At 41.5% G+C, this 134,677-nt stretch overlaps 4 protein-coding genes across 4 annotated transcripts; 1 reads left to right on the forward strand and 3 right to left on the reverse strand.

Moving 5' to 3' along the window:
- Positions 1-7,974: 7,974 nt before the first annotated feature.
- Positions 7,975-9,499, reverse strand: LOC118125966 (proteinase-activated receptor 1-like). The gene has a single exon (XM_035185077.2). It carries the CDS (start codon positions 9,483-9,485, stop codon positions 8,436-8,438), a length of 1,050 nt encoding a protein of 349 aa, XP_035040968.2. The 5' UTR covers positions 9,486-9,499; the 3' UTR covers positions 7,975-8,435.
- Positions 9,500-54,176: 44,677 nt separating this feature from the next.
- On the reverse strand, positions 54,177-58,359 carry LOC118125853 (proteinase-activated receptor 1-like). Its single transcript, XM_035184888.2, has 2 exons — positions 58,102-58,359; positions 54,177-56,820 (listed from the first exon to the last, which is right to left on the reverse strand). Exons 1-2 carry the CDS (start codon positions 58,172-58,174, stop codon positions 55,643-55,645), a joined length of 1,251 nt encoding a protein of 416 aa, XP_035040779.1. The 5' UTR covers positions 58,175-58,359; the 3' UTR covers positions 54,177-55,642.
- A 4,631-nt stretch (positions 58,360-62,990) lies between these two features.
- Positions 62,991-66,162, forward strand: LOC118098174 (proteinase-activated receptor 3). The gene is made up of 2 exons (XM_035141728.2): positions 62,991-63,242; positions 63,844-66,162. Exons 1-2 carry the CDS (start codon positions 63,179-63,181, stop codon positions 64,902-64,904), a joined length of 1,125 nt encoding a protein of 374 aa, XP_034997619.1. The 5' UTR covers positions 62,991-63,178; the 3' UTR covers positions 64,905-66,162.
- Positions 66,163-68,161: 1,999 nt separating this feature from the next.
- On the reverse strand, positions 68,162-112,377 carry LOC118125374 (synaptic vesicle glycoprotein 2C). The gene is made up of 13 exons (XM_035183853.2): positions 112,234-112,377; positions 103,817-104,723; positions 91,202-91,382; positions 88,554-88,705; positions 81,712-81,845; positions 80,057-80,146; positions 79,856-79,966; positions 79,664-79,752; positions 78,660-78,824; positions 76,823-76,956; positions 74,457-74,660; positions 73,606-73,765; positions 68,162-72,345 (listed from the first exon to the last, which is right to left on the reverse strand). The coding sequence occupies exons 2-13, from the start codon at positions 104,421-104,423 to the stop codon at positions 72,162-72,164; spliced, it is 2,211 nt and encodes a 736-aa protein (XP_035039744.1). The 5' UTR covers positions 104,424-104,723; positions 112,234-112,377; the 3' UTR covers positions 68,162-72,161.
- Between the last annotated feature and the right edge of the window lie 22,300 nt (positions 112,378-134,677).

A 134,677-nucleotide genomic window follows, 5' to 3' on the forward strand; every position in this document is an offset into this window, starting at 1 on the left:
TTCATGTGTCTGATTCTAGGAGCTCTGCAGTTATAAAACACAGGATATGAGGATGGAAGTCGGTACAAAGAAAGTGTGTTTATAAAGAAAGAGAAATATGCTGGTTGCTTTCTCTTTGTGAGAGTTTGGAAGATGATGAGGCCAGGATGGGGGAGAGTCGTCTGACTCATTCATCCTGAGCTTTATATCCACAGGGAGTCGATATCTGAGCTCACAGAAAGACAGACTAAACCTACTTCCTCACAAATATATCTGTCACCACGACCTGTTTCATACAATAATAAAAAATGTGCTTTTGAGATATGCAATCATTTCATGCTTATTAGGACTCAGGCTGTAATGTGTTCAGTGTAAAAAACAGTGTAGGCTGTATGTATAGCTTGTGCTCTACTTTTTATACATGGTGCAGTATCTCAGTATCTTGTCTGTTATGTCATGGTTAGGAAGGGGCCAGAGGATTCAGATGAAACAAACTTTCAAATCGAAGCAGACAGAAACTGGCACACACGTTGAATTCTGTTGGAAAGATCACAGTGCAAAAAACTGTAATTGAGGGTGTAGTTGCTCCTTAATGCACAGCTATGAGACTCCTATCAGTCTCCTCATCCAACTCTAAAATGTCAAACTATATTTGTGGAACAGTTTAAAATACAAAACATAATTTTGATGTTAGAATTTTAACTCACATATAATTAACTTTAAAGTTGAGCAGATACAGAGCAACATTAGCATCCGTGTTTACTTGTGCAGTGTCGTTTCTAAACATGTTTGTTTGGTCTGTGGTGATGCCGGTTGCAGCTTTCTTTCTGAAACTGTAAAAGTGACCTGCAGGAAATTGAGCCGTGGCAAATAAAGAGCGGCTGCAGGACTCAATCCACAAAAACCCTGAAGCTGTTTGTTCAAAGTTCTGTCAAGTTCAACTCAGTTTGCAGAATCCCAGACTGGAGAATCTGTTGTCATTGCTGCTGTCCTGAACGTGCCTGTTGTTGTGGATGTACTGTTGTCGTGATCAACAACATCACTTATGTTGATGAGTCCCAGAGCGCCGGTCACCTGTTTATTCAAAGTTTATTCATATTGAATGAATCCCAAGACAAATTGGGTCTTATCAATACACATGCCAAGTGTGAAGCCGATATATGTGAGATATGCGTTTCACAGAGAGACATACGGACAGCTGGACAGAAAGACAGACATTTCTTTGAACTAGTAGATAGATTCATGTTTCTGTACCACGCTGATTTTTGGTTTCCCTCAGCTCCAAAGGGAAATATTTGGCTCTTTGATGGTTAAATGTTCCACTATGTTCACCAGCTCATTACTAAGTTTCCTGTTTGGTGCTGCAGGAAGTGCACTGTGGGTTTAAAGGGCATTTTTTCTTGTCTGATACAGTGAAAACCAAAACAACATAATTGTGGGATATGAAAGCAAAAACATTGATAAGAGAGACACCATAAAGCCCCATAGCGCTAAATGGACTGCATTGCCAGGTGATCGCTCTTAATCATTGAATCAGCATGATTGAACCTTTAGCAACCAACTAGGCATGTGATCCCTTGTTAATATAATACACTGATTATTGCAGGCTCCATTTTTTATGAGAGGAAGTGCAGCTGGTCATGGTATCCTCTGCTGAGGTCAGGCTACTCTTGCAGCCTGCTGAGTTTGGGCGTTCCTAAACTAATAGAAGCTCATTCCTGCTCCGAAAAAGAGGCAGGATACAAACTGTGGGAGATTATGTCCACAGTGAAGTTACTGGCACGTTTCCAGGCAAGTTTAGTTCCTGTTTTAGGGTTTTCTGCGTTAACTTTAGCATATTTTATCATTCCCCGGGAATCGGCCTTGGTGAAAGGAACAGACAAAAACAAAGAGCTCAACAATGAGAATATCACAGAGGATATTATGCTCAGTTAGAAATGTCCTATGGAAACAGTGTCTCAGCTGGTCCACAAAGTGTTTGGTGACATGAATAAACTGATCAGTGATGTAAAAACATGCATAATCTTTAAAAAGAAAAGAAAGAAATTAAGTGACTAGCTTTGTCAGTTAGTGTATGAGAGAGCGAGAGCGAGAGAGAGAGAGAGAGAGAGAGAGAAAGAGAGACAGCCTGACCTGCCTCCCACACAGAAACTCAGATTTTATCAGCTAGTGTGAATCAGATGTGAAAACCAAACCCAGCTGTTAGATATATGGATGCAACAGTGCAAAAGTCTAAGACAGAATACAAATACTGGAACAGTAACCACAAAGCACATACGTCTGCCAAGGCATGTAAGAAAGTAAGAACTGCTCTCGGCTACAGTCGGGGTCCCCCTACAGGTGGGACGTGTCAGTCAACTCTGTCCTTGAGCCTCCCCTTCGACAGCAGTACACACATACATTTGTTGAGAAGCTGATGGGAAAGGAACAAGAAACCTCAGAATCCATATAATTTACCCAGTCAGCATTTGTCCTAAGTCCTTTTGCGTCCTTCATCTCTCGCCAACGATTAAAAGCCGGTCTGATAGACATTCTTTTTACTCTCACCCGGTCACTTTATCTTTTCCTATTTTTCAGTACCTCCGACCATCTCCTCTTTGTTTTCAGTGCTTGCTCTGCCACGATGGCCATACTGACACTGAGTTAGATTTTTCTTATTGAAAGCTGCTATTTACAGCTCTGGTTGTTGGTGTGTGACATATACCGTAAAGCACGTCTCCAAATGTTAATTTTGTCAGACATTCTGGTGGGAGTGTTCTGGTTTAACAGACATGTTGTTGTTCCTATTTTAAGATTATGTACCATCAAAATTATTCTTCATCCATTATTTTAAGGTAAAAAAGAAAACGATATGGTGCTGTCTTTAGAGAGATACTGCAGCCGTCAGCGGAAGAATGTTCACTGAACGCTTTTCTGCACTTGGTGAGGATCCTTGCATTAAGAAAAAGATGCAACACGACTTTGTAACAATATTCAATTACATGTGAAAGTAAGTACAAAATTATTTGTACTGGCACTAAAACTATGTGCTTCAAAGAAAACTTGTTGGGTGAGGATGTGTCTACATTGGCGTTTGTGTTGTGTTGGTGACTTTTTGCAGAAGGGAATAAAGTCATAGGGGATATATCAATCTTTTCATAATGACACAGCAATTCTTATCTCACTGTCCATGGGTACAGAGTGTAGCTTTCAATGAACACCCACTGACCATTTACATCCATGCATGAACCACAACCTGCGTGATTTCACTGAGTCAGGTTTTCACACACACAGATGGACCTTCCTTCCTTCCTCGCTCATGCTGCTTGAAAAAGGCAATCACACTTTATTGATTCATTTTTGTATTGATTTTAATATCATCAGAACTACTACATTGTTTGATTATTGAAATCTGTCATCAAAGTTTGTACATGAATAATAATGTAAATAATAAAAAAAAACTCCATCCGCCACAGATATCTGGACATGACGGACAAAGACGATGCCCTAAATCTTGATGATATATCAGATAATAATTGATAATATCACCCCTGTAATCTGTGAACACAATTTACATGTAATGAATTAAAAATAAGTCAACTTTTTCCTCAGTAGTTCCTTCACACCCTCACAAGACTCTCACCTCCGTACAACACCAATGTGTGTGTGTCTGTGTGTGTGTGGTGTCATATAATTCAGCGTTTCCAATTGTTTTAGTGTTTCGCTATCTGCTGTAGAAAACTGCCTTTTAAGTGGTGTCAAGTTACAGCTTTACTAGAACACATTCAGTACAGCACATTTATCATCAGTAGGGGGCAGCATGGATCTAATTCAATCTGGCTTTGACTGGTGGCCAACAACAGCTATAGCACTAAAAGAGACAAAGAGGCAGATCAACACTACTTAAAATACAGAAAATATAAAATAAACATAAAATAAACGGCAACCAGCACTTTGCCTGTAAAATAAACACAGCAAATGTTATTTTCAGTCTAATTGCCTAACACAGTTTAAAAGTAAAATGCAGTTTCATACCTGCACTGCAACTAATTCTAGACCGTTATGACCCTTAACAAAAGAAACAATATAAATAGTAAAACCTCAACACATTCAATATTTACATTAAAATTCCAATACCTCAGGGTGCATTTGCACCCATACATTACCCCAACAATCACACTTTTCTGATTAAAACAAAAGTTTGTTTGGCTTACCAAGGACATGTGCACAGGCGTGATCACAAGAGCAGGAATGAATGCTGACACACAATTGTGCTCAATCGGCCTTTTAACTGCTGAGATGCTCTCCCTTGATTTGCCAAATTGTACCTGGGTCCTAGTGTCCCCCTCTACAACAGGTTAGAGAGAGAATGGATAAAACAATAACTAAAGAAATACAAGTGACCAGGGATAGGCCGATTACTGACATATTGGAGTCATGAGCTGATATTTCAAGTGATAAGCTTAAACAATTTAAAACAGACAGGAAGAAAAGTGACTGAGGAGAAAATGTAAAGCTGAGGCATCACTTTTTTTCAATCTTCGTCTTTGAGTTCCTTAAATCCTGCATGGAGTATCACATCGCTGAGAGTGTATGGAGGAGACTTTTAGGAAACGACACTGATCAAAGTGTTAACCAGGGTGGTTGTACATAATGTGAAGTAAAAAATAAGCAGTGAGTCAGTAACACTGGTAGATTTTACTTCTTACGAATTTCCTATCGCTTTTATTCTTTTCCTAGCATTCATTTGCAAATAAATGCAGTCTAAACATGTATAACCAATCAAGGATCACAGCTCTATATGAATATAAACCATTTACCTTGACCTAACTAAATCAATCCATATATTGGTTCCTCTCACTGTTAGTCTTGGTTATAGCAATGTTCAAGGAAGCCTGAGGCCACAGTTTTTACCTCCACAGCCGCTGCTCAAGTCTCCCAACCCCATCAGATCCGTGATGGCTCAGGGCGGGGCAGGACGGAGAAAACGGCAGGGGGGAGGTGTGTGTGTCCCAGTTTACCCAGAGGTGACTCACACAGGGCCTGCGACGCCTCGCCAGGGCACCTGCTTGTTCTCAATCTCATCCTTAGTGTCCTCCTAAAACCTCTCCTCAAAGTCATTGTCAAACTCCCCTGTAATCTCCTCATCAAAAAGAAAGTTCAGCCAATGGTGCTCATCCATCGTCAATTTTCAACATCAATTTTCAAACTTCAAAAAAGGCCTTCACCCAACTGATGATTCTCCTTAAATGTAGCTTAGATAAAACCTTGCTTATCACACAGCGTATAACACGTCTGAATGTCAAGGAAGCTTGATGTAAAATGAGCAATCAGCAGATTATGATGCTTGAAAAGAAAACAAATGATGTCGGTATCGTGTCACCAAGGGACAAAAGCAAAGGCGATAAAATGGAAGTGTTTGGCTTAAGTCATGTTATTGTTGTAGGTTTGTATGTGTGTATGCATGTGTGTGTGGATTAGTGTAAGTTTTTTTTGCAAAAGGTGTAAAGGGGAGAGGAAGCTGACAAGCGAAGACAGTATGACAATTCTTGCGCGTGCACATACATCCACACACACACATACATCCACACACACACACACACACACACATACAAACACAGATGCATGGTTATGCACATCAGAAACCTGAACCTTTCTATTGAAGCAGATATTTTCTTGGTCCTCTTTTTCCCGTACACACCAATGACATTGAACAAATTATTTTTCTTTTCATTTTCATTAATCAGGCCAGGTCAGATCAGGTCAGACCCATGGACCCCACCCCTATGGGAGGGGTCCATGTTCAGGTTTCTGATATGTTTTATATATTTATTACGAGTTTATTATGAATTTTCAAGTTTAAGAGAAGCGTGTTAAAGAAATATACTCAAAAAACTGCTCAGTAATCTGTGCCAAATCATATAGCTCTACTAATATATGGTGAGGTTATATTCTGTAATATAATATATAAAGCCACTCTGTCAACCACTTTACAAAAAGGATAGATGACATACACTCCCCATTTTCTCATCCTCCTTCTATAACTTCATCTTCATCCCCTTCGCTTTCCTCTTTCACCCCCGTCTCCCAATCAAGTTCTTACCTTGGTAACCTCCGCCCGCCCGACCACCTGCCCCCTTGACCCAATCCAATCTCACATTCTCCAGTCTATCGCTCCTGACTTTCTTCCTTTTCTCACCAATCTTATCAACACTTCCCTGTCAACAGGCTGTTTCCCTAACCCCCCGAAGGAGGCAGGAGTAAATCCTCTCCTGAAGAAACCCACCCTCAACCCGTCTGAAGTAAACAACTACAGACCTGTCTCTCTTCTTCCCTTTCTTTCCAAAACTCTCGAGCGAGCTATCTTTAATCGACTCTCCTCCTATCTCCACCATAATAACCTTGACCCTCACCAGTCTGGTTTCAAGGCAGGCCACTCAACTGAGACTGCCCTCCTTGCTTTCTCCGAGCAACTTCACACTGCTAGAGCAGCCTCTCTCTCCTCTGTCCTTATCCTTCTAGACCTCTCTGCTGCATTTGACCCAGTGAACCACCAGATACTTATTTCCTCCCTTCAGGACCTGGGCGTCTCAGGCTCTGCTCTCTCCCTGCTCTCATCCTACCTCAATGACCGCACTTACCGGGTAACTTGGAATGGATCTGTGTCTGAACCTTGTCCTCTCACTACTGGGGTCCCTCAAGGTTCCGTCCTGGGTGCCCTCCTCTTCTCTCTGTACACCAACTCTCTCGGCTCTGTCATTCACTCACATGGCTTTTCCTACCATAGCTATGCTGATGACACCCAACTAATCCTCTCTTTTCCCCAATCTGAAACACAGGTAGCAGCACGAATCTCTGCCTGTCTGACTGACATCTCTCAGTGGATGTCTGCACATCACCTGAAAATTAACCTTGACAAGACTGAACTACTTTTTCTTCCAGGGAAAGGCTCTCCCACCCACGACCTGACTATTACCTTTGACAACTCCGTGTTAGCCCCAACCCAGACTGCTAGGAACCTGGGTGTGACACTCAACAGTCAACTCTCCCTTACTGCCAACATTACTGCAACAACACGTTCCTGTAGATTCATGCTGCACAACATCAGGAGAATGCGCCCCATTCTCACTCAGAAGACGGCGCAGGTTCTGGTCCAGGCCCTGGTCATCTCACGCCTAGACTATTGTAACTCCCTCCTGGCAGGTCTACCTGCTAGTGCCATACGACCTCTGCAGCTCATCCAGAATGCAGCAGCTCGACTGGTCTTTAACCAACCTAAATTCACTCACACCACTCCTCTCCTCCGCTCCCTTCACTGGTTACCAGTGGCTGCCCGTATCCGTTTCAATACATTAGTACTTGCGTACCGTGCTACGAACGGATCGGGTCCAGTCTACATCCAGGACATGGTCAAACGTTACACCCCAGCCCATTCACTTCGCTCTGCATCTGCCAATCGGTTTGTTGCTCCCTCACTGCGAGCTAAACACTCAACAAAATCACGACTGTTTGCTGTCCTGGCTCCTAAATGGTGGAATGAGCTCCCCAATGACATCAGGAAAGCAGAAAGTCTATACATCTTCCGCCGCAAACTAAAAACACACCTCTTCTAACTATACCTAGAATAAAAGTTTAAACTAACAATTTAGTAGCACTTAAATGGCACTTAATTATAGCACATTGTAGTTTGGCTTTTTTGAAGAAATTGTACTTTCTTGATTCTTGTTTTTCTGGGTTTGTACCCTCATGGTTGAATGCACTTATTGTAAGTCGCTTTGGATAAAAGCGTCAGCTAAATGTAATGTAATGTAAATGTGTGTCAAGCGGAAGGGGTATTACACAAATGTAGATTATAACAAAATCATTACAACAGTGTAATCAACTATCATAACATGATATATCCAACATTATATGAATTGAACACATGATAACATTACTAGTTGCAGTATAGTTATATGGTGTATGTTTAGCTGCATTCTATAGGTAAATAACTTTATATAATAGGCTTCTCAATTTAAATTTCATAAAACCTGGAACACTTTTGGAATTTCTATCAAATTACCTCGAAGCAGTTATAAAACAATATTAACCAAATCCAGACAGTTTAAACATTATTTGCGCTTTGCTTCAGTCATTCAATAAAATGAGCTGGTTTTCAGAACAGAATGGAATGTGGTTTCACGACATACGTCTGTGACCGCCCCACCTCTGGGAAGAGAGAGAGGCAGAGGAAGCATTGTTATTGAATTGAGCATGGGTTCAGGGTGTCATTGCTTGTTGACCACTGTCGACCAGACAGTTCCATCCGACTATTCTGCAGTGTTGGTCATATAGTATATCTATTTTATCTGATTGAAAGCATGTGGTTTGGAAGAAGCCCTAGTTTTCATTTTGTCTCCAAAATGGAGTTTTTATGGTATGAAGACTGGGTGGAGGTCAACCTGCAGGTCACAGGATCAGGTTGTTCTCATCCTAATTCAGCGACTACTGAGGCCAGAAAAGGAAAGTCCACTGAAGGCCTCCAAAATCTTCTCACATCTCAATGTTCTGGAAAGTTGTTCCTGGCACTGGGATGAGCCAAAGTAGAAGAGCAGGGGATCCAGGAGGCAGTTCAGACTTCCTAAACACATACAAACTAGATAGGCTGCGTAGGAGCTGGTCTCTTTGAACGCCTCAGCACCTCCGTTAAATTGCAGATAGCGTGCCATCAGTAGACAGTTTGTGGGTGTGAAACACAGCACAAATATCAGCAGCACTGTTCCAGCCATCACCACTGCTCTTGTTCTCCTGTGTGAACTTCCTAGACCACCGTGTGGGACCCTGCTCAGTGCCCAGATCACACGAGTGTAGGACACCACTGTGATGAGCAGAGGCAGGAAGAAGAAGGCGCAGGACAGGGTGATGAAGTAGAACTTGTAGTACCCGATTATCTCGTGCACAGACTGGACGTCGTGGCAGGTGGTGATGTTCAGCTGACTGAGGGGAAAAGTCTGGTCGTGGAGGACTAGGGGCACAGTGCCAGCGAAGGATAATATCCACATGGCGACGCAGGCCATGATTGCGTTCCTTGGCGTCCTCCAAGACAGCGAATCAAGAGGATAGACTACAGCAAGGAGACGGTCCACACTGATGCAAGTTATGAGCAGAACAGAGCAATACATGTTCCAGTAGAAGGCTGCGGTGACCACACGGCACATGAGCGATCCGAATATCCAGTTGTTGCCGCCAAAGTGGTAGGAGATCTTGAAGGGGAGCAGCACAGCAAAGAGCAGATCGGCACAGGCCAGATTCAACATGTAGATGGCTGCCGGCATCTTGGGTTTGATCCACAGTGTGAAGGCCACCACTGCAAAGATGTTGATCGGCAAGCTGATGAGGCAGACCAGTGTGTAGAAGGAAGGGATGAGGATGGTGGACACAGAGCCTGTGAGAAACAACAGCGCTTCTTCTGAGATTTTCACCCTCTTGATGCTGGTTACATTCAGCAGCCCCGTCCCGTTGATGCTGGTTACATTCTGCACCACCATCCCGTTGCTGTTGGGTTCCTTCTGCATCAACATACTGTTGTTACTGTTTATTTTAGGCATCAACATCCTGTTGTTAATAGTTATATTTTACACTTCACTTACCTGAATTATAGTCTCTGTAACTTCAATTGCATCAATTAGAAGACCAGGTGCTTCCTCCTCTTCCTCTTCCTCTTCATCTTCCTCTTCCTCTACCTCTGTAACTGGAAAAGAGAGAAAGAGAGAAAAATAGTCAGGGGATCCAAGATGTAGACAAAGATTGTTTAATCAACGTGTTGACAAATCTTTTTAATTAATATGATAAATATTCTAGAACTGAAACGATTAGTTATTTACTTCGTCAAAATCGATTTTTTTTTTTTAAAATGACAATAACTTACTGTAACTCATGTCAATTTGGGAAATTTTAATTTCTGATGGGCATTTTTTAAAAACATTTAATAACAAGTTATAGTTCAAACTGTTTTAAAACTTTTTTTTAAACATTTAATCACAAATTATAGTTCAAACTGTCAATCCAGAATATAATCTCTTATTTGTTTTTTACTTTTTCAGCCTCTCAAATATGGATTTGCAGCTTTCTCGGTTTTTGTTGAAAAACTCAAAGGTCTAGGTTTGGGAAATTTTGTGATATCTGGAATGACGTTGCAACTTGTTTATATTTAATTAATAAAATAATTAATTGAAATTGATATCTGTAAATCAACCAATTAGTAAAACAATCAGTTCATTGTCTATTTTTAATTGTGATTAATATGTCCATTATTTTCTGAATTAAAATTTGTTGGTCCATGAAATGCCCAAATTAAAATGGCAAATTTTTTTCAACCATGAGTCTAAGAGCTTTGTTTAGAATTATATAAATCAACGAAAAACAACAAATCATCATATTGTTGTTCTGCATGATCCTGGATCATCCTATGAGGAAATGTTTCTACCAGAGATAAGTGGGATATTTACTGATTTGCAGTGACCCTGACCCCACATCCGTTCTGAGGAACCTGAGGAAGATTTACTCTTCAGGTTTTCCTGGCAGAGGCCACTTTAGTCACTGTTCCTAGTGAAACAGTTGAGCTGTCTCTGTGACTTCAGCTCCTGATAACCATGTCCCATCAGTGAACCTTCTGTCAAAGTCACTCACATCTTTTCCTGCTGCCTTGAACCCATCAGCATTTTCAAACCCCCCACAGATCCTTTGTACCATACAGTGGAAACACTCCATTCATCCATTCACTCATTCTTTCATTTATGTTTCCTTAAATGTGTCTGTAGCTCACTATTTATTTTTATCAGCTAATCTTTTCAGCTCTATTAAATCAACACAATTAAGTATATCATAAATAATATACCATGATTTATTCACATAGAATGTTGATACATATACAAATTTGAACTGTGTTTTCATTAATAGAAAAATTATGTTTTCTTACAATTCATCGTATTTGAGTCGGCACACGCACACACCAGAACCATCAGCAAGGCTTTTTGAAACACCGAAAAACATTGTGCTGGCAAAACTGAAGCAATGAAGACGGATAAGAAAACATTAATATTAAATATGGTTGAATCTTGTTTCTCTTGCAGGCTCTTTTTACAATGTATTGTGACCAGTAAAGTTTGTTTCAGCCCAAAGTCCGCTGGTTCCAAAAAACAAAACCCCATAATCAACAAACGTCATCTGCACACACAGAAACATTCCTGTCCACTGATATCCCATTCCATAAACAGCAGCCAGTTCCAGTTTAACAGTTAATGGTCCATAAGGGACAGCTTCATGAAAAAGTATTTTTTGGGGATCCAAATCTGAACGCCTCAACAATTGAATGTTTTCAGACCCAAGCAGCCTCTAAACAAAGTACCTACTTTTGATATTTTGGCCTTTCTGCATTGGTAGCCACCACACAGACAACCATATATGTTTAAAGGCACAGAAATGTGTCTTTTATTATGTCTCCTGCATTTGGTCATGTGAAGTAATGTAACCAAGAGAGCCACAGTAGGATTGGGAATCACACCAGGGAGTGATCTACAGTGTACAACTATGTCCTTTTGATGGATATTTATAGTGTAACTTGTTCTGGATCGGAGAAGATTGAAGTGTTTGAAGTTTTTTAATCTTTGGGAACTTTCACCAACACATGATTTAAGGGACATAGAGAACAGAATGTTTTATATAATCATACCATTACTTTTTTTACTTGAAGAAATATCCCTAATCGGCAAGACAATTTATGTCTCGGCTACAGTCTGGGTCCCCCTACAGGTGGGAATGTAAGTCAACTCTGTCGTAAATGCAGGTCTCGGTTTGACGTTCAGACACAAACACACACACGCGCACACACACACACACACACACACACACACACGAACCTTCCTTCCTTCCTTGTTCATGCTGCTTGAAAAAGGCCATCACACTTTATTGATTCATTTTTGTTTTGAGTTTGATCTTTAATATCATCAAAACTACTACATTGTTTGATTATTGAAATATGTAATGAAAGTTTATACACGAATAATTATGTAAATAATAAAAAACCTCCATCCGCCACAGTTATCTGGACTTGATGACGAACAAAGACGAAGCCCTGAATCTTGATGATATATCAGATAATAATTGATAATATCTCATATAAGTGTAAGTTATCAGGGGACATTATTTTAGTAGCCTTAAATCCAGTGGTGTAAGTTTAGTGTTTAAAGCTCAAGGTTTTTTAAAAGTGGTTATTTAAAGCAGTTTGTTGGTGATTGTCTTCTTATTGCTTTTACATGCCTGTAAACTGTGAACACAATTTACATAGTAAAACAAATGAATTAAAAATAAATGAGTGAACTTTTTCCTAAGTAGTTCCTTCACACCCTCACAAGACTCTCACCTCTGCACAGCACCAATGTGTGTGTGTCTGTGTGTGTGTGTGTGGTATCATATAATTCAGTATTTCCAATTATTTTATCTGCTGTAGAAAACTAACTTTAAAATGGTGTCAAATAACAGCTTTTCTAGAGCACATTCAGTACAGCACATTTATCACCAGTAGGAGGGAGCATGGATCTAACTATACCAATGTGTACAAATTATTTGTCTTTTCATTCTCATCAATCAGGCCAGATCAGATCTTTACTTTAAGCAGACCCCACCCCTATGGAAGAGGTCCGTGTTCAGGTTTCTGATATTTTTTATAGATTAAGTTTATTATGAATTTTCAAGTTTAAGAGAAGCGTGTTCAAGAAATATACTCAAAAAAATGCTCAGTAATCTGTGCCATATCATTTAGCTCTCCTAATTTATGGTGAGGTTATATTCTGTAATATAATATATAAATGTGTGTCGAGCAGAAGGTGTATTACACAAATGTAGATTATAACAAAATCATTACAACAGTGTAATCAACTATCATAACATAATACATCTGACATTATATGAATCGCACACAGGATAGTTGCAGTATAGTTACACTACTGTTCAAAAGTTTGGGGTCACTTAGAAATTTCCTTATTTTTCAAAGAAAAGCACTGTTTTTTTCAATGAAGTTAACATTAAATTAATCAGAAATACACTCTATACATTGTTAATGTGGTAAATGACTATTCTAGGTGGAAACGTCTGGTTTTTAATGAAATATCTACATAGGTGTATAGAGGCCCATTTCCAGCAACTATCACTCCAGTGTTCTAATGGTACATTGTGTTTGCTAATCGCCTTAGAAGACTAATGGATGATTAGAAAACCCTTGTGCAATTATGTTAGCACAGCTGAAAACTCTTTTGCTGGTGAGAGAAGCTATACAACTGGCCTCCCTTTGAGCTAGTTGAGTATCTGGAGCATCACATTTGTGGGTTCGATTATACTCTCAAAATGGCCAGAAAAAGAGAACTTTTATGTGAAACTCGCCAGTCTATTCTTGTTCTTAGAAATGAAGGCTATTCCATGCGAGAAATTGCGAAGAAACTGAAAATTTCCTACAACGGTGTGTACTACTCCCTTCAGAGAACCAGAGTAGAAAGAGAAGTGGGAGGCCCCGGTGCACTACTCAGCAAGAAGACAAGTATATTAGAGTCTCTAGTTTGAGAAATAGACGCCTCACAGGTCCTCAACTGGCAGCTTCTTTAAATGGTACCCGCAAAACGCCAGTGTCAACATCTACAGTGAAGAGGCGACTCCGGGATGCTGGCCTTCTAGGCAGAGTGGCAAAGAAAAAGCCATATCTGAGACTGGCCAATAAAAAGAAAAGATTGATATGGGCAAAAGAACACAGACATTGGACAGAGGAAGATTGGAAAAAAGTGTTATGGACAGATGAATCAAAGTTTGAGGTGTTTGGATCACACAGAAGAACATTTGTGAGACGCAGAACAGGTGAAAAGATGCTGGTAATGTGATGGTCTGGGGCTGCTTTGGTGCTGGTAAAGTGGGAGATTTGTACAAGGTAAAAGGGATTTTAAATAAGGAAGGCTATCACTCCATTTTGCAACGCCATGCCATACCCTGTGGACAGCGCTTGATTGGAGCCAATTTCCTCCTACAACAGGACAATGACCCAAAGCACACCTCCAAATTATGCAAGAACTATTTAGGAAGAAGCAGGCAGCTGGTATGCTGTCTGTAATGGAGTGGCCAGCGCAGTCACCAGATCTCAACCCCATTGAGCTGTTGTGGGAGCAGCTTGACCGTATAGTGCAAGAAGTGCCCATCAAGCCAATCCAACTTGTGGGAGGTGCTTCAGGAAGCGTGGGGTGAAATTTCTACAGATTACCTCAACAAATTAACAGCTAGAATGCCAAAGGTCTGCAATGCTGTAATTGCTGCAAAAGGAGCATTCTTTGATGAAAGCAAAGTTTGAAGAACAAAATTAATATTTCAAATAAAAATCATTATTTCTAACCTTGTCAATGTCTTGACTATATTTTCTATTCATTTTGCAACTCATTTGATAAATAAAAGTGTGAGTTTTCATGGAAAACACGAAATTGTCTGGGTGACCCCAAACTTTTGAACGGTAGTGTATATGGTATATGTTTAGCTGCATTCTATAGATAAATAACTTTATATAATAGGCTTCTCAATTTAAAGTTCATAAAACCTGGAACACTTCTGGAATTTCTATCAAATTACCTCAAAGCAGTTATAAAACAATATTAACCAAATCAGGACAGTTTAAACATTGTTTGCACTTTGCTTCAGTCATTCATTAAAATGAGCTGGTTTTCAGAACAGAATGGAATGTGGTTTCATGACATACGTCTGTGACCGCCCCACCTCTGGGAAGAGAGAGAGGCAGAGGAAGCATTGTTATTGAATTGAGCATGGGTTCAGGGCGTCATTGCTTGTTGACCACTGTCGACCAGACAGTTCCATCCAACTATTCTGCAGGGTTGGTCATATAGTATGTCTATTTGATCTGACTGAAAGCATGTGGCTTGGAAGAAGCCCTGGTTTTCATTTAGTCTCCAAAATGGAGTTTTTATGGTATGAAGACTTGGTGGTCAACCTACAGGTCACAGGATCAGGTTTGTTCTCATCCTAGTTCAGCGACTACTGAGGCCAGGAAAGAAATGTCCACTACAGGCCTCCAAAATCGTCTCACACCTCAATGTGCTGGATAGTTGTTTCCGGCACCGGGATGAGCCAAAGTAGATCCAGGAGGCAGTTCAGACTTCCTAAACACATTAACACGAGATAGGCTGCATGAGCCATCATTGCTCTCTTGGATCGCCTCAGCACCTCCGTTAAATTGCAGATAGTGTGCCATCAGTAGACAGTTTGTGGGTTTGAAACACAGCACAAATATCACCAGCACTGTTCCAGCCATCATCACTGCTGTTGTTCTCCTGCGTGAATTCCTAGAATGCCGCGTGGGACTCTGCTCAGTGCCCCGATCACACGAGTGTAGGACACCAATTTGATGAGCAGAGGCAGGACGAAAAAGGCGCAGCACAGGGCGATGAAGTAGAACTTGTACTACCAGATTATCTCATGCACAGACTGGACGTCGTGGCAGGTGGTGATGTCCAGCTGACTGAGGGGAAAAGTCTGGGGCACATGACCAGAGATAATAGGTTTGGTTTTGGTACGTTAGGTATTCACTTGAGTTTCGTACATTTTGATAGAACAACTGACAATGCATTTAAACCTGCACTGCCTCGATAGAAACACACTTTTACCTATTCACAATATGATCGATTAGGTCTTGTTTTTCCATCCAATCATATTCCATCAATCTCCATCTATCCATCCATCTCCATCCATCCATGCATCCGAAACAATTGAGCGACTGCAGCTCCTGCCATCCACACACCAACAGTGAACCCTTTTCAAAGTCACTCAGATCTGTTCCTCTTGCCTTAAACCCATTCATATATATCATATATGTGTATATGTACCACTGTAAACACTCTCCATTCATTCAGCTGTAATGGAAAATTCACTGACCAATGGATTACTACTGTGATGAATGTCTTACTACTGTTTTGACTATTTTCTGTGCACTTAGCTGATGCAACCTCAAAGTTCATGCCCTTACTTGGTAATTGCACCTCCTGTTGACCTTTATCCGTGCAACTGGGTGCTGGGTTTGATTCCTCTTTCTGTAGCAGTGATGCCAGACAGCAGACTACTCGTGGTTGCACTCTGAGCCATGTTGCTGGCTGTGTAACGCTCTGCAGAGCTAATAATTAAAACTCAAAGAAAACTCCGGTCTGAGAAACTCATTATTTCAAATCTCATGATAGATTTCCACTACAAACTTGGTGTCATGAACAGGATCCCTTGAAAGATCGTCTGGACCCTAGAAGTCTTCGGTGGTTGGCCACCTGGGACAGAAAAATCTTCTGCCTCTACTTCTGACATTTAAGATACGAGAGGACCGAGGTGACTGGGGTTCCAGACCGTCTTCACAGGGATCCAAAGACCTCTCTTTGGTCATCTTATATACGGTGAGATGTTGAATTTCGCATTTTTCATGACTGTTTAGAGGATTTCTCAAATAGAAAATCAAACAGACATAGGAAATAACAAGTTTATGGTTTTATTTGGAACGGGTGTATTAGTCATTGTCTCTGGATTATTGTTGTTAATGATGTTTATCTGACCCATCCTCGAAACAATCATAAAACAGTGATGGCATTTTACCTAGTTTTGCCGGAGAAAGAAACAAGGATTCGTGGAGACGTCCACGTCTTAAATTGAGTGTGCAAGGGAAATTGTGAATGATTACGATTTCGTACACTTAATTAATCAAGATGGGTAGTGACGGAAGCAAGAGTCTTTCCTTGCCCAGAGGGTCCCATTGTGGATGCCAAGATTGCAAAGTGGGGACGGGAAAGTGTAACATTTCTTCCAATATGGTCCAGAGACTTTTTCTCATAATGGGTCATTCAGTGTCGACAAAATTAAATTCCTAAGAAAGAAACCAATAAAAAGGTCACAATGTGGAAGGACAGAAAATAATATGAAATGTCTTGAAATGTGGAAAAAAGAAATAGAATGTAGGGACAGAAAACAAATGTTTAAACAGATGGCTAAGTTTACAAAAAATAAAAGAGATTAAAGGAACTGAGAAAGGTGAAAAGAAATCACATAGATCTCTGTATCCTCCATTTACAGGGTGTGGCGGTCCTCACCTCGACGCCTGCTTTCCTCCTCCCCAACGACAAAACCCTCCTCAATATGATGCAGTGACAAGACCAGACTCTACCAACCAACGAGAGTCAGTCGCTGACTATCTGACTCGTCTGATTGTCCTGTTTGACCAGCACAGCGGCATCCCTGTCCCTCCGCAACTGGGTGACCAACCGGGTGCTTATGAAACACATCTGAAACAGGCCTTCCTGAGTGGCCTGCTTCCTCCACTATGGGCAGACGTAGGCCGCACCTGCATCGGGCTTGAGGATGCTCGCTTGACAGTCAGGCGCCATGATGAACATGCTGAACGTCAGAGAAAAGAAGCCAAAGACAAAGCTCAGCAGACGATAAAAGATCAACAGTTCCAGAAAGCACAGCTAACCATGATGCAGGCTGTGTCAGCACTGGTGGGGCCCCGTAGGCAAGATGGCGGCGACAGCAGAGCCAACTTCACTGTGCCAGGAAGAGAGGGGCGCGGACGCGGCCGTGGGCGAGGCTTCACTCGACGCCTCCCACTGGGCAGAAACGGGTGTTTCATCTGCAGACAGAAAGGACACTGGGGAAGGGACTGCCCCCAGCGGCAAGAAGATGGGGGGGGGGGACTTTCACTGCTGACCGAAATACAGGAAGTGAGGGGGGGGGAATTTCACTGCTGACAGAAATACAGGAAGTGAGGGGGAAGCAGGTGAAGAGAAGACGACTTGCCTACCCATAGAGGAGCAGAAAAAGGGAAGTGAAACACACACACGCTCATGCAATAAAGAACAGCTTGCTGTACTAACCACACACACACACACACACACACACACACACACACACACACACACACACACACACACACACCACACACAACCAGAGAACACACAACTTTGTGGTTCTTATGTTAAATACAATAGTGATGCTTTTAAGAAAATGCCTCAACTCGAACTGTGTGTTAACGGTCACAAACTCAATTTCATGGTCGACTCTGGTGCAGGTTATTCTGTGGTTAGGATGTCAGATTTGCCCACATCTCCTGAAATGAGTGGTCGCTTTATTTTCTCTCAAGGCTCAACGGCAACAGTAAAGGAAAATTTCACAAAACCTCTCCCGTGCACGGTTAAATTTGACAAACATCCCATGGGGTTTGAACATGATTTTCTGTCTCCCTGTTGCCCTATTAATCTATTAGGAAGTGATTTGATGAATGCGTTAGGCCTCAATTTGGTATCCGCCCCTGATGGAGTGATGGTTATGCATGAGTCCTCTTCACCTCCTTTCCTCATGTCACAAACCCCACATGAGCAGCTGTTTGTATATCAGTGGCATCTTCCTATATATACCTCAACTGATCTGCTCTCCCTGTCACGCTCTCTTGTCACCCCTTTTTCAGATTTTATGCACACTGATTCATTGCACTATACCTCACATGTGACAGACACACCAGATCACGTTTATGAATCTCTGTTTTTGCCTTTTCCCGATTATTCTCTGAATGTGTCCAATATATTTTGGTCTGGTTACTAATCCAATGCTTCTTCCACTTCCGGACGACAGGGAAAAACACAACTGTGTTGCTGAACTGAAAAAGATAGCACATCACAGACTCATCACAGATCTTCTGTCTGCCATTTTGCTCCCAAAGACTGTTGCTGTATGCAAATGTTGTGCAAATACACGTGCTACGGATGTGGCTGATGCTGCTGATAAAGCTGCGGCTCGCCTACCACTTCCTCTTTCAAACAACAGGCTGTCACACTTACATCTGACATATCACTTCCTCTTTTTCATACACAGACGTGTTAGTGATGGTCGATGGTCAATGTGGTCAAAATGGGTTGAAGCCTTTCATGCCTCAAAACAAACTGCAAGTGTGGTCACCCAGCCAATGGTGGAGCTGTGGAACGAAAGAACGGCACACTCAAAACTAAGCTTGCAAAGTGCTGAGGTCTCACATGGACAAAGGTCCTGCCTCTGGTGCTGATGTACATGAGGATGAGAAAACGAACCAAGTCGTATCTTTCACCTTATGAGATTCTTTTTGCAACTCCTCCACACATTAGTGTGGGTCCTCCATCTCCACTTCCATCCACAGACTTGTGTGATAATGATGATGTTACCGGTTACCTGCGGTTACCTATTGTGACCTCATCGCCATGCATCGTATGTTCTAGAACCTCTCCATGGTGAATGTTAACTCTCTACGTACGCAAAGTGCATGGGTTGAAGACTCGTCAATATTCTTCTATGATTTGATGTTTGTTATGATGTTTCTTGATTTTTTTTCTTGTGATCATATTTGTATGATCAAAAGGGGGGAGTGTGATAATCTGTTCAGTCTGTTTCTATTTGAATTCACTTCCTGTTATATTTTATTGTCACGGCTCTTGTGTTTAGTGTCTAGTTTTACTTCCTGTAGGTTTCCCCACACACCTGTACCTTGTTTGTAATTAAGCTTGCCCTACTTATACCCTGTGTTTCCACTCACCCTCTGCCAGATTTTCATCGTCTCCTTTGAGTGCATGTGCTTTCAAGCCTTAATTTCCTTGTGTTTGCTTGTCTGGTTTTTGACTCTGCCAGGATTACGGATTTTGGATTTTGTGCTTTTTCCCTAAATGGATTTGGTTGCTTTCTCTGACTGCCTTCCCGTGTATGACCTTTGGATTGTTGGATTGAAGTAAAGTTTTATTTTGAACTTTATTTTTGTCTCCCGTGCTTCCTTCTGCATCCGAGTCCCAGTTTTGTACAGAACCGTCACAGGGAGTGTAATGGAAAATTTCACTGATCAATGTCTTACTACTGTGATGAATATCTTAATTCTGTTTTGACTATTGTTTGTGCACTTAGCTGATGCAACCTCAAAGTTCATGCCCTTACTTGGTAATTTCACCTCCTGTTGACCTTTATCTGTGCAACTGTGTGCTGGGTTTGATTCCTCTTTCTGTAGCAGTGATGCCAGAAAGCAGACATTTCCTGTCTGCTTTCTGTCTTGTTTCCTGTTTATCACATTGTATAAAAACCTTCCTTTTTTAACTACTTGTGGTTGCACTCTGAGCCATGTTGCTGGCTGTGTAACCCTCTGCAGAGCTAATAATTAAAACTCTAAGACAACTCCGGTCTGAGAAACTCATTATTTCAAATCTCATGATAAATTTCCACTACATAGCCTATTCCCTTTAATTTGTCTGTAGTTGATAAGTATTCATTAACCAACTCACCTTTTCAGTTTTAATAAAATAACCCAGTAAAACATATCAAACCTTATATACCGGTGTTAATTTTTCATTATAAGTGAATTGTTCTTACCGTTGTTTGTACCGTTGTTCGTATTGTTATTCGTACCGTTGGTTGTACCGTTATTCGTACCGTTATTCGTACCGTTGTTCGTACCGTTGTTCGTACCGTTGTTCGTACCGTTATTCATACCGTTGTTCGTACCGTTGTTCGTACCGTTGTTGTTCCCAGCTGAGGCAGCACATACACACACCAGAACCAGCACTGTTGGAAACACTGGAAACATCGTGCTGGTGAAAAATGAAGCAATAACAGCAATATTAAAAACGATTCTATTAAATATGGTTAATCCGCGTGTCAGTTCTCTGCGTGTCTCGTCTCTCTCGCACTCTTTATGCTGCTGATCGTGACCAGTGAGTTGGTTCCCTCCCAAAGTCTGAAGGAAAAAAAAAACCCGAACAGCCAATCAGCAACAGCATCTGCACACACAGAGGCACTCCTGTCCAATGATTCACCTTTCCCATCACACTGACACCACACACACACTACACTAACTGCACCATAACTGGTAGTGGTGTGCGATACTGCAAGATTTGGTATCGATCCGATACCAAGTAAATACAGGGCCAGTATCGCCGATATCGATACCGATAATTTTTTATAATTAAGGTGGATGCATCATCAAATTGCTAAATCTGAATGAATTTTCATGACCTTTAATTGTTTTTGTGATTTTTCCTTTGGATTATTAATTAGTTAAAATCCAGGACAGAATTTGGGCAAAGATTATTCGTAATCATACTTTTTTAGTTGGCTAAAGTAACAAATGACCACTTACACTTTGAAAATTAATATTAACTAATGCCGAAGATGGCTAAAATATTACTTTCACCACTAATATCTACCTGGATATTCTCTGCCAGACTGAAAGGCCTCTAAAAGGTGTGGGTCTGTCGGGGCCAGGGGGTGGGGGATTTCTCAACTCCTCTCCGTTTTTTTATTTTCTCTGGGATGGTTTTTCATATGCTTGTATAAATTAGTGGTGTTACCACTGTATTTGACTGACTTTTTGCAAATGTCTTGCTGTCATTTCATTTTCAGCCTGAATCTGAAAATATAGCCACACGGCGCTCTTCTTCCTCTCTGCCATTCTTCTGCTCCGTCTCTGTGCTGCTTGTGTGCTGTGCTGCTGGCCGGGGGGAGGGGGGAGGAGGCGCAAAGTGTGCCTGCTCCGCGCTGTGACTGGAGCAGCACTTGAGAGCAGCAGCACTTACACAGACAGCCGCAGCAGTGCATACAGGAGAGAAACTGAAACTAAAGTATCGATCTCATTACACTGGTATTGATCAATATCAATACCAACGTTGGTATTGATATTAGGATCGATCCACCCACCACTAATAACTGGACCTCAACTTGTATTAGGTTGAAGGAGATAGTGTTGATTCTTGGCTGCAGACAAAAGAACATCAATCCTCATTCCACTGCTGTCAGACTCCACAGCACCAATATAAACCTAATACTGCACAGTTTGTCCACATTACAGCTACTAATCATTACTTTTGCATATACACACACACACATTTATACACACAGTTATACTATAGTGCTAATATGGTGAATATGTGTTTTTTATATTCATTTTGTATAATCATGTGCCTTTTTATCTTTAAAGGTCTATAAATGCATATATATGGATATGTCTATTTCAATATCCCCTTATACTAATGCACAAATACAGTGTACATGTTAAGACCAGGCTTTGGATGCAGAGGCAGAGAGAGGCTTGAGGCAGAAGTCAAGTCAAACAGGGTTTATTTGTATGACCATGTGGAACAGGTAGGCAGGCAGGAATCCGAGGCTGGAGTCAGGGGTAAAGAACGTCCGTGTGGAGCATGGCCTCCTCCACCGTAAACTGGCGTGACAGGGCATCCGGCTTCACATTCCTGGAACCTGGACGGTAAGTCAAGGTGAAATTGAATCTTCCCAAGAACAGGGCCCACCTTGCCTGAAGAGAGTTCAGACGCTTGGCAGTCCGGATGTAGGAAAGGTTCCTGTGGTCGGTCCACACAATGAAGGGGTGCTCCGCACCCTCAAGCCAGTGTTGCCATTCCTCCAACGCCAACACCACAGCGAGTAGCTCCCGATTGCCAACATCATAGTTCCTCTCCGGGGGATCAAGCTTGTGGGAGAAGAAAGCACAAGGATGCAGCTTGTTATCTTCAGGAGAGCGTTGGGAGAGTATAGCACCTACCCCAGTTTCAGACGCATCCACCTCCACAACGAACTGCAGTGACCGGTCAGGGTAGACAAGGATGGGAGAGGAGACGACAGTACAGGCAGGACTGGGTCTTCATTCTGCGGTTCTTTTCTCCGGGGGACAGATGGAGGCCGTCTATCTGCATGGGCTCTGGTTCGGGAATGTATGGCATTTCACGGCGGGCCCCGAGGGGAGTCAGCTGTTCAGAGCGACAGTAATCAGGGGAACTAGCGGAGTCAGCACGCCACAGGAGGAGTTGGTCGCCGGTTTTAATGGCGAGTTGAATGGCCTCGTCCAACGTCTTAAAATCTCCCCGGAGTGCAATCTCCTTCCCAATGTCATGGTTTAAGCCATTTTGGAACGCCGTGATCAATGCGGCCTCGTTCCAGCCCGACTCCACCGCCAAACCCCGGAAGTGAACCACAAACTCCTGGACTGTCAGTCATCCTTGACGGATCCTCGAAAGCCGCTGCCCGGCTTGCTGGCCCCGTATCGGGTGATCGAACATCCGCTTGAGCTCTGTAGCGAAGGCATCGGCAGACACGGCCAGCGGGGAGTGTTGCTCGAAGACGGCATTATAAAAGCTGAGCGGACGTCCCTCTAGTGAATTAACCAGGTAAGTGATCTTAGCAGCATCACTGGCATATCTAATGGGCTGGGCATTAAAGGCTAACTGGCACTGGGTGAGAAACTGGCGACAGGTGTTAGGGTCACCGGAGCATTTAGCTGGTGGGGGAATACGGGGTTCGAGGACAGCAGTGCCCGCAGCAGGGGCAGGTTGGGCGGCTGGAGGGGCTTGTTGAACAGGAGCAGGGGCCTGAGCGGCGGGGGCAGGGGCTGCGTCCAGCCGGACGATAAGAGTGGACAGGGCGGTGGTGACTTGATCCAATTTCTCTTTGATGCTATGCAGGGCCTTGTCGTGGTGGCCCAGATGTGCTCCCTGGAGGGCCATTGTCTGTTTGAGGGCCTCAGCTTGCTCCGCCAAGTCCATCTTGGCCGGACTATACTGTTAAGACCAGGCTTTGGACGCAGAGGCAGAGAGAGGCTTGAGGCAGAAGTCAAGTCAAACAGGGTTTATTTGTATGACCGTGTGGAACAGGTAGGCAGGCAGGAATCCGAGGCTGGAGTCAGGGGTAATGAATGTCCGTGTGGAGCAGGCAGGCAGGCAGAAATCTGAGTCTGGAGTCAGGGCTAATGTCCAGCTGTTGATCCTGGGCAGGGAGACAGGGAAAGTCAGGACACAGCAAAACAGGAAGTTCAGAATCTTCTAGTATCATTACTAAAGGTTGTGGCTGGCAGTACTAATGGTAACTTAGTCTATAGTCCGGCGAAGACTGAGAGCAGGGCTGGAGCTTATAAAGGCAGCTGACCGATCAACAGCACCTGTGTAGCCAAGGCCCCAACTCCAGCACACCAGGTCCTCATCTGCAATTAGTCTCCACACACGCACCGAGAGAGAGAGAGAGAGAGAGAGAGAGAGAGAGAGAGAGAGAGAGAGAGAGAGACTAGGGGGCAGATGAGGCAGAGGGCATGACAGTACACCCTACAAACAATATTTTCTGTCTGTTGTGAAAGGTTTTATTTTATTCTATTGCCTTTTTTATTCTCTTGTGAATTTCCCTGGTGTGGAATCAATCAAGTTTTCTATTTTATCAACTAGAAAAGTATTAAACAACTGAGAGAAAATGCTTGGTATCACTTACCTTAAAGGGGACATAGCATGCAAATTCCACTTTGTTAGTGCTTCTACAGGTTAATGTGGGTATCTGGCATGTCTACCAACCCAAAAACTCTGGGGAAAAACACTCGAGCGTTTTGTTATAGTTCCTCTAAGTCAGAAACGTCATGCTTGAGCGACTCGATTGCGCTTCCTGGGTATTGTGTCGTAACAATACACTGGAAGTCTCCTACATGGTCTTGGCCCACCCCCCGTCCCGTCCCCCACACTCGTTACTTCGGGTTTACACGGAGGCTGCGAGCAGCGCAGCGCCGTTCCCAAGCACGCAGCGGGCTGTTCACACGGGACGAGCATTTCTCCGCTGGTCAGCCCGCGATTCACTCACATGTGGCATTTGTCTGGATCGTTGGGACTGGGAGGCTGCAGCAGCTGCTCGGGAGCGACCGCTCGCTCTCCCGTGCGTGAGCTGGAATTTGTGTCAGCGCCACACAGCCAACAGTGTGGAGGACTTCCGCAGTGTTCAGCGCTACTGTAACCCCCGAACCCCGACATTCAACGGGTACAACAACAAGCGGAGAAAGCAGAATCGCGGGCTGACCTTATATGTACAGTCTATGGGGCTGACCAGCGCGGAGAAATGCTCGTCCCGTGTGAACAGCCAGGCGGCTGCGCGCTTGAGAACGGCGCTGCGCTGCCTCAGCAGTCTTCCACACTGCCAGCTGTGTGGAAGACTTCCGCAGTGTTCAGCTCTACTGTATGCCGGGTTACAGTAGTTCCGCCGGGTTACAGTAGTTCCGCCGGGTTACAGTAGTTACGCAGGGTACACGGACAGGAAGTGCCGCTGCGAGGCAGCGCAGCGCCGTTCTCCAGCACGCAGCCGCCTGGCTGTTCACACACGGGACGAGCATTTCTCCGCGCTGGTCAGCCCCATAGACTGTACATATAAGGTCAGCCCGCGATTCTGCTTTCTCCGCTTGTTGTTGTACCCGTTGAATGTCGGGGTTGGGGGTAAATGATGGTCTTCATAGCCCCCCACCTCTCTTTCTCTCTCTGTCTGTCTGCTTGTGTGCTTGTAGTGGATGGGCAGAGAGGGGGACATTTAATTATGTGATTGGGAAAATTAAAACTCCAGGACAACAAGGGAATACAAAGTATGGGATGCATATTTGATAATTTATATCATATAAAATATGTAATTTATATCGTTTAAAATCATGGGGAGAGGGGGAGGGGAGCTGGCTCATTAGCATTTAAAGGAACAGGCAGTCAAAACAGGTCGCTCTGTGGAGGGCTGTTTTATACAGGGTAAAAAGGGTGCTGTTTTAAATGATCCTTGTGGTATTTTGACCAAAGTATGTTACAGACATTTCATTAAGACCCCAAGGAACCATATCAACTTGTGGTAAAATGGGCATGCTATGTCCCCTTTAAGATCAAGCACTGACAACACAAAAGTTCAGAAATGTACTCAGGGGCTTCACTTGCATAGTTTCTTATGGGTAATTCTATATTAAAATCTAAACTCCGTCAAAGAAGAGAGTCCATACTGGAGTAATGAAGGCAGGCCAATACAGACCTAGGCTGAAGCAGGATTATAATGAATCACAATATTCTCAGAGTGAAGACAAAAAAACATGGATTAATTTATCAAAACTGTCAAAAAAGACACACAATGTCTGACTGCAGGGATATTTCTTGATTGGAAAAAGCACGACCGCACAACCTTCTTCACATTTAGTGATTTATACCACAATGAAGTGATACAACCAAGAGAACCGGAGTAGGACTGGGACTCACACTAGGCAGTGAACTACAGCGTACAGCTACGTCCTTATCATGAATATTTATGGAGTCACTGTCAGTGTTACTTCTGAATCTCAGAGGATTAAAGTGGACTGTCAAAGGTTTTGTGCTATTTCTTAAACTTTGGGAATGTCTGGAAAACTTTTCACAAATACATTTCACTGGGCATAGAGAGCAGAATGTGTTATATTGTATGTATATGAAGACTTTCAGTCGGGGTTTATAGCTAATCACAGCACGGAGACAGCCTTGGCAAAAGTCACTAACAACCTTCTAATAGCTTCAGATCAGGGATTTGTCCTCGTTCTGTTAGATTTTAGTGCAGCATTCATCAAATTTTATTACAGAGACTAGAACAGTTAATCAGCATTAAAGGAACCGCCCTAAACTGGTTTAAATCATATTTTTCAGATCGATTCCAATTCGTGCAAATTAGTGATGAGTCATCTGTGCGCACCAAAGTTAACCACGGTGTTCCACAGGGCTCTGTGCTCGGCCCAATTTTATTCTTATTATATATGCTTCCACTAGGAAACATTATCAGGACACACTCGATAAATTTCGAATGCTATGCGGATGACACCCAGTTATACTTGTCAATAAAACTTGAACAATGTAATCAATTAACTAAACTCCAAGCATGTCTCAAGGACACAAAAACCTGGATGACCCGCAATTTTCTATTATTAAACTCAGATAAAACAGAGGTTCTAATACTTGGCCCTAAACACCTTAGAGATACATTATCTAACGATATAGCTGTGCTAGACGACATTGCCCTTGCTTCCAATGAAACAGTCAGGAACTTGGGAGTGATCTTCGATCCCGATTTGTCCTTTAATTCTCACTTAAAACAAATTTCTAGGACCGCCTTCTTTCACTTGCGTAACATCTAAAAAATCAGACATGTGTTTTCTCAAAAAGATGCAGAAAAACTAGTCCACGCCTTTGTTACATCCAGACATGATTATTGTAATTCCTTATTATAACGCCGGGTTCACACCGGACGCGGAAGCGCCGCACAGCGCCAAGAAAAGCGATGGTTTTGGCATCAAGTCTATTTTTTTCACTCGCCGCGAGCGTATCGCACCAGGAAACACACTGAAAAATGATTTTAAATGATATAAATGACATATTTTATATGATATAAATGATCAAATATGCATCCCATACTTTGGATTCCCCTTCTGTTGTCCTGGAGTTTCAATTTCCCAGATTTTTCCCCTCACATTATTAAATTTCCCCATCTGCCCATCCACTACAAGCACACAAGCAGGCAGACAGAGACAGAAAGAGAGTGGGGGGGGGGGCTATGAAGACCATCATCATTTACCCCTGAACCCCTACATTGAACGGGTTACATACAACAACAAGCGGAGAAAGCAGTATCGCGGGCTGACCGGTGTGAACAGCCAGGTGGCTGCGCGCTTGAGAATGGCACTGTGTGAACCCAGCGTCAGGCTCCAGCAGGAAGTTGTTAAAGACTCTGCAGCTTGGCCAAAATGCTGCAGCACGTGTCCTGACAAGAACCATGAAAAGAGACCACATTTCTCCTGTTTTAGCTTCACTACACTGGCTTCTGGTTAAATCTAGAATAGAATTTAAAATTCTCCTCCTCACCTTCAAGGCCCTTAATAATATGGCACCATTATACCTTAAAGAGCTGTTAGTACCTTATCAACCCACTAGAGCACTGCGCTCCCAGAATTCAGGCTTACTTGTCGTCCCTAAAGTCTCTAAAAGTAGAGTAGGAGCCAGAGCTTTCAGCTATCAAGCTCCTCTCCTGTGGAATCATCTCCCACTTTCAGTTCAGGAGGCAGACACCATCTGTACGTTTAAGAGTAGACATAAAACCTTCCTTTACGATAAAGCTTACAGTTAGAGCCGGTCCAGGCTTGTCTTAGACCTGCTCTTAGTTATGCTGCTATAGGTCTAGAATGTCGGAGGACACATGACACACGGAGCTTCTCTTCCCAGCTTTTCCTTCCTCTTCTCCTTCCTGATCACATCAAAGAAATTAATATCTCATCAATACATGTTACTGACTTGACTTCTTCCCCGGAGTCCCTTTGCCTTATCATCCGCAGATCCAGGGCTGCGTCTGCGGCCACATCGTGGATTATGATCTGTGGATCGCGTATCAGAGATCGTGATCGTAATGGTGGATCCTGTATGGCAGATCCTGTATCGTGCTGGCTGATTGTGATAATAATGGCAGATCCTGTATCATGTTGGCATCTGATAGTGGTGGTTGACCACGATCGAGGTGGCAGCTGATGGTGGATCCTAATGGCGGCAGTGGACAATGACTGTGGATTATAGTGGCATCCGATCTTGATGACCATGGACTATGATTACAAAAAGACTGCTTGATATATAATATTTCTCCTCAGATACTCGACCATTACTGCCAATAATCCATCCATTCATTGACCTTCCATTATGCTACAAAGTGTTTATTCGAATCAATGCTGCAAATACCCTTATCTTTCTGATGTTCTCCATTACACTTGGCATTTATTGCACTTCCGTCCATCCTGGGAGAGGGTCCCTCACATGTGTCTCTCTCTGAGGTTTCAACGTTCTTTTTACCCTGTTAAAAGGTTTTTTTTTGTTTTGTTTTTCCTTACTCCTGTTGGAAAGATCAGAGTGCAAAAAACAGTAATTGAGGGTGTAGTTGCTCCTTAATGCACAGCTATTAGACTCCTATCAGTCTCCTCATCCAACTCTAAAATGTCAAACTATACTTGTGGAACAGTCTAAAATACAAAACATAATTTTGCTGTGAGAATGTTAACATATAATTAACTCTAAAGTTGAGCAGATACAGAGCAACATTAGCATCCGTGTTTACTTGTGCAGTGTCGTTTCTAAACATGTTTGTTTGATCTGTGGTGATGCCAGTTGCAGCTTTCTTTCTGAAACTGTAAAAGTGACCTGCAGGAAATTGAGCCGTGGCAAATAAAGAGCGACTGCAGGACTCAATCCACAAAAACCCTGAAGCTGTTTGTTCAAAGTTCTGTCAAGTTCAACTCAGTTTGCAGAATCCCAGACTGGAGAATCTTTTGTCGTTGCTGCTGTCCTGAACGTGCCTGTTGTTGTGGATGTACTGTTGTTGTGATCAACAACATCACTTATGTTGATGAGTCCCAGAGCGCTGGTCACCTCTTTATTCAAAGTTTATTCATATTGAATGTATCACAAGACAAATTGGGTCTTATTAATACACATGCCAAGTGTGAAGCCGATATATGTGAGATATGGGTTTCACAGAGAGACATGCGGATGGCTGGACAGAAAGTCAGACATTTCTGGAATTAGTAGATAGATTCATGTTTCTGTAACACGCTGATTTTTGGTTTCCCTCACCTCCAAAGGGAAATATTTGGCTCTTTGATGGTTAAATGTTCCACTATGTTCACCAGCTCATTACTAAGTTTCCTGTTTGGTGCTGCAGGAAGTGCACTGTGGGTTTAAAGAGCATTTTTTCTTGTCTCATACAGTGAAACAATAAACCAAAACAGGGTGGAACCAAAACAACATAATTGTGGGATGTAGTGGAAATTTATCATGAGATTTGAAATAATGAGTTTCTCAGACCGGTGTTCTCTTTGACTTTTAATTATTAGCTCTGCAGAGGGTTACACAGCCAGCAACATGGCTCACAGTGCAACCACGAATAGGAAAAAAGGAAGGTTTTTATACGATGTGATTAACAGGAAACAAGACAGAAAGCAGACAGGAAACGTCTGCTGTCTGGCATCACTGCTACAGAAAGAGAAATCAAACCTAGCACACAGTTGCACAGATAAAGGTCAACAGGAGGTGAAATGACCAAGTAAGGGCATGAACTTTGAGGTTGCATCCGCTAAGTGCACAGAAAATAGTCAAAACAGTAGTAAGACATTGATCAGTGCAATTTTCGATCAGACAATGATCACAAGAACATAGTCAAGAAACACCATAACAAACATCAAATCATAGAAGAATATTGAAGAGTCTTCAACCCATGCACTTTACGTACGTAAAGGATCAACATCCACCATGGAGAGGTTCTAGAACATACGATGCCTGGCGATGAGGACACAACAGGTAACCGCTGCTGTTTTTGTGCAAAGAAAAAAGTACTTTCCTGTTATTGAGCAAGCATATAAAAAAAAAACATGGAAGGTGTAGGAGGAAATCAGGTTACACAACACCATCATTATCACACAAGTCTGTGGACGGAAGTGGAGAGGACAGAGGACCCACACTAATGTGGGGAGGTGTTGCAAAGAGAATCTCATAAGGTGAAAGATTAGACCTGGTTCGTTTTCTCATCCTCATGTACATCAGCACCAGAGGCAGGACCTTTGTCCATGTGAGACCTGTGTCTTCACAACACTTTGCAAGCTTAGTTTTGAGTGTGCCATTCTCTCGTTCCACAGCTCCACCACTGGCTCGGTGAGCACACTTGCAGTTTGTTTTGAGGCAGGAAAGGCTTCAACCGATTTTGACCACATGTCGACCATCACTAAGCAGTGAGATTTACCTTCTGATGGTGATAGCTCTATGAAGTCCATCATCAGATGTTCAAAAGGTCGTACAGGCGGTGGGTGTGCTGCCTGGCTAGTTGCAGCCATTGGCCTGCCGACATTGTGTGTGGCGCAGACTACGCATGCCTGACAGTATTTTTGAGCATAGGTGGAGAAACCTTTCGTAAACCAATGTTCCGTGATCATAGATAACATCCTCATTTTAGATTTATGATCTTTACCCAGAGCTAACTTGGCATAATAAGGGAAGAAATGTTTAGGCAAACATGGTTTGTTGTCAGGACCATACCACACACCAGTTCGGAACATAGCCCCAGAGGTTTTCCATAAGGAGATCTCAGCTGGAGTGACAGTGGACTGTACTGCAGAGAGAGAGGAGGACATATCAGAAGTGATAAATACTGTCTGTGTATGAAAAAGAGGAAGTGAGTGTGACAGCCTGTTGTTTGAAAGAGGAAGTGGTAGGCGAGCCGCAGCTTTATCAGCAGCATCAGCCACATCCGTAGCACGTGTATTTGCACAACATTTGCATACAGCAACAGTCTTTGGGAACAAAATGGCAGACAGAAGATCTGTGATGAGACTGTGATGTGCTATCTTTTCACCAGAAGATGTGAGGACATTTCTGTGTTGCTAAAGGGCGCCAAAATCATGAGTTACACCGAATTCATATCTGGAGTCAGTGTAGACTGTGAGTGTTTTACCAGTAGCCAACTTGCATGCTTCCGTGAGTGCAATGGGCTCTGCTGTTTGGGCTGAGAGGTGGTGAGGAAGAGAACTCGAGAGGAGAACGTTGTTATCTGAACAAACAGAGAAACCAACACAGTTAGTACCAGAGACAGGGTCACGTGAGGTGGACCCATCTACATACAGAATCAAGTTAGAGTTAGAAAGAGGTTCGTCAGAAAGGTCAGGTCGTGGAGAACACTGGACTTGAAGTTCAGCAACATAGCTGTGTTCTTCCCTTAGTCCGAAAGAAGCATTGGCTAAGTCTACAACCAGAACCACGCTGCGTCAAGTGAAATTTGGGAAAGCAGCGTGTATGGGTTGGGAATAGGCGATCGAGCAATTACAGCTTCATTCACAGCCTTCAAATCCTGCACAAATCGCCAATCAGTAGGTTGACCTTTGTCTCTGGAAACAGTGGAGTGCGGACAGGCGAATCAGGGCAGGGACAATTACACCAGCCTGCAAAAAGGATTCAAAAACAGGGCGTATCCCCTCCACCGCTTCCTGTCTGAGTGGATATTGTTGTTTACATGGTCAATAATCAGACTTTGGAATGATATTGACTGGATCACAGTTTCTGATGAGGCCCACATCGTATTTGTCTTTTGCCCACAGTGTTTCAGGTAGATCTGAAAGTAAAGGAGAAACTTTTAGATCAAATGCACTCAGACTGGGTGAATACATTACGTCAGGCGTAGTTGTGGGTAGCCAATCAACGGCGGCCTGGCATGATCTGACAAATGGGCCTCAGTCGTGCCACTGGTCATCATGGGACTTGGAAAGCAAGATTTGAGGGCTGGAATTCGAGATGCGAAACAGTGCCTTCTGCTGGTCGGTGAGTGAGACGGCAGCTGCACTTCTGGAACCAGACTAAAAATATTGGACACATTCAGAGAATCATCGGGAAAAGGCAAAAACAGAGATTCATAAACGTGATCTGGTGTGTCTATCACATGTAAGGTGCAGTGCAATGAATCAGTGTCCATAAAATCAGAAAAAGGGGTGACAAGAGAGACTGACATGGAGAGCAGATCAGTTGAGGTATTTATAGGAATATGCCACTGATATACAAACAGCTGCTCATGTGTGGTTTGTGACACGAGGAAAGGAGGTGAAGAATCATGCATAACCGTCACTCCATCAGGGGAGGATACCAAATACAGGGAGACAACAGAAAATCATGTTCAAATCTTATGGGATGTTGTCAAATTTAACCCTGCACGGGAGAGGTTCTGTGAAATTTTCCTTTACTGTTGCTGTTGAGCCTTGAGAGAAAATAAAGCGACCACTCATTTCAGGAGATGTGGGTAAATCTGACATCCTAACCACAGAATAATCTGCACCAGAGTCGACCATGAAATTGAGTTTGTGACCGTTAACACACAGTTCGAGTTGAGGCATTTTCTTAAAAGCATCATTTATTTAACATTATGTGTGTGTGTGTGTGTGTGTGTTTAGTACAGCAAGCTGTTCTTCATTGCATGAGCGTGTTTGTGTGTTTCACTTCTCTTTTTTCTGCTACTCTGTGGGTAGGCAAGTCGTCTTCTCTCCACCCGCTACCCGCTCACTTCCTGTATTTCGGTCAGCAGTGAAAGTTCTTTCCCCCCCCATCCTCTTGCCGCTGGGGGCAGTCACTTCCCCAGTGTCCTTTCTGTCTGCAGATGAAACACTCGTCTCAGCTCAGTGGGAGACGTCGAGGGAAGCCTCGCCCACGGCCTCGTCCGCGACCGCGCCCCTCTCTTCCTGGTACACTGAAGTTGGCTCTGCTGTCGCCACCATCATGCCTACGGGGCCCCACCAGTGCTGGCACAGCCTGCATCATGGTTAGCTGTGCTTTCTGGAACTGTTGATCTTTTATCTTCTGCTGAGCTTTGTCTTTGACTTCTTTTTTCTGACGTTCAGCATGTTCATCATGGCGCCTGACTTCTGTCAAGCGAGCATCGTCAAGCCCGATGGAGGTGCGGCTTACGTCTGTCCATAGTGGAGGAAGCAGACCATTCAGGAAGGCCTGTTTCAGATGTGTTTCATAAGCACCCGGTTGGTCACCCAGTTGCGGAGGGACAGGGATGCCGCTGTGCTGGTCAAACAGGACAGTCAGACGAGTCAGATAGTCAGCGACTGACTCTTCGTTGGTCGGTAGAGTCTGGTCTTGTCACTGCATCATATTGAGGAGGGTTTTGTCATGGGGAGGAGGAAAGCAGGCGTCGAGGTGAGGACCGCCACACCCTGTAAATGGAGGATACAGAGATCTATGTGATTTCTTTTCACCTTTCTCAATTCCATTAATCTCTTTTTTTAAATTTTTTACTTAGCATCTGTTTAAACGTTTGTTTTCTGTCCCTACATTCTGTTTCTTTTTTCCACATTTCAAGACAATTCTATATTATCTTCTGTCTTTCCACATTGTCACATTTTTATTGTTTTTTCTCTTATGAGTTTAATTTTGTCGACACTGAATGACCCATTATGAGGAAAAGCAAAGTCTTTGGACCATATTGGAAGAAATGTCACACTTTCCCGTCCCCACTTCGCAATCTTGGCATCCACAATGGGACCCTCTGGGTAAGGGAAGACTCTTGCTTCCGTCACTACCCATCTTTATTAATTAAGTGTACGAAATCGTAATCATTCACAATTTCCCTTGCACACTCAATTTAAGACTTGGACGTCACCACGAATCCTTGTTTCTTTCTCCGTCAAAACTAGGTAAAATGTCATCACTGTTTTATGATTGTTTCGAGGATAGGTCAGATAAACATCATTAACAACAATAATCGAGAGACAATGACAAATACACCTGCTCCAAATAAAACCATAAACGTGTTAATTCCTATGTCTGTTTGATTTTCTATTTGAGGAATCATCTAAACAGTCATGAAGAATCTGAATTTCAACATCTCACCAGATATAAGATGACCAAAGAGAGGTCTTTGGATCCCTGTGAAGACGGTCCGGAACCCCAGTCACTTCGGTCCTCTCGTCATTTAAATGTCAGAGGTAGAGGCAGAAGATTTTTCTCTCCCGGGTGGCCAACCACCGAAGACTTCTAGGGTCCAGACGATCTTTCAAGGGATCCTGTGCATGACGCCAAGTTTGTTGTGGAAATTTATCATGAGATTTGAAATAATGACTTTCTCAGACCGGAGTTTTCTTTGAGAGTTAATTATTAGCTCTGCAGAGGGTGACACAGCCAGCAATATGGCTCAGACTGCAACCACGAATAGGAAAAAAGGAAGGTTTTCATACAATGTGATAAACAGGAAACAAGACAGAAAGCAGACAGAAAACATCTGCTGTCTGGCATCACTGCTACAGAAAGAGGAATCAAACCCAGCACACAGTTGCACAGATAAAGGTCAACAGGAGGTGAAATTACCAAGTAAGGGCATGAACTTTGAGGTTGCATCTGCTAAGTGCACAGAAAATAGTCAAAACAGTAGTAAGACATTCATCACAGTAGTAAGACATTGATCAGTGCAATTTTCCATTACACTCCCCACTTTTGATCATACAATACTCACAAAAAAATAGTCAAGAAACACCATAACAAACATCAAATCATAGAAGAATATTGAAAAAAGTACTTTCCTGTTATTGAGCAAGCATATAAAAAAAAACATGGAAGGTGTAGGAGGAAATAAGGTTACACAACATCATCATTATCACACAAGTCTGTGGACGGAAGTGGAGAGGACAGAGGACCCACACTAATGTGGGGAGGTGTTGCAAAGAGAATCTCATAAGGTGAAAGATTAGACCTGGTTCGTTTTCTCATCCTCATGTACATCAGCACCAGAGGCAGGACCTTTGTCCATGTGAGACCTGTGTCTTCACAACACTTTGCAAGCTTAGTTTTGAGTGTGCCATTCTCTCGTTCCACAGCTCCACCACTGGCTCGGTGAGCACACTTGCAGTTTGTTTTGAGGCAGGAAAGGCTTCAACCGATTTTGACCACATGTCGACCATCACTAAGCAGTGAGATTTACCTTCTGATGGTGATAGCTCTATGAAGTCCATCATCAGATGTTCAAAAGGTCGTACAGGCGGTGGGTGTGCTGCCTGGCTAGTTGCAGCCATTGGCCTGCCGACATTGTGTGTGGCGCAGACTACGCATGCCTGACAGTATTTTTGAGCATAGGTGGAGAAACCTTCCGTAAACCAATGTTCCGTGATCATAGATAACATCCCCATTTTAGATTTATGATCTTTACCCAGAGCTAACTTGGCATAATAAGGAAGAAATGTTTAGGCAAACATGGTTTGTTGTCAGGACCATACCACACACCAGTTCGGAACATAGCCCCAGAGGTTTTCCATAAGGAGATCTCAGCTGGAGTGACAGTGGACTGTACTGCAGAGAGAGAGGAGGACATATCAGAAGTGATAAATACTGTCTGTGTATGAAAAAGAGGAAGTGAGTGTGACAGCCTGTTGTTTGAAAGAGGAAGTGGTAGGCGAGCCGCAGCTTTATCAGCAGCATCAGCCACATCCGTAGCACGTGTATTTGCACAACATTTGCATACAGCAACAGTCTTTGGGAACAAAATGGCAGACAGAAGATCTGTGATGAGACTGTGATGTGCTATCTTTTCACCAGAAGATGTGAGGACGTTTCTGTGTTGCTAAAGGGCGCCAAAATCATGAGTTACACCGAATTCATATCTGGAGTCAGTGTAGACTGTGAGTGTTTTACCAGTAGCCAACTTGCATGCTTCCGTGAGTGCAATGGGCTCTGCTGTTTGGGCTGAGAGGTGGTGAGGAAGAGAACTCGAGAGGAGAACGTTGTTATCTGAACAAACAGAGAAACCAACACAGTTAGTACCAGAGACAGGGTCACGTGAGGTGGACCCATCTACATACAGAATCAAGTTAGAGTTAGAAAGAGGTTCGTCAGAAAGGTCAGGTCGTGGAGAACACTGGACTTGAAGTTCAGCAACATAGCTGTGTTCTTCCCCTTAGTCCGAAAGAAGCATTGGCTAAGTCTACAACCAGAACCACGCTGCGTCAAGTGAAATTTGGGAAAGCAGCGTGTATGGGTTGGGAATAGGCGATCGAGCAATTACAGCTTCATTCACAGCCTTCAAATCCTGCACAAATCGCCAATCAGTAGGTTGACCTTTGTCTCTGGAAACAGTGGAGTGCGGACAGGCGAATCAGGGCAGGGACAATTACACCAGCCTGCAAAAAGGATTCAAAACAGGGCGTATCCCTCCACCGCTTCCTGTCTGAGTGGATATTGTTGTTTACATGGTCAATAATCAGACTTTGGAATGATATTGACTGGATCACAGTTTCTGATGAGGCCCACATCGTATTTGTCTTTTGCCCACAGTGTTTCAGGTAGATCTGAAAGTAAAGGAGAAACTTTTAGATCAAATGCACTCAGACTGGGTGAATACATTACGTCAGGCGTAGTTGTGGGTAGCCAATCAACGGCGGCCTGGCATGATCTGACAAATGGGCCTCAGTCGTGCCATTGGTCATCATGGGACTTGGAAAGCAAGATTTGAGGGCTGGAATTCGAGATGCGAAACAGTGCCTTCTGCTGGTCGGTGAGTGAGACGGCAGCTACACTTCTGGAACCAGACCAAAAATATTGGACACATTCAGAGAATCATCGGGAAAAGGCAAAAACAGAGATTCATAAACGTGATCTGGTGTGTCTATCACATGTAAGGTGCAGTGCAATGAATCAGTGTGCATAAAATCAGAAAAAGGGGTGACAAGAGAGACTGACATGGAGAGCAGATCAGATGAGGTATTTATAGGAATATGCCACTGATATACAAACAGCTGCTCATGTGTGGTTTGTGACACGAGGAAAGGAGGTGAAGAATCATGCATAACCGTCACTCCATCAGGGGAGGATACCAAATACAGGGAGACAACAGAAAATCATGTTCAAATCTTATGGGATGTTGTCAAATTTAACCCTGCACGGGAGAGGTTCTGTGAAATTTTCCTTTACTGTTGCTGTTGAGCCTTGAGAGAAAATAAAGCGACCACTCATTTCAGGAGATGTGGGTAAATCTGACATCCTAACCACAGAATAATCTGCACCAGAGTCGACCATGAAATTGAGTTTGTGACCGTTAACACACAGTTCGAGTTGAGGCCTTTTCTTAAAAGCATCATTTATTTAACATTATGTGTGTGTGTGTGTGTGTTTAGTACAGCAAGCTGTTCTTCATTGCATGAGCGTGTTTGTGTGTTTCACTTCTCTTTTTTCTGCTACTCTGTGGGTAGGCAAGTCGTCTTCTCTCCACCCGCTCCCGCTCACTTCCTGTATTTCGGTCAGCAGTGAAAGTTCTTTCCCCCATCCTCTTGCCCTTGGGGCAGTCACTTCCCAGTGTCCTTTCTGTCTGCAGATGAAACACTGGTCTCAGCTCAGTGGGAGGCGTCGAGGAAGCCTCGCCCACGGCCTCGTCCGCGCCCCTCTCTTCCTGGTACACTGAAGTTGGCTCTGCTGTCGCCACCATCATGCCTACGGGGCCCCACCAGTGCTGGCACAGCCTGCATCATGGTTAGCTGTGCTTTCTGGAACTGTTGATCTTTTATCTTCTGCTGAGCTTTGTCTTTGACTTCTTTTTTCTGACGTTCAGCATGTTCATCATGGCGCCTGACTTCTGTCAAGCGAGCATCGTCAAGCCCGATGGAGGTGCGGCTTACGTCTGTCCATAGTGGAGGAAGCAGACCATTCAGGAAGGCCTGTTTCAGATGTGTTTCATAAGCACCCGGTTGGTCACCCAGTTGCGGAGGGACAGGGATGCCGCTGTGCTGGTCAAACAGGACAGTCAGACGAGTCAGATAGTCAGCGACTGACTCTTCGTTGGTCGGTAGAGTCTGGTCTTGTCACTGCATCATATTGAGGAGGGTTTTGTCATGGGGAGGAGGAAAGCAGGCGTCGAGGTGAGGACCGCCACACCCTGTAAATGGAGGATACATAGATCTATGTGATTTCTTTTCACCTTTCTCAATTCCATTAATCTTTTTTTAAAATTTTTTACTTAGCATCTGTTTAAACGTTTGTTTTCTGTCCCTACATTCTGTTTCTTTTTTCCACATTTCAAGACAATTCTATATTATCTTCTGTCTTTCCACATTGTCACATTTTTATTGTTTTTTCTCTTATGAGTTTAATTTTGTCGACACTGAATGACCCATTATGAGGAAAAGCAAAGTCTTTGGACCATATTGGAAGAAATGTCACACTTTCCCGTCCCCACTTCGCAATCTTGGCATCCACAATGGGACCCTCTGGGTAAGGGAAGACTCTTGCTTCCGTCACTACCCATCTTTATTAATTAAGTGTACGAAATCGTAATCATTCACAATTTCCCTTGCACACTCAATTTAAGACTTGGACGTCACCACGAATCCTTGTTTCTTTCTCCGTCAAAACTAGGTAAAATGTCATCACTGTTTTATGATTGTTTCGAGGATAGGTCAGATAAACATCATTAACAACAATAATCGAGAGACAATGACAAATACACCCGTTCCAAATAAAACCATAAACGTGTTAATTCCTATGTCTGTTTGATTTTCTATTTGAGGAATCATCTAAACAGTCATGAAGAATCTGAATTTCAACATCTCACCAGATATAAGATGACCAAAGAGAGGTCTTTGGATCCCTGTGAAGACGGTCCGGAACCCCAGTCACTTCGGTCCTCTCGTCATTTAAATGTCAGAGGTAGAGGCAGAAGATTTTTCTCTCCCGGGTGGCCAACCACCGAAGACTTCTAGGGTCCAGACGATCTTTCAAGGGATCCTGTTCATGACGCCAAGTTTGTTGTGGAAATTTATCATGAGATTTGAAATAATGACTTTCTCAGACCGGAGTTTTCTTTGAGATTTAATTATTAGCTCTGCAGAGGGTGACACAGCCAGCAACATGGCTCAGACTGCAACCACAAATAGGAAAAAAGGAAGGTTTTCATACAATGTGATAAACAGGAAACAAGACAGAAAGCAGACAGAAAACATCTGCTGTCTGGCATCACTGCTACAGAAAGAGGAATCAAACCCAGCACACAGTTGCACAGATAAAGGTCAACAGGAGGTGAAATTACCAAGTAAGGGCATGAACTTTGAGGTTGCATCTGCTAAGTGCACAGAAAATAGTCAAAACAGTAGTAAGACATTCATCACAGTAGTAAGACATTGATCAGTGCAATTTTCCATTACACTCCCCACTTTTGATCATACAATACTCACAAAAAAATAGTCAAGAAACACCATAACAAACATCAAATCATAGAAGAATATTGAAAAAAGTACTTTCCTGTTATTGAGCAAGCATATAAAAAAAAACATGGAAGGTGTAGGAGGAAATCAGGTTACACAACACCATCATTATCACACAAGTCTGTGGACGGAAGTGGAGAGGACAGAGGACCCACACTAATGTGGGGAGGTGTTGCAAAGAGAATCTCATAAGGTGAAAGATTAGACCTGGTTCGTTTTCTCATCCTCATGTACATCAGCACCAGAGGCAGGACCTTTGTCCATGTGAGACCTGTGTCTTCACAACACTTTGCAAGCTTAGTTTTGAGTGTGCCATTCTCTCGTTCCACAGCTCCACCACTGGCTCGGTGAGCACACTTGCAGTTTGTTTTGAGGCAGGAAAGGCTTCAACCGATTTTGACCACATGTCGACCATCACTAAGCAGTGAGATTTACCTTCTGATGGTGATAGCTCTATGAAGTCCATCATCAGATGTTCAAAAGGTCGTACAGGCGGTGGGTGTGCTGCCTGGCTAGTTGCAGCCATTGGCCTGCCGACATTGTGTGTGGCGCAGACTACGCATGCCTGACAGTATTTTTGAGCATAGGTGGAGAAACCTTTCGTAAACCAATGTTCCGTGATCATAGATAACATCCCCATTTTAGATTTATGATCTTTACCCAGAGCTAACTTGGCATAATAAGGGAAGAAATGTTTAGGCAAACATGGTTTGTTGTCAGGACCATACCACACACCAGTTCGGAACATAGCCCCAGAGGTTTTCCATAAGGAGATCTCAGCTGGAGTGACAGTGGACTGTACTGCAGAGAGAGAGGAGGACATATCAGAAGTGATAAATACTGTCTGTGTATGAAAAAGAGGAAGTGAGTGTGACAGCCTGTTGTTTGAAAGAGGAAGTGGTAGGCGAGCCGCAGCTTTATCAGCAGCATCAGCCACATCCGTAGCACGTGTATTTGCACAACATTTGCATACATCAACAGTCTTTGGGAACAAAATGGCAGACAGAAGATCTGTGATGAGACTGTGATGTGCTATCTTTTCACCAGAAGATGTGAGGACATTTCTGTGTTGCTAAAGGGCGCCAAAATCATGAGTTACACCGAATTCATATCTGGAGTCAGTGTAGACTGTGAGTGTTTTACCAGTAGCCAACTTGCATGCTTCCGTGAGTGCAATGGGCTCTGCTGTTTGGGCTGAGAGGTGGTGAGGAAGAGAACTCGAGAGGAGAACGTTGTTATCTGAACAAACAGAGAAACCAACACAGTTAGTACCAGAGACAGGGTCACGTGAGGTGGACCCATCTACATACAGAATCAAGTTAGAGTTAGAAAGAGGTTCGTCAGAAAGGTCAGGTCGTGGAGAACACTGGACTTGAAGTTCAGCAACATAGCTGTGTTCTTCCCCTTAGTCCGAAAGAAGCATTGGCTAAGTCTACAACCAGAACCACGCTGCGTCAAGTGAAATTTGGGAAAGCAGCGTGTATGGGTTGGGAATAGGCGATCGAGCAATTACAGCTTCATTCACAGCCTTCAAATCCTGCACAAATCGCCAATCAGTAGGTTGACCTTTGTCTCTGGAAACAGTGGAGTGCGGACAGGCGAATCAGGGCAGGGACAATTACACCAGCCTGCAAAAAGGATTCAAAAACAGGGCGTATCCCCTCCACCGCTTCCTGTCTGAGTGGATATTGTTGTTTACATGGTCAATAATCAGACTTTGGAATGATATTGACTGGATCACAGTTTCTGATGAGGCCCACATCGTATTTGTCTTTTGCCCACAGTGTTTCAGGTAGATCTGAAAGTAAAGGAGAAACTTTTAGATCAAATGCACTCAGACTGGGTGAATACATTACGTCAGGCGTAGTTGTGGGTAGCCAATCAACGGCGGCCTGGCATGATCTGACAAATGGGCCTCAGTCGTGCCATTGGTCATCATGGGACTTGGAAAGCAAGATTTGAGGGCTGGAATTCGAGATGCGAAACAGTGCCTTCTGCTGGTCGGTGAGTGAGACGGCAGCTACACTTCTGGAACCAGACCAAAAATATTGGACACATTCAGAGAATCATCGGGAAAAGGCAAAAACAGAGATTCATAAACGTGATCTGGTGTGTCTATCACATGTAAGGTGCAGTGCAATGAATCAGTGTGCATAAAATCAGAAAAAGGGGTGACAAGAGAGACTGACATGGAGAGCAGATCAGTTGAGGTATTTATAGGAATATGCCACTGATATACAAACAGCTGCTCATGTGTGGTTTGTGACACGAGGAAAGGAGGTGAAGAATCATGCATAACCGTCACTCCATCAGGGAGGATACCAAATACAGGAGACAACAGAAAATCATGTTCAAATCTTATGGGATGTTGTCAAATTTAACCCTGCACGGGAGAGGTTCTGTGAAATTTTCCTTTACTGTTGCTGTTGAGCCTTGAGAGAAAATAAAGCGACCACTCATTTCAGGAGATGTGGGTAAATCTGACATCCTAACCACAGAATAATCTGCACCAGAGTCGACCATGAAATTGAGTTTGTGACCGTTAACACACAGTTCGAGTTGAGGCATTTTCTTAAAAGCATCATTTATTTAACATTATGTGTGTGTGTGTGTGTGTTTAGTACAGCAAGCTGTTCTTCATTGCATGAGCGTGTTTGTGTGTTTCACTTCTCTTTTTTCTGCTACTCTGTGGGTAGGCAAGTCGTCTTCTCTCCACCCGCTCCCCGCTCACTTCCTGTATTTCGGTCAGCAGTGAAAGTTCTTTCCCCCCCCATCCTCTTGCCGCTGGGGGCAGTCACTTCCCCAGTGTCCTTTCTGTCTGCAGATGAAACACTCGTCTCAGCTCAGTGGGAGGCGTCGAGGGAAGCCTCGCCCACGGCCTCGTCCGCGCCCCTCTCTTCCTGGTACACTGAAGTTGGCTCTGCTGTCGCCACCATCATGCCTACAGGGCCCCACCAGTGCTGGCACAGCCTGCATCATGGTTAGCTGTGCTTTCTGGAACTGTTGATCTTTTATCTTCTGCTGAGCTTTGTCTTTGACTTCTTTTTTCTGACGTTCAGCATGTTCATCATGGCGCCTGACTTCTGTCAAGCGAGCATCGTCAAGCCCGATGGAGGTGCGGCTTACGTCTGTCCATAGTGGAGGAAGCAGACCATTCAGGAAGGCCTGTTTCAGATGTGTTTCATAAGCACGGTTGGTCACCCAGTTGCGGAGGGACAGGGATGCCGCTGTGCTGGTCAAACAGGACAGTCAGACGAGTCAGATAGTCAGCGACTGACTCTTCGTTGGTCGGTAGAGTCTGGTCTTGTCACTGCATCATATTGAGGAGGGTTTTGTCATGGGGAGGAGGAAAGCAGGCGTCGAGGTGAGGACCGCCACACCCTGTAAATGGAGGATACAGAGATCTATGTGATTTCTTTTCACCTTTCTCAATTCCATTAATCTCTTTTTTTAAAATTTTTACTTAGCATCTGTTTAAACGTTTGTTTTCTGTCCCTACATTCTGTTTCTTTTTTCCACATTTCAAGACAATTCTATATTATCTTCTGTCTTTCCACATTGTCACATTTTTATTGTTTTTTCTCTTATGAGTTTAATTTTGTCGACACTGAATGACCCATTATGAGGAAAAGCAAAGTCTTTGGACCATATTGGAAGAAATGTCACACTTTCCCGTCCCCACTTCGCAATCTTGGCATCCACAATGGGACCCTCTGGGTAGGGAAGACTCTTGCTTCCGTCACTACCCATCTTTATTAATTAAGTGTACGAAATCGTAATCATTCACAATTTCCCTTGCACACTCAATTTAAGATGTGGACGTCTCCACGAATCCTTGTTTCTTTCTCCGTCAAAACTAGGTAAAATGTCATCACTGTTTTATGATTGTTTCGAGGATAGGTCAGATAAACATCATTAACAACAATAATCGAGAGACAATGACAAATACACCCGTTCCAAATAAAACCATAAACGTGTTAATTCCTATGTCTGTTTGATTTTCTATTTGAGGAATCATCTAAACAGTCATGAAGAATCTGAATTTCAACATCTCACCAGATATAAGATGACCAAGAGAGGTCTTTGGATCCCTGTGAAGACGGTCCGAACCCCAGTCACTCGGTCCTCTCGTCATTTAAATGTCAGAGGTAGAGGCAGAAGATTTTTCTCCGGGTGGCCAACCACCGAAGACTTCTAGGGTCCAGACGATCTTTCAAGGGATCCTGTTCATGACGCCAAGTTTGTTGTGGAAATTTATCATGAGATTTGAAATAATGACTTTCTCAGACCGGAGTTTTCTTTGAGATTTAATTATTAGCTCTGCAGAGGGTGACACAGCCAGCAACATGGCTCAGACTGCAACCACAAATAGGAAAAAAGGAAGGTTTTCATACAATGTGATAAACAGGAAACAAGACAGAAAGCAGACAGAAAACATCTGCTGTCTGGCATCACTGCTACAGAAAGAGGAATCAAACCCAGCACACAGTTGCACAGATAAAGGTCAACAGGAGGTGAAATTACCAAGTAAGGGCATGAACTTTGAGGTTGCATCTGCTAAGTGCACAGAAAATAGTCAAAACAGTAGTAAGACATTCATCACAGTAGTAAGACATTGATCAGTGCAATTTTCCATTACACTCCCCACTTTTGATCATACAATACTCACAAAAAAATAGTCAAGAAACACCATAACAAACATCAAATCATAGAAGAATATTGAAAAAAGTACTTTCCTGTTATTGAGCAAGCATATAAAAAAAAACATGGAAGGTGTAGGAGGAAATCAGGTTACACAACATCATCATTATCACACAAGTCTGTGGACGGAAGTGGAGAGGACAGAGGACCCACACTAATGTGGGGAGGTGTTGCAAAGAGAATCTCATAAGGTGAAAGATTAGACCTGGTTCGTTTTCTCATCCTCATGTACATCAGCACCAGAGGCAGGACCTTTGTCCATGTGAGACCTGTGTCTTCACAACACTTTGCAAGCTTAGTTTTGAGTGTGCCATTCTCTCGTTCCACAGCTCCACCACTGGCTCGGTGAGCACACTTGCAGTTTGTTTTGAGGCAGGAAAGGCTTCAACCGATTTTGACCACATGTCGACCATCACTAAGCAGTGAGATTTACCTTCTGATGGTGATAGCTCTATGAAGTCCATCATCAGATGTTCAAAAGGTCGTACAGGCGGTGGGTGTGCTGCCTGGCTAGTTGCAGCCATTGGCCTGCCGACATTGTGTGTGGCGCAGACTACACATGCCTGACAGTATTTTTGAGCATAGGTGGAGAAACCTTTCGTAAACCAATGTTCCGTGATCATAGATAACATCCCCATTTTAGATTTATGATCTTTACCCAGAGCTAACTTGGCATAATGAGGGAAGAAATTTTTATGCAAACATGGTTTGTTGTCAGGACCATACCATACAGCAGTTCGGAACATAGCCCCAGAGGTCTTCCATAAGGAGATCTCAGCTGGAGTGACAGTGGACTGTACTGCAGAGAGAGAGGAGGACATATCAGAAGTGATAAATACTGTCTGTGTATGAAAAAGAGGAAGTGACATGTCAGATGTGAAGAGAACTCGAGAGGAGAACGTTGTTATCTGAACAAACAGAGAAACCAACACAGTTAGTACCAGAGACAGGGTCACGTGAGGTGGACCCATCTACATACAGAATCAAGTTAGAGTTAGAAAGAGGTTCGTCAGAAAGGTCAGGTCGTGGAGAACACTGGACTTGAAGTTCAGCAACATAGCTGTGTTCTTCCCCTTAGTCCGAAAGAAGCATTGGCTAAGTCTACAACCAGAACCACGCTGCGTCAAGCGAAATTTGGGAAAGCAGCGTGTATGGGTTGGGAATAGGCGATCGAGCAATTACAGCTTCATTCACAGCCTTCAAATCCTGCACAAATCGCCAATCAGTAGGTTGACCTTTGTCTCTGGAAACAGTGGAGTGCGGACAGGCGAATCAGGGCAGGGACAATTACACCAGCCTGCAAAAAGGATTCAAAAACAGGGCGTATCCCCTCCACTGCTTCCTGTCTGAGTGGATATTGTTGTTTACATGGTCAATAATCAGACTTTGGAATGATATTGACTGGATCACAGTTTCTGATGAGGCCCACATCGTATTTGTCTTTTGCCCAGTGTTTCAGGTAGATCTGAAAGTAAAGGAGAAACTTTTAGATCAAATGCACTCAGACTGGGTGGATAAATTACGTCAGGCGTAGTTGTGGGTAGCCAATCAAGGTGTTGACAGATGTTTTTAATTCTTATGATAAATATTTTAGAACTGAAACGATTAGTTATTTACTTTGTCAATTGATTATCAGCATCGGCAACTAGTTTGATTTAGAATCAATTAATTGATTTTTTTTATTTTAAATGCAAATAATTTACTGTACTGTAATCTGAATATCAAACAAAGACATTTTACATCATACAAATTTGGGAAATTCAAATTTTTGATGGCCATTTTTTAAAAACCTTTAATAACAAGTTATAGTTCAACCTGTCAATCCAGAATATAATCTGTTATTAGTTTTTTACCTTTCCAGCTATATTCACATAGAATGTTGATACAAATACAAATTTTAACTGTGTTTCCATTCATCGTATTTGAGTTGGCACACGCACACATCAGAACCATCAGCAATTGAACCATTGAAAGACCTAAAACATTGTGCTGGCGGAACTGAAGCAATGAAGACGGATACAAAAATGTTAATCTTAACTATGTTTGAATCTTGTTTCTCTTGCAGGCTCTTTTTACAGCTTATCGTGACCAGTCAAGTTTGTTTCTGCCCAAAGTCCGCTGGCTCCGAAAAACAAAACCCCATCATCAACAAACGTCATCCGCAAGCACAGAAACATTCCTGTCCACTGATATCCCATTCCATAAACAGCAGCCAGTTCCAGTTTAACATAATGGGACAGCTTCATGAAAAAGTATTTTTTCTATGCTATTTGGCTGAAGATGATAAAATACAAATCCTCAAAGAGCAAGTAGTAAACGACTGAAAGCAAATGTAAATTATTCATTTCTGGGGGGGGTGTCTAATTCAATGAGCTCCCCACTTGATGTCATTTGGGGCTCCAAATCTGAACGGCTCACCAATTCAATGTTTTCAGACCCAAGCAGCCTCTAAACAAAGTACCTGCTTGTGATATTTTGGCCTTTCTGCATTGGTAGCCACCACACAGACGACCATACATGTTTAAAGGCACAGAAATGTGTCTTTTATTATGTCTCCTGCATTTGGTCATATGAAGTAATGCAACCAAGAGAGCCACAGTAGGATTGGGAATCACACCAGGGAGTGATCTACAGTGTACAGCTATTTTTTTTTTTCAACTTCTGTTTATTGGAATTTTACATGGATAATTCACAGTCAACATTTGAAATACATCCTACATAACTCCCTTCCCATGTGCCCTCCCCCCACCCCAACCCAGCATCCCCTTGACAGACACACCACCAAATATTTAAATAAACATCTGTATACAATGTTGAGTAAATAACACACAAAACAAAAACAGTGAATAATTAAACATGTAATGTACACTCCTTATAAAACTGAGTACATCAGCACTGTGCTATACCAAAGGAATTATGAATCCTCCCAGTCTGTTATTTGGGTTAAATTGTCATAGTATGCAAGAAAAGGCCTCCATACCCTTTCAAATGTATCTGCAACTCCCCTCAGTGTATATTTAATCTTTTCAAGCTTCAAATAGAACATGATCTCTTTAAGCCATCTTGTATGAGATGGTGGCACCGGCCTCCTCCAGTTAAGGAGGATAAGGCGCCGAGCTAACAGAGTGGTAAAGGCGATCACAACATGCATGCCAACCGGCCATACTGTGCCTTCGGGCATCACCCCAAAGAGTGCAATTACAGGTTGAGGTTCAATCGTCATGCCATAGATGTCACTCAGCGATCCAAAGATTTTCTCCCAATATGTTTGGAGGCTCGAGCACAGCCAAAACATGTGTAGCCAGGTTGCAGTAGCTAGCTTACATCGGTCACATGTAGGATCAGTATTAGGGTATATTCTTGCTAATTTCTCCTTGGTGAAATGGAGACGATGAACTATCTTAAACTGTATTAGACCGTGCCTAGCACAGGGGGAGGAGGAATGAACCCGGCCAAGGATTGAAGCCCACTGACCATCAGCAAATGACAGGCCTAGGTCTTGTTCCCAAAGTGTCCTTAAGTTATTCAGAGACTGTGGGTTTATCGCGTCAATTTCCCCATAAATCCGGGAAATGGCGCCCTTGAGACTGGCATTGAATCCTAGGAGACTATCTAAGGGCGTGCTTGGGGGTTGTGCAGGGAAAGGATGGTAACCCCTTTGTACAAAGTGCCTAATCTGTAGGTATCGAAAAAAATGGGAACGGGGCAACGCATACCTCCCTGACAGTTGATCGAATGAAGCGAACACCTTGTTAACATATAGATCCTTAACAAGTCTAATCCCATTGCCATGCCAGGCCCGAAAGGCCAGATCTGACTTGGAAGGGGTGAAAAGATGATTTGCCAGAATAGGAGCCTGTATTGATGCGCTCTGCAAGCCAAAATGCTTCCGAAATTGTACCCAGATCTTCAAAGTATTGGCAACTACAGGGTTTTTGAAAGAACCAGAATTAAGCGGTAAAGGAGCCGTGACCAGTGAGTGGAGTTGCAATTTAAAAGATTCCAATTCAACCCAAGCGGGAGATCACATCTGCACCACTATTAGCCCACATTATGACCTTTTGAACATTGCAGGCCCAGTAATAGTGAAGAAAATTAGGCATTGACATTCCTCCTAACTTTTCGGCCTTTGTAAAAAGTTCTGCGAATACCTTTCCATCCCATATAAATGCAAATAGTATTTGGTCCAGTGTAAAAAAATGTTTTTTAGGAATGAAAATCGGAATACATTGATACAAATACAGAAACCTAGGAAGAACATTCATCTTGATTAGGTTAATCCGGCCAGCTAATGATAAGGGTAATGTGCGCCAGCGGTTTATGTCCTGCCTGCATCGATCCAATAACGGTGTGAAGTTTAGTTTATATAACTTGTGAAAAGACCGCGGCACCACCACCCCAAGGTATTTAAAATGGGAAGACACTCTCTTGAATGGGAAGGCTGTGGCCGGGATATCGAGAGCTGCTTTGTTTATGGGATAAAGTTCGCTTTTTTCTAAATTCAGTTTGTAACCTGAAAACTTTCCAAATCGTTCCAAGGTAGACAGGACGTGCGGCAAAGAATATACTGGGTTAGCAATGTACAAAAGTAAATCATCGGCATAAAGCGAGAGCTTGTGTGTCGTGTCCCCTCGAGTTATCCCTTCAATTGCCTGGCATTGACGAATAGAAGCCGCAAGCGGTTCAATCGCCAGAGCAAAAAGCAGAGGACTCATAGGACAGCCCTGTCTCGTGCCTCTATGTAGTGGGAAATATTTTGAGTGAGAGTCATTAGTATGGACAGAGGCTAAGGGAGAGGCGTACAACAATTTAACCCAGGAGATAAAATCATCACCAAAGCCAAATTTCCTCATGGTCATAAATAAATATTCCCACTCCACCCGGTCGAACGCCTTCTCTGCATCTAAGGATATTACAAGCTCAGGATCATCCGAACTGGTGGTAGTATAAATAATATCGAACAGCCTACGGATATTAGAATAGGAATGTCTGCTTCGAATAAATCCGGTTTGGTCAGGTAGCACCAGCTTGGGAAGAGCACTTTCAAGCCGCAGAGCAAGGGACTTAGCGAGAATTTTACAGTCCACATTTAGAAGGGAAATCGGTCTGTGAGACCCGCACAACAAGGGGTCTTTGTCCTTTTTAGGTAGGAGACAGATGGAGGCTTGGTTCAGGGTTTCAGGGAGATGGCCAATTGAAAATGATTCATTAAACATTGATAGTAGTATTGGGGATAAGTCTTCTGCAAATTTCTTAAAGAACTCCACTGGGAACCCGTCTGGTCCAGGGGATTTGCCAGATTGCATATATTTAATGGCATCACAAACCTCCTCCAGCGTCAGGGGGGAGTCGAGGGCATCTTTCTGAGAGTCCTCAAGGGTTGGTAGGTTCAAATTCCGAAAAAACGACTCTGAATCGGAAGCCTCATCGTCACATTCAGACGAGTATAAGTTTGTATAAAACGCTACAAAAGCATCATTAATCTCCTTGTGGTCTGTGGTCACTGAACCCGAGGTGGTCTTGATTTGAGTTATCTGGCGTGAGGCTGCGGTTTGGCGGGCTTGGTGAGCAAGAAGCCGGCCTGCTTTGTCGCCAAACTCGTAAAACGAATGTCGGGACTTTAATAACAGCTGCTCTGCTGCTGAGGTGGAGGCTAGATCAAACTCAGTCTGTAGGTGAATCCGCTTTTGATAAAGTTCTGGAGTAGGCGTTGAGGCATACTGATTGTCCAGCTGTGAAATTTTGACAGAAAGCTCTTTCAATTTGGCCATCCTCGCCTTTTTGGTATTTGAGGCATAGCCAATAATTTGGCCTCGCAAGTATGCTTTCAGCGCTTCCCATATGGTGCTATGAGATACCTCCGGTGATGCATTGGTCTCAATAAAAATTTGTATGTGGGTTTGGATGAATTTTACAAAAGCGCTGTCAGAGAGTAGAAGAGGGTTCAGGCGCCACTGTTTATATGGGGCAGGATGATCAGGGAAATCTAGTTCAAAGGATAGGGGAGCGTGATCAGATATAACTATACTATGGTAAGTGGGAAGGCTAGAAGAGGGTATAAGCCGGGCATCTAGAATAAAATAATCAATCCTGGAAAACGTATGGTGAACTGGTGAAAAGAAAGAAAAAGCCTTTCCTGTAGGGAAGTGTAAACGCCAGGGGTCAACCATTCCATACTGCTCAATAAAGGTACTAATAGCTGTGGCCATTTTAGACAGTGGTGCATGTTTGGTAGAAGACCGATCAAGACTGGGGCAGAGAACACAATTAAAGTCACCCCCAACAATCAAGTGGTGGCTATTGATCCCAGGGACAGTAGAGAAAAAAGAGTTAATAAAAGCGCTGTCGTCCCAGTTTGGAGCGTATACACTGGCGAGGATAACAGGTTTATTGAAAAGCTGACCGGTGACTATGACAAACCGGCCATTCGTGTCTGCAATTACCTGATCACTATCAAAGGTAACACTTTTGTGTATAAGAATAGCTGCGCCCCTGGCCCTAGCGTTGAACTTGGAATGAAAGACTTTCCCCACCCAACTCCTCTGAATACCCAAAACATCTGCCCTTCGTAGGTGTGTCTCTTGGAGGAAGGCTACCCCTACCCCAAGTTGACCTAAATGTGCCAGTACCTTGTTCCTCTTCACGGGGTGATTTAGCGATTTCACATTCCAAGAGATGAACTTCACTTTTCTACCACTATTCCTAACTGTACTCATACTTTACAGAGTTGTGCTGTACTAGCATATATAGGGCAGGAAGACAGAACATTGCGCTATGTAGTACAAAGAGTGTCACAATAAAAAAGGATGGCCATAGATAAGAGTAAGACATTAAAAAAAACAAAAAGATGCGACGTGTACATTACATTACAAAAAGACAGCAAAATAAAAAGGATGCTTCCCCCCCTCCCCCAGCACTTACCCAAACTAAGTGCATTAAAACCCCAGAAAACAAGTGCAAAAAGGTGCATCTTAGCTAAACAACGCTTGCACCTAACTCTCCTCATCTAACAGAGGATAACGAAACACGTTTAAAGAGTCAATTATTATGTTGTTTACCTCCTTTGATAACATATCTGCCTGGTGTTTGTCACGAGGCTATATTCTGCCTGACACATTTTGCCATCAAACATCCCACCTTCTACAAACAGGCCATTGAGCTTTAATATTCCAATATAATTAGGGCAGGCTACTATTCCCAGATTGGCCCATTCAAAAGAAAATAAATAAAAAATAAAAAATACGGAAAGAATTGAAATATAGAACACAGGGCATTATAAATTCTGAAGTAGCATTAACGTAGACAACTGTGCATTTTGATGTAACTGTGCATTTTGATGTAACGTTAGCTTACATTTGTCTCAGGGAGTGTGTCCTCACGCTATAGATTGGGTTACATTGTCACAGTCTTGTACTGGCTGTAGTGAGCCTACATACCATCACTCTCCGTCGTTTTCTGATGTCACCGCTGGTAGAATCTTGGCCTTGACAAAAGCAGCCGCCTCCGTTGGGGTTTCAAACTCGTACTTCTTTCCGTTGAAAAGGAACCGGAGCCTTGCTGGGTGTAGCAGAGAGTATTTCACTCCCGCCTCCCGAAGCTGTTTCTTGACTGGGAGGAACGCGGTTCTTCTACGTAGTAGGTCCGCGCTGAGATCGGGGTAAAAGCTGATCTTTGCTCCTCGGTATTTCAGCTGCCCTTTCTCCCACGACATCCGCAGAATCTGCTCCTTCGTCTGGTAGTAATGCATGCGCACCACCATAGCCCGCGGGGGACCTGTCGGCTGCGGCGGTCTCAGAGTGCGATGGGCACGGTCCACCACAGGTGGGCGAGTGAAACTGTCCTCTCCAAACACCTCGGTCAGGAACTTTTCTATAAAGGCAGAGGGGTGGTTTCCTTCAATTTTCTCCTCCAGACCAGTCACCCTTATATTATTCCTCCTCGAGAAATTTTCCAGAGTGTCCAGTTTAGCGTGTAGCTTGGAGTTTTCAGCTTGCAGTGCGGTGTGGGAAGTTTCAAGCTCAGTAACTCTCTGATCCACGTCCGTCAGAGAGGTTTCGATGCCTGCAAATTTTTCAACATGCATGGAGACGGTCGTTTGGAGGGTCGAAACAGATGAACGTAGCTCTGATAATATCTCGTCCCTCACCGCAGCCACATCCTCTTTGATGCCATCTCGCAGTTCTTTCAGTGCCCGTGCGTTAGCTCCAAGCTAGCACTCCCACGCTTTTGCTAGCACCGGCTTCAGGCATGGCCTGATCATTCTTGCCAGCTTGTTTACCTCTCCCGGCTTTGTTTGACATATTTACCGGTCAGACAGAAACGATTAATGGAGTAGGAGGTTTAAGTAAAGGAATGCGACGCGACTTTAAACTAAATACATGTTTCTAACAAATAAAATATGAAATAGGTGAGGAGAGTTTCCAGAAGACGTCCTCACTCCGCCATGACACCGGAAGTCCCCCACAGCTATGTCCTTTTGATGGATATTTATAGTGTAACTTGTTCTGGGTCAGAGAAGATTGAAGTGGAATTTATTAATCTTTGGGAACTTTCACCAACACATGATTTAAGGGACATTGAGAACACAATGTTTCATATAAACATACCATAACTTTTTTTACTTGAAGAAATATCCCTAGGGATGCCTATGTGTTTCCTCGGTTTGTAACAGCCAAATAACCACATCAGAAGGAAAATGAGATGGGATGAATAAAGCCAGTAAAATGACCTATCTTAGTACAAGTTGGTCTCTTTGTTTACCTGGTAAGGTAAATCTAATGGCTCCTTCCAGGAAATCAGATTATGTTTACTTTCTTTTTATTAAAACAGAAAAATCTACAAACTGAAGCCATGGGGGCTTTAACCTTCATGTGTCTGATTCTGGGAGCTCTGCAGTTATATATAAATGAAAATGAGGATGGAAGTTAGTACAAACCAAAAATGTGGAGAAAAATGTATTTATAAAGAAGGAGAAATGTGCTGGTTGCTTTCTCTTTGCAAGAGTTTGGAAGATGATGAGGCCAGGATGGGGTGGGAGTCGTCTGACTCATTTGAGCTTTATATCCACAGGGAGTCGATATCTGAGCTCACAGACAGACAGACTAAACCTACTTCCTCACAAATATATCTGTACCCATGATATGTTTCTTATTTGTAAAAGAAGTGCATTTGAGATATGCAATCATTTCATGGTTATGGCCTCCTTTTTTAATTTGTTAATATATATATATATATATACATATTATTATTTTAATTGTAATCTTAATTTATTATTTGTCCCCAGAAATGATGTTTACTCTTGGTTGTGTCTACAATAAAGTTTGCACAGTGTTACTAGGCTTGCCAGGAAACTATAACAGAACTGAACCTTGGCACAGGTCACTTAGTCCATCAGTCTTCTACAGAAAAAGAGTCCTCTCATACAAATGGACAGACTGCACCTGACTGGATGCTCTTCAACAAGCTCTCTGAGATGAACACGGCAACTCGAGAGAGAGCAGGAGAGAAATTTGGCAGTTGACTGTGGGAAATGTGCCCAGTCGCTTTCTGGAAGATAAGAAAATGATCAAAGAAAAAATCCTAAGAAGATCTTGGTGAATGAAGCCCAATGACTTTTATGAAGTGTAAAGACACCTTATGTCTCGGGTACAGTCTGGGTCCACCTACAGGTGGGAATTGTAAATCAACTCTGTCCTAAATACAGGTCTCCGTTTGAGCATCAGACACACACACACACACACACACACATATACACGCACACAAACACACACACACACACACTCACAATCATGCACCTTCCTTCCTTCCTTGTTCCATGCTGCTTGAAAAAGGCCATCACACTTTATTGATTCATTTTTGTTTTGAGTTTGATCTTTAATATCATCAAAACTTCTACATTGTTTGACTATTGAAATATGTAATTAAAGTTTGTACATGAATAATAAAGTAAATAATAAAAAACCTCCATCCGCCACAGTTATCTGGACTTGATGACGGACAAAGACGAAGCCCTGAATATTGATGATATATCAGATAATAATTGATAATACCTCATTTAAGTGTAAGTTATCAGGGGACATTATTTTAGTAGCCACTGGTGTAAGTTTAGTGTTTAAAGCGTAAGTGGTTATTTAAAGCAGTTTGTTGTTGATTATCATCATATACCTTTTACACGCCTGTAAACTGTGAACACGATTTACATAGTAAAACAAATTAATTAAAAATAAATGTGTCAACTTTTCCTCAGTAGTTCCTTCACAGCCTCACAAGACTCTCACCTCCGCACAACACCAATGCATGTGTGTCTGTGTGTGTGTCGTGTCATAATTCAGTATTTCCAATTATTTTATCTGCTTTAGAAAACTAACTTTAAAATGGTGTCAAATTACAGCTTAACTAGAATACATTCAGTACAGCACATTTATCACCAGTAGGTGGCAGCATGGATCTAACTACACCAATGTCTACAATTTATTTTTCTTTTCATTCTCATCAATCAGGCCAGATCAGATCTTTACTTTAAGCAGACCCCAGCCCTATGGGAGAGGGCTGTCTTCAGGTTTCTGATATTTTTTATATATTTTTTCAAGTTTATGATGAATTTTCAAGTTTAAGAGAAGCGTGTTCAAGAAATATACCCAAAAAATGCTCAGTAATCTGTGCCAAATCTTGTAGCTCTACTAATATAAGGTGAGGTTATATTCTGTAATATAATATATAAATGTGTGCCAAGCAGAAGGTGTATTACACAAATGTAGATTATAACAAAATCATTACAACAGTGTAATCAACTATAACAACATGATATATCTAACATTAATTGAATACAGGATAACATTACTAGTTGCAGTATAGTTATATGGTATATGTTTAGCTGCATTCTATAGGTAAATAACTTTATATAATAGGCTTCTCAATTTAAATTTCATAAAACCTGGAACACTTTTGGAATTTCTATCAAATTATCTAAAAAGCAGTTATAAAACAATATTAACCAAATCCAGACAACATTATTTGCACTTTGCTTCAGTCATTCAATAAAATGAGCTGGTTTTCAGAACAGAATGGAATGTGGTTTCATGACATACGTCTGTGACTGCCCCACCTCTTGGAAGAGAGAGAGGCAGAGGAAGCATTGTTATTGAATTGAGCATGGGTTCAGGGCGTCATTGCTTGTTGACCACTGTCGACCAGACAGATCCATCCGACTATTCTGCAGTGTTTGTCATATATGTATTTGATCTGATTGAAAGCATGTGGTTTGGAAGAAACCCTGGTTTTCCTTTTGTCTCAAAAATCGAGTTTTCATGGTATGAAGATTGGGTGGTGGTCAACCTGCAGGTCACAGGATCAGGTTGTTCTCATCCTAGTTCAGCGACTACTGAGGCCAGGAAAGGAATGTCCACTACAGCCCTCCAAAATCTTCTCACACCTCAGTGTGCTGGATAGTTGTTTCTGGCACTGGGATGAGCCAAAGTAGTAGACCAGGGGATCCAGGAGGCAGTTCAGACTTCCTAAACACATAAAAACTAGATAGGCTGCGTAGGAGCTGGTCTCTTGGATCGCCTCAGCACCTCCTTTAAATTGCAGATAGTGTGCCATCAGTAGACAGTGTGTGGGTGTGAAACACAGCACAAATATCAGCAGCACTGTTCCAGCCATCACCACTGCTCTTGTTCTCCTGCCTGAACATCCTAGAACGCTGTGTGGGACCCTGCTCAGTGCCCAGATCACACGAGTGTAGGACACCACTGTGATTAGCAGAGGCAGGAAGAAGAAGGCGCAGGACAGGGCGATGAAGTAGAACTTGTAGTACCAGATTACCTTGTGGACAGACTGGACGTCGTGGCAGGTGGTGATGTTCAGCTGACTGAGGGGAAAAGTCTGTTCGTGGAGGACAAGGGGCACAGTGCCAGCGAAGGATAATATCCACATGGCGACGCAGGCCATGATTGCGTTCCCTGGCGTCCTCCAAGGCAGAGAGTCAAGAGGATAGACTACAGCAAGGAGACGGTCCACACTGATGCAAGTTATGAGCAGAACAGAGCAATACATGTTCCAGTAGAAGGCTGCGGTGACCACGTGGCACATGACTGAGCCGAATATCCAGTTGTTGCCACCAAAGTGGTAGGAGATCTTGAAGGGGAGCAGCACAGCAAAGAGCAAATCGGCACAGGCCAGATTCAACATGTAGATGGCCGCCGGCTTCTTGGGTTTGATCCTCAGAGTGAAGGCCACCACTGCACAGATGTTGATCGGCAAGCTGATGAGGCAGACCAGTGTGTAGAAGGAAGGGATGAGGATGGTGGACACAGAGCCTTTGAGAAACAACAGCGCTTCTTCTGAGATTCCCACCCTCTTGATGCTGGTTACATTCAGCAGCCCCGTCCCGTTGATGCTGGTTACATTCAGCAGCCCCGTCCCGTTGATGCTGGTTACATCATCATTGTAGATCATTGTATCATCATCAGAAATAATTATGTCCGGATTATATACCAACATTGGTTCAACAATCATCATAGGCTTTTCAGTCATCGGGTTCTGTGTAACTGGAAAGAGAGAAAGAGACAAAAAGAGTCATCTCAGAGAAAGTTTGTTTAATCAAGGTGTTGACAGATCTTTTTAATGGGTGTTTTTTTTAACATTTAATTACATGGGTTTAGTTCAAACTATTAATCCAGAATATGTTGTTTGTTTTTTCAGCCTCTCAAATTTGGATTTTCTGCTTTTCACAGTTTTTAATGTAAACCCATAGCTCTACGTATTGGAAATTTTGTGATATCTGGAAGGATATTGCAACTTGTTTATATTTAAATGATAAAAGGATTAATTGAAATTAAAATCTGCAAATCGACCAATGAGGAAAACAATAAGCTCATAGCCTATTTTCAATTTTGATTTATATGTCGATTATTTTCTAACTTAATATTTGTTGGTCCATGAGATGCCCAAATTAATAGTATAAAAGCTTTGCTTAAAATCATATAAAGCAACCAAAAACAACAAATCATCATATTGAGAAGCTGGATCCAGGGGATTTTTGGTGTCTGAGTTAGTTGTTGGGCCACGAGAACAGCTTCAGTGCTTTTTGGTATTGATTCTACAAATTGCTGAACTCTACTGGAGGGAGGGAACACTAATCTGCCAATACATATTCCCAATTTGATAATGTGGTGGAGAGTGTCAAAACATGTTAATCTGACTGTTAAAGCCATAGTATATGATTCTGATCATTTTCTTAGTCGTCAAACCACCGTCTGACCCCCTCGTGTCCCGGTGGATGGGAGGGCTTTGTTGTTCTGGATCAAGATAGAAAAATGTCCTAATAGGATGAAGGTGATCCCCACAATTGTACTGATTTGCAGTGACCCTGACCCCACATCCTCTCTGAGGAACCTGAGGAAGATTTACTCTTCAGGTTTTCCTGGCAGAGGCCACTTTAGTCACTGTTCCTAGTGAAACAGTTGAGCTGTCTCTGTGACTTCAGCTCCTGATAACCATGTCCCATCAGTGAACCTTCTGTCAAAGTCACTCACATCTTTTCCTGCTGCCTTGAACCCATCAGCATTTTCAAACCCCCCCACAGATCCTTTGTACCATACAGTAGAAACACTCTCCATTCATCCTCATTCTTTCATTTATGTTTCCTTAAATGTGTCTGTAGCTCACTATTTATTTTTATCAGCTAATCTTTTCAGCTCTATTAAATCAACAGAATTAAGTATATCATAAATTATATACCATGATATATTCACATAGAAAGTTGATACATATCCACATTTTAACGTGTTTAATGTGTTTTCATCATTAGAAAATGAATGTTTTCTTACCATTCATCGTATTTGAGTCGGCACACGCACACACCAGAACCATCAGCAAGGCTTTTTGAAACACCGAAAACATTGTGCTGGAGGAACTGAAGCAATGAAGACGGATAAGAAAATGTTAATTTTAAATATGGTTGAATCTTGTTTCTCTTGCAGGCTCTTTTTACAGCGTATCGTGACCAGTAAAGTTTCTTTCTGCCCGAAGTCCGCTGGTTCCAAAAAACAAAACCCCATCATCAACAAACAGCATCTGCACGCACAGAAACATTCCTGTCCACTGATATCCCATTCCATAAACAGCAGCCAGTTCCAGTTTAACAGTTAATGGTCCATAAGGGACAGCTTCATGAAAAAGTATTTTTTCTATGCTATTTGGCTGAAGATGATAAAATACAAATCCTCAAAGAGCAAGTAGTAAACAACTGAAAGCAAATGTAAATTATTCATTTCTGGGGGGGGGTCTAATTCAATGAGCTCCCCACTTGATGTCATTTGGGGATCCAAATCGGAACGGCTCACCAATTCAATGTTTTCAGACCCAAGCAGCCTCTAAACAAAGTACCTGCTTGTGATATTTTGGCCTTTCTGCATTGGTAGCCACCACACAGACGACCATACATGTTTAAAGGCACAGAAATGTGTCTTTTATTATGTCTCCTGCATTTGGTCATATGAAGTAATGCAACCAAGAGAGCCACAGTAGGATTGGGAATCACACCAGGAAGTGATCTACAGTGTACAGCTATGTCCTTTTGATGGATATTTATAGTGTAACTTGTTCTGGATCGGAGAAGATTGAAGTGGAATTTTTTAATCTTTGGGAAATTTCACCAACACATGATTTAAGGGACATTGAGAACAGAATGTTTCATATAAACATACCATTACTTTTTTTACTTGAAGAAATATCCCTAGGGATGCCTATGTGTTTCCTGTGTTTGTAACAGCCAAATAACAGCATCAGAAGGAAAATGAGATGGGATGAATAAAGCCAGTAAAATGACCTATCTTAGTCTCTTTGTTTACCTGGTAAGGTAAATCTAATGGCTCCTTCCAGGAAATCAGATTATGTTTATTTTATTTCGATTAAAACAGATAAATCTACAAGCTGAAGCCATGGGGGCTTTAACCTTCATGTGTCTGATTCTGGGAGCTCTGCAGTTATATATAAATGAAAATGAGGATGGAAGTTAGTACAAACCAAAAATGTGGAGAAAAATGTATTTATAAAGAAGGAGAAATGTGCTGGTTGCTTTCTCTTTGCGAGAGTTTGGAAGATGATGAGGCCAGGATGGGGTGGGAGTCGTCCAGAGGTGGCAAAAGTATACTCACATTCTTTACTTAAGTATAGAAGTACAGATACTTGTGTAAAAAAAGACTCTGGTAAAAGTAGAAGTACTGATTCAACTCCTTTACTCAAGTAAAAGTAAGAAAGTACAGACCCCAAAATGTACTTAAGTACAAAAGTATAAAGTAAAAATGAATGTTTAACTTCAATGATACACGATGCCCCTCATGATAACTTGACAAAACGAGAAAAAAGTTCTAGGCACACAAAATAGGATAGTTTTCCTCTTTTGTCAACAACCTGCACAGGGCTGGTACAGAGAAAAACTAAAAATCCCTTGACACAGTTTTGCTGCAAGACAAATTTCAGACTGAATAATAAAGACTTCCTGCATATGAACACCTGGATCATTGTTTACAGGGAATAAATGGATGGGGAATGTGCTCGCGTTGATTAGGTTTGTACACACGACGGCACTTTCACTCGCTTGCCCCCTCCGAATCGGTTCCGTCGTCGTCGGCACTGTTTCCTTTTTCACTTTCTTCATCCATGTCGCTGCTGGTATGCCGGTTGACTTTCCCTCTCTGTGTTGTTCCGTCTTTTACGTTGTGTATTCATCCGTGGAGGTTGAAACAAGTAACGAGCCAGTTTTGAGAATGTAGGGAGTAAAAGTAAGAAGGCGTCAGGAAAATAAATACTCAAGTAAAGTACAGATACCTGATAAATCTACTTAAGTACTGTAACAAAGTATTTGTACTTCATTACTTCCCACCTCTGGTGTCGTCTGGATCATTTGAGCTTTATATCCACAGGGAGTCGATATCTGAGCTCACAGACAGACAGACTAAACCTACTTCCTCACAAATATATATGTCACCATGATATGTTTCTTATTTGTAAAAGAAGTGCATTTGAGATATGCAATCATTTCATGGTTATAGCCTCCAATATGTACATATATATCTTAGACTGATGGTTGAAAAAAACTAGCCATTTTAATTTGGGCATTTCATGGACCAACAAATTTTAATTAAATATAAACAAGTTGCAACATCATTCCAGATATCACAAAATTTCCCAATTTTAGACCTTTGTGTTTACAACAAAAACCGAGAAAGCAGCAAATCCATATTTGAGAGGCTGAAAAAGTAAAAAAACAAATAACAGATTATATTTTGGATTTAAAGTTTGAACAATAACTTGTTATTAAATGTATATATACAGAGTTACCAGGTTTGTGCTGGATTCTGACAGGATGATCTGCTACGATTTTTTTCCTGAAAGATAAATTTAGTTTCCCACGTCTCTGCGTTCAACCTCTGGATTCCTCATACACTCAAATACCTTAAATAATAAAATCAACATTTCCCTGAAAACTATAACAGAACTGAACCTTGGCTACAGGCACAGGTCACTAAGTCCATCAGTCTTCTACAGAAAAAGAGTCCTCTCATACAGATGGACAGACTGCACCTGACTGAGACATTTTGGCAGTTGACAGTGGGAAATGTGCCCAGTCGCTTTGGGCAGATAAGAAAATGATGTAAGAAAAAACATAAGAAGATGTTGGTAAATGAAGCCCAATGACTTTTATGAAGTGTAAAGACACTTTCATCATTTCTGCCACCAGCCAGTCTAAACATCATAGGAAAATGACAGAAACTGTGGGCCTACTCTTGGTGGCACTGAGCTAAAAGAGGTCAATTTGGTCGGCATTAAGTGACTTGAATATCTGATAAGCCGTTGAATGATCTAATCCTATTATAATAAGATAAATGTCGCCCTCTTGTGGGAAGAGCACATTTTTTAAAGCATTTTTCAGTAAACATCAAAGTTTTAAAACCAATAAAAAGCATATTTATGTTAAAAAGCTTAAACATTTTTTTAACTAACCTGAAAAGTTTTTTTGAATCATTACAGGCCATAAGTCTGGGTATAAATCTAACATTTAAATATTTTTTGAATGGACACGTGGGAGAAAGCAAACTGGGTTGTTATTATAATCTTTCATATCATTTATCTCAGTGTTTGCATCAAAATAATCCTCCTCACATGTCTGATTGTCAGTTATTCCATTCTGAATTAATCCACTAAATTTATTTAAGAAGAATTCGAAACACAAAGCAGTGTAGTAGGAAATTAATTTAGTGTATTATAACTATTAGACAGGAAACAGATGTTTGCTGCAGATGTGTTGCGGTTCTTTGAGAGAGTTAAACAGAAAGGAGGAAAGTGCATCATGGCTCTAGACCTCAAATACTGAATCATTTCAATCGCTGACAATGTATTTGTGTTTATTATTCATATTTATTTATTTAACAGGGACAGTGCATGATTGTAAACATTGTTGCAGAGCTGATAGAAAATAGAAATTACAGTTACTATTTGAGCAACAGTAATTTTAAAAATGACAATATTCATGTTTATGTACTTGAACGGACATGTGACTCATGCAGGACGACCCTGTCTATGTTTGTATCTTACAGTAAACATAACCTCCCTGACTTTTCGCTGCTAGTATGAAAACAACTTGTGAATGATTTGTTTGTGACGATTGTAAACTCACTGCGAGCAGATGCTTCGCCCTGTTCTCCGTTTTGAGTCATGCAGGATGTTCTTAGCTGCACGTCAGCGGTAACGTCACAGGCAGGAAATAGATATCGCACATCTGCGAGGTGTCTGCATGTGGTGCATACTGAGGTCAAACACATGCTGTCAGTGAATGCGTCTCTCTGGCTGATAAACAGATTCAGCGGGAACAGGACACAGGTCACATCTGCAATCAGCTGGGTGTTAAGGAATAAAGAATAAAGTAAAAACATTAAAAGGGTACTTCAGAGTGTGTGTCCCAGAGAATATTAAACATTCAAGCTGATGAAGTTTCCTGTAAATATACAAAGTGAGCTGAAAAGGAAAACACAGAAAAAAACATAAAAGACACATTCCCCCTAATACAGATGCATTTACAAAATTTGACTTTTCTCATCGCTCAACATTTTTTGACACATCAGTACACAACTTCCCAAAGGGTTTATAATGTAACCAAAGTATGGTAAGGCTTCCATGAGATCTTTCAAGAAGACTGGGAGTGAAGACTAAACAAAACCGCTCATGTCCGGACAAGCTTATCGTCTTCAGACAGACATTTCCTTGCTTATCTAGTGGCCTGTTTCTGTTTATCCCCTCTCTCCACGTCACTCCAGGGATCATAATGCCAGTAAAAAGTACAGAAAGCTCCCAGATGCCCAGATGTGTCAGATATGTGAGGCTGGAGTTTTAGACAATTGACACTCACCCTGGGGGTTGAATATTTCTGTTAAGAGCCAAGTGGCTTTAAAGAAGTCTATACAGAATAGTAATGGCAAAACAGTGTACATTCCTTTCAGATTTATCCCTGCTGAGGTGATTTAAGAGGAAAAAAGAGAAAAACACAAAAGAGAAAGCGGGTTGTGACAGATACACATGAACTAGAGTGTGGATCAGTATTGTCACCTTTGAATCTCATAAAACAGTATGATAGCGTGACGAAGTTCGTATGCGAGGGTGTCTCACTGTGCATGTTGAACAGAAGGTAAATTGAACCCACACATGTTTTCGAGGACATCATGTTTCCATTTGTTCTCCTCATTCTCTGTCGGGGGAGGTGTTTACAACTTGAATACACCCACAGAGAGGCAGCAGAGAGAGGTGGAACTGAGCAGAGTTGAAATGTGGAGCTGAGGAAACAACAAACACCGGAGAGAAGAGAGATTTGTGACATTTGAGCTGAGCGCTGTTCAACGACAAGAAGAGATGAGGAAACTTGTATTTCTGCTCAGTGTTGTTCTGTGCATAAGTGGCACACTTCAAAAAAGGGGTAAGTGGTGCTTATTTAAGTCTAGTTTTTACGAATAATGCTTTTTCACATTAGACTTATTCTATGATTCTCTTGGTGATAGAAGTGAAACTCTGAGTTGATCTGTGAGCTGATGTGGAAACTTAACAAGCAAGCTGCAACTTGTGGAGTGGTTCATGAATGATTCACACCAAATAGCTTATTATTATGACACAAGGGGGTTCGCAGCTCGGATAGAGCTGAATAAACAGATGAATTGATCAATCAACCATTTAATTCCTTGTTTTCAACATTTTTTTTCTTTTTTCTAGAAGTAAATATCTGTAGGTTTTGGACATAACGTGATTTGGGTGTGTTGTCTTGTCCTTTAGGAAACTGCAATGATTATTTGTCCACTATTTTCTGATATTTAACCACATCTTACTATAGGATACATTTAGTAATCTAATAAAAGAAAGGAAACAGATGATTATATAGTTGCAACACTAATCAGGACCTTGTCTGCGTTTTCAGTATATTGTTTAGTGAACGACACAGTTGAATTTTATTTTGATAAAATACATTTAAGTCCAAAGAATGAACAAGTTTTCACTAACTTTTGTGTGTTCTCGTTTGGTTGCAGGTAAACAGAGGATGAAAAGGCAGAACAGCTCTGACTCTGCCTTCCCTATGCCCAGAACATTCAATGCGGACCTCATCACTAAGACAGTTGTCCAAAATGGGACTCAGGCTCTCAATTCATCTCCTTCTCATCCAGCTCTGACGTTACGAAGCAACAGCACAGCAGGGTACCTCAACAGCGCTCTCAGCACCCGGGTCATCCCCATTATTTATATCCTGGTGCTTGCTGTCGGTATCCCGGCCAACGCTGCCATCTTGTGCACGTTGGCCTCTAAAATTAGGAAGGTGTCCTCTGCCATTCTGTACTGCAGCCTGGCTGTCTCCGACCTCTTCCTCCTCCTCTCCCTCTTCTTCAAGGCTCACTACCATTTCTATGGAAACCACTGGGTTCTCGGAGAAGCCGCCTGTCGAGTGGTCACGGCCTGTTTCTATGGCAACCTCTACTGCTCGGCCCAGACGTTGGCCTGCATCAGCATCAAGCGCTACCTGGCTGTAGTGCACCCGTTCAAGTACAAATCCCTGCCCAAGAGGATGTGCACTGCCTGGGTCACGTTTGCCGTGTGGGCGGTGTTTGGAGCCGCCATTGTCCCTGAACTCCTCGTCCAGCAGAGCTACTGGCTCCCTGAGCTGGAACGCTTCACCTGCCATGATGTATTGCCTCTGGACAATGACTCCCATATGTTCCTGCTCTACTACAACCTGATCCTGACCATCTTCGGCCTCCTGCTGCCGCTGGTGATCACTGTTGTGTGCTTCATACGAATCGTTTGTGAGCTCAACCAGTCACACAACGACTGGTCATTATACATCAAGGCCAGCTCACTGGTGTTTGCCATCTTCCTGCTGTGTTTTACCCCTGCTGGTGTCTTGCACTTCCTCCATTACGTGCAGCTGTTTGTGGACAGAACAGAGACTCTGTACGAGTACTTTAATGTGGCGGTGTGTTTGTGTTGCCTCCATGCCTGTCTAGACCCTTTCCTCTTTCTCTTGATGTCCAAATCTGCAGGCTCCAGCCGATACTTCAGGGCCTTTAAAGGCAAGACCCTGAGCATATCTGTTTAAGAGACTCATGATGCCAAAATCTGATCATCATACAGAGACAATTTAATCAATTTAGAAACTCCGACTAACCTAACCTCAATCTGCATTTTTTAAGATTGTGAAAGTTAATCTAACAAACAGGACAGAAATTTCTTTGACTAATCAACCTGTTAGTTATTTGGAAATCTGATAGTCAGGGTTGGGTTTGAATCCAAGAGCACATGTGGGCCAAGTGAAAGTTCCAACAGTCCGGGGAGGTTACCCCTGGAGGCTTGAAATGTTTAACTCCATAAAAACAGAGACTTTGGGTAACTCATGGCACTAGACTGAAGCCGGTCCAGTTCAGTTTTACTTGCCAAGGTTGAAGTGGCGTATGCTGAAAATAACAGCCACTTCTCACCATATTTAGCTCCAAAACATTAAGTGAGTATTTCTTAAAGTCATTTTTTTCTCCCAGATTTTCCTCAATATTTGTCATATTTAGCTTTTTTATAAAAAAAACCAAAACAAATTGAAGATAATGTCAATGTTAAATCTAAATGTTGAATTTAAATGTAAATGTTGGAATGTAATTTAGATTAAGATTCAACATTCAGGTTTAGAATTATAATTCAAGATTGGGGTTTATATATGATATTAGTATTTAGTTACTTTTTCACCTTAAAATAATAAGTAATCACCACAGTTATCTCATGGGAAGTTTTTAACGCGTATTACTTCAAATAAGTAACGTTTTGTCTAATGCATTTTCTTTGTGTATTTTCATTTATATTTTGTAGTTGAATTGGGGGGAAAGGTTTTTTGGGGCTGGAATCCAAAAATAAAGTAAAAGGACCTCCACTGCATTGTGCAAACAAGAGTTGGACTTGATTCTTGTGACATCATTTAGATAACGTCTTCTTGTACATAGGACTATAGTTTTGTGTCTGATTGTCTGTGACAGAGGGAATGAGCAGACAAATTCTAAATATGCGATAAAAGATAAATTATATAAATGTTTTAATAACACACAACAGTTAATGGGTTTATTTTGTGGTTTAACAACAAAAGTCCAATGTTTTAGGCCTATTGCTTTTCCCTCTGTAGATATTCGAGAAAAATTACACAAAAATAACTTCATCCTCATGTGGGGAGTATTTACAATAAGCTTGAAATATGTTACTTACCATATACAATGTGAAACAGGCTGACTTTAGGAAATAAGTCTCCCAAACTTTTGTGTATTCCTGTAATCATATATACAGTGCTGTCCGTTCAATAAAATCTAAACTATCTCCAAGATGTTTTGTGTCTTTACATTTTTTATAGGATGTTTTATTAGTGCTGCAGTGTTGTGTTTATCGTCTGAACTCACGTAGAGAATTAACCACATTTACGCCTCTCTAACTGCGTTGGTATTTCCTGTCAAGCAAGTGACAAAGTTCAGGGTGACACACATGCACAGACTTCCCATTCACTTTGCATCACATCATTTACTACATTAGTCAGCTGCACATTTATGCTCCAGATCTCCTGCTCTACCAAAGGTTTTTTTCTGGATTCACATCAGGTGACTCTGGAGGTCACTCAACTCACTGTCATGAAACCAGTGTGAGACTTGGATCATTATCCTTAATCTAACAAACAGGACAAAAGTTCCTTTGACTAATCAATCTGTTATTTATTTGGAAATCTGGTCAGGATTGTGTTTGGTTTGAATCCAAGAGCGCATGTGGGCCAAGTGAAAGTTCCGACAGTCCGGGGAGGTTACCCCTGGAGGCTTGTAATGTCTAACTCCATAAAAACAGAGACTTTGGGTAACTCATGGCACTAGACTGAAGCCGGTCCAATTCAGTTTTACTTGCCAAGGTGTAGGTTGAAGTGGCGTATGCTGAAAATAACAGGAACTTCTCACCATATTTAGGGTTAGGGTTAGGGTTAGCCCCCTAACCCTCCAAAAGATTAAGTGAGTATTTCTTAAAGTAACTTTTTTCTCCCAGATTTTCCTCAATATTTGTCATTTTTTAGCTTTAGCTAAATGTTGAATTTAAATGTAAATGTTGGAATGTAATTTGGATTATAACATTAAGGTTTAGAATTATAATTCAAGATTTGGGTTTATATATGATATTAGTATTTAGTTACCTTTTCACCTTAAAATAAGAAGTAATCACCAGTTATCGCATGGGAGGTTTTTAACGCCTATTACTTCAAATAAGTAACGTCTTGTCTAATGCATTTTCTTTGTGTAATCTGATCGCTTATGCCGATTCACCCAGACTCCTGCATTTATCGGAAATAAATATGAGGGTGTACTGTGTTGTCGTTGATACTTTTTATCGTTATGTGTGACTTAACTTCGAACCACTTCATCTCTGTGAATGAGGGAACTGGTTTTGATGTCTGTCCCTCACTTTCTTTCCTGACGGTTTTACATCTCTGTGGTTTTCTGGGTGTTTTAGTGCACTGAGATGTGCAGTAATGAACTTCCTCGCTCGAACACTGAAGCTGTGGCGTTACATTGTGCTGCTGTCTACACAGTCACATGTTCACTGTGGGATTTGAGGGTGAAACTCTAAAAGATAAATCATCGTTTGTTCATATAACTAGTGCTGCAGACCCAGGATTCTTTTCTCATCTGTACCAGTTATGACCACTGATATTTTCTGAAGTGGACATAAACATTAAGTGTTCTGCCTTTTTAGTATTCAGCACTTATTTAAACCTTTTAGTAGCGTATGAGCTTCTGTTGTTCCGTATCTGGCCTCTGACTAACTTTACTGCCAGACAGGTTACCTTACTTTTGAAGCAGGAGATAACACAATCTTCCCGTAACAAATTATTTATTGAATTCATAAGCAATACAACAGATGCCTGTGCTAATTTAATTCACTCAGGGGTTTATTGCAACATCCTTACTTGGTCTTATCCGACCAGGAAGCATATAATGGGTAGATTTATAAAATGACACTTCAAATTTGCCACATACACATTTTTTTTTTCGTCCAGTAAAAGTTGCACGGCCTTGTTTTGATTCAACGGGCTTCTCTGAAAGAGCGACTTGTCTCAGCGACTTGGAAGAATCGAGTAAGAATCATGTGATGACTTTTCAAATAGGAAGTCAAAAAGTTATTCAGGTGTTAGTCTTAAAATAAGGCCCCATCTCTGAATAAGCCATAACACCTGTCACTCATGAGGAGCCCGTCCTGGTTCATTTATTGTAAATGGTGCCATCTGCAGGTGTAAGATAATGAAGCCCGATGTGGACACTGAACACAATGAATGAAGCCCCACAGCTGTTCAAATGAAACTCTTTATTCAATATGTAGACACCAGAGGAATCCACCTTTACATCGCATTCTCTTGCACCTTTTCTTATCAAAATAAATCATATCAAGGACAGGTAATTATTTTTTACACACTCCTCCACATATTGTTTGACAGCAGAGGTTTTCAAATCTGAAAGTAATAGTGTCGGCATTTCCACTCCCGCTCCAGTGACAATGATTAATCCAACCGGAAACAGATTTGACCACCCCTGCTACAACATCTCACCACCGGCACACCCCATTCACGATGACCTCGAAGTCAACTTGATTATAATGAACACCTGTCCACAACAAATCTGACAACACGCACCAATGATACATTCACCTTTGACCCCGGGAATTTGCACGCCTGCTTCCTCCCACGGAGGAACAGTGAAGACACCGAAACAGAAAGAGCACACACAACAGGGGGGACTTCAGTAACAAACATGCAGGATTTCTTGGTGGAAACAGTGAAGTATAGTGAGTTTGTTCAGCACAGCTGGTGGTGTTCGGAGGAGGGCACAGTGCAGACCAGCAGACGGATAAAGCATCAGACATATTCATCAGGAAACCAGATTCACTCCTCCATTGAGTGGCAGAAACTAATGAAATGTCAAATGTAAATTGATTTCCATAGTAAGAAATATGATATAAGCAACAGAACACCACATACAGTATATTGACAGTAATCCTCATCATCATAAAAGCCATCCGAATGAAACATTACTTCACTCTTGTATTAACTGACTCCTTTGAAGAGATATTACAGGAATTTATTTTACAAAGGATCTGATGCATTTGAACATTAATGCACTCACACTGTAGCAGCTAGAGTACCATTCACAAGAGGTTTTAAAGGGCCTGTTCACCCAAATCACAAAAAATCATTATCTCATTTACCTTAGAGGTATCTAGCCATGCAGATAGATTTCATTCTATGTGAACAGATATCCCTCTCGCGGATTTCTACCTGCACATCAGTACATGAATGGGCTTTTGTGTGGGATGCTCACAATATTGAAAAATGTACTTTCACAGCAACAGGTCTTTCCAGAAACATTTTTAAACCAACAAAATAGTCCTTAAAACGGCTGTTTACAAAGTTGTGTGTATTATCCAGAGTAACAAGCATAGTTTTTCCTTTAAAGACACATTGCTATTGAATTTTTAGCTGGATTAGTGGCATGGCTTAGATGTTGAGTCCACCACTCTGATCCAGGCTAAAAAACTCAACAACTGGTTTGCCATGAAAGACATTATTGGTCCCCAGAGGATAAACTGTGATAATATATATGTATATATCTTTTCTTTTTCATTTAACAGCATTATTAAGTTAAAATTTGAATTTGTACTATACATTGATTTATGATGAAACACTACTATTAAGTTAATGACATTCACATCTGTCTCAATCTGTTATACCTGCTAAACATCAGTGTGTTGTCATGGCCACTGGTGTTTGCATTTACCTGAAAGCTCTGCATTGGCACCTTCTGTACAACAATGATCCATTAAAGTGAAATAGAGTGCTGCGGTGTTTTATGCAGGACAGAGGTCGGTCTGAACTTGGCCTTCGTCTTCTTTACGTCATTTCTCAATGTTAAGAGCAGAACTCGGCTAAAATCTCAGCACAAAGCCACAAAACCCTGCGTAGGTAGTGCGTTTATTTATTTTCTTCAATTCGGGTGAACTGACCCTTTATGCATGGCTTATAATTTCGCTTCATTATGTTAACAAACTCAGTTATTTGGTAAAGAAAAGAACACGACAAATTTAAAAAAGACCTTTTTCAGCATATGCAATGCTCACTGCGTCTAATTAAGGGTTCATCTGAAAACACACTCATACACACACGCACACACACACGCACACGCACAAACTGCAGTATCAATACATGAGAGGCCGAAAAAGCAGGGCAGAGCAGCAAAGCTTCCAGCAAGGTTTGGAAGGAGAGACGAGCTCGATGGAGAGAGGAAGAGGCACGACATTTGAGAAAGGCCTTTGAGTTTTGGAGGGAGTAGCGCAGCAGCAAGGCAGGAGGAGGTAAAGAGAGAGGACAAGAAGACAGGACCAGACACACAATGAGGAAACCATGACGTGAGACGCATAAAGAGGAAGGAAACACTGGGAGAAGAGCAGGTTCTTATAACAGCAGAGGTTTCCTACGGTATAAATTCTTCTTGACAGATCAGATTACAACGGAGAGCAAAGCCCTTCATGGTGAGCTCAGCGCCACGAGACGAACACAACACAGACACGAGAGAAGGAGAGAGGAAGCATTCAGACAAAAGGTTTCCAATCTCAAAAGTCTCTTACTGTAAAAAGCAGAAAATGTAAACTTCTTTTCACTTTAGAAATGTAGCTGCAGAAGGTTTCGACTAAATTACTACATCGTTACTGTATTTTTTTTTCTATGGCCTTTTCATTCTTGCACATTGCGGCAAAAGGCTTGAGCATCATCAACTGTTGGTGGAACACTGATCACAGTTTCAGCTGGTAAAGCAATAAAAAACACACGTAAAATACTACAGGAATAAATATGCAAATAAACAGCCGCTACAAAATGATTTGTACTTAAAGGTATTGTTCAGCATTTTGTTGAACTGTACACAGTTATTCACTTTCTTGCTGAGCTAGAAGTGAAGACTGATACCATTGTCAAATATGAGCCAGTTAGCTTAGCTTAGCATAAAGACTGGGAGCAAAGGGAAACAAGTAGCCTGGACCTTTCCAAAGAAAACCAAATCCACCCATCAGCACCTCTGAAGCTCACTAAGTGTAAAAACTTTTGTGTCGTCGTTTTAACTAAGTAAAACCACACAATGCTTTTGGGATTTAAGGATTATGGGGCAGCTGTGGGAGGTAGAGCGGGTCGTCCACTAACCAGAAAGTCAGCGGTTCGAATCCCAGTCTCTGTCATTCTGCATGCCGAAGTGTCTTGGGCAAGATACTGAACCCCAAATTTCCCCATGATGGCTGTGCCAGTGCTGTGTGTGACTGATGTGAGGTAGAGATGCACTGTGTGTGTGTGTGTGTGTGTGTGTGTGTGTGTGTGTGTGTGTGTGTGTGTGTGTGTGTGTGTGTGTGTGTGTGTGAATATGGGTGAAAACTGTACCCTATGGTCAAACAAATGCGGATGCAGGAGATGCAAACCTTCGTGGAAAAAAAAATCAGCTTCCAGCAGGGAGGCAAATGGCATCATGGCTTTGCGTGGAGTTCAACTTCGGTGAACTTTGACCTACGAAATTCGCATATGTGTGGCCGTGCCCTAAAGCGCTTTGAGTGGTCATCAAGACTAGAAAAGTGCTATATAAATACAGACCATTTACCATGAATGTGTTAAATGTTGAGCTTTAGACAGAGCCAGGCTAGCTGTTACCTTTAGCTTCACTCTTTATGCTACTCTACTTTTCAAAACACAGATTTCCCAAAATGTTAAACTATTCCTTTAATCTGAGTAAAGTGGGTTTTGAAAGAGGGTACGTTGTTGGAGGTCCAAGCCCTTTGCCGCTTAGACACATGTGTTTGTTGGTTGCACGTGAGAAACAGCCAATGGTGGATACAGAGCTGCTGATATACAGAGTTTTAGAATGACTAATTATCAAGTAGTTTGTTTCCTCAGATTAACTCTTTCATCCAGAATCCCTGGAAGAATCACAGGGCTTTGGTAACTAGCCTCTGACACCACACGGATTTTTGATTAGTGTCTTCAATCTCTTCATATCCACAGCTCTTGGTAAAGTTAAACTGCATCTGATTATCCCAATTGACCAGGTATTTCACTCAGAAATAGCAGAATAACAGTCACTATCCTGTTGTTTGGATTGTAGATAGAGTAACATTATTTGTCAAATAATAACTACAAGGATGATCACAGCTACGCTTGTTTTACTGAAATTCAAATAAAACTTTACTGGACAGCGTAAACAAATTATCCAGTACACTGAGTGAAAAACCTGGTAAACAACATATTGTTCTGGGTTGAGGTTTACATGAGGACATTGGCGCGTGTGTCTGGCAGTCGCAGGCCCACCAGGCCGCCGCCAACCAACACGGACGATGCCAGCAGGATGGGGATCGCCTTGGTGATGCCAACCAGTGAGCCAAAGATCAGGTTGCCCAGCACCGCTGCCAGCTTGCACATGGCATTACAGAAGCCAAAGCCTGTGCCCCTGGAAAAAAAACACAAGGACACAAGGACGATATAGAGGAGGGCGGAACATGTGTAGCAGTGTGTTTCTGTCATTTCATTTTTGGATAATGATTTTCTTGTAATTCAAATTTGGATTTTTTTTTTTTTTTGCGACAAAACAGTGCAGCATATGCCAGATACAGTACAGATGATATACACAGACAGGATCACCTAACAATAACACATTAACAACCATGACACTAGGGATGTATAGCCATGCATTAACAAATACACATTTCAGTTTAAGTTGAACTTTGACTTAAATGTAACTACTATACTATTGTAGCCATTGAAGGATGTTCTCCCCATCTGTAGGTTTGATTGATTAGGAAATTACACAAAAACAACTGAATGAATTTTCATGGAACTAGGTGGAACGATGGGACATAAGCTCAGGAAGATTCAGTTGAATTTTGGTGTGAATCAGGATAAAGGGGCATTAACCTCTTTGTTGATTTCTCTGAGAATAATTCCTGAATCTTGATTTTAAAAGAATCAGGCATGTTAAGGGGACGGATAGTTATGAGTGTGTGCAATTTGCTGAATCTAGAATGTTTTAATGGCCAGTCCAAATTCAAATCTGCTGAATCTAACCCTGCTTTTCTCGAAGCTATGTCATATTTTGAAAATGATCACGCAGAATCAGTGACTGAATAAATGTGAGAATATGACAAATCAGCAATGTAGTGGCAGAATCTTGCTTCTTCGTATCTGCTGTACACAACGTTAGGATTTTTTGTTTCTCACCACAACTGAACCCACGAGATGTGGTCTGGCTTTGACAGAGGATAACAATAACCTTTTTCAGTACAGAATATTATACACATTTTGAGAATAAAGTAATTGTATATTGATATTTTAATACCCCACTTATAATGAGAATATAACTGGGATGAGAACAATCTGTCAGCGGGTCAGATGAGGGATGTGAATAACCTGAAGCTTCACCCATTATCATCGGAGGTTTTAGGATATTGACAGGGAATGAAACCATTTATGAGTCACACAACTAGACGTGTTTCTTTAAGCAGTGACTTTAGTTCAAACAAAGGACAAAGAGTAAGTTCATGTCATCAAGTAAAAGGTTAATGTCCAGAGATGACTAAAATACAGTTTTTGCTTTTGATATTGCGATAAGTTTCTGACTTTTTCTGGAAAGCAGAATATATGAAAGTCTTATCTGCCCCAATCAAATTCTTTTTTCAAGTATCTTTAACTGAGTTTTGGATGCAGCACTCACCTCCTGTCTGTTGGGTACAGCTCGGCGGTGACCACATCCAGGGAGTTCCAGGCAGAGATGCTGAGGCCGTTGTAAAGACAGAGCATGAAGATCATCATCGACTCACTGGTTCCGAACCACAGGAAGAAGCAGCTGATGCCTGACAGCACCATGGAGCCTCCTGCAGGGGGCAACACAGCACACCTTTTACACCTTAGACCAGGGTTCTTCAACGTGTTTCAGGCCAAGGACCCCCAAACTGATGGAGAGATGGAGCAGGGACCCCCTACTATATACATTGTATAAAATTGTGTTTTATATTAAACTGGGCCTAGTGCCATGTATAAACATAGCTACCCTGTTATTGTGCATTCAATACTAAGCTATTCAAATAATACACAGGTTCATATATTCATGTTTTTATTTTAAACATGTGCAAAGTATAGGAGCTGCAGTGTGTGCATTGCTGACTGAAAGATAACGTCTTCTGCCTCCATTTATCCGTTCGCTACAATATGTTGGATTCATGTTAATGTGTATTTAAAGACATTTAAATTGGTTGAAAAAAAATTGGTTGAAAAAAAATGAAAATAAAATAAAATAAAATAAAATTGTCTAATCAACCAAAAATTTCGTAACCCCCCCCTGCAGTACCTCCGCGGACCCCCTAGGGGTCGCGGACCCCCTGTTGAAGACCTCTGCCTTAGACCCAAAATGGCCTCATTTGCGTCACTAGAGGTCACTGCAGGTGCAGCACAAAGGCCAACGTCACAAGGAGTCGGGACATTTTGCAAGAGAAACGGCTGCTTTCCATAAGGTCAAACAGAACATCTGAGCAGCCCTCACGGACCAGGGAGGATGTTATGTCATACCTAACATGCTGAGGCGCCCTATTTTATCCATGAGGAGAGCAGAGACGATGTTTCCGGGCAGCACAGCCAGAGTTCCCAGGAAGTTGACGAAGTAGACCCAGTAGGCGCTGTAATCATCCTCAAATGTCATCTGACACCCTGTCTTGTTGTGGTGGAAGGAGCTGTTGATCACCTGTGAGTTTGTTAGTTTGGCATCGTCAATATCTGTAAATGTGAGAGGAGATAATTCAGTCTTCACACTGTTGAAATAAAATGAATACAAAGATTTTGTCTGCCTGGCACAAAAAAAAAATATCACTAGGAACTAAATTCTCCGTCTCCAGGTTGTTGAGGATTTTAGTTTATGTTAGAAACTTGATGTTTTCATTTATTGTTTGATAGTTTTTATTGATCTTATTTGTTTGTATTGGTCGTGTAAGAGGCAACTGCCCCAGGGGCGCTAGAAGTGTAGGTCCACTGTAGGTCAAATAGTTTTAATACTTTGATTCATTCACAATGACAACTAATGCAGCCCTTTCATATCTATCTTGCCTTGCTGCCATTGCTGTCAGTGCTCACATGGTGTCTATTTCCCAAATAAAGTTGTATTTAATTAAAACCGAAAACCTGCTGACTAGTTGTGTTATTCCAGTTTAGAAACACATGTTGGTGTCGTGAAGTTTAATGAAAACTGCAATAATCCAGCCTTGTTGGAGGGCCATCTCAAAGGATATAAGTTTTATGATTTTTATTGACAGTTTTATCTTATTGTGTCTTATTGTGTCCTGCTCCTGAGTCCAAAAACTGTTTTATGCTTTCTGAAGACATACAAAACTAAATACTATATGTAAACAGTTTTTTAAAAGAGCTTTTACCAGATCATGTTTGGAGGAAGTACATCATTTTGAGCCTGGTCAAGTTTGAGGGAGTAAAAAGTTTGTATTTATATAGTGATTTTTTAAGTCTTGATGACCACTCAAACTGTCATTCACACTTTCATATTTGTGCAGCACTTCCTCTATCACACTTCACTCACACACGATTTAGGGTTCAGTGTCCTGCCCCAGGACACTTCTGCACATGGAATGGGGGAAACTAGCATTGAACCACCGACCTTCTGGTTAATGGACGACCCACTCTTTCTCCTCAGTCAAAGCAGCCCGAGACTGTATGATGTGTTTTCACCAGTGTCTGTTATTAGTATAATAATTTGCTACAGACCCAGGCGGGTTCAGTCAAGACTGGATCTGACATCCGACTCAGATCTCAGTTTTCAGGACCTGTAACTTGGACTTGTGCTCGAACTTTGACTGCATTAAGAATCAGAAGTTGGAGACAATCATGAAAGCCTCCTGGTTAGGTTGAATAGAATATTGCACTGCATTTTTTGATGTGTTTGATACATATAAAACCTTTCAACTGTAAATATAAGGAAGTCATGTATAATGCTGTCATTTTGTGAATTTTATAAAGGTATAAAGGGTTCTCTCCTTAAGTAGAATTGGTATATTAATAAAGCTGCAGGAATGAGAACACATTCTGCTCTCATTACACACTCCTCCCTCTCTCATTCTGTTTCTCCTCATTTCTCTTTATCCTCTGCTCTCAAGAGACGCATTGCTGGGGGCAAAGAGACCTCATTTCCCATGGGGCATTACCAGAAACCTAACGGTGCCCTTACTGTTTCCATGTTCAGCGCTTTCCCATCAGTGCTGGAGGGAACAGTTTTTCCACCCTCCGCTCCCACAAGGTCTGACTCAGCTACAGCTCCAGTTCTCTCAGAACATTTAAAATGCCTCTGCTGCCTTTTCCTGTTCTTCCTGCTTGTGTTGTTGATGGATTGCACTTTAATATCATAGCTGTGGTTTTGGCAAGGGACGATTCAATGTTTCAGATTCTGCTGCAGATGCCCTGGTTCTGACGTTTTTATCAAAACAACAACCCAACATGCTGTGATGAATTATTCAGGTGAGCAGGGAAATCTCCCTTTAGGACGTAAATACCTCACTGTCTTGAATTTATGCAAACATCTTAAACATCAGCTACAACACATCAGTCCAGGAGCCTTTGTGTGGTTAGAAAACGCTTTGCAGCCCAGCCTGGTTCAGTTTCTTTGTTAACTACACTCACATGAGTTCAGAGAGGCAATCTGTGCAGGGGCAGAGAGGTTAAGCAGTAATTTAGTGACATAAAGCAAAGCCATAAACGCTCAAACCCATTCTTTCTTCCCGAAGCCAGAAGCTTGGGCATTAGACCTAAAATGAACTGTCTGAAAAAGACAGAGAGGCTGATTGAAACTTATGTGTAAGGCACCGACAGCATAATGGGATTTCCATGAAAGGAAACACCTCGGCTGTGGGAGCCGTGTGCAGGAGAGGAGTACTCACCCGTGTTGTAAAAGAACGAGTCGATAAAGGTGCAGTTCTTGAAGAAGGATCCGACAGAGGAGACATCTTCAAAATAGCAGTTGAGGAAAGAGGAGTCGATGAATGTGACCGCCTTGAACTTCATACCGATAAACCTGGGAAGAGGTGAAGACGACAGGGGATGAAACAAATGTAAGAAACAAATAAAGCAGGATCAGCAGGGATTGGTCACATATTTCCCACAGGAGACGATATTGAACAATCCTTTCCTCTGATGAGTGAAATTTAGAGGAACTTGTACTTTACTATTTATTAGTATTTCTAAGCGACACTGATTTATATTTGTATATTTGCTACTTTTTATGAGGAAATATTGCACTTTTGATTCCACAACATTTATCTGACAGCTGCAGTTACTAATTCATTTACAAAAAAATAATAAATATGATCTTCCCAATTATGATGCATCATCATACATTCAGCTTGTACATGACATAAAGCAATCAACCATTGTGTGAAAAATACAACTTTTAAGGAAACATGTTGTGTTCATATTCAGGTGGATCATTTTAATTTGTGTTATTACTTAAAGGTTCATTGTGTAGAATTTAGTGAGATCCAGTGGTGAAGTTGCATGTTGCAGCTGAATACCCCTCCACTCACCCTCCCCTTCCAAACATGAAAGAGAACCTGTGGTAGCCTTCAGTTGTCATACAAACTCAAAAGGTGTAATCAATGTCCTGATGTAAATATAAAGTATTTAAATATAAAGGGCCCATTCTACGGTAAAGAAAACGGCATTCATGCACTTTAGATGAGAAACACTAGTGACAACATCACTAGGATTATTTTATATTCAATTTCTGCCAATAGATCCCTTTCACCTAAATCTTACACACTGGACATTTAAAAAAGGAAAAGGCATCACTTTCCTCATTATGTCCATTGCTGCAGCTCCTCTTTTCAGCCTCTGTGTGAAACTCCTGTCTCTTTAAGCCCCCCCTCCTATTAAACCCCAGTCTAATTGATCACTCTGTTGTGACTGGTCGACTGCTTCCAGCGCGTGTAGGAAATGTCAGCTTGTGATGTCACAATGGTGCAGGGTTATTATTCAGACTGCTGACAAGGCGTTTCAGGACCTTCAGTGTTTTTGTAGAGACAGGAACTCGCTTCACGCTTCACAGACTTTTGGCTTTTTAACTTTGCAGACCACACGTATAAACAAAACAACTGTATAACACACTAGAGGCAACTAAAAACAAAACAAAAAGAACATCATGTGTCCTTTAAATTCAGGGCTTTTACATGTAACTGAGTAGTTTTACAGGCGACTTCTTCATCACCTCATGTCCATCCGTTAGCATGTCTAATATGAGAGGGCTGCTGTGCACACTTTTCATGATATTGGCCTTGATTTAATCTCTTAATAAACATGCATTCTGGTCTCCAGTGGGTATTGTAAAAGAACAAATACAGCCTATCGACGCATCTCCTCTGTGGCCTTTGTGTAAGTGAGAACTATAACCAGGAGGAGAAGGAACAGAGTGTGTATGTGTGTGTGTGTGTGTGTGTGTGTGTGTGTGTGTGTGTGTGTGTGTGTGTGTGTGTGTGTGTGTGTGTGTGTGTGTGTGTACGGAAGAGAGAGAGAGAGAAAGAGAGAGAAGGAAAGAGAGAGACAAGCCATTTAATTTCCTGGTGCTGAGGCAGATAAAGGAGGCAGGATTAATATTTCAAGCAGTGCTGTGTTGTTTGTGGGAATGACCAACAGTATGGCTATCCCACAATGGGACAAGCAGCTATAGGGAGGCTTTTAAAAATCTAATCAGAAGTCAGTTTGCACCCGCACTGTTTCTTTTACCTGTCGTTTAGAAAGACAGAGTTCCTGTGGATCTGGTTTTCCAGGGTGAAGTTGAAGGTGAAGTCTTCAATGCGTTCGTTGTTGTGAACCTTCACTCTGGAGGCGTACTCATCAGCCTGAAGGTGCTTGATGACATCCGGGAACCACACAGACAGCCCGTAGTACCTGGACACAACAACAGTTTACAGGAGTAAACACGTGGTCATGGTCTTCCAGCTTCTGCTTACCGTGGATTCATCATCATGATGGAAGATGCAGTGATTTGGTTGTGCTTGACTGCTTTTTTGTCATTGAATTTGATTTCTAATACATTTTTAAGAACTTTTAGTAAAATATTGGAGTCTGGTTGTATGTGTCTTATGTGTAAGTACGTCACAAAACCAGTTAAGCATTTACTTATAAGTACATGATCGTAAGTACACATATTATTTATACATAATATATTACAATAACCTGTAGAAGCAGAGTCGCTGGGTTTCAAAAGGTTTATTGCACCAGTTTGTGACCATATTTTATATTAATGTTCTGCTAAAAGTACAGGTAAATGTCTGTATGTGTGTTTGTCCACATAAAAACTTTAAAAAGCAGAATACAGTGACACATGTACCCACAGTGTAATTGTGCTGTGGTGTAGGCCTACATCTGCCCCTGGAGAAGGTGGTGTCACAGGTGCAGGTTGTTCATATGTAATTTCAGGCTATATAAATCAGGCAAAGAGACCTGATTTCTCAGAAAGTAAGGAAATAAATGATATTGGAGTGTATAACTGTAAGCATTTCTCTTTTTAATTTTCAACAAACTTAGCGTCTAAACAGCGCGTCTCTTACTAATCTCACTTCTCAGCAGTCATGTGTCATATGTGAGAGAGCATCTGTGCTGAGAACTTCCTTGAAAGCAGTGGTGACTCTGCTGAGTCTCACCCACAGAAGCATTCAATAATACCAATGTGAAGTGGAGCAGTAGAGCTGGAGGTGATGTTGAAGACTCTGCAGAAGGATTCTTACCCAAAAGACAGAGTAAACCAAACTGCAGCCAGTTTGATGGTGTTGTCTCTCACTGGGTAGTTGAAGCATCTCATAAAAGTCAACCAGATCTAATTTCAGAGGGAAAAAACAGAATAAACATCTTCACTTCCATAAAAGCTATTTATAAAACCTGGGTTTCCGAACTAGGGCAAAGACAGAACAGCATCGTACCCCTCTGAGCTCAGTCTTGATCTTGAAGAGGACCTTGAGCACAGGGTTGGCTGACTCATTCTGCATCTCCACCAGCTCGTCCAACTGTTTGGGGATTTTTATCCTGTTCACCTGCAGGGGGAGACACAAATCTGTCACCTGCCGATGGCACTGCAGCAGGCGGGAGGGTTGCCAAGTGTGGGGAGGCCAGTGTGTACTTACAGTGAAGACTCTCTCCGGTTCTCCTCGGGCGCGCATGTTGGTGTCATGGATCTGTTTGAGCACCATCCAGGCCTCGTCGTGTTTACCCATCTAGGGGACAGTCAAGTTGAACATGTGACGCTCACACAAATGCACATTACATACATCAGGATTTCCCCTTTCATCCTCAAGTGACTTTACAGTGACGTGTTTACAGACAAATAAAACAGCACTCCCCAAATCAACTCTGAGGATGTGAAAATGAAGTTTAATATTCTCATAACTCAAAGCTATGGGTTACAACTGGTAAAGCCTAATTTTTTTTATATTCTTGGCAGACTGACGCCACTGAAAATTTGTAGAATTAGGTATCAGCATTTTCTGTTTGCAATGTACTATGTAATAACTTTATTTGCAGAGCAAGTGCTAAACAACAAGAAAACAAATGACCAAAGTACAGAAGGAAATACATGAATAATAATGTAATATAAAAGAGATAAAAAAAGTTTTTAAAAAAATAGCCTGGAACCCTGAGTAAATTCAGGAAAATGCCTTCTGAAAAAAGTATGTTTTTAACTAAGACACCGTCTCAGACACTGTCTCAGACACCCTTATTTCCTCAGGCATTTTCTCCCTGAGCTTTGGGGCCCTGATGTATCAACAACTATCACAGATTCACTTTGATTCTCAAGAAAACTTCTGAGGTTACAAGGAGGAGGGACATTTTGCAGAGCTTTATGGAACTTTTATTAGCAAATGGACACCAAAAGATAATTATGTCTTCAGGAAGAATCCTAACTCTGAGGGGAGAGTTGGAAACTAAGGGTTTTAAACCCCCTCAAGCAGCTCAGCTTTACGCACAGTGTTGTTAATCAGGCCATGTCAGCAGGCAAATGCACAGTTGCTAAACTCCCATTGTTTTAAACACCAGTGTTTTTATTGCCTTGCATCTCTCCCTCCATGCTCTTTCACATCTCTTGCCCACCCTGTCCTTGGCATTTGAACACAGGTTAACAGCCCCATCTTAATGCAACGATGCAGTCTATAAATGTACAACACATTACATTAAGGAAATGCATCATCTGACACAACGAAATGAAATGTAGCGCCTTTAACTCTGCTGGCATTAAAATTTCCCCCAAGTTTTTTTATATTGTCTGATCTCCACGAGAATTATTACCTTGAGCAGGGAGGTAATGTTTTCACCCGTGTGTTTTTTAATTTGTTTGTTGGTTTATTTGAAGGCAAAATTAAGCAAAAACTATTGAACGGATTTCCACCAAACATGGTAAAGGGAAGAAGCCGCTAAATTTGGTGTAGATGCAGATTAATGATCGGTCATTTTGTTTCTTTTAGGGACTAATGCACAAATCTTGACTATAAATATCCAGACTATTTAGTCGAATGATATGCAAGCGTACAATTTGGAGCTCATATAACTAAAATCTGAATCTATCCCATTTTAATATTGTAATAGGAAGATATACTTTTTTCAGCCACTGTACTTTCAAATTATGGCTAGAAACCTGCAGCTACCACTTATGTGTAGCTGAGATATTGTGGATTCATATTCGGCTGAGGTATGCGCTCTACTGAGTGCCATTCTAGTTATAACTGTCATTAAGAGAAATGGTGGTGCCACCATGATATACTGTCTCTCTCTCTCTCTCTCTTACCTCCAGGTAGAAGCGGGGGCTCTCAGGCATAAAAGTGAGAGCGACCACTGCAGAGACACACGGCAGCGCGCACACCACCACAAACACTCTCCAGCTGTGGAACTGGTAGGCTGAACCCATGCTGAAGCTCCAGCCTGCACAATAAAACAGTCACAAAGAAGAACACAAATCATCAGAAATAACGATGGTGGATGTAGATGTCATCAGGTTACTGTTTGATGTTTGCTAGTCATGCCAGGGCACAGGAGGTTACTTAGGTGATTGACATGACTGATATATTGTGGAGGTAGCTGGTGTATTCTGTGAAGTTGGTTTCTGGTACAGTGGTCTGAATGGGATTAAAGGGATAGTTCACCCAAAAATGTAAATTCATTCATTATCTACTCACCACTATGCCGATGGGGGGGGGTGGGTGAAGTGTTTGAGTCCACAAAACACTGTAGGAGTCTCAGGGGTAAATAGTGTTGCAGCCAAATCCAATACAATTTAATTAAATGGCAATCACTTCTTCAAACGTAAAAAAACCTAACAGAAGATGCTCCTGTGGTGTCATCCAAGCGTCCATAGGCCCCAAAATTTAAATTTGAGTCGAAACAGCATCATTTGCAGCATGTTTTAGCCTGAATGGCCGCAGTACTGCACAAGCTCCTGCCCATGGGAAGCGAGACGACATCAGCGAGAACTAGCGATAGCTGCAGCTGATACGATACTCACGAGTTCTCGTGAGATGAGATCAGGGAGAACTTGTGAGTTCTTGCGATACTCGTCCCCCCAACCACAGGAGCAGTATGGAGGCATTTTATGTTTTTGTTCTGCTGTTTTTTTACATTTGAAGAAGAGATCGCCATTTACTTCAATTGGATTTGGCTGCAACGCTGTTTACCCCTGAAACTCCAAAAGTGTTTGGTGGAGTCAAACACTTCACTTCCCCCTCTATTGGCATCGTGGTAAGTAGATAATGAGTGAATTTTCATTTTAGGGTGAACTATCCCTTTAAGCCTAAATTTGAGCCTTTCAGCACCATGGAGAGCGACACACAGAAATAAGATCTGTTGCATTCAGGGGTTAAATCCTAAAATGTCTGTGTTGAAAAGTTACAAGACGGTCCGTCCAAAAAGGCCCCTCATAGAAAAAAGCACGTGCCCATAGATGCACTGTATGAATGTGTGTGTGAACGTGTGAATGGCAATAAACTGTACTGTAAAGCGCTATGATGATCACTGGGCATCGACAGACAAATGTGACAACGAATATAAACAATCCCTCTACACTATATGCATCAGTTGTTGAAGTTAAACATCAGAATTCATATCATAAACTCAGGCTTTGTCTACACTACAGCGGGTATTTTTTAGACATATATTTCCCCCTCGGTTAAAAAAAAAAAAGTCTCCCTCCACTTGAAAATATCTCCATCCACACAAGGACTCAAAAATGACTACGAACGACCAAAAAAGCAACCTGGGCCAATAGGTGGCGACAAAGTCTACATCAGCGATCCGTCAAATACCAGGGAAGAACGCTGTGGCCAAAGTCATATTGGACGAGGAGGATTCCTGTGAATGTCAGTAATGTGGTGCAGTAATGCTAAATTTAGCTGCTATCTTGTAATTTCACATAGCGAACCAAACAGAGAGAAACCAGCATATAGCACAAATTGCTGTTGTTGTTTCTGGCACATGTTCATTTAACAAAGCAACAGTGGGGTTGCATGAATGTGAAATAAGCTGTGACATCATCGTTTTAAATGTGCACTCGCATACACAGAAACCTGGAGTTTTTGAAAATCTTTACTTTGGAGGGCATTTGTAAAAATCACCGTCTATGTGGATGAGAGGCTCAGACGCAGAGAAAATAAAATTTGTTTTGCAAAAAATCCACATTAATGTAGACAGGGCAAAGGTTTATGGCTGATATTTGTTATGGAATTTTCTGAGACACTGTCTCCTCTCCTCTCTCTGGGGCATAGTGCAGCTGGTTGTCGTGTTTGGGGAAGTGCGAGAGCTTGGCGAAGGTCAAAGGCTTCACTCCCTAGATACCACAGATATGAGAGTGCGTAAGCAGGCAATACTGTCTCCAGAACTAGAACATATATTTGATTGTTTAGTAACTAGCAGACCCATAGATTAAATGATCTGTAGCGGTTGAAAGTGTGACTGCAGGAAAGCAGACTTCAGAATATGAGAGTACATAATGTACAGTTGTTGTATCGATGAATTCTGATTTTCTCATTGGCCAAACTTCAATAAGTATTTCAGCATAAGACATCAAAGGGATCCTGAACGCTTTCTTCACTGATGAGTTGACCATTGACCAGCAGATTTTCCACAACAATATTTGCAGATCATTTGAAATTTCATTGCAATTTTCTGAGAAAACTTTGATTGTCGCAATTCCTATCTTGACTACAAATCTTTTTTTCCACAATCACTAGAGGTAGTGATCTAGGAATGAATCTGTGTGTGTGTGTGTGTGTGTGTGTGTGTGTGTGTGTGTGTGTGTGTGTATACTCTTTTTTGGGGGGGGTTGCCTCAAGCCTGTACCAGTACAAACCTCATTAGGGGGATTATATCTGTAATGGACTGGAGGAGACGGCTGAATGATTGAGATACTCAGCAAGATTTATGTCCCTACTCTACAGTAAGTGAGCACAACTGAGACACACTTGCACATAACACACAAACACGCTGTCCTTGGCCATCGGTCAATGCTGTGGCTCAAATATTAAAGCACAATTATACACACAGACACAAACACACACACACACACACACACACACACACACACACACACACACACACACACACACACACACACACACACACACACACACACACACACACACGTGCTTCCTCTCCTTTTCTCCTCTTCCTGCATCCTTAACATCTTACATTGCGACAGTGTCAAGTTTTCTGCAATTGTCTGCAAATTTAATTGTAATTTCCCTGTTCTGTATCTGTATCACCAGTTTAACACTTTAAAAAAGACAAAATAACACACATGAAGACATACAGCCTGATACAGTTTCGCACACACACACACACACACACACACACACACACACACACACGCACACAGCACACACACACAGACACAGATATCTGGCCTTTGTCCACCAGTCAATGCAGAGAGCACTGCGGCGGAACCTATTACCCACACACCACTGCATCTTGGAGAAAAAATGTGTTAAAACAGTGGCATCTAATCAATTGACCTCAATTATGAGCCTGTGTCGGCACCCTCACACTCACTCACACACAAAAATAAAGTGTGTGAAGACACACACAAAGCCTGCAGATGGAAACTTCTTTAGTACATCTTTTGTAAAACACAAATGTGCTCGTGAGCATCTGCACATCTATTATTTTCCCCATGAAACAGTACCTCTTTATGCTTCGGTTTGCTTCCAGTATTAGTTGAAGGTAAATTTTCCAAAAAAGGGGAAATTATAATTTAGTTAAACACTGTTTGGTATCACAATGAAAGGTTAGGAACAGTTTTCACAGGAGCTACATTCAACCAAATAAAACTCTTGACAGTGAAGTCTGTGAATTACCAAGAGAAAATGTTTTTTTTTACTGCTTTTTAAGTTCTTAAATGGGATTTTATTTTATTCCATTAACTGTTGTGTTTGTACTGGGAGGGAGACAACAGTTACAGAGATGAAGATGTCCAAACCTGAACAAAGAAAAACCACCACAAGCCCATATTAGTTCACTGAAACACCATGATATCATGATTGCCTACACATGAGGGACGAGGGAATACAGCGTGAAAACGAGCACCTACTTTTAGAACAGTTCTGGTTCCGGAACTGAATTTCCCATTCATTTTCTCCATTGACATTTCAGAAAATCCCTATAAACAGAGTTTAAAGCCTGGAACAGGGCCAACCAGCTACGAGAGGAATTGTGACGATACAACATTTTATTCAGAGCAAAGAAAATATTGGAAAACTGAAAAAAAGACTGTGTACAACTGTTTTAGGAGTGAGGGAACTATGAATCCCATAAACCATTGGGAAAGATCCAAATCCAACGATTTCCAGTGATTCTTCTTGAATTTAACCTTGTTGTTAATATAGTGTTAGTATAGTGCAATATATTGTCGTTTGTGTCTTGTATGTGTATATAGAGTTTCATATAGTGTATTGTATAGTAACAGAGTGTAGTAGTGTAATGTTAGTGTTGTTAGCAACATGGTACCGTGCTTCGTTCCAGACTGCAATCAACATAATAAATGTCCATGATTAATGTTTAGATCGTTGCCATCAGGATTTTCGCGGTTGTGGTAAACTTTCCCTTAATGTAGCAGCGAACTCCATTAGAGAGACTTCTTTATTACACCTGGGGATTGTGGGTAGTGGAGTACTTCTCCTTGACATCGCAAATAAAACATGTTTTTCAAAAGAAAAAACAGTTGACATCATATGGCTACTACAGGAGCTTAGGACATTGTTTCACAATCTCGTTGCTTGCGGTAAGTCTACCTTGTATGGTTATAATGTTATGGATGATATTGAAAATCACTATTCAGAAAATGAATGGGACTTTTACTTTCAGAAACACTTTGTCGCGCTCCATTGTAACAACATAATAACAATTACTGAAAATCAACTCCAATAAAGCCACTGAAACAGATTCTGACTTCGATCACATTATGTCTTGTTTCCTGCACAGTTTGTGATGTTCTCTTTAAGGGTCTTTATTTGTGGCCCGATTTTAGAGGTTCACACTTCCTCGGCTAGTCTCCTTTACGCGGCGTATTGAAGTTTAGTGTTGCTCTTGTGACTTTACCCTAGATAAGAACAGCACTTTTTCGAGGTGCTTAATCAACCTGTTTTCGAAACATTACGTTAGAGTCCCACTCTCAGAGGAATGTCCTGATCACAGGGTCCAGGAGCCAACGTTCATCACACGGCATCAGATCAACATGGCTCATCATCTTCTCTTTTCCGTCCCTTTGATACTGTTTCCCTTTTCCCCCGTCCTCTTTGCTTTCTCTCTCCGCCTCCCTTTAGCCCTCTGCTGTATCCCTTCACCTTTCGATTATCCCTGACTCAAGCCACATAAATCAAGCGCACTCCCCGCCGACCCCCGATCGCTCTCTCTCTCTCTGCTCCTCTCCTCCTCGTCCACACCCCTCCGCGGCAGATTGATTTCATTTCGTTCATTTTGTTCTTATCCTCTGACACACACCTCCTCCCCTGTCTGTTATCCTCCCGCCCTTCCTCACGATGGTTTATGAGATTTGTTGTATCAGCCAGCCTTTCACTTTCTTTACTGCCCCAGACCTTGTCACTAAAACTCCAGGAAATTAACACAAAACACTGATTATGCACATTATGTGTTGGGAACTCTGATTTTGTGAAGATTACAGTACTGCTGCTGTAAGGTCTTGGTGATGGTTTAAAATCATCAATATAACTGAACAGTTGATCCTTCGTTCCTGCGACAGAGAAAAGTCCTGCCACCCCCCGGAGTTTCTCCGTTCGGTGACTTTATGACCAGTTTACTTTTAAAGGCCGTCACGCTCACATTCACCATGAAGGCTGACATTCTGTTTGCTTTGCTGCTTTCATGCTGCCGCTATTGTTGGAGCTCGCTTTGTGTTTGAATGCCCCCCCCGAGGATCTTGATTTCTAAATTTAGATTTTTTTTTTTCTTTCTTTTTCTCCTGCATTTTCTGTATCACGTAGAGATCCATATGAGCTCCGGTACAGCAGGGAGCATCATCATGAGTAGAACCATCTACCATCTATTTGTAGTAATGTTTAAAGTAGTGATGCAAATGATTCCTGACGGTGAGGAACTCGCTCAGTGTGGAACCTGGGTTTACTGGAGCTGAGAGCAGATGTACATTAAGTTATTTTGCTCTAATTTTACACTACCCTTCGAAACCTGCCTGACAGGAATGGGCTGTTTGCTTGGCTGAATCTCTCTTTCTGAAACTGCAAAGGTGACCTGTGACATGTTCTCTTTTTCTACTGATTTTATCATCAATGTTTTTCATTAAATGTATTTGCTTTATTATCGTTCATGTGTGTGGCTCATATGTAAGTAGGTGTTATTTTTTCATAGAATGACAAGACACAATCTTGAGTCCCAATTCTGCTCGGTTTACAGCATTGCAGCAAAACAGAAAACCGTCCTTTTAGTCCTGTGGTGGACACCGTTTCTCGCCAGCGTATCACAGGGCCAACATACAGAGACAAACGTTCATTCGCACTCACATTCACAGTCAGTTTAAAGTCTCCTGTGTGAACCTTGTCTTTGGACTGTGGAAGCAGAGTACCCGGATTAAACCCAAGCAGACATGAGGAGAAGATGCAAACTCCACACAGAAAGCCCCTGGGTGAACCAGGATTCGAACCACTCGTCGTGAGATGACAGTGCTAACCACTTTACCACCATTTTGTTTAATATTTTATTAATAAATAGAGCAACTCAGGCTGCATAGCAGGTGTGCCAAGTGTTGGAGGCTGCAGGGGCTTCCAGAAAAAAGTTGAATGATGCTCAAGTGTTGCAGCAACGCAGCGTGACGTCATCATCAAATACACATTGATGATACTATTGCACATACTATTGGTATTAATCAGTTGTAAATCCTTTCCAATTATTAGTATTAGCAAGGATTTAATATCTGATAATTCTACAAACTTCTTCATATTTCACCTGTAGATTAAACATTATGTCACAGCCCCCCCCATGTCACAAGCTGTTTCCTGTCTAAACCTCTTCTCTTCATTGTTATGTTCTATTATTGATAGAATTATGTGACTTGGCATTCACATCAGTGTTGTATTGTTATGACTGGTTTATCAGGTCAGAGCTGTCACTCACCATAGTGTGGGATGATGGCCCAGGCCATGGCTGAGGCATAAATCCCTCCGATCATCCAGAACATGCAGAGCCAGCTCAGATGCTCTCCTCTCTTCTCCCGAGCCAACACCTCCGCAAAGTAAGAGAATACTATTGGAACAGCTCCCCCGATCCTGCAAAAATAGTTATAGTTATAATGAGCTATTTATGCTTCAGTTGCCATGGTTCCTTTTAAACATGCAAAACAAGAAAAATGCAAAAGAGATTTATGGTTACATGAAATCATCGAAAGCCAAGGATGATGAAGAAGATGGTGAAGATGGAGAAGGATTTTGTCAATTTGCAATGAATGAACTCATTGTCCCATGTGACAAAATACTGTCAAATACATAACTTATGATTATGCATCTATGGGGATGTTAGAGTTCAACTGATTTCCACTACCCGTGAGAATGATGGAAAGTGAGGCAAACTATTTGAAGAGGGATTGAAATCAGCAAAAAGATATCAGTGTCAAGGTGGAAAACAGTTAAGTGGCAATTTATCTGAGCAACTGCATCTGGATATATTTATCTGTTTAAAAATATTGTGTGTTTAAGAGGGAAGGAAGTAACTTTGTAACATTGATCACGCTTTTTTCTTTTTCTTCGTTTTTCAGTATAACGCTGTCTTGGTGTCTTCCTGAAAGTTAAATGGTATGTCTGCAAAATAGAGAGATTAACCAGTTAGCTTAGCTTAACGTATTGTTCAATACAAACTTAAGCCTCATAATTAACTCATATGCGATTTGGTCTAAAGATGCAATATCTGTATATACTAGTTCAGTGCCCATTGTAAACTGCCTGTTTGGAATGGGCTGTTCTATTGTCCTGTGTTAATGCTCCAGAGCTACTTCAGAATGATTCTTGTCATTAGTGAGTCCTCCAATTTACCGTTCAAGCATGTGTATGTTTTATTTTTCATTTCATTTCATATTCATATTTCATATTGGCTATTTCAGAGCTATTGACACAATCTTCAGACACAAGGTCACACCTTTTCAAAACAAAAGCTCTGTGATTATGACCACTGAGGTTTATCTGAAGAAGCAGAAGAAGACACGTTCAACTCGGTCCGCAGCCTAAATCTGAATGTACCACATGTCCAAATGGCACCTAAATCTGCTACACATTTCCATGGGCAATTTACAATACACATGCCAAGTGTAAAATCGATAAGATGAATGGTTCTCAAGATATGAGTTGCACATACTGACAGAAGTTTATGGAATTTATATTTACACATGTATTTTATTTTTCTTATAATGGATTTATGATGTGTTGGCCTTAATTAAAATTTGTTCTCGTAACCTTATCCTCTTAGGACATTAGGAACGCCACGGAATGTGCGATTTGACAGAGAGGCACTTTGGGTCTCTCTTTTTTCGCCTTCACTGATTGTTGAGACAGCTCATGGTAGCAAAGTTAATGAGGTAAGGAAACGTTAATGAAACAAGCAGAATCTAAGCCCGTCTGGCGACAACACTCAATGCCGGGTCGTATTTCTCTTAGACTGAGGCCGTAAAAAAAAATGGAGACCCCGGCGTTTCCTTAGAAATCTGTTACTCTGTCACAAATACCACCACAGCTCCCAACAGTATAGATCTGTTTGTTCAGGCACATATTCTTAATGGAATATGCGCAATAATAAATCTCTTTCACCGTACAGATTGAGAATGAAGAGATGAAATAAAAGCTAAAGCTACTAATTAAAAATTTAAAGCAAAGCCATTATGGTACTGGTAGTCTTTTTAGACGATAAGGTACAATGAGAGTCTTACTGGTTGCTTATACAAGTGTAATTAAACACGAATGAGCAAATCAGGTAACTACTGCCAGAATAGGTCGATTTAACTAAGTGTATTGGAAACAGGCTTGACTGGTGGTCTGTAATGATATGAACACTTAACACACACAAATAATTGTATGAGTCTCCAGCACAGCAGCGGGAGAATAACATTTTCTTACTGGTTCTTGGTTTTGACAGCTCTCCCCAGCGGAGGTTTTAAACCACTCACACAAATGCCCTCAGGCCGACAACAGCGCCCTCTGACTTTAATTTACATTTAGATCTTATTACTGTTATCCAAGCCTCATCCAAGCTTAAGTAATCACCATGTGGTCACATTAGAACAAAATGTGTCCCATAATGATTTTTGTTTCATGTAATTGACTTTGTATTTACCTCAGCAGCCTGACCTCTGCACTAGAGGTGACCTTTATAGGTCATAAATGAACAGGGATGTCAGATCACTAAGATTGGAGCGTGTGTCATTTATCAAGGATGGGGGCAGCCAAGCAGGCCACACCAACGTTCAGCACCAGATGCTCATTTACTGTGCTCAGCTCATTTCTGCAAACGTTCCTGTTTCGCTTTGTTCCTTCTCCCCTCACTCAGGGGATGAGGATGTGCTGGTGCCAGGCAGTGACAGAACCCTTCTTGTCATGTGCTCTGACTTTTGAGGAGGGGAGACAGCAGAGGAAGGGGGGGACGGATCAGGTCAGAGATGGAAAGTCCTCTGAGAGGCTACAGTCTCTGGATGAAGGAGGAGGAGGAGGATGGGATGTAAAGTGGAACTATTGGGAAGACAAGAGAAGAGGGAAAAAAAGGAAAATGTAAAGTGGACTCACCCAAAGCCAGAGACCATGCGGCAGAGGAGGAACATGCTGTAGCCTTGAACGAAGGACGAGAGGAAGGCGAAGAAGCCGTTGACGGACAGGGATATCAGCAGGCACTGTTTACGGCCCAACTTGTCCGACAGGCCGCCCCAAAAAAAGGCTCCAAACATCATCCCCAGGTACACAATGCTACCTGGAGAAAGAGAGGCAGGAAGGGAGAGAGAGAGATGATCAGAACCATCTGGAGTCAAACGTTGCAGTCACGCTCATTTTTGCATTCCTCATTTCACAAATGTTAGACAACTACACTCTGCACCAAACCTGAGTTATAGTGCATTTTAAAGGCTGCCTAGGGCCTGTAAATCTGATTGAACGCTCAAATATGAAAACTAATTTTGAGAATGACCCTTTAAATGTAGTTATTAAAGTTAGGGTTTGTAAGTTGTTTTTGAAACACTTTTTGTTGTACTTGTTTAAATCCGCTTCACTTCCAGAAAGCCATCAATAAATAAAGTCGCCTGGGAAACAAAAGCTCTGTGGCCCTCACAGGTCTGTGATTTTGGCATTGTTTTTGGCCAGCATGTGCACTAACCCTTACTGCACTAGATGTGAAATGACCATGTACAGTATTGACCACTATGTGGCAGCACAAGCAAGATCATTTGCATCAGTTCAGACTCTTAAAACCTGCGTTAACCACATTTTAAAAATAGAAATAAGCTGCAAACACAACACTGTGATACCATAACATTTTAAGTTGATTTGCTAAACTCCTCAGAAAACATTTCCCCTTTTACACATCCAGTAGACATGTAGCTATCCTTTTATCCCAGCTTTGGTCTCCAACAACTACTGAGAGAAACATCTTGAATTAATTTGTTTCAAATATCAACATTCCTACAGTGTAAAGCTAATGTAGCACATTCCCCCAGTTGTACATTATAGGAAACTAACCATTCACAAAAAGACATTTGACACAGTTGTGCATGAGATTTCTTGTTGTTCTGTTAGATCACTCTGACAACTGGTGACACTGCAGATATCAGTGGTCGATTATTGCAGTGGTATTGGACACAAACACACATCAAAACATCAGCTGAAACTTTAAGTGGTGCTTACCAACCACATCACTGAGCTCAGGCCGAAATTGGTTGTGTTATTTCCCGGCTATCGACAGAACACTGAGAGGTCACATAAAAAGTACGTCTCTATAAATAGCGGAGTTGGGATCGATGCGTTGAGTTTGTCTTGGAGCACTACAACACTGCAACACCGCGAGGCAACAACACTGCGGATCAACTCAACCGTGTTTTGACTGCAATGAGGGTATAGCTCTTTCATTTCCTTCCTCTAATTATGAAAGTCGATATGTCTGAGTTTGGATGAACTCCACAGTCCATGGCAGACAGGATCAATATCTGATCGCAAACATTGTGGTTCCCTATTACATGATAGAAACTGAAGTGTAGCGGGATTGAGTTACAACACAACAGCTGCTGTTAGATCTCTTCACGTGCACAATGTGCTTCAATAGATGTGTTTGCATTTCACTTATCTATTGACCGGTGACCTGCTGTCTGTAAAGCAAACAACTCTTACGGAATAATCAAGATTTGACTCCAATTTTGTTCTTTCTGATTGAAATGAGTGTGTTTGGTAACTGATGTTTCATTAAGTGACCAGGGGGGGAAACGGAGCAGCGGTTGAACTCGCAGCCCTGCTTTTAACGTCCAGGCATTCGTCTCGTGCTGCTGCTTGTCCACAGGAAGTCGGGGTCATTTCTCTTACTGTCCCCGGGAACATCACAGCATAAAGGGAGGTGGTGGGGGGATGGTGCGGGCTGTCAGGCCAGCAAATGATCCACTTTACTCTCTACGTGCTAATAAAAATGCTAATGCATGTGGAAGGGAAGATGCGACTGTTTGACGAGGCAGCGGCGCAAAAGAAGGCTGGCGGAGGAAGAAAAGCCTTTACTTTTTCTTTTTTTTAACTTCTCTCTTTTTTTCCCTCCCTCGCTCTGTTTGAGGTGATGAGACCGATACACTGAAAGTAGAGGCTCTTATCGAGCTGCGCAGACATAATACTGAGCGCTAGTGATTCATTACGGGTGACAGCCACTGCTACCGCAGAGGAGGCTCTCCTGTATAGCCAGCAGGCTACACCAGCGCTAGCTTCCAAATATCAAATTGAATATCAAAACTGCTGCATTCTGTGCAAAGTGGTGACATCTTTTGATTGGTGTAGCTACAAACCAACACTGAATATGAACGCATGTACTGAAGGAGACGCTATCCGGGAACATCAGCTCATTTGTTTTATGGCTTCCCTCACACTGGGTTTGTATCTGTAATAAAGGGGGAGGGTGGTGGTGGTGATGCGGCACAGGATGAATCTTTATGGGACTGGATTTGTGCTCTTCTGCAGGGTTCAAACTCGGGTCAAATGCTATAACCTCCACTTGTCTTCAGATTGCACGGCTTTTATGTAAATTGGCCAAGACTAAAATCCGTGGGCACAGGGTCTCCAGTGTTTGACCTCATGTAGGGAAGCAGGTTAGCAGATGAATATCCACCAACAAGACTTAACCTGCTATCAACTCTAAAATGCCTGTGTATCGGAGCTTTATCTTTCACAATATGGCACGAAAGACGTCTTTTAACGCTGCCTCATGAAGATATGATTAATCTGAAAGAATAAGATAATTACATCCTCGACAAAAAGCTCCTACTTAATTACCAGTGTCGCACCATGTCTTCAGGCTGAGGAGTGAAAGTAGCACAGCAGCAGCACAGACACTTCTCCATCAATGTCTGTATAGGACACGTTCAGCCTCAGCGCTGCTCTGTGCCAATCCATCAGCCACCAGTTACTATAGTTTACAGGCAGAAGACAAAATGTCATGCGGCATCAGCAGGTTTCATTCTCTGTTGATCATGAATGTCTGCGTGGAATGTCACGACAATCCATCCAATAGATGTTGAGCAATTTCAGTCAGGGGCAAAGTGATAGACATTATTGCCTTCTCCACTAAAAACAGGTTTTACACTTAGCCCTAGTTTTATCAAGGCATGCAAAAGGTTTTGTTTTATTACAGAACAGAGTAGTGCACATTCTGAAACTGCCTGTTTGGAATGGGCTGTTCTCTTGTTCTGTGTTAATGCTCTGGAGCTACTTTCGAATTATTCCTTGTCATTAGTGAGTCTTCCTCAAACAGTTCTACAATATACTGTCACTTTTTATTGTTTGAGTGCTGGACATTGTGTGCAGAGCTTTTTATAAACAGTCAGACTTGTTAAACAACTTTGTGTTCACCCTACCTGGTTTATTTGCATTAAAACCATTGTGCATCCATGATCAACTGGATTCTGCTCTGGGGTTTTTTTTTTGGGGTGGGGGTGGGGTTGTTTTGTCATTCTTTTTCCTAAAATTAAACTGAATTTGCTTTATTACTGTTCACGTCTATGGCTTATGTAGAACTTTGAATGATTTCAGAGGATCTGTTAAGCAATCAACACTTATTCCCATACCCAAGTTCTCAACTTTTTTAAATAAAAGCTCAAGCTCATAACAAACCATTTCAGCAACAAAAACAGATGTTGTGCTTTTACTTGTTAGACTAGTTGCTACAGAGGAAGCAATTCAATCGATGATGTTGCTATGACAGAGATCAGCACCAGTGACACCCCTCAGTTCAATATGGTCAAATAAAAACAAATTAAAAATGAAATGATCAAAATGATCTGGTGGGTCAGTTTTGTCCTGCGTGCTGTGAATGTGATAACTATCTGTCCAGAGTAACTCGGTCACTACTTCATTTTACAAATGCTGCAAACATCACAAATTAAATTCCAGTCACTGCCATTGTAATTCAGTTGAAAATTTCTTTGATTGTTTTTGTTTGAATATAGATACACAATTCGGGTAAATCACTGCTTTAAACACATGTTTAAAATCCAGCCGAAACACTGTGTTTTGATGCCACAGAATCTATAGTGATCCACCTCAACTGCACTGTTCATATTTTATCTCGCTCCCTGCAGAATGTCTCTGCTCTTTTTACAGGTACACTGTGCTGCTTTTCTCTGCATCTACAGGGATTATTTCAGCTCACTCTTAAATTGTCTCCATGAAGTAATTAGCTCTTATATGTTCAGTGTAATTCTCTCTTGACACCTTTCTTTTTTCCCCCTCCTCATCACCATGCAGTGTGGCATGGATGAGAGAAGAGCACAGGCACACAGACAGCACTCAGTCCAACCAAGCGCTAATTTCCTCAGTGGGAACATTTAGGACATTAAGTGAGAGCTTCAGGATTTCAGCAGATGAGGGGATTCCCGGAGGGGCCGTGCATGATTGACAGCAGGGAGCGAGAGGAGGAGGAGTGGGGAGGCAGGGAGGGAGGGAAGAGCAGACCCCCGGAAATAAAGCACATTCCGTGGATATTAATTATATCAACACCTGCTGATTTGTTTTCTGTAAAAAGTAACATTTAAAGTAAAACTATCCACTTCCACTTCACTGAGGCAGAGGTGGTTAAATGTTTTACATTTTCAGCATGTTTTCAGGATCAGTTGGGGATTTAGTGTTTGACTGTAAAGTGAAGACTGGACACAATCACTCCTCTGATTTGCAGGGAACCGAAACATCATATATCCTAATTTTATTGTGAATAGAAAAAATATATTTTTGTGTATGTGGTGAAGAGAATTATTCATCCATTCACTCTCACATGTTTGGTTAAGATATTGTATTCAACAAGTATTTTTCACCATGACCTGTCTCCAATGTTTCAGCTGACCATGGAATTGTATCATTGAGAATATAGGACGAGATGTTGAATATCCCTTGTACAATTTAGATTACCAACCACCAGTAGATGTTAGAAGGTCTAAGTGGCCACCAGCGAATGTTAGGGACATAACTTCCCTTAGCACCTTAGCGTCATCAAGTGTTTTGGCCTTGTAATCAATGATACAGGCCGAACTTGAGGGTACGCTGAGGCTAAAGGTAAATCTGACTGGCGACTGGCTTTTATGACAGTACTATGAGAGCCATGTGGCCCACTCAGTAGATCAGATGTCATTACCTCTATGCCTTTTTTAAACTAAAAACGTTCCCTTTTTTGAACATAGGACAAGATGGAGAAATGGTAATGCACGTTCTGCCACACTAATTAAGGCCTACAACCAGTTGATGTAATCGGATGTTAGTGACCACCAGCAGACTTTAGGGACATATCTTCAGTTGTGTACCTTAGTGTCATCAGGTGTTTTGGCAAATACACCCTCTTCTAAGGCAGACCCCCCACAGGTTGATCAGACCTGGGTGCATGTACCTACCATCTTCGGGCCCATTTGGGATCTTTCCTCCTGATCCAGAGCCATTGGCTGCAGCGTTCTGCGCTGTGCGATGTTTCTTTTATGGTCTGGCGCAGGACTTGTCCATGGATCCCTAGATCTTTGAGCAACCTGATGGTGGATGTTGCAGGAAGCTAATCCTGCTTGCTTCTATTCCCCACAGGTCCTTCTAGACTTCTCTTCCCTGTTAAACGTGGCCCACAATGTCAGCATGCTCGAGTGAGGCTTTTGCTTGTTGAGTTGCACCTTTTGGTGTCCATTTCCGTCCTGTTGTCAGTGATGGTCCAACAGCCCATATAGATTTGTCTCGGGACACTTTCTCACATAGGAGTTGATCGTTCTCTCCATGTTCTCAACTTTTGTGATAGGAACGTCAGCTACTGTAAGTGGCCACATCAGTCGGGGTAAAAGGCCAAAGTGTATGCACCAGAGCTTTAGCTTGCGAGGAAGCATGGACTGGTCGATGTTCTTAAAACCTCTGTTGACATCCTGCTTCAATTGCTGGACCTACTTGCAGTCTTTGAGGCTTGCATCATAGCATCGTCCTAGGCTTTTTATTGGTTTCTCAGACACTGTTGTAATGAGTTCTCCATTAATGTAGAACCTATGGTCTGACCTCTTACCTTTGCTTATTGAGAGGCTTCTTGATTTTGATGGGTTGATCCTCATTCTGGCCCATGTGATGTTGTCTTCATGTTTCCCTAGCAGCTGTCTGGCGCATGGTGCTGTTGTGGTCAGGGTTGTCATGCCTTCCATGTAGGCCCTGATTGGTGTTAATCAGAACCCCGACTTTTGTAGCTCGCCACCTACTACCCATTTTGAAGCTCTTATAATCACCATAGTGAACACTAGTGGGTAGATGTGTGCAGCCAGTCATGATGCCCACTTCGAGACGCAGCCATATGGTGGTAAAATCTTTTTAGAACGTTGTATCCACCAGCTTGTTTTTCACCAGTTAGCTTGTCAGCCTTTGGGCTACGACGCTAAAGAAGATCTTGCCTTCTAGTGAGGAGACTGATGGGTCGAAATTTGCTGACTGCTCCCCTTTTCCTTTCATTAACATCTCCACTATAGCTTCTTTCAGACATGCACTGCACTCTGGAGATCCCCAGGACTTTCTCCGCAGAGGCTGTATGTGTAAACGCAAATGTCAGAGTGAGAGCCTGAGCCTCCTGAGTTTCTGCAGACTTTTTGCGTCTGGCCCCCTATAAAGTCTGTAGAAAGTACGGAGAGGTCGATTTGAGAACACAACAGGAAATCCTCTGGAGCAACTGATTAGTTTAGTACGTGTTAGTCTAACACGTATCCTACCAAACCCAGGAAAAACCAGAGAAGAGGCCTACCCGCACGTAAAGCAGCTGACCAATTACAACAGAGTGGGCCAGCAGGCCAATCAGAGGAAAATGGGTTTTATCAGGAGGGGGGACTTAAAGAGCCGTAATCTAAAACCAAGTGTTTCAGACAGAGGCTGAAAAGAGGAGCTGCAGCAATGGACAGTATAAGGAAAGTGATATATTCTCAAAAAATTAGAGCATGTAAACCTTTTAAAGTAATAACATAAATAAAAAATATGGGTCTGAATATGAGTGCTAATAGTTCATCAGTTCTTTTGGCCAATTGGTAAAGAATCCAGCAGTCAGATATCACAGTTACATTACATTACATTTTGTTTTTATAACTTGTGCATTATCCCCTATAATTTTAATGATGATTGTGTTTTTCATGTTTTCTATGAGAGTTTTTTTTTTTTTTTCAGCAACATGAATCCAGCTCCTCCTCATGTTGCCCACTCAGATCAATACTCCACACTACAACAAACAGCTCAATCATTCCGGTTTTAGAGGAAATGCCACAGTGAATTGTGAACTCTCTTCATGGGCAGTGAGGAGGGGAATAGATCCTGTGCTGGCGCTTTGTTGTGACTAAGAAAGCGAGAAAGACGGGGGAATGAAGAGATAGTAGCAAATGTTGCTGTTCCCGGACTTTTTAATTAACTCACCTCAGGCTGCAGCGGAGCCTATTTATCACCGCATTGTGTTGATTTACTTCAGCTGTCGATGGTGTTTGTGATCGCACACATGAAGCAACCACACCACTCCGGGCAAAAACCCCCAAAACAATTAGCATCAGTTACACAAAGGTCCTCTGAGCAGACCCTGCAGTTGTACTCAGGAGGTCTTGACCCCATGCTATGCAACGGGGCTTCGTGCGAGCCAGGACAAATTTGACCTAACATCCTAAAAATGCTAACAGTGGTGCAGGAAAACACCCGCAGACAAATTAAAGCCATGTGTGGTAGAAGGGAAGAGGGAGGGTGGGGGGCATTGAGGCATTGATAGGAAGTGTATATGAAAACGGCGCTCTCCCTTTCTTTCTCAGGGGAGGTACGTGAGCCAGTCTACCATAGCTAAACTGCAGAGAAGCACAATGCTGCAGAGATTAACTCCAGCCCATATCTTCAGATCTCCTGCACGGCTGCAAGACACACAGAGGCTGTAAGAGAGGGATTACAGCAGGAGGGTAACAGAGAGGACAGACAAGAGCAGGGAGATGAAAAATGGAACAACCGATATCTGGATAGCATCTCACCTTTTATATTATATTAAAGTGGAAACCCTTGTGGCTAAGGATCCTGTATTTCTAAATTGTTAAAAGCTAATGAATGAATGAATGAATAAGTTATTCAGGAGAAAAATGAAAGGATGAATTCAGAGATAAAATGTAAAGAGGTCTTAAAAAAACAGAATTTAAAGTAACAGAATTTAAAAAACCATGACTGGATTTAGATATTTAAAACTTTTTTTAATATGATGATTAGAAAACAACAAATGAAAATGGAGGATACTGGGCTGTAGATGAAAATCTGCTGCTCAACAAAAGGTAAATTTCCATTTCCAATTTTCTTTTCACCAAACATTTTCAGACTAAAGCTGTCAGGATGCTTCAAAGTGTTTGTCAGAAGGTCCAACAGCATTTGAAATGAAATCAAAACTAACTTTTTTGTAACTTTGTGAGGTCGATGCTCCGACATGGGAGACCAACTTACCCAATGCCAAATGTCACAGACTACGTCCTTCTTCCTACTTCTTGCATGTACTAGGAAATGCCATGACTGGATGATGGTAAGACTCCCTGAAAGTTTGCATTCAGTGTGCTTTATTATTCCCTTATGAGCCCCTTCTGTTGTGGCCATTCAGCCATAGCAACCCATCCATTCCAACCATCTACTTTCTACTGTACTTATTCAATTTACCTGACCTCCACATCTCTGATGTACTTATACCTACCTACATGAAAACTGCAAGTCAGACTGCAACAGAAAACAGGCTGATTGCGGGCAGTTCGCTCCTGTTTGCCAGAACTGGGCCAAAAGTAAACCATAGCAATGCAGCATGTCAACCTAAGGTGCCAAACATATCCCAAATTTGTGCTATTTGTGCCATATGGGCCACTTTAGGTTTACACCTTGCCTAGAGCACCTCATGTTTGCCAAAGAAGGCCCACTGTTAAGGGACATTTGGGCTACATTTGCTATTTTACAAGTGAACCACTAGGCTCACATTCATTTTGTCCACGCCACAAGAAGGCTAAAGTGCTGCATCATTGCCTGAAGTGGCATCTCTATGCTAAATGGGATGTTAAGTGCCTTGACATAATGGATGTTGTGTTTGGCACTAGACAAATAAAATTGCATCGAACTTAATTGAACAAAAAACATTCCTGCTGTGAGGCGACAGTGCAACTTTGCACCTCCCTACTCCCCAATTACAACGTAGTGTCTGATAGATGACATTTAATTTCAACTTATTTACAACAACAAATAGGGTAGGGTAACATATTGATAGTGAGCATATCAGTAACTTTCACAATGTTTGTGTTTTCCAAAGTTAAATATCTGACCTTGCAGTATAATATTGTAGTAAAGCATTATTCATTTTTAACTTTTATGTTTGTATTTATATGCTTTTCCAGCACTTGGTTAAAGTTAGGAAAAGATTGAGGTGCACAGTGACATCAAACACAAGGTGTGTATTTACATTTACCCCAAACCACAATGTTTCCTTGACCTTAATCGAAGTGTTGTTGCCTTAACAAAACGGAACAATGCGACAGTCTTGAGCTTGGTACACCCACCGTCCACCTCCTATAGGGTGACTCCAGTGATAAAGGTAATTTAACATTCATATAAAATAATTATAATTTTTTTTTTTCTCTGAACATAACCAGGCCAGCAATCACACTGCCACTGAACATAAGTTGTATAACAGTTAAATAGTAATGTAATTTCAAGGAGACAGGGTTGGTTATAAATACCTGTGTCAACATTTCATATGAACTAATTTGTTTCAAGAACACTCCTCTAGCGTTAGCTCCATCTGTCCAGGCTCTGAAATCCTGAGCTTCTTTAATGTCAGAAACTGACATTGATGAGTATCGTTAAAACGCCACTTCCCAAATAAATACTAAGGATCCAAATCATGTATGTTCTTCTGTCTTTACTCATCTGTAAAGTTTTCTGTAAGACGTTCTTCACACAACTGCAAATGGTTGGAAAAACCTTTTTCACGTAATCAATATCTATTTTTGTAGATTGCAGATACAGAGTTGATGTAACATAGCGTGCATGAGTCAGCCAAAACAAACCTCAGTCTGCAACTTCAAGTCAGGATAGCCGTTACTATATTTCTCCCTCACATTTAATCCAGTTGTTTGTGATCCTTTGCACATATACTGTACTTTAATTATTTGTAGGAATTGAAATGATGATAATAAATCACTTAATGCTCAAAGAGATGGTATGGAAGAACATTTGACTGTGCGGCACGATCTCTGTATTATTTTCTTTTATCATCTTGTTTGGTTTTAGTCTCTCCTTCCAGCCAGATGTCCACAGAGGACTGATCACTCATAGAGACAGTGACCTTCACAGGGAATCTCTGTGGTTAAAAAAAAACACCAGTTCTATTGTGTGTGGCTTACATCCATAAGTGAGTGTATACACACCTCCTGTATTCATGCAGTGTGTGAGAAAGTCGGTAAACTGAGTAATTCTTTCTATTTTCTCGCTCCTGTCTCCCACTGAGAGATGAGTCATGAAACAGAACAGAAACAGAATAATAGAAGAAACAATCCTGCTCTCAATAATAAATAAGATCAGCATTCAAACCATACAATCATAATGTGAAAAGAAAAGAAGTGGGTTTATTCCCTTTAATCTTTGCATGGGACTGATAGTGATGCTTTCAATCGACAATGAACATCAACACCCTGTATTTAGGAGAATACATAATGAGAAAATAGCCAGAACCATTTCGTTATTTTTGATATAAGCGAGAGAAATAATGAAGCCAAATCCCACACAACACACACTCCAACACACAGACACATTATCGACAGACAAACACAACTTTTTCGCTGGTGTGGGAGAGTTCCATCGAGCTTAACACACCTCCTACTCATGTATCCAAATACCTGGTGCCATGACAACGCGCTCACAGCTCCTAAAGCAATGAGATTACAGCGGAAAGTGTCACCCACCACTGCTCCCCATGCACAGACCTGCATTTTATAAACAGCACAGGTCATTAGCAGGTTGTCAGCACGGACGCAAATTCCATTAACGCCCAAAATATTTTTATTAGTCATAGATGTTTCACTCCTGCCTGTCTGCGTCAGTCAGGATCCATTTCAATCAGTTTGAGCTGAATTAGTGATTTCTGAAAACTGTGCCAGGTGAATTTCAAATGTCAGACTGCTCCTTTCCAAAGTCAGGACCTTTGCTGTCACTTCTACATCAGATATTCAGGATCTTGCCTGTGTGACAATCACACTACACTTTCACTATACTATTGGCAATGAATCTAAATCTCTGATAGCTCGCACCCAGACTCACAACATGTGTGACGCAGTGAAGCACTTTGAGGTTACACTCAAATATAAAAACTCTAATTACTCTTTTATCCAATTAGGCGGGTGTTTTCCTTTAAATTTGGTGCTTTCTTAAAAGTGCTTCAATGTAGAATTGCACTTCTGTAACACTGTCGGGACTCATAATGGACTTTGTAAAAGAAAACGCATCAAAGTCAACGTGGCAGAACCAGAAATGTCACATTTTTTAAATACAATCCTACATCAATGTAAACCTGGCATTAATATTACCCACAATGCAAAATGACCTCCGACAGGTATATTGGAGATAGGGCTGTGTTATGTTAGTGTTCGTTCAAACATAGAAAATTGACGGATGATACTTCCATAGACGCACACTAAGACAGCTGCAGACAGACGCCATCAAAACACTTCATGGTCTGCGGACTAGTGCAATTATGCAGTTGGTGCCCTTGTAGGCAATCACAACTATTTGAAGCCTCGCACCCTAGTCTTTGCAAATGATCAACACAAAAAAAAGTCCCGCCCAATACTATTATGCAAGGCCACCATCAACACATCCTGGTCTTAAGGTCACTTAAGACTATTTTTATTGGTTTAAAGAAATATATATAAGAAGATTTTTCTCCAGTAGCAGAATGATAATGGACACAGACAGACCATTCTCTGGTGCTGATACAGTGCTTGGACATGGTGTGGTCTGGCTATATGAGACTAAACCAATAAACCTTTGCATACTAATTATTGCCGACATTGTAACACTTAAGATCTATTGTATCTATCTATCTATTTTGAACTCACCACACCCACATTTTATATAGACATAACTGACATTGCTTTAAATGACATCAGTTGAGCCAATTTTTGAGACTAATTCATTTGGAACAACAATAGGTTATAAAACCTCTTTCACATATGTAACACTAGTTCCCAAGAACTGGGAATTAATTTTTATTATGTAAAACCAGCACTTCCCCTCAAGTCCCTAAAATGTGGTTTCAAATCATGTGTATTCTTATATAATATCAAATATTTCTGGCAAAATCAGTATGAATAAAAAATTCGAAATGACATCCTCAGCTTTTGAAAGTTTGATGCTATAAGACCTCTGCTAATCTGCTTCACAGGTGACCACATCCAACAGTGAGTACGCTCCAACATCACTGCAGCAAAGTTTAAACAAATATAAGTATAAAGGGTTGATCATTTGCTCTCCAGTCTCATCTCTTTATCTCATGATCATATATGCCGTTCTCTGGGTAGAGAACTGGGTCCTGACAGGTAAGACAAAGCAGTGTTTGTAATGCTCTGTATTGAAGGAAGAATACAAACAATTGGGTGTGTGCGTATTTAATAACTAAACTGCATTGCAGATCCTTACCAAGCCATCCGGCACCAGAGTTGGGGACACACATGTCTGTCTCAGCACTAGGCAGGACGAAGCCCACAACGAACACTTCCACGCCGTCTGACATGAGCGCCAGCCCGAGTACGAAGAACAGCTGCCACTGGAATCTCCCATGGCCACACTCCTGCATGATTAGCTCGTACTGCTGGGCCAGCTCCTCCTCATCTGCCTGTCTCTCGTTTTCCAGCTCCTTAGTGCTCTTTTGGCTGTCGGAAACTGGCTGGCCGAGAGCCACCTGACCCTCCCGCAGCTTGCCATCATTGTAGGCAGGCACACCTTGGTATTCCCCCTCATAGATCTCATCTTCATCGTCGTGGCCCTCCGTGGCGTCACTAGAGGCTCCATCCTCATCATTGGCTGCATTGTCAGCATATTGACCATCTTGCTGAGTGTAAGTATTGTAGTTGTTCTCTTCTTCATCCTCGTTCTGGAAACGATTGTAGCTGCGTTGAGCTGAATATTCATCTGAGGCACGATCGACAGCTTTGCTGAGGTTTTTGGCAGCATGCCTCTTGGTTTCTTTAGCGATGTCCTTGGCACCTTTGACCAAGGAAGTCCTGTTGTTGTGCGTTTCATCCATCTTGGCACGGGGATAGTTGGCACTAAAATCTCTTAATTCAACTCTAATGAGCTTTTACTCCAACAAGTGTAAGTTACAGTTTTTTGTCTTTCTTCTGGTCTTCTATCCCCAGACAGAGAAGGACTTAGAGCAGTTTATTAGAGCTGAAAAGCCACTCAGCTGCCAGAATACTAATGATTAAGTAATGATGTCTGATTCCATTGGATGGGGGTAGAAAGACAGTGCTGAAATGGAGACAGCTGATCTCAAATGGGAAGAGCTCCTCAGTCCTGTCAGAGCTCAGTAGAGGAGAGCATCAGCCTGTGGGGACAGAAAGAGAAAAGCACATTTAGCTTGATTAAAAGCGTCTGTCACACATACTTGACGGCAGTGTTTCCTGGCACTGAGAAGAACTTCAAAAAGAACATTTCAGCCAAAGTTCACACTGAAGCTGACACAAACTGCAGTTGACTGATACCCTGTGAGAATGCATCTGCATCATACTATCATACTGGCAACAAAAACCGAGATTGACGAGCTTGACAAATCTGAGATATATGGCAGATGGATAGTAGCTAGATGCACAAATAAAGTCTCGTTGCTTTTAGATGTACAGATAAATCTCCTCGAACTTCAGTGAAAAGCTGGATAAGGCTCCATTTGTGGACAAAGCCATAAAACTTGCAGTTTGGCTGAACAACGCGTGCCTGGGTCTTGGTTTAAATTATATAGAGGGAAATCCTTGAACAAGCCAATCAATCACCCAACTGGAACAAAAATTTGGAAAAGTACGAAAGATGGGATTGATTGCAAAAGAGCGATGTGGGGTAATAATGACAAGTGTGTTAGTTCGAAGCCAAGTTCCATTTTACTGCAACTGATGACTTTGAAGTATTTTGCTGGAGTCCCTCCAGTACTATGCCTCTCAGAACACTGAGCTTCTCTGGTGAATTGTACTCACCCCAGTGATGTACTCTATTATTTGCCATAATTATTGTTATTACTATGATTATTATGCCATGCTGTGTAGACATAAGTCAGTTAGTGCCATCATTACTGTACAGGGCCACACAGGAGACTAAACAGCTCCACTGACGACCTTGCATGGCCTGAAATGTCTCTGCTTTGTGCAGAAAAAGACCAGCCCCCATCAATCATCCTCCACAACACTGCTTTGGACTCCATGTTCTCTGACTGCATTGCCATGCAGAAAAGGCTAAAATAACCCGCCCGTTGCTCCATATCTGCTGGTGTTTGCTAATGAATGGATCTCATCAACTTTATAAGAGCGTCAACATGTCGATGTAGAGTTCATACCTTCTTTCCATCTGCCAAACAAAGCGACGTGACATAGAGGAGAAGAAATAAATTCTTGGAAATTTGGCCAGCCATGTTTTCTGTCAGAGCCTGTAATATCTCTGCTTCATGTTTCTAGCCCCAGAATACATGTCAGCCTGTATGACTGACTCCCCTTGGGGCTCTCTCGGCTGTGACACTGGCGTGGTGTCTCAGAAGAACTGTCAACACATCAGGCTCAAGTCGTCTGTCTGCCACCAGGCCCAAAGTCCGCTGCAGCAGGAACACCAGTAAGCTTTGGGCCCTCACACTACACTCCAAAGCCCTTCAGCAACACTGTTATTGACAGACCGATTACAAAGGTCAAACTGATCTATACAGCACATGCATACCACATGTGAAGTACCATTTCCATGGCTTGTCATTTGAGGGGGAAGCATTGAGCGAATACACTTTGCATTTTTTGGCTTAATATCCAAAGATCCAGTATAATTCATAGTCAGAACTTGTTTATGAGCTTTAAAAGATGATGTTCTAGTAACAATGCTCTACAAATGTCATATTATGTATTTAGTATTAAATGCATTTTGTAAACTTCAATGTTGATCTCAACAGCAGTTATTGGCATCTGCTAATGAAAAAAAAACACTGCAAGACAACCCGAAACAGATGAAATGATTCATACACAGAATACTCAGCATAGTTCTCTATGGTTTCAATGAACCAACACTGAAAAATATCTGTAAACTGGCTTTGGAATACAAGAATTCCCGTAACACTCAGAATGTGTCTTGATGTCAAGATTGGGAGATGATACAATGGACTGTCACCGTCCCTCTACAAGCAAATTAAAAGAAAATGTCCCCTTTTATCATAAGGTTCAACATGCTAACATGCTCTATTTGTATCTGCAGTGTCAGGAGTGGAAAGCATGCACTGAGGTGTTGAGACTGGGTTAGTGCCCAAATAGAGCGTGGCAGGTTGATGTATGGTGTTTCTTCTCACCTTTGCTCTGCGAGATAAGATAAAACATGAGCTCGGATCTGTCATTTGAACATTAGGGCCCGCGGCTCCACAGCGACGTAAAGCAGCCCAAGAGATTTTTTTGGTGCAATGCAGCAATGAAGTGAAGTAGGAAATGTGTTCTAACTAACTACTGTATGTGCAGAGACAGATGATGGGACACTAACTCCCTCTGGCCGTGGATCCGTCAAAGCGGCAGGATGACCAGCGAAATCTCACCATCCTGTGGCTTCAGAACGATAAGTCACGTTTCTGTAGCTACTCAGGTTTTTTCTGCTACAACCGGTTCTACAATAAAACTTTGACAGGTGCAACTTGAAAGAAAAAGTGAGCAGTTTCAAAATCTTTAAAGGTAAGTATCTTGAGTTAAATTGTGCTGTTTGAGAGTTTCGATGTGTTAAAATTAATTTCACTTACATCCCCCATTGGCTGTTCTAAAAATTCCAACAATTGTACTGAAACTGGATGCAGTGTTTGATATATGAGCGTGTATGCAACACAGAGAGAATATCATTTGTCAAAATGACTTTGGGGAATATGCTTTTTCTTTCTTGCCAAGAGTGAAATGAGAAGATCGATAAATTAACTTAGCTTCGCAAAAAAGTAGTTACAACAATTACACTAACTCCCAACAGAACTACAGAGTTTTTTAATTTGTGTGAAACAAGATAACTTTGGAGTGAGCCTGGCTAGTTGTTTCCCCTTGGTACTAATCTTTATGCTAAGCTACGCTAATTTAGTAAATATATCAACACTTACATTTTAACGATATTTTTGTTGTTCAGGTAGACTTTGTTTTTAAAAGGATTGTTTAAGATGTGGCATACAATACAAAGTGGCACCGTCCTATTTCCAAAGCTTTAGATATTGTATTTAAAGGCAGGGTTGGTCACTTGTTTCTGAAATACTTTTTTTTATATTTATTCGTTGAAATACTCTTCAAGTCCCCATAGCCATCAAAAAATAACATTGTCTAACAAAGAAAAAAAGACAGTGTCTCTATCCCTCACAGGACTGTAATAAACACCACAAATCATTTCCCTTCATGTATCGGTTGCATTTTTCAAAGTGACGCCTCCTCTTGCTAACTTTTCCAGGATTTCCAACCTAAATAGCTGCAAACAGACTGTGAAGACCTTTTTCTATCAGTGACTTCTACTCGTCTTTGCAAACTTCCCCAAACTCCTCCAGCTGAGTGCTTTACATCAGCGACTAAAGGTCAAACTCTGTGATAGACCTCATGATATGCTCTGAGAGATTCTGCACTAAATGGCCACAAATAAAACAGACCAATGAACTGACTGCTCTTCAACACTTTGGATGATGGGGGATGAATAACGGTGCAGAACAGCCAGCCAGGTCTGTGCTTAATCCCTGGTCTCAATTTACCTTCTCCGTGCTGATCCGTAGTTTCCCCTCTTTCTACGACTGTCAATCTCTCCTCACTTCTACCTTCTGTCTTTCTTCATGCACACTCTCTTTCTCCATCCCCTCCTCTCTCTCATCCGAGTGCCGCAAGAATTTCAAAGTCTTCGCCTCGATGGCAAAGCAGAACATGAAAGATATCCCTCTTCTGTTGACATTTCATTATTCATGATGGGATAACCGTTCTCCTCCTTATGCAAATGGTCATTAATACTGACATTTAGAAGTCTTTCACTGCGGTTTGAGCTACAGAGATAATTCTTTCAAGTCCAGTCCAAATGTCCGGCCCTTTTTTGAAGCTACCCATATGGAGTTTTCACACACCATATACTGCTGATGTAGGGAATCGCATATATACAAGAAGTCGCTGCATTTCAACCGACAGCTTTGGCCTTTCCCCCTGTACACAAGGAGGCTAATATCATTTATGGCCGTTTTTATTTCCTTTTTGATGGCGACTCTTCTCGCCCTCTGCTGTGATGCTGTGATTGGGGTTATTATAACAGCAGCCTTATGATGTGGTTTTAGCAATCAGCAAAATTCCTACGAGCTCTGAATCAGCAGTCCACGGAGAGGGAAGAAATGATTTCCTTGCAGTCGTGCTGTCATGGCTCGCTGACGCCATCCAGCTACGTTCATTAATCACTCACATATACGCACACACACAAACACACACACACACATACAGTAGATGCATGCACACACACACACCGACACATGAATACACTCTGCAGGTGCATACTCATTGAATATAGTGTGCAGGGGGAAATAGAGGAAATGTCTGCAGGTCATTGTTCTCTCACAAAACTTCATCAGAACAAAACTGAGACAAACTGTGCGTTTGAGGGAGGGAAAAGCGAAATGAACAATGCGGAACATGCAAGTCAGACAAGATCCTCTATCTGCATGCGACATACTGGTGGACAATATGTGAATGCAAGTGGTGTGTGCAGAGCCTACAGGCTTCCTGCGGTGGCCACAGATGGCTGCGGTGAGCATTTGTGAATGCACATTGTGTGAATAAAACTACACGCCAAGATCTGCTGATAAGTGAGTTTAGGTCGTGACAGAAATAAAGCAGCATTTCCCGTACAGTGATGCAGCAGCTAGGTATGCAATTTTCTTTTTTGAGGTTTAACTTCATTCATTTAAATGTGGCCACATTAAAAATGGAGCATTGTCCATCAAATTATTTAACCGATGCATCGTTAATAACCCAAGCATTGTGTTCACTATTCTAATACAATGAAGTGCACAGTTCTGGTAGTTTACCTTTATTATAATGCATACCTCATGATTTCGCAGTGAATGTTAAGATAATGAACTCCTAGGTCTGTCACTCAAACTGGACTTCCTGGATCACATTTTATTTTCTCACTGGCACCTGACAGCGTAATTTTTTACATAAAAGAATCCACCTGCAGAGAGCTGCTGCACTGGCTACCAGCCATGTAACTGCAGTGTTATGCATTGGTTAAAATATTGCAAATTAGTAAATACATGTTTAAGTAGATACCATTTCACAACAATGTTGCCAATGTAATATACATCAGATACATTAAAGAAAAGCAAAGCTTAAACTTTTTTGCTCCATCATGAGTAAAACTTTGAGGATAAAACCACTGCAGGAAGATACTGGAGGTGAAGGTGAGAGTATTAACCTTGTACCTCTGCCGTAGTGCTGGGTACTTATCTGGAACCGGATCCACACATTTTCAACAAAAGTTTTGGAGCAACTGCCGAAAAGCTGGCACCCGTACGGCTCTAAAAGCTGGCACCCCTGCCTTCAGTGGCTATGGGAGGGGCTACAATTCTTCACCATTTTGAGCTAATTTCCAAATCGTTCAATGCAACATGTAATTCATTTAAAACTACATTTATGCAAAGCAAACCAAGCAGTTGCAATCTATAAACCAGGATTTCTTACCAATGGAAATCAAAGATTTTGTCTTCTGTCTTCTATTGTCAGTTAACAACATACTGGTGCATTACGGCGTCCAACTGGTGTGGAGTATGGACTACGTAACATTCAGTTCTCAAACCTGTAGAAATGATTCAGTGTTACCAAAACCAACCCGTTCTAAAATGGCTTGCAAGGTGCTGCAGGCATGTGCTCTGCTTTCCCAAAGGGAGAAACAGGCTGATGAACAAGCACTTTGAACACGCAGCCTCAAGGGGATGTCGAAGTCGCATGAATGTTGCATGAATGGGAAGCAGTGGGGAGGAGATTTAGATTAAAAGCACCAAGCATTATTATTAACTACATTATACAACAGTATATAGTACCTTAGTACTACTGCACAAGCTCTACGAAGCACACAAACTCATAACTTCATCCACACTTACACACACACACACATCCACACACTTACACACAGCTGCTTGATTGCTTGTATATAATGATGGCTGTCAGGGTTTACTGACTGCTGGAGCTTAGCCAGCTCCTGTGGGGGTCCCTCTGTGGAAGCCCAAATCGGGATTTGATAGAAACTGTGTGTGTGCATCTGCATCTGTCTGTCTGTCTGTCTGCGTGTTCAGTGCAATGTTAAAGGGCCTTGTTCATAACTTTCGAAGAAGAAGTGTGATCATTTCACGGATAAAATTAGTGCAACGTTTGGGGAAAATGCACTTTATGCTATTCTTTTTTTTTTTAACGGAAACGTCTGTGTGAAGATCATGTCTGCGAATGGGACGCTATGGAGCCACTTAGCTTAGCTTAGCATAAAGACTGGAAAACAGGGATAACAGCAGGCTTACACACTCTGCACCTCTAGAGGAAAGCTGCCCATTTGAACAATACTGTTCTTTCCAGGCTATAGTGATTGGCTATCACTTTGCATCCTGACTTTCTGCCCTGACCCTCATCATGACATGCAGACCCATTCAAGCCAAACCCTCCTTTGTGTTCCAATTAGTTTTCCATCAAATGGATGAAGCTGAGATAACACACAATATGGTAACCGCAGAGGTAAAGCAAACACTGATATACGTGCATGAGGCAAACATTAATCTACCGACTGTGTTTGACAAGTGTCTATTCAAACTGAACATTTGTCCAGTCAGGGGACAGCCCTGGAGCAAACCACCTGCCTGCTCACGGTTTCTGCATGTTTGATCCACTCAAACTCCCCATTCAGCCTCCTGGGAAACCTCTATGCAAAACTCATCTGTCACTTCCCTCCTCTTTTGTTCCACCTGCACTGTGCACCACCGCAGCCTGCACAGAGGCTCCACAGGCTGCACGAGCACGGCCCACACACCACATACAGGAAGGAACATCAATCACCGCGCACTGTGTTGACGCAAGTCGCGTCCCATAATTAGATTTCGGGGCTGTCCCGCCCGGGAATCAATCCTGCGCCATGTGCAGTTAGACGACTGTCCGCGCACTGCATCGAGATACGGGGACTATACTGAGTAATGGATGGAGGTGCTCCCTCTCTGCGCAGCTCCACTGCAGATTCACTCTGGGTGCATGTGCGCGGGAAAGCTCGGGGTTGCCTCCGCCGCCGTGCGCGCGTGCGTGCGTGTGCGTGCGTGTGAATGTGTGCGTGTGTGTGTTGGCACTAACTCATCTTTACACCCACCATTGATCACGATGGGATGGTTCAACATCCCCGCAGCCTCAGCACCATCCACACACACACACACACACACACACACACACATGAGAGATGAAAAGTAGCAGCTTGACTGCAGACATGTGCACACACTCCTTCAATCTGCTCCGAATTGTGGAAACTTCGTCAAATGAACAAGTGAACAGATGCATATTCTCTGATTAAACACACGCAGACACATTCTGATCCAATGGGTTGTGTGGTGTGAATTTGTCATTCTGAGCACATCCAAAAGCGATGCTGTACAACTTGTAAAGTTCCTCAACTTTTCTGCCAATCGTGCGCACATGAGGCTTTATTCTGTATCGAAATGAGCTTTTTCTGGAATCTCCCTTTCCCGTTCTGCATCATGTGAATATTACTATGATCCAAACAGGTGGAGAGTGATGCGATCCGAATGCGGAGGAAGATGAAGTTACAGTTTGGCACATAAAGTGTTATACGAGGAGAGATAATAAAATACTCACAGTCTGTCAGAGAGGAGCAGATCCGTCATGCTGAGCTCGGTGAGTCTGAAGGCTCCTTCCCCCGGTTTCCTGCTCTACACAGCGGCAGAGGCAGCGGACATCGCGCCGAGGTTCCTTCTGGTTCCTTGTCTTCTTGCCGATGCAGCGGTTCTCTCTGTCTTGCTGCAGTCCGGGGAAGACGAGGCGAGAGGCGGGGAGGCTGAGGTGGGAAGCGTGAGTGTGTGCCGTGGGATGGAGAGGGGTGGGTGGGGGTGCAGAGGGGGAGCTGTAGTATCACAGGCAGACTGAAATCAGAGAGTACAGGCCTGGATCCCGTGCGGACAGTAAGGTGAGTGTGCGCTCTGATGGTGCAACATGCATGTGGCGAAGGCTCAGTGATGCAGGAGGAGAACAAAGAGGAGCTGAGATGTGGCTCCTGCAGGGACCAAGTTTACTGAGGGATGACGGACTGATGCTGGATCTGCAACGTCAATGCAAAAACCACTGGAGGATACACAGCCAAAACCCAGAGTTCAGTTTCCTCCAGGCTGGAGTTAAATATATCATATATCATCTTAATCCATCCCCCAACTGGATGATGATCAAAATGTATGGTTAAAAATAACTAAATCTTACATTTACAACAGGAATATACTCTATCTATCTATCTATCTATCTATCTATCTATCTATCTATCTATCTATCTATCTATCTATCTATCTATCTATCTATCTATCTATCTATCTATCTTTCTATACATCTATCTTTCTATACATCTATCTATCTATCTTTCTATACATCTATCTATACATCTATACATCTATACATCTATCTATACATCTATCTCTCTATACATCTATACATCTATACATCTATCTATCTCTCTATACATCTATCTATAGATCTATACATCTATCTCTCTATACATCTATACATCTATACATCTATACATCTATACATCTATACATCTATACATCTATACATCTCTCTATACATCTATCTATAGATCTATACATCTATCTCTCTATACATCTATTTATCTATCGATCTATCGATCTATCTATCTATACATCTATACATCTATACATCTATACATCTATACATCTATCAATAAATCTATCTTCTATACATCTATCTATGGGCGCGGCTGTGGTTGAGGGGGTAGAGCGGTCGTCTTCCAACCAGAAGACGACCGGTGCTGCTATCATTAATAACATAATTACATATATAAATATCACTATTAGTATGTACACTATAACAACCAGTCTGACCTCTCTTTTCTCTACTCATCCTAGCCGGTCGAGGCAGCTGGCCGCCCACAGTGAGTCTGGTTCTAGAAGTGTCCTGTTAAAAGACATATCTACAGTCTTCAAAGTTTTTGCTTCTTAACTGTTGGATTTCTCTATAATTTTGGTAGGTCTCGGCCTTACTGTGTAAAGTGCCTTAAAATATGTATGTTGCAATTTGGTGCCATACAAATAAAATGGAATTGAATATTATTTGAATTAACATATTCATTATGAATTAATCAGAAAGTACCTTCTGTCTTTCCAGGGTTGTTGGCTATTTTATAAAGGGTGCCAGTCAAAAGTTAGAGGCTAAAAGAGTTCAGTGCGGACGTCTGGGCACAGAGAATATGAGCAGCCCCCCCAATAAGTCATCCTACTCTGCATAGCTACAAAAAGGGCCATGAACTCCCGTGAATGCACCCTCTTCTCCTCTGCTCTCAGAAATAACCATCACAGGAGAAATCTCGAGGAGCGAGGAAGGAAGCCTGGAAGGATGTCCCTCTCACTCATTCACTATAAATGCAGCCACATTTGCATTTCCATCCAGCAGCTGTGGTTCATTGTGAGGGTTGAAATGAATAAAAACCAAACACAAACACACACTCAAACACACACGATGCACATCAGGACATTCCTGCACACATATGCACGACTCAAAAGTACTCAACTGGCACTAAATTGTCCCTGCGCTGAAATAACAGGAGCTCTGTTCTCGATGTCAGAACGGTAACATAATTATGGTTTCCCTTTGTCTGTTATCTTCTCTTTTTCTTCCTTTCCCCTCTCATGAAGCTTCACTCACAGACTTTGATCATGTGATCATGCACAGGATGCAAGTAGGTGGGTGGGTGAACACAGAGAATATTACAGGAGAGACACAAAGGAAGGGGGGAGATAAAAAGATGTCTAAGTTCTGGGTATCAGGGTTCGGCCTCCAACTAGTTAGCCCATCTATAAAGCCTGGATGTTTTATTTTAATTATTAAAGGGGAACACCAGCAATTTTAAACGTATACATCATCATATGTACTTTGAGGAGAACCACATCCGGCTGTGGGAACAGTTTTATAGACGTCTGTGAGAAAATAGCCCCACTCCTTACTTGATTTATAACGACAATAAATATTCTCCTGATGAGTTTATGGTGTCAATTTCTAGTTTCAAGTTTCCTTCCATGCAGCATGATGTTCATTTTATAAATTATTGTTCCATTTAGATTAAAACTGTATGCATTGGGACATAAATGTGGTGTGATTGACAGCTAGCCAGCTTGTTTTCGGTGGATGTGCAGTGCGCATAATCTCAGTCAGGTTCCACCCCCCGCTCCAAATATGGCTACTTCTGGTTTAAAAAATCAAGATGGCACTGGCAGTTGACAAACCAATGGGTGATGTCATGGTGGGATGCCACCTGGGTTAGGGTTGAGACTTCAAGTTTCTTTCAAACAGAAAGTTAAATGCCAAAGTGTCCCAAATGGTGGTGATGGCAAATAAGTTAGTTTGGGTGAGGAAACTGCTGGTCATCATGGTTATAGTTCATAAAAATTATGAAGTATTGCCTGTTGTGCCTGTGAGAAACTATCCTGCTCGCTATCCCCTAAAGTGTGCTACACAACTATCAGTCTACAATATCTTCCATTTCTCTTTGCTTCAGTAGGTCACATTACTTCCTGCATGTATACAGAAGATTGGTATTGGAAATGCAGTACACTGTGAGCTACAGAGGCCCATTTCACAATAACTATTTGAAATGCGGCTTACACACAATTTGAAATTTGCTCACTGGCATATTATTGCAGTTCCCTTACCGTGTCTGATCTTTGTCCCGATCCATGAATAGTTTCCTGGGAAATCAGTGAAAATGTCAAAAAAAATAAGCCCTATGTCACAATGTTACAGAAAGTGATAAAAAATACCTGGATCTGGCCTCGGATACGGATCAGCATCAAAATTAATGGGTTCTTCTCTGACCCATACCACATCCTTCCACCAAATTACATCAGTCCAGTAGATTTTCTGTTTGCAAACCAACAAACCAACAGACAAGGGAGAAAAGAGCCTCCTTGGTGAAGGTAATTATGTGTGTGTCTGTGTGGCAAATGACTCACACAAGCAACCACACAAGCACTTTCATTTTAAAAATTACAACAAACAAACTCAGTGCCACTTGAAACTCTCCTTTTGATACTGTAGACACCAATATATGCACATAACAGTCCTCATATCCAATACTTGTGTATAAGCTTGACATTGTTGCACTCTTTTCAAACACTCTCTATTCCTGCCTTTGGGGAGAGCACTTACATACTATACTGCTAAATAGTTTTGAGCAATTTAGTTGGATGTGTGATATGGAGTTTAATTGATTTCTAATTATATGCCCTGGTGGGCCCATAATTTCATGCGTAAAAAACAAAGGGGGTTGTTAGCAAGGTCTGCTTTAGAATGCATCAGGATGCACTACTTTGTTTTCCCTGTAATTACACACTCCACTCATCTTCCTGCTCATACTTTGCATGCTAACACACGCACACACACACACACACACACACACCTTTGAAAAAATGTAATTTGAGAGGTAGGTAATGACATCGTTTTACCATAACTTCCAAACCACTGAGTAAGTACTACAGAACATGAATGACTGATTCATGTTAAGGAATGGGCAAACTCCAGGAATTCACATTACTAAACTTTACAAAAATCATTAGCTACATGGATTTTACTTTGATTAGTGCAGTGCCCGTTCAAAACCTGCCTGTTTACTTGTTATGTGTTAATGCTCCAGAGCTACTTCAGAATTATTTCTTTTCATTACTGAGTCCTCCTCAAACAGTTCTACAATATGCTGTCACTTTTTATTGTTTGTGTGCTGGACTTTGTGTGCAGAGCTTTTTATAAACAGTCTGTGGTGAAGAGTGAAGTTAGAAAATGTTTTTTTCATCCTACCTGGTTTATCTGCAATTAAGATTTTATAGTCAATGTTTTTCACACAATGAAATTGAATTTGCTTTGTTGCTGTTCATGTGTGTGGTTTATATATAAGTTTCAATGATTGACTTAACTGCTATTATTCCTTCATACATTGCATGTCAACTATTTCAGAGGTCTGTTAAGCAATCACCACAATTCACAAGCGTTCACAACTATTCAAAATTAGAGCTATGTAATTGAGCATGATATGAAGCATCGCAACCAAATTAACGTTGTGCTTTTACTTAGTAGAGAAGTTGCCAAACAGGAAGTGATTCTATGAATGTTCTTGCCACGACTGAGATCAGCAACCCTGAATGTGTGTGACAGTCCGATATGGTGATATAAATGTAATCAAATCATCAAAATGATCTGACCCACAGTTTGATCTAGTTGCTGACCACTGCTGTAGTTTATCAGAGGAGGTAGAAGAAGACTCAATCCACAGATTGAAGGCATACTGCCCCCTCCCAATTTACAAAGGAAATGCGTTGATTAGATGAACATTTCGAGAGAACTGTGTTCCACATTCAGACAGACAGAAAGACGGACACATTTGTGAAATTAATAGGTAGATTTAGATTTTTCGGAAACTTAGTCCTGTATGTTCAGTCCATCACTTTGCAGCAGCCTCTTCTTTGCACAGCTTCTGTTTCCGCCCTCTCATGAAGCTACATGGGGGAGCTTGTGAGGGTGGAGATGCCGTTGAGTGCTGTGTTAAGTAACAAGACAAATGGCCTCTGGAATAGACTGGCAGGTTAAAGCAAGGTTAATTACATTTCTTAACACACAGAGGTGAGGGGTTGCAGGGGAGGAGGAGGAGGAGGCTGCGGGAGGATGAGAGGAGGGGATTCAGTCCTGGGGGACCAGCAGCGTTAAAAGAGGACGGGCAGTTAGGATGCAAAATTATTACTATTTATAATTATACCATTCATGTCGTTAGATACCACCAGGGTTTATTCTAGGAGTGAATGGAAATCTGCAGCTTCTTGCTAATAAAATCATTCCTCAGTGGCTCTATGGAAATATGTGTGTCTTGGGCTTTCAGTCACATCACAGTGATCCTAAGCTCGATTGCCATTCCTGATTATTACTCTATAATATGATAGGTACTGTTTATTTTGGTGTCTGCACTAACGTATTGAACGCCTTGGATCAGTGGTCACTCCCGGGCTGCGCCGACCATAATGGAGGATAAACAAAATACAGTCAATGAGCCAGTGGAAATTATATCTTTATACCTGTTCCTTTTCTGTAACCTGAGAAGTTCCATGACAACCGGCGGACTTGCCTTTGCCCTGTGATCTTTAATGTCTCCAAACTCCACTGAGAGCAGATATTTTCATCTGCAAACCGTCTGCAAATGCCAAAGTGTCAAGTCCTTTTGCTCATAGGAAAAAGATGGAGCAAAAGCTGATTTAGAGGACTGAGATATTTCTTGTTTCTTATGAAATGTAACATTTGGAACCAGCTAATAGTCATTTTGCTCTTTGCTCCTGACGCTTTGGTGAAAAGCTTTTAAGCTATATATCCCTGTATTATGACACATGGCTGTTAAAGTGGCTTTGTATTGTGGTGTGATTGCAAAGAGGAACTGAAAATCTGCGAGCACCAAAAACAATTATAGAGACATTTTTGTCTAAGTATGAGGAATTCCTTTTATTGTGCTGCTGATCATCATCTTCCTTTACCATTATAATATTCCTCAGCAATGATCAAGTCATCTCTGTACAGGTACAAATAGAGTATCACAAGCACTAGCCGATTTGTTTAGCATCAAAAGAACCAAACAACTCTGTATGATCTGACAATGCTGGAAAATGCTTCAGGGCTGGAACATTTCTCCTTCTGCTCCCATCGCTTGAACAAATGGCAGCTCAGAGGAGAGAAAACCCTGCCAAGTTTGGAGGCCTCTACCTTTAACAAACGGCTGATGTACTAATTACAAGCACTGCAAATGACATCTGTGTGCATGTGGGAGTGTAGATGCTGTCAAGTACATGCGTGACTACGTGTCATCTGAAACTTGATGCGAGGAGGCACGTGTGGGCGGCAGTGTGGCCAGGGCACATCAGTCAACGCAACATGTAATCATGACCTATGGTCTATAGTGGGAGTTTTTGTGTGCGCAGACAAGAGCTGAATTGACATACAAATGGTAATTCATGAAACCTGGGGGAAAGGTTTGTGTGTACAACATCCTCTTGCTAAATGTGAAGTACAGGGGAAGAGATTGAGAGAATAGAGCATTCTGGGGAGGAAGACGGGGTGGGAAGAGGGGGTGGAGGCCTGGAGGTAGATGGATCCTAAGATGAGAAACAACATTTGAGCTCCGCACCAAGAATCCCATTGTGCCTCAGGTAAAGTACTGGTAGACGTATTTCTTAAGAGAGGAATAGACACTGTTCAGTTTATCCCTTAAGGTGCATTCAGTCGTACCAATCAGTCTGTGGAGATAAAGAACCCGGTGGTGGTGACCAGTGTAAGTGTGTATGAGCGTGTTTGTGGGGGGTTATAGCTACCTGGAAAAATGTCTTTATAAACCTTTAAAGAAGGTTGATACGCTTATTTACTTTCTTGCCAAAATGTTATTTTACTTATGAAAGCATCAATACCATTCCCACATATATCAAAATAGTTTTGGCCTAGATTTGCCCTAAATCCCACACAACCCACATCTGGCCCGTATAACGCATGGCAATCGAGTGGTGCACGCCTGTTTGCCAAATCAGGGCCACAAACACTGCATGTTAACCATAGGTGCCAAGGGTGATTTGTTTTTGTGCTATTTGGGCCATATTCACCATTCACCACATGGGCCGCTTCAGGTTCACGTTCAGATTACACATTGCCTAGAGCACTGTATGTTTGCCCACATTTGCTTTGGACATTTGGGCCACATTTGCTATTTTACAAGCAGGCAACTTTAGACTCATATCAATTTTGTGTGGGCCACAAGAAGGCTGTGCTGCATCAATTCCTGAAGTTGCCCACATCCGTATGTTATCTGCTCTCATGTTTGTGCCCCGGCTATGGAGATAAAGCCAGGAGTTGATTAGCTTAGCTTCGCTTCAAAGGCTCTTACGTCAGTGACTGTAAATAAAGACATGGACAACATTTCTTCACTTCCTCCTGCTGCACAAAAATGAAGCCAAAATATCTGCGATACGGTCGCAGCCATCTTGCGTTGATGACATCATTTGGAGCCAGAGTTTGCGCAGTAGTGATCAGGGAGTGGAGTCGGTTATCAAGGTCTCGCCAATACACTTGATAAGTTGCAAGTCAGTCTAAGCTGTCACTCATGACATTTCACCACATTTTTCAATAAAGGCAATCAAGATTGTCGAGGAAGTGAAATACATATCATCATGCCCCCAAAATATTAATCTGCAGGGTACATACACTAAACCCGACAACTTGTGAAATAAATCAAGAGCTGGTTCTTACTAACTTACTCTGATGTTTGTGCTGATGCTAAGTGTGTACATTTAAAATAAATAAACATAACTCTACCAACTCATATATATGGTTGTATATTGATAGTAGCAGCAGAAGTGTCAAAGGCAGGAAGTCAGTACGAGAGCTGGTATCAGCAGGAGCTGGGTCGAGTCGAGTATATTGGTTTGAATGAGTTTGTTGTATTAAAAGGCCTCAGCAGGGAAAGCACACATCTACGGTAAGTCTTGAGGGGAAAACTTGATTCAGTTAAATACCACCTGCACTGCTTCAAGCTAAACATTGTTACACAGCACTCATATGAGTTTCTAACACTATTTAGAGCTGTAATGCTTTCATTACTATCCCTGGCAGTTAGTGTAACCAAGTCAGCACAAGCTTTTTGTCAGTGTGGGTCTTGAGAGTGTAAGTGGCAGTAACCGGTGCTACTGAATAGTGGAGGCAAGGGGAAACCTGTGAGACTTTGTGCGAGGAGTACTTTCAGGTGGAGAAATGTGCATCTGGAAGGAAAAATATGACTGTAATTGACCATAGGTTTGGGGAGCTGTACATACAACTCCCAACAACATACAGAACATAAGAAGCTGCTTCTCTGAGGAGTCATAGTTTTCACTCATTAAATGGTCAGTAGCCAACAGAGGAGGTGAAAAGGAATATTGTTTGTGGAGCATTTGAAAATCTATAATTTTCTACACGAGCCTCTCTCTGCAGACACAGAGCTGCGAGACAGTGCTTATGACTCAGATGGTTGTAAATGTAACAGCAGCAAAGTATGTGCAGTACCTCTCACGAAGACCTCATTGTAGCATCACTCCACCTGTCATCCATGACATTAATTCCCTGTCAAGCCTGTTATACTGGGGATATTTTATGTCCAGTCGTTCTCTATCCCTGTGCTTCCCCTCGGATGCCTTAAACAGGCCTACTTTAATTTATAGAAAAGTTATAGAACTTTTCCCCATCTCTCCTCCTCCGTCTTACCACCTGCTCAAACACACACACATACACACACACACACACACCGGAGGGTTTGGGAGGTGGGCCATAGCATCCTATATCACACTTCACAATCAGTCATCTTCCATTAGGATGGAGGATAATAGATGAATAGTGACAGTGATGTTAATTGCTTTCCCCCTCCTTGTCAGCCAGAGGTTGGTTGAAGAGACGGACAGGCACAAAGAAAGAAAGAAAGAAAGAAAATTCTTTCTTGCTTTCCATTCATCCTGTTTCAACCTCCAATCGTTTCAGTTGTGCCTTACCAGCTGAATCCATCCTACACCAGAGTTTTTAATCTAATTGTCTCATTACTGATCCTGTACATGACTCCTCTGCATCTCTGGAGAACATATTGTTCCATTTCCAGACACATCCGATTACACCACCATACTAACTGTATCATTGAAGCCAATAAGGTACATGCCACTTAACTGTGAAAATATATTGTCTTACAAATGAAGAATGAACTTTCAGACCTGTTCTCGTGAAGAAACAGCAGTTAAGTCCTAATGTCATAACCTGGCTATTCTCTGATCCACTAGTTTCTCTAATTCAGCTACTTCTTATTTCTTTTATTAGTCTTTCTAAAAAAAAAGAGAAAAGAATCATGTTCCTGTGGGTTGATGTTCATATTCTAAGACAAATGGAAATCCTGTACCTACAAATCCTAAAAAGCTGAAAAGGCTGCAGTGTGGTTATAGTATATTACAGCCAATACAAAACATGAAGATATTTCAAATATCAGTTTGATTTTAGATATAGTTCCCTCACCTCAAATGTATTTCACCTTTATCTGTATTCGGATCTGTGCTCACTTCACAAAGAGCTGCAGTTAATATGATTACTGAATTTCATTGGCATTTGACTCTAGCCTTTTTAACAATTGAAAAGATGACTAGAAAATAATTCAGGAAATCTTGGTCAAGAGGGTGAAATATGAAGTGTAAATTGACAGCAGCACTATGAAGTATTGACCACTACTGACAGGGATTCACATTTGATTTATTGTCCAAGGGAGACGAGGAATGATACAAGAGAACCTGGGGTGAGGTTAAAGAAGATATGACAAATATTGATTGATAGAATGATATATATATATATATATAACATGTGGGGTGGAAACCACTGGGGAGGAGAGGCACTTCCTGTCAGTCACTAACTTTTAAAGAGGTAACAGCAGTCGTGTGGGAACATCATTGATGGGCACGTTCAGTTGCAAGAAAGCGTGTGTTTGTCCTTGTCTGTATGTGGGTTTTTATGCATAGATGTAATTGAATCAATGCACAGGGGCCGGGGGTTACAGTGCACAGCTCCTTCAGAAATAACTACGTATAAAAAGGGTAATCCTATTACAATGCTATTCAAGCCCTCCTCTAACAACCCCACGGTCTACTGATGTCATATGGAACCGACCAATTTCCTCAAAGACACTGTGCTCTTGCTGTCATTGTGACTCAGCAACAGGTAGATGTGAAACAGCAGTGTAGTATTTGGAGAACACAGAAGGAAACGGTGGAACCTTATAGGGGAAGTATAATCACATGGCTATGCATATGTCCTCATTTTCAGAGTAGCTAGTCGTGTTGGAATAAATGAATCACATGTGAAATTTATCATTGTCTCAACTTTTTCCGACTTATACCGTCTGTCCCATGGATTTGTGCACATAACCAGTTTAACAGTGAGGTAATGTGCAAACACTGTCTCATATCTCAGCTTTTAAAAGCTACATACATGAGGGTGAGCCTCAAAAATTGTTTGCATCATTACCAATTAATGATCCATTTTGAAGACAGCGTCATAAACAGCATTGTTTTAGTAAAAAGACAAAAAAGGAATGCGTCTGTGTGGAAAACCTGATTAAGGCCCACCCACGGGTGTCATTTTTTGTTTGTATCTTTGCAATGGGTCAGACACTCTTATAGAGGATTAAAAAAAAATTACACAGCAAAAGTGCCTTAGTTAATTTCCTTTTTTGTATCAGGATTGTTTTTGTTTCTAAGTGTAGAGTTGTTTAGTAGTGTGTGCATGAAAAATGTCGGATAAGACTGTTCTCCAATTCTTAAACGACCTTGTTTGCCTCATTAGTACCGTACTACGGACTTTAGCATGTTTTTACTTTTAGCATTAAGAGAGGAAATGGCTTTGAAATTGTGTATGAACTGAGGAGTTTGGCGAAAGAATTGCCAACGTTGGGAGGGGTTGCAGGGGATGGAGTCACCCCACAGGATGAATTTCAACAAGTATGTAAAAATAGGTCAATAACTTTTTCCCGATCTTTCCCTGTTCATGCTGCATTTTTGGTAAAGTAATCACACATATTTAAAATGAAGCAGACTTGCTAACATGGTTTACACACATCCTGTTACATGGAAGAATTCCCAAAGGATCTGGATGCAGCATCAGAAAGTGGGCCAATTCTCAAATCATCATAGAAAACTGTTTGTCTAATAAACACACTGTCAGTGTTTGTTGCTCTCAGTTCTTTTCTGCATTTCCTACTGTTCTCACGACACCATATTTGCTAAATGAAAGCTACTGCATTAGGCGAGGTCACTGAGGTGGTTAGGAAGTTACCCAAACTTCCTTCAAAGGCAGTGAGCAGGGTGTGTCCTTAAAGGCTGAAGGGTGTGTTGAGGCCAGAAATTGAATGTATACGTGATCCATGTGCACAAGTAGAGGCTGGGCTATTCAGAACAGAAGTGCATTTCTACATGGTCCAGTAGTCAATACACAATAACCCAAGAAGGTTGAATCCACAGTGTCCTTCTACAGCTTCTAAGCAGGGAAGAGCGGAGGGGGCTCGGTTTGGGAAAAAAACGCAAAGGAAGAAACAAAATCCGGTCATGTGGTTAAAAGGAGTGCAGGGTTTAACAATGGACCCTCAGACACGTGGAAGGTGGGAGAAAGCTGGAAACACTGTGAGCTGTCTGTCGCTTTTGTGTCATCATCTCTTCACTGACATTGATCGGAGCTGACTTGAAAAAATGAGGCAGATGAGCAGAGGAGAGAATCAGAGATTTCTGCAGGGCGGCTTCCCCCGCCCACTCACACATGTCACACACAACAATAAACCACCGCGTGACTCATAGCTGGGGATTCCTCGGGTAGAGAATCTGCCCGCGTCGGTGCGACAACCCTTGGCTCAGCACTTTGATCTGGATGGAGCTGACAGGTTAAGGCTACAAATGAATTCCTCCCTTTATTACTTTCATAACAAGCTGCCATTAGTTTGTGCAAGGGAAGGAGAAGACACTGTAGAATGTGTCCTGGTTTGTCATATCCATGGGTGCCGTTCATGCTGTACTAGTATGGTATAATGTGCTTGCAGGCCCATTACACCCATTACTAGCCCAGCACAATCATCCAGACTTCCAGTTTCCTTCTCACCAGCGAACCCTTAACTGATGACTGCAGAGCATGGAGGAAAAGACACTAATAGTCGCACCCTGTGCAGCTCTATACCTGTTATTTTTTAACCCTCTACCAATATGTGCAAGAAATGTCTTCCACAGGCTGCAAAACAAAATGGCTAAATCAACATAATTGGAATCCACCTTGAAACAACCAGTTCAGCAGATTTTTTTAACCATCATCTACTATTTTCCGATTTTAACCAACTCACACTTTTTATTTATTTATCTGTAAACTAAAATTCTGTCGGAAATAATGTGAGATTAATCAGGATTGTGCCCATTTGTTGCTATGAAAAGAAAGTGATAAACTCACCAAACAGCAGAGGGATAAAGTTAGCGCCTGGCTGGGTGGAAACCCAAACTTAAAAGGGAGCAAGGTAGTAGTTTTGTGTTGCATTTATTAGGTGGACACAAAGGTGACTACAAATGAATGACAATGTTGCTCCATATCTGCTGGATGTGAACATTTTGTCTAACATGCTCAGCACACCAGAAATGAACGTGCAACAAAACTAATAAATTGGCAAACTGCTAAAACTCAAGGCCGATTCTTACAAATTGATCATAAAAAACAATGAGAACCCAGTAGCATTGAATGTAAAAACATATTTTTAAAAAAGCTCTTTTATCTTTATTAAAAATAAAAAATTATATTCAAACATTCACAATTCTAACAGTGAAGAGCGGCTGTCACTCACGGTTGCCCACTAAGCATGAGGTTGGTGGTTTGATCCCTCGCGCCTCCAGGCAGTGTGCAAAATGTCCTTGGGCAAGACATTGATGCCTGTGCCTTCAGAGGGTGAATGATGTGTGAGAGAAAAGCTCTGCTCTATGAAGGTGTGTAAATGGGTCAATGTGACTTGTAGTGTTAAGCGTTGGATGTTAAAACTAGGAAAGCTCTATAAAGTTGTTTGAATAATTCACTTTATCCAAAATCCACATTTAACTTTTCCCTTCAGCCATTTATTTTTGAGCCATTGTTAAATGCAACCCTATTGGAGGAAGAGCAGGTCAATCGTAGCAACCATTTATCGACTATTGGAATGAGACTTAGTGGACATACAGTAGCAGGTCAGGATTTCAGTTTTCCTCACACCACAGACAGATGCACGCTGTAGGACAAAGATACCTTTTTCCTGAAACCAGGTTATTAACAGTAGCTGAATATATGGTTTTATGACCATTCTGGTGACCACCCAGCCCAATGCAATGAAAGTGTCAGTGTCGACCCTGAGTTATTTGTCTTTGTCCTCTGTCCAATGTGAGTAATATTTAACTGAAAAGGTCTATCTGCAGACTGTACAGCATATCTTAGTATTTCTTAGGCCTTGAGTGTAAACAGCACACAGCACACATATGTATCTACGTACATATAACACTGAGAGGCTTGTTTCTGTATGGCTGCATATCAACTGTGGATTTTAGGCAATTTTACAAATTATTTCATTATTTAATATTTTAACAAGCAATAAAAACAAGACTGTTAAAGAGGATTTACAAACAAAATACTGTGTTATAAAATAATAATGGAATTTAAGAATCTATTGTATTTATGGCTAGGTTTTTTTACCACAACAAGGTCAAGACAAGTGTAATGGAAAGGCTAAATAGAGAAGCCAATTTAAAATCCAGTTTTCATTTCTCTTTTTAAACAAAAATATCTGATAGATCTTTAAATTTTGATGATTTTTCATTATACATTCATGTATTTTGAGATGTTTTGCTTATTGACTGCATGTATGATGTTCCCTTTTTAATTTGAACAGTTAAATGATAGATAGAAAGATACAAATGTATTTTAAAATTCTATTATTTCGTTTCTCTTTCTATCCATAATTCACCTTTTTATTGCCAATAAAAATACAAACCAATGAATTATTTTATGACTTAGTCAATATGCTTTATTACTATTCCCTTGTGGGCCTCCATCCTTAATGGTAGTAATCCCTGTGCTTATCTTGTGGTGACCAATCAAAACATCTGCTATGACTCCATGAGCTGAATCACAGCAATAAAAATAAAAGAAGTTGTATTTCATTTACTGTGGAAGGGTTTCTCGATCAGCAGGGGTGATTGTGGTTTCATCAGTGACCCATATGAAGTCACAACACCAATCTGTGGGGAACAAGCCCAGGGCAGACAGACAGAAATGGGGGAACATCATATCTGAGGACAGTGCAGCAGTGTAGCCTGCTGGTTGATTACTCATAGTCCTATATAACCACATGTTTTTTTATTTAAATTTTGAATAGTTGTATTTTGCACAGCTGTCTTTTCTTGATTATTCGATAGCTTTCAGTCAACTTAGCAATACTCTGCACATTTGCAACTTCTGGTAGCAACAACGCAAACAGTATGTCTAATATCAGTCCTCTATCCTTTAACAAGTGAAATTTACACACACGCACGCACGCGCACGCGCACGCGCACACACACACACACACACACACACACACACACACACACACACACACACACACACACACACTCACAAATCACAGATACAGATGACCCTAATGGTGGTGAGAACCCTCCGCTCAGTTTGACAGACATAAAGTAGGCCTTACATGTACAGAGTGGGCACAAGTATCAGTGGACCTCCTGCTTTGCCTCAGCTCGTCACCGTTACTGCTTGTTGTGAGCTGTGCTGCTCGGCCGAGGGGAGCCATTCTCGCTCATGCGGATGACGACTGTAATTCGACTAGAAAGAGAAAGCGCTGAGTCGGCAAAGCCTGCCTGTCTTGGGAAGGTCAAAGCATTCCCGTGTCACTGACAAATGAGTTGTATTTCAGGCTGCCGTTCTGCTCTGTTGTCTTTAAAGCAGGGATGGAGGGAGGAGAGTACTTGCACTGGTATACTCTAATTTCTACTCTCCTCCCACTACCCACTGTTTCACACAGGCACACTGTATGAGAATGCAGTGTAGACCTAAATCTAATACGCAGATTGCTCAGAAACTGGACTCAGACGTTTTATTATTGATATTGTGTATAATAGCACACACATTATATTAATATACTTCATTGTTTTGCTTCTGACCACAGCCAGCAAACTGGCCATATGGTACAACTATGAAAAGATACAGAGCCTCAGGGCCACAGTCACATATGATTGTTATCTACGGTAGAGGGATTCCAGTAAATGTTCCAGTTCAAACTCGTCTCTGTCTTTGACCCCTGGAGCTGGAAGGACCCTCTGTCTCTCTGTTATGATGTTGGCTACAGGAGAGGCCCATTCTGCCGTCAGTGTGGAGGATGTTGGTGCCCATAAGAGGCTGTTTTACTACAATGAGGAGGAAAATGCCAGCTGGCACAGCTGGGAAATTTCCATTCATCTTCATTTATAAATGTCATCTGTCTGGTGTGGGTTATTGACTGTAGCTCCCCAAAAGTGAAGCCAAATTATTTTGATCACCCCCCTGATGGCTGGCTGCAGTAAAGCTTTTAAACCCCGGCTCCTCCATGTTAGTTTTGTGCAACGAGAAAATCTTTATGTGCAGTTAAAGTGGTGGGTGTTTTTTTAATTTATAATTATGAAATAATTTGAACCACTGGCTTTGTTTTACATTTTCACAAGGCTTATAATCCTTCCTCATGCCTGAAGTCTTATGCTAAGCTAAGATAACTGTATTTGGTTCTGGCATCATATTTAATAGGCAGTTACTACCCTACCCATTTAATTCATTTTATTTATTAAAATATGAAGAATTAAAAATGTTAATCTCTGCTTCTACTGCACAAGTTTTTAAGATTTCTTGAAATGATAATAATTAATGAAAAACCAAATGAAAAACGTTAAGTTTGACAAAACTATTTCTTCTGCTGCATGCCAACTAGAGAGCGTTAGTTAGATTCCTTGGCTAATTTGGCATTGTGTCTATTAAAGCCTAAAAGGGTAAAGAGAGAAGCATGACTCAGCAAATTGAATAACAAGAAAAAGGAAAGCAGCAGGGAAATGGAAAAGGAAGTTTCACTCTTAAATGCCTGATTAAAAACAGTAGGCTATTTAGTTTGTGAATCCAGTGAATTATTTGTTAAAATTAAATTTCGTTCTCAATTAGATTTTTAGAATATACAATATATATATATATATAATGTTGAATAAAATACTTGTAGATTTGTTTAATCTGTCATGGCTTTAAACTAATGGGTTATTATATTTAATTTATAAATTCGTTAATTTTGTATGCCCATTTAAATATAAAATAAGGAATCACTTTGCAATGTATTTTTAATAGTAAATTAATTGTAAAGAGGATGACAAATGCATATTTTATTGAACAATTTGTTATTAATGATTAAATGTTCACAGTTTCTGTGACACTTACGACTAATGAGTTTTTGAATTTGATTATATATTAGATGTTATTCAAGTTAATGGCTGAAAATGTGTTTTTTTTTAAAACACATATCACTTTCTACACTTTAGATAAAACAGATGGGAGTGTACCAGCAGCAGACATACTGGACCTTTGTTGTCATGGTAACAAGAATAAATATGGTGTTAAGGGCTATGGGCTGTAATAAGCTTCTAAGTAACAGATGATCTTTAGTCATTCTTTACTGGTGGACAGTCTCAATGTTTTATCTGGTGTTTTGTTTTATTTTAATTTAGCACCTCCACACACTTTGACTCCATTGCTCTGTAAATGTGAAACAGCAGAGAGTATGTTGTAGTGGTGAACGACGGGAGGTATAGCTCAGAGTCTCAGTCTCACATTGAGTCGTCATGCTCCTCATGTGAGACGGCTTTAAGATTGGGATACTGCTAAGTTTATTATATGTCAGCTGTGAAAGGGTTTTCTCGTGATGAAGCTTCACACAGTTCAGTGGCTCAGTGCGTCTTCCTTCCGGAGGCAAGTTTAATTCTGTAAATCGGATGTTTTCAATCTGGGAGATGGGCCAGTTTCAGGGGAGGCTCAGTGAATGGAAGTAAAAAGTAATATTAAATTATTCATCATGAGAAGATCACACAGAATAACTCAGTGTGTATGATTTGGTTAAAGAAACAGTTCAGGGATACAATAGTGTCTGGGGGAGTTTAACTATTTTTACTCTTACTCTCACCCCTCTCACTATGTGACTGATGAGGTCCTACATTTTTCCTCGAATGTCAAAAATGTTGTCAGTTGGTTATTCTGGGCACCAATTATGATTTAGCATTTTGATTTAAATGTGAACATGGTTTGTCAGTTGTTTGCTCGTATTGCCAGTTGACTGTCAATCAGATCTGATCAAAACACACTCATCTATTCAGGGAAAGACATTTTAACTTTTAATGAATAACCTCAGAGTGCTGAGGTTTATTTAAACCATATTTAAAATTCCCTTTTTGAGATTTAGTCATAATTAGTTAAAGTTAACTGAGAAATACTGAAGACTTGATATGTTGCGTTAAGGGTTTTTAACAACAGACTCAATCTGTTTTCATAAGTATCACGACACAGCACGCCTTTAATTCTACTTTACAAAGTTCTGTTGACCACAAGAGCCGATACAGTCTATCTCATTGTATTTATATTCTTACAGCACAGCATCAGGATTGGCATTTTTGTTAATATATCAGTGTATCGTGTCTGACTATAATGCATAGCTCAAATTACATTGTACATGTTATACGTTTGCACGCTGTATTTTATGTTGAGTAAATTGTGCTAAAACAATTTGCTTTGTATTTGGCAAAATTATTTACAATATATTTTCGGGAATAAATATTCATAAAGGCTGATAAACATGTAAAAACTTGATGAAATCCGATTTATGAGACAAACTAATTGCTTCTAAAATGTTATGATATACATTTGAGAATTTGTCTGAAGCTTTACTGAATGGTGTAATTCTGTTTTGTGTGTGGTGAACTTTTCGTTTTTAACAGACAGTCAATCACAAAAAGGAAAAACATGAGAATTACAATCTTGTTTCTACCAGCGTGAAAAGGTTTAATTGACTTGTTAATCAACGTAACCAAAATACAACACTGCCTCCTACTGGTCATTCTGGACACAGAGGGATCTGACAGTTACTGGTTTATTCTAATGAAGTATAAACTGACTCAAGAGGCCCGCTGGATATTTATCAATAGCATGCTAATAATTTAACCTACACATATTTCTACTCTCCATGTTCATAAACACACAATGTACAGTTTTGAGATTTTTTTAATTCATACATTACTGTAGGTAAAAGTTGATGTGATTCGAGTTGAAAACAATTCACTTTATCTTTTCTCGCTTCAATTTACAGCCATCTATGACATTTCACAGTGTTCTTTACACACAGGCCTGCCCCTGAATACTAACTGAAGTGACGCCTAGTGTCCAAAGAATGAAATAGATAATACTGATAATGTTGAAAGAGCAATACAGTCTTATATTGAAAACAGTGATAAAGATCACTGATACAAATAAACCTACAATAAACCAACATCATAAGCAGAGGAGTCCTGGTCAGTGTTATAGATACAGACTGAATAATTGTAATACAATGACTCTGACGTACTGCTGTTCAACCTTTGAGTTACACATGTATATTTTGGAGGCACAAGCACTCGTCCTATATCACGCTTCTCTGTAGATGCAGACTGGTGGAATATATTTAATATTTAATACTAATATAAAATATAAAATATAATCCTATTATAAGGCCTGTTGTTGGACCTTTTGTGAGGAAACCACTTTGGAACCAGAGCAATATAAGTCTGAACCAAGACTGTGTTGACAGCTATTGACGGCTATTAATCCTTACATGCTTCGCACAAATGAAACTAAGTAAAGGTTCAGTCAGGAAGACTGTCTTGTTGCACGTGCATTCTAATTCACCTGCACAGTCACATGCACAGTTTCGCTCTACCTAGGCTCCACAAGCTGGTCCTCTTTTTATCCAATCACAGCCTGAAACGCTCGTCTTGCACCAATCAACCTTTAGCTGTCAGAGTTTAAAATGACCTCTCTCTATGCTATCATTCAGCTGTCAGTTAATTATAACAATACTGAGGGAACCTATAGTTTGTAATTTGTAAATCTTGTATAAAAACGTCCAGTACAGATGAATACTCACTATATGTAACGCTACCAAGACAAAAAAGCTTCCCTCAGGTGGAACGGTGTATTTTCTAAAGTTAAAAAATACAACTGCAGTATTCTTTTCAGAGATCATGTGAGCAGCAGAGCAATGATAAAATGTCCACTGATTCATTTGTAATATGACATAACATTATACAATGAATACATATTTCTCCAAAAAACACTACTATTATAGTCATTAACTTAGCCTGAGCTGGCCAATGTAGAGCAACTACTGAAATCATATTCAGTCGTGCTCCTGCTGCAGACGTTACTGAAGAAAAAATTGGATTCACTCTGGATAAACACCAAACTGATATTTTAGATATTTATTATTTATGATATTTTATTTTTACAAATATTTTCTAGTATTTTCTGTTGTCAAAGCACTAAAACTCAGTTCCTTGAACAGATTCATTTTTATTGTCTCACCTGCCTGTGATCCACAGACATCATAGATATAATGTATATAAATAAACCATACCTCAAGCTTATACAAGAGGTGTAAGACGTCTCTTGTATAAAGTAGTTGAATGAATATTGGACACTTGAGATATTGGTGAGTTTTTTGTTGTTGTTGCAGGACAAAAGTTTAGACTGTATTTACTGTATCGTCCAACAGAGAGAGCTGTTTTACACAAATTTTCGATTTTTATTTTTTTACCTAATGCGTTTTGCTATTATTATTTTTAAGGAAACACATATTCATCATTATGAATTTACTTTGACTAAATGTCAAACTATAACTAGATTAGATAAATGACACTGTGACTATTAGACCTTCCAATACTGAGAAAAGTGAGAAGAAAAAAAGTGAAAAGTGCAGAACTATTTTTAAACATTTTATTTTCGTGTTTTGTTTTGTTTTTGAAGTGAAATTGTGATGTACAAAGAACATTTTCACAAAAAAACGTTTCCATTACAATTACAATGTACATATAGAAATGCAGGAGGTATGAAATGCTTCATATCTACAAAAATGATAAACATTTATCAAGCTTCATATGTCTACATGACATATGCAGACATGAATGGATCCTGTAAACATTTCCTACCATGATGTCACACATGCATGCAACTGTCGTGTCTGACTGGTCACCAGCAGGGGGCACAGCAGGTCGCCCTCTGCTCAAACCTTTTCTCAGGTTTTTTATGTAAGACTTCTCATGAGGCTGTCCTGCCTGAAGCTGGTGCTGGGCAGTCACGTCCACATGCAGCTGCTGGAAAATTGGTGGTTACTAATAAAAATCTCCCCCAAAAAGTTGTTATTCTGAGACTTAGAGTCCATGCTCTAGTGAGGAAACTTCAATAAGTACAGTCAACTTGAAAAAGCAGGCTATCAGGGTTGTTTTCTTCCTCTAAACTTACACGATTGAGCAGTTGTATTCCTGTCCATAAGGAAGTGGATGACACCATGTAAAATAAAGCAAAATAATCCATGCCGGTGGAGCAGCTGCTTCCTTCACTTTTGCCCACTCGGATCTGCTGACCTTTGAGGAACCTGCAGCTCAAAGGAAGATGGGATTTAATCACATTACTGCTTGATCAGCCCTGACTGAGTCATGGTCCTTGACTCCTGGCCTCTAAATGAATCACGGAGCCTCTAAGTCAGGGGCAGTTGGTGTGTCACCGTGATTAAATCAAGTGTTGAAATCCTATCCAGTCAAACAACAGGTTATCCTCGCAGGCCTCAACACCACGTTGCCAAGTGACTGTCAGAGTTTTCAGGAAATGAATATGTAATGGAAGGAGAATAAATCAGGGCCAGTTTCACTCTGAGAGGAGCTTTGCCTTGTTTTCTCACCCACTTTTACTACACCGTACTTTCTTCTCCTGTACAATGTGGTTTTCACATGTAATGCACAGATTAATATTAAACTGTTAAACCTGAAAGCCTGGAAAAAATACTCTGAATCAATCAAACAGACTTTCCAGAAACCACAGATAAACTTAAACAAAAACCTCAAGTACCTTTCACTCAGGCTTTTCCTTTTAATGGATGAGAAGAAGTGGATTGTGGAGCTAATCGAAGTCTTGTGGTTTCTTCATTTCCAGGTCTCATGATTACATGGAACTGTATCACACTCACAAAACCCCATGACATGGCCAAAAGCTTTCTTTCCTCTCCTTCCTCTCCTGAGTTTGTGTGTGTGTGTTTGTGTGTGTCTATCTATAGTTATGAGGTCCAATTTTGGTTCAATACCATCATTGTGAGGACATTTTTGCTGGTCAAAGTCAAAGGGCTGTTTGGCGGTTAAGACTTGGTTTTAGCGTTAGTGTTAGAATTAAGTTTAGGATAGGGTAAGGGGCTAGGGAAGGCCTTACAACTATAGAGAGACGTGCATGCATGTTTGTGTGTGTCTGATTGATGTGTCTTTGTGTATATGCTAAATATCATAAGGATCACATGACTGGGGGTTGATGTATAAATACAGGCCCGGTATGGGCTGATGTCAAGGAAGGAGCCAGGGCGGGAACATTCTTCATGAATGAATGTGTTACGTCATAAAGTATTTTGAGGTAACAGTTACTCTGAAGTAATGCCTTGTGTGCCTTATTGTTGAGTGAATTCATCTCTTTCATTACCGTCTTATTGGGCTGTTAATTTCCCCGCATTTGGGATACCAACAATAATCTTTCCATTCATTTAAGCCCTGAGTGAACGCACTAATTAATGAAAGTGGATTTTATATTTTATGAGATGTGAAATATCTCTGCTTAATATTTCTGGAATTGTTTTCTTTATTTTTTATATTAATATTTATTTCTAAGGAAATAAATATTTTGGGATATATGGATATATCTTTCTCTGGACAATATCTCTATCCTTGCCCTGTTGGCGGTAACAGTGAGACTCCTATGGGTGCTCTTGTGGCTCCCTAAGTCCTCATCACAAAATAATACTCAATGTATTTTGTAGTAAACCTCAGCCTGTTTTGGTTCTCTTCTGTCTTAGTGGTACTCTACTATTTGTTTTAGTACTCCAGTCTATTTCAGTACACCTCAGTATATTTTGTAGTACTGCTTAATCTGTTTTGGTAATCCTCAGTGTATTTTGTAGTACTCCTGAGTCTGTTTAGAAGGACTTATGATCCTCAGTCTGATTAGTGTGTGTATTAGTACTCCTCTGTGTGTTTTAGTTATCCACAGTATGTTTAGTAGTACTCAGTGTGTTTTAGTTTTCCACAGTATGTTTAGTAGTACTCAGTGTGTTTTAGTTTTCCACAGTATATTTAGTAGTGCTCAGTGTGTTTTAGTTGTGCACACTATGTAG

The sequence above is a fragment of the Hippoglossus stenolepis genome, chromosome 18 (assembly GCF_022539355.2).
Source record: "Hippoglossus stenolepis isolate QCI-W04-F060 chromosome 18, HSTE1.2, whole genome shotgun sequence".
In the NCBI taxonomy this organism is placed as follows: Eukaryota; Metazoa; Chordata; class Actinopteri; order Pleuronectiformes; family Pleuronectidae; genus Hippoglossus; species Hippoglossus stenolepis.

Bases quoted from the DNA above. Each gene is read 5' to 3' on its own strand.
- LOC118125966 (XM_035185077.2), bottom strand. From the start codon at position 9,485: ATGGTGGTGCAGAATGTAACCAGCATCAACGGGACGGGGCTGCTGAAT.
- LOC118125853 (XM_035184888.2), bottom strand. From the start codon at position 58,174: ATGTTTTCGGTGTTTCAAAAAGCCTTGCTGATGGTTCTGGTGTGTGCG. The intron at 56,821-58,101 runs GTAAGAAAACAT...CTCTCTTTCCAG, and splicing joins CGACTCAAATACGATGAATG to TTACACAGAACCCGATGACT.
- LOC118098174 (XM_035141728.2), top strand. From the start codon at position 63,179: ATGAGGAAACTTGTATTTCTGCTCAGTGTTGTTCTGTGCATAAGTGGC. The intron at 63,243-63,843 runs GTAAGTGGTGCT...GTTTGGTTGCAG, and splicing joins TGGCACACTTCAAAAAAGGG to GTAAACAGAGGATGAAAAGG.
- LOC118125374 (XM_035183853.2), bottom strand. From the start codon at position 104,423: ATGGATGAAACGCACAACAACAGGACTTCCTTGGTCAAAGGTGCCAAG. The intron at 79,967-80,056 runs GTAAGTACACAC...CTCCCCCTGCAG, and splicing joins AACCGGAGAGAGTCTTCACT to GTGAACAGGATAAAAATCCC. The intron at 72,346-73,605 runs GTGAGTGCTGCA...TTTTTTTTCCAG, and splicing joins CTGTACCCAACAGACAGGAG to GGGCACAGGCTTTGGCTTCT.